The following is a 132,500-nucleotide window of genomic DNA, read 5'->3' on the forward strand; positions in this document are numbered from 1 at the left end:
CACATTTACAAGAAAAATTTCTGACATAGTGTAGATTCAAGTTTGTGAAAACTATGGCCTCCAGGGTTAGATTGGGGCCATGATAAGGACTACGGTTTTACATGCAAATATATATAGAAAGTCTTCTGATATGGACCAAGGTGACTCAGGTGAGCGATGTGGCCCATGGGCCTCTTGTTTCTGTTCTTAACGCTCTCATCCTAAACATCAATACATGTATTTCAATGCATTGTGACTTTAAATATGAGTGTACTAGGAAATCGTCAACCATCAATAAATTTATAATCACAGTAGAATTAACTACATTTCTAGATCAAAGATTAAGTCGACCACTTTGTTAAATATGATTGTATCTTGTTTAACGTCTCTCTCGAGAATTTTTCACTCATATGGAGACGTCACCAAGACCGGTGAAGGGCTTCAAATTTAGGCCTTTGCTCGGCGCTTACGGCCAGTGAGGGTTCTTTAGCGTGCCACACCTACTGTGACACTTTTAAGGTCATCTCCGAGGACACGTGACATTCACACCTGATGCCGAGCGTTTCGAGATGGAACTGTCACTACCTGTTTTAACGACTTCGGTCTGTCCCGGCCGGGATTTGAACACCGCCCTTCTGCATACATAATCGTTTTGACAGGGGGGGGGGGGCATAAATTGTAAATTTCAGGACTCCTCCACCCCTGGGGCCTTAGGGGTGCGGCAAAAACTGCCAAAAATTGACCAATGTTAAACATCTTCTCCACAATCACATATGTTTGAGAAAAACTAAATGCATAGTGATGCAGAATAAGAAGGTCTCTACAAAAAAGGTGAATTTCATGATCCTTGGGGTACAGGTTCTGAACCCAGAGTAGGGTCAAAACTTAGTATTATATAATAGTTATGTGTAAAACATTTAAACAATATCTTCTTTAATGCTATTGATACCAAATTGAAACTAAATAGATATTTAGAAGGAGTAAGTTGACCTTTACCAAAATGATAAAAATTACGATCCCAGGGGTAATGGTTTAGGTTCCAAAATTATTATAATGATTATTTCTTTATCATTTGAAAGCATATTAAGGAAAAACAGGAGAGAATGTACCAAAATTATGAATTTGCTAACCTAGGGTTTTGACTCTGGGACAGGTCCAAATTAGTGAACTCGAAATAAAAGACACCACAGAGTCGTTCACTTCTGCTTCCTACTTAGACATATTATTGAAAGTAGTTAATTATTAACGGCAAACCAACAACTCAAATTTATGACAAACATCGATGTAGCAATATTCCATTATCACCTGCATATGGTATTTACATCTCTCAACTGATTCGATACGCAAGACCTTGTTCTGCGTAAGGTCAGTTTTTGAATCGATGTAGGCTACTGACAAAGAAGTTGATGGTGCATGCGGTTAACAGTCTTGTTTAAAATCAGCATTTCGCAAATTCTACACACACTGATTTTGACTACGGATAACTCCGTTTACCTGATCAAGATATTGGGATCACGGCGGGTGTGACCGGTCAACAGGGAATGCTTGCTCCTCCTAGGCACCTGATCCCACCTCTGGTTTATCCAGGGGTCTGTGTTTGCCCAACTCTCTATTTTGTATCGCTTATAAGAGTTATGAGATTGATCACTGTTCCTTATATTCGCCTTTCATTGTGTTGATGTAATTGTTACATATACCGTGTATTACATGTATGCATAGCCTTTTATCAATATAGACACTTTCGAGGGCATTTAAGTTTTAAGAACACGTCTTGTTTTATACTGCTGCTAAATATTAGAATTAAGCTTAGATATGCAGGACAGGAATCCATTGCCCTTGGCACTAGTGATACTTTAAACTAATACTCAGGTGACCAATAAGGCCCGTGGGCCTCTTGTTGATTTTACAAAATCAAAGCAAAAGGTTGACAGAGCCTTTAAAAATAACTTTCACAAGAATAGATGCACAATTTCATTTCCCTGCTCATAAGCATATACTATAGGACATACTTGTAAATAAGCCATATTTATATACAAAATGTATATGCATATATATATATATATATATATATATATATATATATATATATATATTACATAATAGCCAATTTTTATAGGTATTATAGGACAAAAATTCCAGATATAGGACTTTATAGGATATGATCAATTTTATAGTAAATATAGGATTTATAGGACACCTGTGACCCATGGATTGATATAACCAGTTGCCAATGGAGGGCTGGGACCTAATACTCGGCACTTATGGCCGTTGAACAGTGAGGGACCTTTTTCGGCTAGTATCTACTGCGACATACTCTTGGTGTTTTAATCGCTATAAAGGTCGTTTGCAATTTTGTCCACAGTTCACTATTATACACTTGATAATAAAATAAAAAGACAAACAATACGCATTGTTTGACAAAACACACACTCGTGATACTTATATTATTTCCAAAATACTATAAATGTGCTTCCCTCACCGCCCAGGAAAAACAATAGATAAAAACCACAACGTTTGTGAAAAACTGTGGAAACCTGTGTGTCCGCGGCTATATAGTGCGAGGTAAACAAAATAAATGACGGATCCTCATTTTTACAAAAAAAGAAGTTGCTGTTTTAATTCAAATACAACTGACATAAAAAAAAAACTTGACTTGCTCAAGAAGAGCGTGCGCTAGAAAGTGACAATACAGCCCCGAGATTCTCAATCGAACACGTAATAATAATATACTTAAATCTCATTGGTCATTGCTATGTAAACTTTTCAAAATAACCCCACGGCACTTCCGCTATTGAAATTCTAAACATGTCGTTAGGACAAATATTTCTCGCTATACTATCGTAACGCGAGAAATTACAATTATCATCAAAACATAATTCGAATTGGGCATCAACCTCTACGAATTTCTTTGTTCCTGTCCACGTTTTCCTTAATTAACTTGCTTGCAGTAGAAAATGGTATTATCTCTTCTATAGTTTTTCAGTCAGAATTGTTTATTGTATCGATACAGAAAAGAACATCATCGAAGCCAAAAGCTCCTATGCGGTCATTTTAGTTTGCCTGTCCCATGATCAGTCTCCACTGGTATTTTCATCAAAATTTTGATTGAGTATGTGCAGCAGATATTTGACAACGTACTTGTATATACTGTAAAATACATCAAATCAGGTATGACGCTCAACCCACCTAGTCTTACAGAGTCCAACTAGTTTCCTTCGGAAAAAAATCTACAGACTCATTTTCTATGTTAGTCTCAAGAAACCCGTGCCGTTTGTGTTATATTCACACTATTACGATTTGCGCCACGATTGATATAGCGGGGTGAGGCTATTGAAATCTTATCAGATCTTGAAGTCAATCGTGACAATTGTGTCGATCTTAGAAATATTTTGACTGTCAAAATTTTTTCTACGATCAACAAGATAAATTATCAGTCGTTATAATCGCATCAGATTGTATTGTATTGCATCGTAACAAAGCGCAACATGTCGCATCTAATCGTGCTCCCAAACTGTAATGATACCAGTCAGTCTTCAATTATTGCTATCTTCAATTGAATTAATGATATCTTTAATTCATTTGAAGACAGCAATAATTCTTTTAGAGAGAGCAACTATATAATTAAAGATATCTTCAATTGAATTAAAGAGATCATCAAATTATTTATACCAAGCTCTAAATTAATTATTGCGAGCAATATTTCAACTAAATTGATGCTCTCATCAATTGAATTGAAGAGAGCAATAATTGAATTAATGTGCGCATTAAATCAATTATTGCTCTCATTAATCCAATTGAAGCGCGCATTAATTCATTTGATGAGAACAATAATTGATTTAATGCGCGCATTAATTCAAATAAAGAGAGCAATAATTGAATTGATGATATCTTCAAATAATTGAAGATATCTTCAATTATTTGAGTTTATGTTAATTTGGCGCTCCATAATCACCACTCTCTGTTGCGATATCCCACAATAGTTATAATATAAGCATACAGTAATGCTGCATATGCCACGTTGTCAATAACCTTAACTTCCGCCATTTTTAGTGCTTGTGGGTTGTGTTGTTCACTTTCTAGATGTTAAAAAATGTAGGCAATGGTCAATCGGGTTGTATATACACCCGTCGGGGTCCAATCGTAGCTCAAACGGTGATCATCTTCGATCCTGATAGTGAAAGACATCGCGATCACAATCGTATCCTATCGCAACATAGCGCATCGATCGGTTTGTGATTAACGTACATACGAACGTATCTGCACGTACTTGGTCGTCCCAAATTGGGAACTCGGATCGTGATGATCGTATGAGATCGCCGTCCAATCGTGAACTTGATCGGGACAATCTTATCATAACCTATGTGATCGTATCTGAACAGGTGTTCAGATTGTGACAACAGAAATGTATCTATCGTGACCTAACAGGATCAAAGCGCAGCAAATCGTATAAGTATCAAAACCTGAAATTGCAGAAAACTTCCGCGATTAGCTACGAATGGTAAATCGTGGCGTTCGTAACGGATCGCACGACGGTGTGAACCAGGCATTATAAGGGGAATGTTAAAGAAAATGAACACTCACAAGGAGTAATTTGCATGCTGAAGCGATGCTCAGATTCAATACAAAGCTATACTGGTTTACTCCCGAGCACATTGGCTTATAAATGCACCTTCCTATGCTTGCTCTCGCATGTGAAATGATAATCTCTCACCAGAGGGCGTATTACGCTGCGCTACAACACCTCTGTCAACGTCTGAATGTCAAGATTCTTGGCAAAACTTATTTCTACCTATTGCATTATAAAGTATGATTTTACAAGTTTTAGTGTTAAGCTTAAAATCTTACAGTAAGTTCACAAAAACAACGAATTCCATGATTATTCTGGTATTTTGGATGAATGAATATTTATATAAAACCTTTTAATTCGCTCAGGTGTCTCATATTTACCAGCTTCTGCGTTTATAAAATTCAGACAAGTGTTTGATTTGCTTAGATATGATCATTACAGTTTGATATGTTAAGTTAGTTTTAGTACGTTTTGATATGCTTTTTAGACGTTGACAGAGGTATTAGTGGAGCGTAGCGGGAACGATAACTCTGGGTAGAGATTGCCAATCTAGTTTGGTCCCCCTTCCCACAATTCCGTTCGCGCACTCTCTACATTGAGGACCTCAATGTAGAGAGTGCGCGAACGGAATTGTGGGAAGGGGGACCAGACTATTGCCAATCTACCCAGAGTTATCGTGTTGTAGCGCAGCGTAATACGCCCTCTGGTGAGAGATTGAGAGATTGGTGGAATGAGAGTACCAAACCCCAATCGGAACTCCTCGAATGTCTCACGCACTCGCCATACATGTGGAATGAGAGTACCAAACCCCCGTATGCGTAACCCGGACGCAGTTTACCCCAAGATTGAGCGGAGGTATAAATGTCTAGGTGTTGCGTGATTGGCTAATATCAAGAGTGAAATTATTTGGAATTGAAAGAAATATTATAGAGGTTCAAATTAATTGTCAGGATGAAAAATTATCGCACAAAATCGAGAAATGACTGAGGAAATTACCATGGTAGGGGTGTGCTTAAAATGAAGTATGTAATTTACTGCAGATTGCTATGTGTTGTAAAAAAGTACAAATATGGCCTATAAAAGGCACGGGACCCTATATATTTTTTTGTCATTTTTTATCAACACTTGGAATGAACTTTGAAATGTTTGCGGTCATTTGTTTAAAATCGATATAGTTAATTAGTGAGAGGGCCAAAGGTTAACATTGAGGTCTATGGGAAATGAATTGGTACTTTTTTCCCATGTAGATATGTCGAGTGCGCGAGACATTCGAGGAGTTCCGATTGTACCAAACCCCCGCATTAGCCTGGTACCCGAGGCCTTCCGATGTTCACCGGAAGGCCTCGGGTACCAAGGTAACCCCCGCATTAGTCTAGGTCACCTACACGTTTGTCAATGCAGTGTTCTACGAGACAAACGTCTAGGAGCATTCTACGATAAACATTTACACTCCATAACGAGGCTTATCCGAATTCTGATAAAGCAGCTGATTGGTTGATGCATAACGATGACGGACGCAGTCGAACAGAAGATAAACAAAGTTTTATCAGATTTAAAAATCGAATTCTCGCTGAAACCTTTACAGAAAGAGTGTTTATTTAAATTAGCAAATAGGTCAGACGTGTTGGCAGTATTACCAACAGGCTATGGGAAATCGCTATTGTATACGATTCTACCGCAATTAATGTTTGAAGAAGACCTGCATAGTAAACTAGTTCTCGTGAAGTCAGTATAATTCTGGTCATATCGTCACTGGTTTCTCTAATGAAGGACCAAGTTTCCAACTTGCAAAAACACAGCGTTTGCTTTCTTTAGAACAAGCGACACATAAACTGACATTTGGAACAACAGCTGTGGTCTTTGTTTTCTTTGGTGTCGCCATTTCCATTTTTTGATAGCGCCCCCTCGCGGTGTAATATTTTTAAATAGAACGCTCCAAGGCGTTTGAGTGGGAAGTCAAACGGCTTGCGTGACCTAGGCTACCCCCGCATGCGTAATCCGGACGCATTGAGCGGAGGTATAAATGTCAAGGTGTTGCGTGATTGGCTAATATCAAGAGTGAAATTATTTGGAATTGAAAGAAATATTATAGAGGTTCAAATTAATTGTTAGGATGAAAAATTATCGCACAAAATCGAGAAATGACTGAGGAAATTACCATGGTAGGGGTGTGCTTAAAATGAAGTGTGTAATTTACTGCAGATTGCTATGTGTTGTAAAAAAGTACAAATATAGCCTATAAAAGGCACGGAACCCTATTAGTCTGGCGCATGCCTGACCCAATTTCCGCTACGCTACATTAGGTAGCGTAGCGGAAATTGGGTCAGGCATGCGCCAGACTAGGGACCCTATATATTTTTTGTCGTTTTTTTATCAACACTTGGAATGAACATTGAAATGTTTGCGGTCATTTGTTTAAAATCGATATAGTTAATTAGTGAGAGGGCCAAAGGTTAACACTGAGGTCTATGGGAAATGAATTGGTGCTCTTTTCCCATGTTATCAATCGGATTTACAAGCAAGCGGAGGATTTCACCAAGTTTATTTGCAATCGGTTCCCCAGTTGTTCTACCTATATATTTCACCGTGGACCATTGTGGAAAGATTAAGTAACGCACTGGTTCCAGATTGTTGAAACGATCGATCTATCTATTTTTCTCAACAACAAAAAACAACCCATAACAACAACAACATAAATGAGAGATTTCTTTGTCTAAAACATGTCGCACGGAAGGCACAGACGTAAAAGAAACAGAATATGCCCCATACTCTGAATGAAAGTAGTTACTTTTCTCAAACACTCGTATTTGATATCGAGTACCTAAGAAAATTCGCACGGATGTTTGCTTCATAAGCTGAATTCAATGTTAGAAATAATTTGAGAAAGAACCATGATAATGTGTCACAAGAATATAAAAAGACATTCAATTTCTTACTAAATTGGGATTCATAATAGTCTTTATTTTGACGAAATGCTTGAAAATGGAAATAACGCAGGTTGAAAAGATGGAAGATGTAGCGTTAGCAAGGTGAACAGATATCAAAGATTCTAATTATATTGATTAATATCATCCAGTAAATTCACAATTTCAAGTTTTTCCGTCACATATTATATTTGGCTGCGCCCCCCCCCCCTAAAATTTTCAAACTTAAGGTAAATCGTGGTATCTTGTTCAAAAAAATGTACTAAACAATGTAAGAAGCAATAATTTCCTCCACTCCCGGAGAAATAAATGACAACATCTATTGATTTCTTGAATTACTTTATTGGGAGAACTTAATTTTTTTCAAAACCCTTAAAATTTGCGTCATTTGATTAATTTCACCTCATAAAAAATGATAGAAAATAGTACAAAAGACTATATAGGAGATATATTTCAAGCCCTATAAAATATGTAAAATCCAGGAGATTCCGGGGGCCTCGCCCCCTGGGTCCCCACTAGGGCTTCACCCCCACACCATCTGCCTCATAAAGTGGCGCCCCCCGTAACCGCAATTCCTGGATCCGCCCCTGGAATGAATCTATTTTTCTTTTCGTTGCGCATGATACATAAGTTTCCCTTCCATTATGAATTATTAATAATTTCTACAGATAAGATGAATTGTGGGTTAAGTCCTAGAAATCTCTGAAATTATTGAATTAATTATGAAATTTCTGTCTTTTAAGTATATTATCGGACTCGAGATTTAGTTTATATCTTGTAACGGAAGTTTAGGAAGTGTGGATTTATGGGTATATTTTGAAACCAAAACACGTGTGTTTCAGTTTTCACTGTTCGAATTGATAGTCTTTTTTCCAAAGAATGGGAAGACCAGGTAAATTTCTTCCTAATAACATATTGATAATTATGTATGTACATGTAAACATTGTGCAACAATCTTTCCCGCACACTCCTTCTCTAGCAAGTGCTACCATTGGCACATGTACATGATCATGTGTTCGCGTCCGTTACACGTTTTCGTTCTTTAAGTGATACAGAAGAACATTTTTCTCCTATCTTATAAATATGTATGAATACCAATTCGTGCTTCGAAGTTCCATGTAGCTGTGGATGGTTGACTGTATGTTGTAAGCTAATCTGGCTCCGCTCTCGAATCTGATTTCGTATTAATTAGGGAGAGGATCGAAAATATTTATAATTTTATTAATATGTATACGGTGTGACCGTTGGACCGAGCGAAGCATGTAATGGTCATTGGAGTGTCCCAAGTGCAGTCTGATTAAAATCAGACCCCATACTCATATACACACCCAACGATATGATAATGAGTATGGGGTCTGATTTTAATCAGATTGTCCCAAGTGGTAATCATAATTCCGTTAAGTACGGTAGATTATGATTCATTTAAAAATATATATTTTTAATGAAATTTTCGTTGCGCTAAACACCCAGTAACATCTCAATATTAAAGGAGTTTATATGGGGACAACAGTTTTACAGGATCCGCCTATTCATTGAACGCGGGAAATAAAACGCAAGGCAACGTAAAGTATGCATTGTGACGTCACATTTAGCCTCGACCTTTTTCTCTTTTTCAAAGCAAACAATTATAAACAACAATAATACATTCCGTATGCAATGAAAAAGGCCGTTAAAACTAAACAAAATTAACCAATCAATTAAAATTGGTAAAAAAAGTAACGTAATATTTTATCGTATATTCTTATTCAAAGAAACTCATGAACTCGTTCATCTATTTAGTCGTATTACGGTTTTATATGTAATTATTTGCTAAAACCTGTTACAATGATAATTATACTATTCACTTTGAACAAACTGGGTGTTTAAATTACGAATTGCACGTCAGAGTCTTCTATTATTGGCATTCAAAATAAAACACGAATAACTGTTGAAACAGGTAATAAAAAAATAAATGGCGGCGCCCATATGGATCACGAAAATTTCAGTGAACGTATATAGAGATTATCTCTTTTTCTTTTGCTGATTTTGACTTTTTTCTTTTACATACGTGTTACCTTTAGAGCCTTGCTTCGCGGACGGGCCTTCGGCCCGTCCGAGCTTCGCTCGGTATTAACGTAAATCTTTTACTAAATGTCTTCCTGTATTTAATTTGTTGTAAACTCTGATTAAAGATTTATTATTAATATGATGTCAATAATATATCGTACAATGACCAGTAGCAGTTCTGTAGCTTTTGCGGGAGAAAATGGGATAGCAGTGAATTTTCAAAAGGGTCCTGTGGCTTTCGAATACGCAAGATCGTAAATACCGAGTTATCGGAACTCTCTTGTAAAGAAGTCCGGAAAAGCGTGTCGATCTTGGGTAGTTTTGTTTATTCAAACATGGCATCGGAAGACGATTTAACCTGTGCATTCCACAATTAAAAGCATTTTTAAATGAAAGCTCGCGAAGCTATATGTTTTGACGCAAGCTCTCTCAGCTTTGGGAATTTCCTGGCTGACAGCAGTGGGGAAAAATCCACCTAAGTTCCATTAAAATCTTTCATTTATGGATATATTTCTGCGTATTAGGTTTCTTTCTTGAATCATTACTACAGTCTACTGCAATACAATGATAGTGCACCATTGTTAAAATCAGGTGAATCGATCACGACAAAAGTTGCAGAACTGGTATTATTTACCAAGATGCCCAAATTCTCGCATTCTCTGGGTCTCGCAAGACTTTGAAAGGGGAAAATAAAATTTAAAACCAAGACGGAAAAAGTAGTTGCGATCTTGCGTATTGGGAAAAATTGTCAACATTTTAATCAATTGAGAAAACCTAGACATCATTTTAAATATATCATATCAAACAAGAAATCCAACACTAATTGATGTCATTCTTCTTTTATTTCACATATTTAACTTTATTTTCTTTAAAACTGGATGACCTGATGTTCATGTATTATTTTTATACATAATTACTTTAAAGAAGATTAATTACTTTATAAAGTTATTAACTTTCCCTTAATTACATGCTTGAACACATCTGCATGTAAAAGAAAACAGTGAGAATATTATTTAGAAAGTAAATATAGTGTGGTACATATATAAATCATCCGGAAAACCTCGGGCCTTTCACTCAAAACATGGTGTTTTCGGTGAAAGGCTCAAGGTGTATCAGATAACACATAAATTACACAGTGTTAGACGTCTATAAATAGAGCCACGCGCGTCGGGAATCCCAACATGATGTATTAACTCATACGCAACTAGTTTTAAGGCTGAAAGAGCACAAAACAACGAATTACTAAGAGGTATTTGATATTTTAATTTCTATTAAACTTATGGCACGGTACTGTTGTAACAAACTACACAGCTTTACACATCGATATCTGAAAGTTTGAACTGGTCACCTGACTGTCACTTGAAATGGCGTGACTCGGTTATTTGTAAACATCGATTTAAAATCAAATAATTTTGCTTAAAATAGGTGAAAGAATGTGTCAATCTGTGACTGATAGCAGTGCGGTATCTAATTTGATATAGTCTAGAGGAAATTCGAAATATGGTAGTGACATTCTTCCTCACTGAATTAGCTGGATTTTTAACGTTTAAAGAAAAGTGGGGTATGGACTGGGGGTTTAAAAATGCTATTTGCCAAATTTTCAACAATATTAATTACAAGGCAAGGCAAAAGGGGTCATAAGCTACAGATGATGCAATTTTCACTTGCAAGTTGCACTGCCACAAGTTACACTTAATAAGTGACTTACTTACAGATAAATAAAGTAACTTAGAAATATTTTATTTATCTATCATTTCATTTCATGTTTTTTTAATATCATGGTTTGTACTTGTAGAGTCATCGCAATAAAGGGACATTAATTATTAGTGTTACAAAAAAATCTGATCATGCAGTTTTTAAATTTCTGAATTTTGTAAAAATAAAAATAAATAGATAATACATTCTGATACCACTCAGCCCCCCGACTGGCCAGATAGTTCTGCTTCTGTCAGTTCTGATGCAACTAGCTCAGCCCCCAGACTGGCCAGAGAGTCCACTGTTTCGGTAAATTCTGATAATGATGCAACTCAGCCCCCCTCCCCCCCCCCCCCCCCCCCCCCGACAGCTCTACCAGAAGTTCTCGGAAAAGACTTGCTGTTGTTTAATATATCAGTTTTCCTATTAATTGTACTTTTGCTCCTGTTCATCAGTTCATTAGGCTATAGCCCAATTTGATTAAATTTAAGATCGTTGATCTGCTCCGTATTCCTCTTCCTTTCCTGTATCTGTGAAGTCCAGAGGTGAGATATATTCTTTCCAAAACAACTAAGAATGTTCATGGAACAATTTAGTATTAATTGTTTTCCTTTTCTGTTGTATGCCTTATTTCAAGAAATAACTTTCAGGTCACTTTTTAATGTGAAATGGAACATTTTCAATTTTTGACAACCTGACGGTAGGGGTGTTTAAGGCCCTATACCTCATTTTCTGTAAGGAAGTGGAGTAAAAGGAATCCAGAATTGGATTCAGCATACTCAAAATTGGTAATTACACCTGGTTTTTATTGTTTTGGGTAATGGTGTTTCAAGAAATAAAGTTGGGTCACTTTTTGATGCGAAATGAAATATTTTCCGTTTTTGACAACCTGACGGTAGGGGTGTTTGAGGCACTATATCTCATTTTCTATAAGAAATTGGAGTAAAAGGAATCCAGATTTGAAATCAGCATACTCAAAATTGGTAATTACACCTGATTTTTATTGATTTGGGTAATTTTAAAAAAAATGGGTGGTGGTTGCTACTGAAGCCTAAATTTGCTGTTGACTGAACAGTTAGACAGGAAGGCCACAGCTTGGAAGGATTTTACTTTTTCCACTTTTGAAGGCATGATACAAATTTTGTCACACTGCTTTTCAAATGTTTTTAAGTATTATTTTTCTTTAGATTTTTCACCAAGAGGACGAGGCGGTGGTCGTGGTAGGGGTGGAGACCGAGGAGGAAGGGGAGGCTTTGGTGGGCGTGGAGGAGGAAGAGGAGGTTTTGGTGGTGGTCGAGGAGGAGGTTTTGGGGGTGGTCGAGGAGGTGGTTTTGGGGGTGGTCGAGGAGGTGGTTTTGGAGGTGGTAGAGGAGGTAGGTCACTGTGTTGTTCTAAAGCAACATTTGTTTAATACTTGATATCATGTTTTTATTTTATTACAAGTAGTCAACTAGTGTAAAAAAAAATCTATCTTTTGATTTCGCATAAATAGTTTTTTAAGATTTAAAATTTTTCATTTTGTTTCAGGGAGAGGAGGAGGTAGGGGTGGAGGTATGTATTGATATTTGTATCTGTGCTAATTATTTCAAAAGAGGCATGGACACAATTTTGGTTTAAAAAATTAATGATATGAAATTACTTAATACATGTAAAACCACAGGTCTGAATTTTAATTTTAAAAAATAGAAGAAGAAAAAATCTTTATATATACACCAGGTGTGCAACGACATTTTGACCCCCTTCTCAACTCAGGCCTGATTTTATTGATAAGTTTGCCGAGGCTGACCTCATATCTTGCATGGTCAGGGATTTATCATGGCCCTCTCAGGCACCAATATAAGGCCCCATTCCAAATTAAAAATAGGCTCACTTTTCCCCAATTTTTAAAAAAAAAAACCCAAAAAACTCCCAAAGATAAAATTATGAACCCAATTGAGTTATTTTGATATATAAAAATCAAAGGAAATTAAAAACATACATTAATTATTCATTTGTTATTTTGTTCTCAATATCATCAAATTGTCAATGACATTTTTCCAATTCACAAAACATGGCATTTCCCGAATTAGTTTGATAAATACCTGACGGTTAGGCCAATTCAACTTAATTGATAAATTATCATCCACACGCCCCCGCGAATTTTTTTATTTTGCGAAACTTGCGATTTCCGGAATATTTTAATGTCCGACTCCAGTATTTACACTTCTTGTTTACATTTCCGGTATAGGAACGTGAAAAGTCACGTGAAGAAATTAGATTTATATGATTTTCTTAATTTTTCGAGTTCTTACAGACGTAAATCTTGAAGAAGTTAAGTATATTTCTGTTATATCCTTAAATTAAAGCTTAACCTGGAATTAGTGTATGAAAATAGCATAGATTGATATCCATCTGCCATTAAATGATGCAGATCTATTGGGGGAAAAAATTCGTTTGTCTTTAATATTTTTCTCAGAAAAAAAAAATTAAAAAATAAAATCCTTCCACCCGCCCTATACTTTTTGCTGACCTTGGATGATAATCTACTAATTAAGTTGAATTGGCCTTAATCAAGTTCAAATATGATCTGTAGCTTCAGAAGTTTTAAATTCCTCTCAACAATGCAGAACAGATATAATTCAACGATTTCTTTTAGCATTCTGGTTATCATGCCATGACATCACATCTCCTAACAAAATCAGAGTTTAAACTTAGCACTTACCAATTGCGGGTAAAATTGGGTGTGGGCACCTAAATTGGCTGTCTCGCTTGTCCACATGGCGAGTGGAATCTAATGGCACCGGGTTTGGTAATCGGTATATCTTTAGCAATTAGACGCTTTTTAGAGTTATTTACAAGCTTAATTTTTTTAAGTGTTTTGAAGACCTTTTCTAAAATAAGAATAAACCATGTACAATTTTTACCCAAGTTGATCGGCAAGGTCAAAACAGCTGGAAGTTTTTGAGCTTGCAGAAAAAAAGAGCATGATGGCAGTCTTCCTGATGATTATGACAGGGATGGGAAAAATTAGAAAGCTACCGTTGTGCAAAGAAAGCAGCATTGTTGTCAGAACAAATTGAAAAATTATTGGATTTGGAATACAAATAATTTGATAATGAAAATTTTTTGTGGTAGAGTATATTTATGCATATTATATAAAATTAAAAATGTATGAAACCTATTTTCAACCTCTCTAAATATATCTATGCATTCAAATGGTATAATGAAACAAACACACTCAAACTATATGATCCATTCCCATGTCTCCTGGATTTCTTGCCTTATATTTCATCAGATGTGAGCTAGCATGTTTTGTTTTGGCCTCTCAGAAATAACATTTCAGGAACCCACATGGCTCATGGGAATTTTAGTTAAGTTTCAACCCTGAAAATAATCTAACTGCACCAGATTAAGTGAATTTACAAATGAATTTAAAATTATTAATATGTACTTACTATCAAGATGAGAAAAAATTTAGAAATTTGAATTATGTGCAATTTTTTACCTTTAGGAAGAGGAGGATTTAGAGGAGGCAGGAGTGTTGTAGTTGAGCCCCACAGACATGAAGGTAAGATTGCATTGTGCTGAACAGTGAACAAAACATGCAACATTTTCAAACCAATAAACTAATTCAATTTATATTAGTTATTACATGATTGTATGTACATGATTGATATATTGAAATTGTATTTCTGATTCACTTGCTGCAAAAATCCAATTTAAAGCCAACACCCTCAAAATCTATCTGTCCTTAAATCAGACTGCAAGTCATTTGTCAAGCATGATAGAACAATAGCAGAAAACATGCTCACTACCCACTTACCACGTGAATCAATTACCCATGTACCCCATGTTTTGGTTAGCTTACACAGATAGGATTTAGGGGGAAGCAGTTACGATGAGACTTCCACATGACTTAAGTTGGAAACATCAGAAACTTACAAATTTATGCATTTATCAATAGAAATAAGCCCTCTACCTAAATTATGAAATTCGTGGCTCCTGAGTATGGGGTCGGAGCCCTTGGGCATGGCCAACATGGCCATATAGTGAAAATCTTCTTTTCTACTCCCATAAATATTTGAGAAAAACTGAATGCATGATTATGAAGCTCTGTACTTAAATTGTGAAATTCATGGTTCGTTGGTCAGGGATTGAGGCCCTAGGGTGGGGCCAATATGGCCATATAGTGAAAATGTATTTAATCTCAGAAAATAGTCTTCTCTACTCCCATATATATTTAAGAAAAATTAAATGCATCATAATGATGTCCATGAAGCTCTCTACCTAAATATTGCCATATAGTGAAAATGTTTTAAATCATAGAAAATCTTCTCTATTTCCATATACATTTGAGAAAACTTCAATGCATGACTATGATGTCCATGAAGCTCTCTACCTAAATTGAGAAATTCCTGGTTCCTGGATGAGGGGTTTATGCCTTGGGCAGGGCCTACATATAACAATCATATTTTTATCTTATCTACTTTTACAGTTATGGGAGATAAACTAAATGCATGTTTCTGATGTCCATGATATCTTCTACTCAAATTGTTAACTTCACAGCCGGTGGGTTGGGTTTAGACTTAAGGGAGGGGGGGGGGGGGGGTCAAAATCATTTATATGCTTCAAACTTCCATTGTTCCTTCAGACATGATCATGATGATGTCACCGTGCTGAGTTTAGTAAGTGCTCGACTTCACATGATAACAAAGTTAATAATTACCCATTGTGGTCCTCACTCAGCATGGCATCACAGATACTCTCAGAAGGCAGTGTATATCAACATACTTGAGTAAAGTGACTTAGATGGGTATTGTAGCCATATGGCCTCTTTAAGAATTTGTAATGAAGGTGGAATACTGCACCATAAAAATTTTATTTGGATGAAAAGTGAAAGATATGTACAACATTACTCAGAAGTTGAAAACTTTCTAATTTACAGGTGACTCTCGATGGCTCGAACTTCGATCTCTCAAAGTTCTCAATCTATCGAAGTGAAATCATGGTCCCGATTTTTTTCTCTATATAACAAAGCAAATTTACTCTCGAACTCTAGATTTCTCAAAGTTTTATCAAGGTCCCTTGAACTTCGAGTTATCGAGAGTCACCTGTACTTTATTTAATAAAAAAATACAGTTTTAGTAGAAAGTAATCAGAAAAAATTGAAAACCCTGCTGGAATCAGAAGTCAAGATCTACAGATTCGCAGTCAACATGCTAACATACTGAGCTACTCAGCTAGACAATTAAATTTTAAAGGAATAGACAAATTTTCCTTCTTTTTTTTTCTTTTTTTTTTTTTTTTTTTCGTTTTTTTTTCCTTCATGTTTTAAAGGGAAGTTATCCATTTTGACAATCCTTTAAGTGACTGATTCATGATTTTCCCCCGAAATTTTTTTTCTTCCACTTTTGATAATCAAAATTAACTGTCTAATGCATTTAATTGGTTTAATATCAAAACTAAGGCAATACATCACAACATAACCTCATTACAGTGAGTTTATTATAATTTATTTGTTTGGTAAACAAAGATTGGGGTATGTTATTGTTTACAAAGTTTTGAAAATGTATATAGTTGTTGATCTAAGTTTATGACATATATCACACTCCATCTATTTTTTAGACAAAATGTGTCATTTAGAAGTTAAATTTGTGTCTCTACAAAATTAGGATGCTTTAGATTACAAAATTACCATTTTACTAGTTTGTAAACATAAGCAAAGCTTGAGTCTTGTTTTCACCATACGCAGTTACTACTGTTATCATAGCATTATGAAGGTCCAAATTTTGGTTTTGAACTATAAATGATATATATTTTTAATGTTTACCATCAGAAATGAAAAAAAAAATTGTGAATCAGTCCCTTTAAAGGACACAGTGCATGTTTCTAAACGTTTTCATTTTTTCAGCAAAATTAATTCTTCTCATGTCTAAAACTACTTTAAATGTGTTTTAAATGAAATATTTTGCGTAGTTTTCGAGTTTGAAAGCGATGAAATTCAAATCTTGCGATATGCATATTTTCCTTCGCTATTTTATGCGCCATTATGTATGACGTCATATGCGCCCTCGGGTTTAAAAACATCTATTAGCCATTTCATAAACAGATTAGATTTAATCGACAAAAAACCAATTATCACATTGACGGCTTGTAAATGATATTGCATTAAGATGTTTTTTGCCGTGCTTGGGTGTACTTGTCGGTAGAAAGGGTTTAGACCGAGTATTTTTCGAAGGAAGGTACGAGAAAAAAGATGAGGATAATTTTTTGTTGGAGCAAGAATTTTACCTTTAAAGACACACCCAGTAACCTTTTCAAAAACCGCTTAGACAGAGCCCCTGATAAACTGCGATAAAATGGATATATCGAAGCTTATAAGCACTACACAGACCTTATTTTGCAAGTAAATAAAAAAAAAAGCTGATTTAAAGATCACCTAACAGGCCAGGGGTAAATGGTGCAAAATCCTGCATTTTGAGCATTTCCTGGCACTTCTTTTTCACTTTCAAATTGTCTATTTCTTATACAAAACTTTTATGTTACATATACTTTCTTCATTCTTACATATGTTTTCTCTACCCTTAGATCATTACAGCAATAATAATTAATATGACTTCATGTATCAATGTAAAAGGAGATTTTAATCAACATACCTTATTACATAGACACAACAATTTACATGCATTTACAAATATGCGTGACTGTATTCATTCTTGCAGCATTCCAATTCTTAATTCACTTTCTATTTTGTTTCCTACATAAATCTGTTCTGGTCTTCAAGTTCAATACACACTCGGATCAACTGACCTTCACCTTGTCAGTAACAACATACCCGGTATAACGTGCTTCCAGTTTCTACCAAATGGTAGATTTACAAACATTTTAAAGATACAAAATAATTGAACTTTTAATTATATAAGTAATAGAATACTGTATTTCCTAACATTAATTTGAATTATAAAATTATTTCCTCAATGAACTCGTAACATCTTTCAAGAGTGCTTCAGTATAACGCTGTGCTCCCACTTCCTAACGACATGCAGATCACAATTAAAAAATAATAATAAGATTGCTTTTTTAAAATAAAATAATATAATTTCCACTTTAAATTTGATCATTTTTATTGATTTGTGTGTGTTGTTTCTTTTTCCCTCTTTCCGAAATGCACTCGGCCGTGATAGTAGCTTGTCCTAGGACGTAGTTCAACTACTAGTAGATCTAATAGTTGTCAACAATGTAACGTATTATAATTTGTCTAATCCAAAAAATTCCACTGTTTATTTTTGGGGGGGGGAGGGGGGACAGCGCCAATTACAGATATATGAAGAAATAACGTTATCAAACAGTTTGTAGACAGCGACCTATATAAACATTATTTACTCACAATATTTATTGTCGATTTCATACACGCTTTTCTTGCTATATTTGGGTATTTACATCGCTATATGTATGAACTGGTGGCGAAAACATATAAAACTCGGAAAATTTGTCAACATTGATGTAAATGTTGCTCATGGTGAACAAATTAGGCCCCTAAAAGCTTAGTTTTTAATAATATCTCACAGTACTTATACAATCCGAAGGGTGCATGTGACGTCACTGTACCACGTGACTACCTACCTAATTAACTAGACTTTTTGAAATCGGGGCTTAGATTTAAGTCTGTATTGTGGTTAATTATCGCAAAATTTTGGCGAACGAACTACGTGTATTAGAATTAATTACTTTAAGCATAAAGAAGGCAAAATGCATGTAATTTTGTATACTTTGAAAACATAAGATGTGTCCTTTAAGGGTCACAAATTAGATTGGAGATAGTAAGAGCAATTGACAATTTTGAACTTTTTCATTTTAGGTGTATTTATTGCACGTGGTAAAGAAGATGCCTTGGTTACATTGAATATGGTCCCTGGTGAGACAGTATATGGAGAGAAGAAGATTGTTGTGGAGGTTTGTGTTGTACTCAATATAATAGATACTGAAAATCACCCTCCTTCTATGATATCATACTTTTGGGAATTCAACATGTTGGGAACATTTCTTTTCATTTGAGAATTCTATTAAGTAAGAATAGCTATCAGTAATATAGAACATATAATCCCTCTGTGGATTTTTCGCATTTTTAAAGAGTTATTATGTTCACATTATAGCTGAGGAGCTCCTGGGGAATGTCCACCGTTCACACTCCTGGAGAGGCACCTGTTTATAGTTTCATATGTGCATTAATGCTCAGATTACATTTTCATGTATATTTTTCAAAGATTGTGTACTATAAAAAATTTTCATTTCATTTTTGCTGATTTACTTTATCTGCAAAATCTGAGTGATACATGTAGAAAGTATGTTGTTAAACTTTTCTCTTGCCCCTTGCTTTGCACGGGCATTGAATCTCTTGTTACTCAAGAAAAACTTACCTGCCCATACTTACAATGTGTGGAAGAAATATAGATTTATAACAGGGGGATAAAGATATGGTTTACATCCTATTAGAACAAGTGTACATTATTTTACAGTATTCATATCTATAAAATGTTCTGGATTGACTGTTTTAGGAAGGAGAGAAAAAGACTGAATACAGAGCATGGAACCCTTTCAGGTCAAAGCTAGCGGCAGCCATCTTGGGAGGTGTAGACAAAATATACATGAAGCCAGGTGCTAAGGTTCTCTATCTAGGGGCCGCCTCAGGAACTACTGTCAGTCATGTCTCAGATATTGTGGGACCTGTAAGTAGAAATAATATTGACATTCCATTAGGGCTGAAACAATTCACTGAATTAACAATACTGTTGAATATAAACGCTCGATTCAATGTTCGGTTTGTTGCCACGATCTTCAGTTAGATACATTTTTTAAAATTGGGTTCAATAAAATACATCGGTCTTGACCTGTACTTATTATTTTTAAATGCATGAAGGACAAAATGGCATCCGATAACGGTCAGAATGTTGTTAGGTTTGAATCTGAAAAAACAATAATAAACTTAATCAGTTTAAACTAAAGAGCCAACAGGCATCTCACCGTTTGGCGGTTTGGGAACGGTTTGCTTTTAAAATTGTGACTGAATCTTCATAATTAAATTTTTCTTCAAAGCTGTTATTAATTTCTTTTGTAAAATTATAGTATTGAAAATATTTATATTTGACAGGAAGGTCTGGTGTATGCTGTTGAATTTTCACACAGAAGTGGTAGAGATCTGCTAAATGTAGCAAAGAAAAGGACAAATATTATTCCTATCATAGAAGATGCTAGACACCCACACAAATACAGAATGCTTGTTGGTAATAATTTTTTGCAACAATGAAGATTTCATGGACAAACCAAGATAAATGTATTATGGCCTTGTAGTAAAAGTAAGCTACATTTTATTCTAGGAATGGTGGACACGATATTTGCTGATGTTGCACAACCAGATCAAGCCAGAATTGTAGCCATAAATGCTCATCACTTCCTAAAAAATAATGGTCATATTGTAATATCTATTAAGGTAAACCATACAAGATTTGTCTCATGTTACTTCTACACAATATTACATCTGGCTGTCAAATCACATACAAAGTGTGTCGCATATTACTTTACACAATTTTACATCGGACTGTCAAATCACATACAAAGTGTGTCGCATATTACTTTACACAATTTTACATTGGGATGTCAAATCACATACAAAATTTGTCTCATATTTCTTCTACACAATATTACATCGGGCTGTCAAATCAGATACAAAATTTGTCTGTGTTACTTCTACACAATTTTACATCTGGCTGTCAGATCACTTAAAATGTATTATGATTTTTTCGATCAACCAAAATTAAATTCTTAAAATCTACCCAAACCAGTAGAGTGCAAGCCAAGATATTTTTAATGTCGGTGTATTAAAAGGATTCATGATAGAATTTCGAAAATAAAGTTGCAAGAGTTACATCCCTTGTTTCACCTTGTGACGACAGGCAAATTGTGTAGACTCGACAGCAGAACCTGAGGCAGTGTTTGCTGGAGAAATCACCAAATTAAAGGGAGAGAAAATCAAACCACAGGAACAGTTGACATTGGAACCTTACGAAAGAGACCATGCAGTGGTGGTGGGGGTATACAGGTACAGTACTTGGTGTTCGTCAAATGAAAAAGTGGAGTAGAGTGAAACTCTCATTGTAATATGTACATGGATAAAATTCATGTGCCAGAAAGTATTACCAAAAAGTGAAAGTGAGAATGAAAGTTACAAATTAAAAAGAGATCTTTGTAACTGCATAATCAGAAATATTAGGCAATTCTTTGACACTCGAACAATTTAATGATTCCCCCTTCATTGGCTTCAGTGATTGTTTATAATGCAAGTTTATTATTGTAATTTTTAGAGCACCTCCAAAGAAGTGATCCACCTACGTGTTCAAACCACATTTTGATCATCCAGTCATGCTCATTAGAGACAAATTCATTCACAGGATAATGAACTGGTTTTCAACATCCAGAATTGAAACTGCATTGAATTTTTACTTTATGAAGTCTTAAACTTCAAAGAGGATGTAAACTGACATTGTTACGTGTAAACTAGTATAAAAAATGGAGAGGATTTTAATTTGTTTTATAACTTTACTTCATGAAGACACTGTTATATATATATTAAATACATGTATGTTATAAACTATTTTATTTTTCTTTGGGTTTCTAATGGGGGAGTTTCCTCGAAATGGGGGGTTTCAGGGTGTGATATTTTACAGAGTATGGAATTTGTGCCAGTTTGCAGGGTAATTTGAAAGTTGGATTCCTAATGTAAAGTTGGATTTATAACAGTTCATGGGGTGATATTGTACAATCAAACAAAACAGTTTCCACAAACTGAGATTTTTTATCTGTTCGAGGGGATTTTTGGACAAAAAAGAGTTTCCTTGATGTGGGATTTTTGACTGGTTATGGTATCTATACTAAAAAACCATTTTCCACTTAGTGTACAGGACTTCTGTTTGTTGATAGGATGGTACAGTTCAGGCAAATAAGAAAATTTCCTTATGTATGAGACATCTAGCCAAAGTCAAAGACTTGCCTGGGCTACAACTTTGAAATGGAGAGACATCAGAAGTTCATATTTGACTCAAAGATTGCTGGTGACGGATTTAAAACCCTGAATTAAAGACAAGGTCATTAAGGGAAATTTGGTTTGAAACTACTGATAGACCTGTAATGGTCGGCTAATATTAGAAGATCAGAGGGTATGTTATGACCCTGACTGAGCCAGTGTCATATAGCCTCCAACCATATTAGAAATATATATTGCAGGGCTGTACATGTAATGAAAGGACTTTAGAAAATCGGATTTGGAACAAAGGTTGTTTATAAAGGCAGCGTGTCTAGACCATCTGGCAAATTTTTACTACAAAACTTTCTTGATGACATCCAGGTTTTAAACGATGCACTGGTCTGCCATCAACATACAATGGGCGTTCGTTATGTGATGACTGTTTAATACATGTACCTATAGGCCTTTTATTTTTTAAAAATCTTATAGTTTTTGGTCCCAACACTTAAGACCTAAAGAGGTCCTGGAGCATTAAATTCACAATATTTATTTCCCTACCCTTAAAAGTGTTCACGTTAATAATGTTTACAAGTGGAGATCGTCTTCACCAGCCAAAGGTCCATTCCGCTCACCATAAACGCGGACTGCAAACCCTTAACTAGTACTAGTGCAGATGGGTGAAAATGTTCAACGATAATAATGTGACACCTACGTGACTTGGATGACTTGAGAAATGTTAATGTGGTAAGAATCAATGTAGAAACCGTCAAAATGCGGTACCATACACAATTTTACTAGTAGTCAGACAGAGAATAGAATTAATTGGTGTATGATTTTGGTTTTACCGTTATCAGTGGTCTAGTAATCCACCATCATTAGCAATTCTTATTTATATACTGCAGATTGAACATACGGCTGACAGGGCCGTAACTGCCGATGAGGCAGACGAGGCAACTGCCTCGTCTGATTTTTTGGCAAAAAAGAAAATAAAATTATATAAATGTTATATTATAGGATATATGTTTAAAATGAAGACAAGCACCTTTGTCTTTGACACCATATTACGATTCTTTACATAGTACAAATGAAACACAAACATGATAAATTGGGATTTAAAAAGTGTCATTTTCAGTCGTAAAGTCAATCGGCGGCCCCCAATCCCCTGCCTCCCCTGATTTAGAACCCTACTTACGGCCCTGGCTGATTTTATTAATCCCAGACACACACACACCCCTCCCAACACACACACCTTCTATCAACGCATGATCCAATTATGTTAGAAGTTACGAGGAATATGCTAATTTGGAGTGGATAGGGCATGCCTTGTGTACGCCATTGATCAAAATAGAGAGTGTTCTACATAGTCCGATGCGAAGCCCGTATCCATGCAATATGTGTTATAGCCACCGAGGCGGGATGTACAGTAGAGAAGAGCTCGCAAAAACGCATACCTCTCCAAATAATCCCCAAAAATGTCATAAAAGATAACGGTTTATGAGCATATATATGTATGTGTGATCAAGAACAATGGTCAAATTGAAAACTAGTTTCAAAATGTGTTTTAATGATTCTTTTAATCGCACTTTGGCGGAAAAAAAATGATCGAAGTGTGCGTTAAGCGGGTTCCAAAGAATTAGGTCCGAAAATAGCCATTTCTGGTCTTGAAATTGAACTTTCCTTGATTTCTCTGATGGGTTTTTAAATTTCGTTGAAATATTAAAAAACAAATAGAATTCAAATATAATTTTCAAAGAATGATTCTTTCTCTGAAATATGGTGTCTCAAAGTTGCCCTCTTTTCTTTGTTACTTTAAAAAATGCTAACATTTCAATCAGTCATTTGAGAAAAATATCTCGTTAAAAAAAAAAATCTTGAGACGTGTATACATGTATTGAAGACAATGTTTGGTGTGATTAAGAAAATGAGAATATTTTATTTACACGCACCTTCGAATGTCGGAGCTGCGCCTCCCATGTTTTGAATACACGGTCATTGATTAATGAACGTGTACCCTTACTTGTAGAGGTAGCCCTAACGCTATGGTGTACGGAGCAACTGGACGATTTCCATTATAAATGAGTATTCATTCATGACTGGTCCCATTTTGGGAAAAAATTAGTTCATACTCTTTTTTTATACTCTCAAAATACAACCTATACCTTTATTCTTTATTCTACTGGTATTTACAGAAATGACATTGCGATGAAAATGAATCATCATGAACTATTATAAGACGAACTTTGAGTGTGAACAACTAAATATTTTACTACGTCAAGTCAGAAATATGTTTGGTAAATTCAGAACAACAAATTGCCGCTTCCCTGTTGAATTGGGACAGATGAAATGGTTCTCGAAGATTTGAAAGAATATGTTATTATTGTAAATGCTTTGTAATTGATATTTGGGTCATTATCAAATTTCGCAGATTTTCAGTCACTCCAAAAAATCTTGTTAATAAGCTATGTATATGGGAAAAAATGAATATCCACGAATCAAGTATAAATAAGGTGTCATATTACAATGCATATATTTAATTTTTGTCATACATTTAAAGAAGAAAATTGACCCCTACCTACGGAAATTGGCGTCCCGATCTTCTCTTTCAGGTACAATACCATAATTAATTTCATTTTAAAAATAAACTTGCACCATGTAATAGTGTACTTTCTATTGAAATTTTTCATGAAATTACGATTCTGAACTTTTGACAAAATATCATAAGAAGGTGAAATATTCACGTACAAAAGTTTCTGATAAGTGGTGTAACAGAGATGTAAAATCTAAAAATACATTGGGAAATTGATATCAAATTGATGTGTGAATACCCCGTCATTAGTGACATCACTTCCTGTCACAAAAAAAAACAATGTTTGAAACAGTGTGATTTGTGATCGTGAAATATTTTCAATTTTGGTAAGTTTGGTTTAATGAGTACTGTTTAAAACAAGTCAATGGTGTAACACTGATTTCACAGATAATTTTCAAAATAGAAGCATGGGATGTTCATCCATAGTTCCTATTATAGATCTAATTTAGATGTAGCTTGCTGCTATTTGTATTTAATGAACTCCTAAGGCTACACCGACATATTTAACCTCAATACATCATTGGTGTAACTGTCAGTTGTGTAACAAAGAATAATGTTACACAACTGAGGAAAATTGTAACACCACTGACATGTTTGTATTATATGGTAAAATTCTAAATAACCAACAATGATAAATTAATTGATTTAGCTTATTTAGTCACAATTAACATTATTATCTGCAGGTAGGTCATTTTGGTCAAATTAAAGCCATCATATGAATGTATTAGATATAAGATATTTCAAGTGTTACACTATTGACTAAATTTGTTATACCACTGACATTACAATTTTCTCAAGAAAAGACAATGGATAAATGCTTAATGTTATAACTTTCTACAATTTTTCTTTTGTTTTTAATAGAAATTGCGACTTTTGGGATCATTGCAATGCATATTCCATTTGACAATTGTCTTAGACTATTGAAATTAGCTGTGTATTTTATGTAACACCAATCAATGACTAAATTGTGTTTCCATTGACAAAATAACAAGTTATGGAGTTTATTAGAAAATGGTATTACAAAAGGTTTAATTTCTTCGATTTTATAGAGAACACTTTTTAGAATATACCTTTCATCAAATTGAAGAAAAGGGAAAGGGGTGGGGTGGGTCGGTTATAGACCTATCTCCAGTATTTGATGTTTAATTCTGTCCAAGTTATGATGCAATTTTAAAATACCAAAACTTTTATGAGTTAGTAATATGTAAAAAATATAATAAGACACCTGGAAACAATTTCTATAGAAATTCCTCAACTGGCACTTAATTACAATAAGAAATCGTAAATTTTCTATATATTCCTTATAATGATGCAATCACTTGGTGCTGTGCGCCCTCAGGATTGGGGGGGGGGGGGGTAACTCGTGCTGCAATGTGAAAAATGGATCCCATTGGAAAGGTAGTTATTGAAAAGAAGACACACTTAAACAATGTCCATCTGCAAACATACACATGTAATCACTATGACCATTTGACCCCACCCTGATACCACACCCCTACCCCATTTCCAATTTTGGTAAAAGACAGATCTGCTCATTATAAGTATCCAATTACTTTAAAGTTAGTATCAAAAGCATTAAGGAAAATGTTACTTAAATGATTTACACATACAAATATATGCTAAGTTTGGTCCCCACCCTGGAGTCTGACTGAATCAAAACCTTAGTCCTATACCCCAGGGACCATAAAATGTACAATTGTGGCAGAGGACTTCCTGCTCTTCGTGAAATTTAGTTTCCCTTACAGATTTGCGGTTATAAAGAAACATTTTGAAACTGGGTCAATTTTTGTTCATCCCTTGAGGCCCCAGGGGTGCAGGTGTCCTGAAATTTACAATTTATTCCCCCTTGTCCCAAGGATGCATCAGAATTTGGAATGGTAGTTATCAAGAAGTTAAAATTGTTCAATTGTTAATGTACAACGCATAACAATAGACACAGACCAAAAGCAATAGGTCACCTGGTTAACTCAGGTGACCTAATTATGATGTATATTTGAAATTTGTATTTGGTGTAAGTATGTTGACACTTTTAGTGATTACCTTTGATATCATTTAATATTGCATATGTAACTTACACAAACACTATGATCAGTGGAGTAACGACAATATAAGTGGTGAAACACACACCTTCATCATTTGTACGTACAAGCAAAAATATTCTTGTCCGATTTCTTTTTCATTGAAAGCAAATGTATGAAATTATTCAAAGGAGTGATATTGATTCATTTTTAGCTTTACTGTTAAAGTGTTTGGGTCCACTTCTGTTATTTTTATGTCAGTGGTGTAATTTACTTGTCAGTGGTCAAACACATTTTGTCATTGGTGTTACATGAACAATTTTCTTGATCGAAGACAAAGATGGTCATATATCAGCATCAAACTTTTCTTAAAATAAGATTTAAATGAATCTATTTAATATGTAATAATATTTTTTTGTCATTTTGTAATAATACAGGTATCACGTTAAAAAGAGAGGAAGGTTTTTAAAATAGTGTCTCAGATGTACCATTTTGTGTCAGTTGAATTATAGAATTACTGAGTTTTTTAAACATCAGACCAAAATATATCAATTTTAATGCTTTTTTGCAATTGTTTATGCCATTTTCAAGTATATTGTATTATTACTTATCCTTTTTTCCCTTTATTATATATTTGTTACACCATTGACAGATTTGTTCTACCTATTCACCTTTGACCCCATTTTTTTGGCAATGGGGCACATTTCATGTTTGCAAAATTTGATATGTTTTACCGTAATGTTTGATAAACATGTTATGCTTAAAAAAATTGAAATTTAGAGCTATACATTTCTTGTCATATCTAACTCTGAAAAATCTGCGAAATTTGATAATGACCCATTTATTACCATTATAGAATACAACTATATAGTTTTTGAGATAGCATATAAATACTTCTAACTCTGGAATTAATGTTAAATTCAATATCATACTTGCAAGAAAATTCTGTGCATTCATTACATACAATATATATATATATATATATATATATATATATATATATATATATATATATATATATATATATAATAAACAAATTACCTATCCTAATCCTTACTGGATAATTTAAAAAAATCGAAATAATAACAAAGGATTGTCCGAGTGCATTGAACTTTCTATTTCTTTCAGTACTAACTAATCTTCATACACAAGGTTTATTCGTTTGATGTCCAATTTTCATAGATAACATTACATATGTACTTACGGACGAGTGTGCAATGTATATTTAATACTGTAAATTAGATAGTTGTTGTATAATGTTGTTTTTGGTGATGATATCACACTAGTTTCTGTTATCTGATGACGACAAAAACATATCGCGCATGCCCACAAGCAGTTAACGACTAAGGCCCGCTCATCAATCCACCTTGTAATTATATAACTATTGTTTTCATAGCTATCAAAATATTTGTTCAAATACAACTTTTATTTGTTATCGTACTCTTACAAGAAGACAACGGCACGTACTGAAACAAAGCGAAATAGCACCATGTACATACTCTATAATTACAGTTTGTATGTGATGTAAATTGTAGTACCTACTTGAACAAGTAAAACCTGCTAACTTTACGGATCGTCTGGCAGTATCTATGAGTCGTGATGTTGTAGTAACACACTACTACATGTATGATATGTTATTTAATATCTTATTTCTTGAAAACATGTGTATATGGTCGGCAGGGCACCAAATAAATTGAGAGTAATTATTACATATGTAGCTTGAATGTCAAACTGAAAGCAGTGAAGGAAATTATTCTCGTAAAACTTTGCTCTTTCATCCTGTAACACTCGGTACACGTAAGTAAAATTATCACGGGGGTGGATCCATTACATTTTCACAGGGGGTTGCAGATCAAACCCAAAATAGCGCAAAAAGAGCATGTTTTGTTAACATGTTCCACGAAGAAGGAATGTGTTTGCAAATCCCGTACCCCCTCAAGATCCTCTACTTTGTCATGATAAAAGAAATTGAACAAGATAAAATTTGGGTACACGCATGTGTGATGAACTGTGTAATCGAATACAATTGGAATTCATACACAATACAATTGAAAAATTATAGAACGCAAATACATGCAGTGTGTTATACAATACAAATGAAAATTATACTACATGAATAACGAATAAATATATATAGAGAACAAAAATAAATATGCAATATAGGTTATGAAATATACAATACAAATGGGCTAATAGAAAATATCAAATACTGCAACGTTTGACATGCCATAGGACATGTATATATATTTTGCATGTATAATGCATTAAAAATACAAATAGATCAACATTCAATGGGAAAAAGCTCACCATAAAATGTTAACATACAATGACCAGAATGAAAAGGTGATAATAACGAACAGTAATCAATCTCGTAACTCATATAAGGTATGAAACACGTCAGATAGCATTTGACCCAAAGAAAGGTTGTATTGGCAAACTAAATCATTATGATAACTGTAGTACCTTAGAAGATGCGAAATGTTGACTTTAAACGAAACGGTTGAAACCCTTGTAACATCAACTTATTTGTCAGTAGCCTGCCTCGATTTAAAAACTGATCATACGCAGAACGAACTCTTGCGTATCGAATCAGTTGAGAAACATAAACACCATATGCAGGTGATAATGGAATATTGCTACATAAGTATGGGAAGTTGACGATGGAGAAGCTGAAATCATCTAGTTTGTCATAAAGTTGAATTGTCAATTTAGAATATGAAAGTGGACAGTATATAAAAAACGATTTTACTAATATAATTGATAATTAATATATCAAAAATTCACTGCGTTTGGTCATGATTTGTATATAATAACATTTCCTTGGCATTGTTCACTTTTCTTAATCATTCTCTGTTTTCCTAGACATTTGGACGGTTATTTCGGTTGATGAATGGTTTGAACATATTTCATTGTACTGATAACACGACAGCTTATTACAGTATATATTAATATTCATGATATGTAGGTTCTCACCTCAATCATGTATCTTTTCATAAGGACACATGTGTACATGAATTCTTGAAACTTCTCAGATACAGGATATTACAAAAGTAGGTCACTGTGAAGGACTAGCCTAAAAACAATTATCGAGGGGGCGGAGCCATTTGCTGAGCTCACATATAGGTAAGTTCCGAGGTTGAAATTTGGGGCTTTCTATTTTTACAAGCCAAAGGTTTCTGTTCAGCTACTCTCCTCACAGTGTATGTTCTTTATTCTGTCTTTTCCCCGCTGCTTTTAATTTTCACATTTTTGGCACAATCTGGTGAAACCTTTGATTCAAAATATATAACCTAGCCATGATACTGATATAGAATGGAGACAAAAACCTTGGATTGAAAACTATATTTCATTCACCACAATCAAGAAAAAAGCACAAAAAAGAGAGGAAAGAATATGATTGGATTGTCTTTAGCGACACAAGAAACAAGGATGCTAGCATGAATGATAACAAACTATACTCGATTTTTTTTTTCAACCACCCATTTAATATACTGACCACATCAACAAGTCAAATACCACCCATTCAATATACATGTACTGACCACGCATGCTACCCATAGTTCTCTGCGTCTCTGCACACAGATTTGCGTGCAAACGAACTCAGGCGGAATTTTGACTGACCACGATGGTAACAATAGTTTTGCTTTTCGGACATTGAAAAGATTGAACTCCTAAACAATTACTTTTCATCCATCACAAATTTAGGTGATAACAATCAAGAACTACCAAACATAGAATTAAAAAAAACAACCAATGATTTCTTTCCAGACATAATCATACAAGGAACAAGATATTACAGATATTGTTTCTGTAATTCCTGTAGATAAAGCTATAGGTCCAGATTACATCAGTCATAAAATGTTAAAATCCTGTAAAGACACCTTTTCAAAGCCACTCTGCAAATTATTCAATAAATCACTTTCATTAAAGACCTGTCCAGACTGTTGGAAGTTAGCACATGTTATTCCATTATTTAGGAAAGATCAACCTGCTGTTCCTCCTTATTACAGACCAGTGTCTTTCTTGAGTTGCATAAGTAAAATATGTTTAACATGTACATGTACATACAACTGCCTGCACTCACAAAATATTTTTTTTTATAAATATCAAGCAATGGTTTTACCAGGTCATTATAAAGCGTGTCAGCTTTTAGAAACATATTCTATCATATAGAATATGTTGACAATGGTAATTACTGCTGCATGGTCTTTTGTGATTTATCTACATTCTTTAGCAGCATCTGACATATGGGTCTAATCCATGAATCAGTGAACCAATTCTAGAATGGTTAGGTAGTTATTTAAGTAACAGAACATAAAAAGTAACGTATAGAAATTTATTTTCTTCCATGGGAAATGTAAAAGCTGGTGTACCTCAGGGTGCTTTTATCAGACCACTATTATTTTGTTGTATGTAATGACGTAGCTGATAACGTGATATCTATTTGTAGATTATATGCCGATGATAATTCGTTGCAACAATGTTTAGATAATATCTGTCTTATTGAACAAAATCTTAATCATGATCTGAGAATATTAGATGGATGGTCAAAGAAATGGTTATTGAAATTTAACCCACACAAAACTAAAGCTGCACTTTTTCTTTTAAGAATTGGACAACAATCTCCCAAAACATTTTTTGATAAATTTCAGTTTTTTAATATGTGTTACACAACACAAACACATAGGGACTTTATTGTCTTCAAAATTAGGATGGTCTGAATACATTGACGGCATTGTGAAAATGGCTTTCAATAAACTTGGATTACTAAAACTAAAATTTTCTGTATCAAGGGATATCCTATCTCAGATGTATGTTTCATTTATCGGACAGAAGCAGACGCAGAAAATTTATAAAAAGATTAATTATTTGCAGCTAAAATAGTTACTGGTCTTACAGTAATAGCTTCGGGAAATCCATTATACCTAGAAACAGGTTGGGAACCTTTAGAAGTTAGAAGAGATAGAGCTAAGCTTGTAACAATGTATCCATGCATCTATAGAATATTGCATCTGATATTAGAAACACAATTTCTGGATATTCCACTCGAAATTCTTCAAATTATTCAATACCAAAATGCAGGTTGGAATTACTCAGCAAATATTGTCAGAATTACTCTTAGTGTTCATACAAGGGAAACAACTTAAATATCAAAACTTCTAAAAAAAAAAAATGTCTGCTAAATTATGCTGTAAAACCTCCAAAATACTTTTCAATTGGGAAAAGGTTTTTGAAAATTATTCACACAAGGTTGAGACATAATTGTATTTTAAACTCTGATTTATTTTGTTGTTACCTAAATGACAATCCAAATTGTTTATGTGGACTATTAGAAGATGGTTACCATTTGGGTTTGGGTTTTTTTTTGTGTGTGTGTGTGTGTGTGTGTAAAAATATACTTCCACAGGACACTGTTTAATATAATTCAATAATATATACATTATAGATGTGCATGTAATGTTACGGGGAATGATTTTATTTCTGGTGTACAAAATTTAGAACTTTTCACGGTTATTCAATCTTTTCTAAATGAAGATGGCCGTTTTTCTGGGGGGGGGGATAATTATGAACTTTTTGATAATGATATTTCCTGTACACTCAGTAAACACAAATAATAAGCATGCATTGTATTCCTTGTATCCGTTGTAGATTGCTCATAATGTATGGCAATTTTATAAATTATTGTGATAGGAGAGGGACTATCTAAGTTTTTGAACGTGTGCCTAATCCTTTTGATGTTTTTGTCAATAAAATAAGTTCAATTCAAATGTGTTTGTCTGACTAAAAATTATACCACTGAAAATTTGACTGGGTTAATTTCAGTTTGTTAATCATCTTATTCTTTCTTCAAGCGCATATAACAGCAAACTTGTGATGTAATTTTGATTCATTCAAATTAAATAATAAAATGATTTAAGATTTGAATGCAATCTTTATGACATTTAAAAAAAAGACTATATTTGAATTTCTGTATATGTGTATCAGCAAGCATGTCGTATTATCCTAAGACATGCGAAATGTATACCACCTGACTTCTGGTAGTTAAGGTGGCTCGTGTGAGTTTTGATTGTTCGCATCATTAGCAAGCATGTGCCTTATTGGTATAGAGATAGAATCTTTCTATAAACAAATTATAAGGAGACGTCTTTCCGACGTTATGAAGATAATGAATGCGTGCTTTGATCGAGATAACCAAGCTACTACATGATGTTACAACAGATACCCAAGAGGCATGAATGACGATGGTCATCTAACTTTGAATCTATGAATATTCATACCAAAAATAGTCATAACTGTTGTCTCCGGGACAACATACATTGTGAGGTGAATGGTCGGAATGCATGCGACTATTCCGTTAGCTTTGATGTAGACCACAGGGGTATAGCAATACAGGTATGCAGGTATCATCTCCCACCACTACTAGTGTACCAACACCTGTCAGCAACTTTCTCTCCCACCACTACTAGTGTATCAACACCTGTCAGCAACTTTCTCTCCCACCACTACTAGTGTACCACCACCCGTCAGCAACTTTCTCTCCCACCACTACTAGTGTACCAACACCTGTCAGCAACTTTCTCTCCCACCACTACTAGTGTACCACCACCCGTCAGCAACTTTCTCTCCCACCACTACTAGTGTACCACCACCCGTCAGCAACTTTCTCTCCCACCACTACTAGTGTACCATCACCCGTCAGCAACTTTCTCTCCCACCACTACTAGTGTACCATCACTCGTCAGCAACTTTCACTCCCACCACTACTAGTGTACCAACACCTGTCAGCAACTTTCTCTCCCACCACTACTAGTGTACCACCACCCGTCAGCAACTTTCTCTCCCACCACTACTAGTGTACCATCACCCGTCAGCAACTTTCTCTCCCACCACTACTAGTGTACCATCACTCGTCAGCAACTTTCACTCCCACCACTACTAGTGTACCAACACCTGTCAGCAACTTTCTTTCCCACCACTACTAGTGTACCACTATCCATCAGCAACTTTCTCTCCCATCACTACTAGTGTACCACCACCCGTCAGCAACTTTCTCTCCCACCACTACTAGTGTACCATCACCCGTCAGCAACTTTCTCTCCCACCACTACTAGTGTACCACTACTCGTCAGCAACTTTCTCTCCCACCACTACTAGTGTACCACCACCCGTCAGCAACTTTCTCTCCCACCACTACTAGTGTACCACCACCCGTCAGCAACTTTCTCTCCCACCACTACTAGTGTACCATCACCCGTCAGCAACTTTCTCTCCCACCACTACTAGTGTACCACCACCCGTCAGCAACTTTCTCTCCCACCACCACTCTCTCTCTCTCTGTCTCTCTCTCTCTGGTCACCACTACTCTCTCTCTCTCTCTCTCTCTCTCTCTCTCTCTCTCTCTCTCTCTCTCTCTCTCTCTGCTCACCACTACTCTCTCTCTCTCTCTGCTCACCACTACTAGTGTACCACCACCCGTCAGCAACTTTCTCTCCCACCACTACTAGTGTACCAACACCTGTCAGAAACTTTCACTCCCATCACTACATCAACTGTAAGCATCTCTCTCTCTCTCTCTCTCTCTCTCTCTCTCTCTCTCTGTTCACCACTACTCTCTCTCTCTCTCTCTCTCTCTCTCTGCTCACCACTACTCTCTCTCTCTCTCTCTTTCTCTCTCTCTCTCTCTCTCTCTGCTCACCACTACTCTCTCCCTCTCTCTCTGCTCACCACTACTCTCTCTCTCTCTCCTCTCTCTTTCTCTCTCTCTCTCTCTCTCTCTCTGCTCACCACTACTCTCTCTCTCTGCTCACCACTACTCTCTCTCTCTCTCTCTCTCTCTCTCTGCTCACCACTACTCTCTCTCTCTCTCTCTCTTTCTCTATCTCTCTCTCTCTCTCTCTCTCTCTCTCTCTCTCTCTCTCTCTCTCTCTCTCTCTCTCTCCGCTCACCACTACTATAACTTGTCAGCAACTGTCAATCTCACACCACTACCACTTCTTGTCAACATCTCTAGCTCACCACCAACACATCTCAACATTTCTATCTCACCACCAACACAGCTCAACATCTCTATCTCACCACCAACACATCTCAACATCTCTATCTCACCACCAACACATCTCAACATCTCTATCTCACCACCAACACATCTCAACATCTCTATCTCACCACCAACACATCTCTATCTCACCACTAACACATCTCAACATCTCTATCTCACCACCAACACATCTCAACATCTCTATCTCACCACCAACACATCTCTATCTCACCACCAACACATCTCAACATCTCTATCTCACACCCAAAACATCTCAACATCTCTATCTCACCAAAACAACCAACAACTGTCGACATCTCTATCTCACCAACACTACCAACAACTGTCAACATCTCTATCTCACTAACACTACCAACAACTGTCGACATCTCTATAGCATAAACACCTGTCAACATCTCTATCTCATCAACAACTGTCAACATCTCTATCTCACCAGCACCTGTCGGGGACTGAATATTACCGGTAGATTATTTCACTACATGTCTGTGGTTATAATCATTTGAATATTTTGTTAATTCACACCTGGTTATTTCATGGTTGCTTGTCCGAATTCGTTTTCACACAGTTTTCAATCCAATGGTTTTTGTCTCCATTCTATATAAGTATCATGACTAGGTCATATATTTTGAATCAAAGGTTTCACCAGATGGTGCCAAAAATGTGAAAATTAAAAGCAGCGGGGAAAAGACAGAATGAAGAACATACATGTATATGATCAATGTGTGTCTAGCGGTTTATGATTTGGTAGTTTGGTTCCACCTCTCCATCCTTCATGCAAAAGAGACAGGTTGAGAAGTCATTTAAAAAAAAAAAACTCTCGTATTGGAATCTATAAATTGGTTAAGTAATATGAGAGAAGAAGTTAAGTTAAGAAAGCTTACATATGGCGAACGACAGTTAGACGACGCACACAAAAAAAATCTCTAAGGTAGTAACCAACCTGACTTACAATCTTTATTGCTTTGCCATGCTTTCTCCAAACATTTATACGAAGCCAAGTCTATCCATATTTCTGTAATTGGTTTGGAATATAACAATCAGCTTGCGGAAGAAGATGACACTCGCGAACTTCGTCCAATTGCAAAAATTTAGACGGTAAAAGAATAATGTAAATAAATTTGGCACCAAAACTAATTTAATTCTTAATAATAGAGAAATAAATTTAACGGAACTAAAGTACTTTCAGATGTGCGTTTGTCTTTGGCAAATTGAATATGAGGATTTGTTTGTATGTAGAATAAACAAAGGTTTCTTAACGATGCCGTTTCCGAATATTTGACGTCGAGTGTCGTAAAACTTGGAATAAATCCATCGTCTTTGCTTTGTTGGCGCGAAACCGGGGCTAACGAGGAGCGCTCTCTTCCGGGGCATTGTTTACAAGAACGACTACCCAAAGCAACAACCAATTAATTACATTACCAAACTTAAAAAACCAAAAGATCAATGACTGTATGTTTATACTATAATCCTTATCGCCGGAGACATATAAACTCGTATTCTAAAATCTGTCAGATCTACAGCTAGAAGACGCAAAAGAAGCAATTTTTGTGTCTTTAATCAATAGATTTATGAATTAATGATTGTATGCAAAGGGTTCGTTTATTGGTGATTTTTTATTTTATATAATTTTTGGTATTTTGTAAATTCATCGAGTACGATGATGACGAAAATTGCATTCAGCTGATTCGTGCGAATCGTACATGTACTTGCGTCTTTAAAATCTACTAATTACCACACAAAATTTGTTTCTTAACCCCCTGTACTCCTCTACACTGAACATGTAATGATGGGTCTGATTAAATCTTTATTTTCTTTAGTACACAGTATTTATTCATCCATTGTATAGTAATACTATATAGCCATAATCACTGGGTTGCGTAATCGTGATGTTGTAGATAGAAGCCTGCACGTGGAATCATGCGGCTCTTGCGATTGATCTGTTTTTAAACATACGAACATCTGAGTAATTGTTCGTATAGTATTTGCAAAACACATCAAGATTTACATATCAGTCTCAGCTGGTAGCTTCATTGATACCTTTGATAGCGTAAACGACCGATTCTTGGTTCCCGCTAATCGCATTACTGACCACTGTTACCGGTTTCCCTGGCCCTTCACGCACGTGTACACTTACGAGCAATCTTTTGTTTAAAACCAAAAGCCCATGCAGATATAGATTTTGATATGTTAGTAATTTCTTAAAACCCAACCCAAGAAAAAAATGTTGAGCTAAGGGAGACCGTGTATTGGTGTCAGTAGTTGATTGGGTTCTATTTGATGACAATTGAGGACAAGTGACCACTTTTTAATTGTCCTCATGATGAGCCTCATTAAGTATTGGCATGTGAATGCCAAAATTTATTACTCCTTAGATGGGCCATCGAATGAAAATCCGTCGTCCGTGGCTATCTGTACTGACGCAATTTGTCCCCTGAGAAAATTAAGAGTCCAGGAAAAGGCAGCGTCCCGCGACATATGCTAGCGGCAGCGCGAAAAATTTCACGACAGACGTGTCATCTTTAATGCTCCTTACATGATTTGTTTGTTTGATTTTATTGATGAAGTACCAAACATTAATATAATATCTTATTTAATTTTCTCTGCATTATATTCTAAGATCCTTCTGAAGGACAAAGGAAGATTGGAACGAGTTGGATTGTGCATCTCTTTCTTTCTAATCTGTCCAATATAAAATTTTTAAAACCTCTCTCCCCTTATCATATATATATATATATATATATATGCAAAATCGAAAACAGTGCGAACAAGAAGAGTCCTGCGAAAACCAGAGGTGGGCTAGGACGAGAAAGCATCCTCATGTTGACCGGTCACATCCGACGCCGTGAGTCCTCTCTCTCCCTCTCTCTTTATCAAATATATATATGCATATTTTTGTAAGTCTCTTTGTTTTCAGTTCCATCTTATATAAATTATTTACCAATTTTTTTCTTCATTTTTTTTTTTACAAAAAAATTCTAAAATAATTAAAAGGTTAATCGCCAGAAATGCGTGACGGCACGTGTAGAGTTGCCGCCGTGTAGTGATTTCAGGAAGCACGTGTCAGATGCGGTACACAGCGCGAAACCCGCTACACAGGAAGTTATTTCGGAATATACCCGGTGTCACACCTACAATAAATCGCTACCGAGAAGTCCCAATATACGGGAACATTTACCGGTATGACACCTGCGTCTTACTGGTTCACAGGATGGGGGCCAATATACTCCCCTGGATGTTGAATTCCAACAATATCAAAATATTCAATGTCAGATAATCGGAGACGTGGGTAATCAATTTGGTCATATTACAATTTACTAGTATATTTGAAAAAGAAAAAAAAAACACTGATAGTTTTAATTCTTCGAGTTTCTCTTCAAGAATTTTCTGGATAACCGGCGTGTGAATTTCTACTATACTAATACAGATAACAAAATTTGAAATGAACATCATGCCCTTGATTCATTGTCATTTTCAATGATTTTTCTGCCAACATAAAAATATCAAACAAATTGAACGCTATACAATAAATAATGTTTTACTCAATTTATTATTATATCGGTTTCGGAGGAGACATAACTAATTTATAGTTGAAAGAGAGAAAACTACTTGAAATTAATTTGCTTGATTGTTTCATGAATTGTTAAAACAATCCGTTCTTGATTACGCGATACAATACACTTTCAGCCTCTAGGGGCGGGGTCGAAGCTGAGAATCTGCAGATAACATCATCCCTACGAGCAATCAAACAATCTGATTGGCTGGCGCTAATTTAACGTAGAAACCATTGCCAAGACGTAAATAAAGGTCGCAGTACAGATGATAAGTTTAAAACAAAATAGTTTGAAGATAGCAAAACACGGTTAATACAGAAAAGACTCGGTCTTCCAACAGGGATGTTTTGAAGAGATTGTTTGTAATTTCATCCAAAGTTTATTCAATCCATTTTGTCATCTTGGTGAAAATTATCAAAATTGCTGCCATGAGTTTGAGTGTCGGGGGGTATTCTCATCCCGGATACCCTCACCCTGGTCCTATGTCCCATGATTTCTACCAGTACCAACAGATGGCGCGCTATCCGGACCACTGTCCCGATGCCTCCTACTTTCAGAACTGGGTTTTAAATGGAGTGAATGGACATCATTCGGATATTTCGGTTTCTCCGGAGTCATATGGCATGTGTACCCCAAGTCCGACAGAGTATCATTCCATTGGAGGTTCTGAACATTATTATCCAACTTTTGACAGGTGTATAAAACGGAGGACTACTGCAAACAAAAAAGAGCGCAGAAGAACTCAAAGCATAAATACAGCTTTTGCTCAGCTCAGGGGATGTATACCGAATGTGCCATCAGATACCAAGTTATCCAAAATCAAAACTCTACGTCTGGCCACAAGTTATATAGCATATCTAATGGACGTTTTATCCAAAGATGATCCCAATCTCACGGAAAAGGGATTTAAAGCTGAGCTCACGAAGAAAAAAGACGATAGAAAAGAAAAACAAGAAAAACAGAAGGAACAGGTATATGAATGAAGTTAATTCATTTATTAAATTTACAACTAGCAAGTACAACTGTTTCATGTCAAAATGTATTGTGAATTAGAATAAGAAATTCAAAATAATTAGTACAACAAGAAAAATTACAATTACAATTGTACCGTGCGAAAAAGGGTTAGTCTGTAAGAAAAAAGAAGTTTCTGTTTTCAGTTTTGTTTACACGTATATGAATCATTTCAAGGATGTGACTAGGTGTGGCCAACCTTTTATCGTTTCATGCAGTACTCAGATTAAGAATAAACTTAGCCAATTTAAAAAAAATAATAATTTAAAGCATTAGATTCACCATCGTAAAGCCTCGCACTGGCCTGTGATAATAATGAAGATAATGTTTTTGGTCGCAAGCCGCAGGAATACAGTAAAACAATTTTTTATGAAATCCAAGTCGTTTATAAATCGTATTCCAGATAATATCAAGTTTTTATATTCGGTGTGTAGAGCTCCACAGATTTATTGGTCACTAAGAGGCAAATCTTAAGAAATAATAAAGAATATCTTAAGTATGATATCTTGCATTCAATCTCATGGTAAGTTATTAATATTTATTAAGAAAATAAAAATATATTTAGGATATTTCTTGACCCTTTGGTGATTCGATGAAATGAACACAATTTACAGATGAATTAACATGTATTAATGAATAATGTGAACAATCGGGACAAGAAATCTCGCTCGGACCTTAGCCCTCGGTACTATTACAATCACGTGGTCAATCTTTACACTCCAACGTACGGTATCGCACCCATACTTCTATGACAAAATTATTCAACGTATTGGGTTTATTCATCTTTGAAAAATATTTTTCAACATTTATCAATAAGTAGTCCTAACGTCAAAATTCCGCATCATGTTTCACACCCTCAGACTAAATGCCGACATCGCCTGTTTCAAGAATCAGTCTTTACAAAAACAGTAGAATGGGTAGATGATTTACTGGCACCAATTTATTCAGTTTATATTCCTTCACAAAAATTATTACCACGTGAATAGCTCTATTTTTCCGCTTATGCATCTATTAAAAATCAAGTATGCACTTTTAATATAGTGCCTTGTTCATGGAATATTTTGCTAAGAGACAGATAATCAAAGATAAAAGGGGCCCGGAGAGCCGATAACAACCCCCTACCTGCTGGTGGCCGTTAGACTGGTTTTTTGTACGATTTAAGCCGTGTCTTGCGGTCAAGCATTTGGAATTCATAACCCTCAAAGAATAAATCTTAATTCCTGAGAATCATTATAAAATCATTGTATTCTTTTTATTCATTAAACTGTTTTCGGATATTCAATGTTTTCTTTAAAAGTTGTATAATTCCTTTGTAACAAGCAAATAATACTTTATTAAAGTATTTTACTTTTTATATAACGAGAATATTATCAGTTTCTCTAAATTAAGCCTTCACTGAAACCTGAATGAGATTCGTATTATTAACGGAAAATGAATACACATATAGATATTCTAAAATGCTTAATCGACTATGAAAGCAATAAAGCTCACACCTCCTTGTGTTAATTACAGGAGGCAGTTTGTGGGAGGGTGAGGGAGGGAAACCCTCAATTTTCGTAAATTGCGTTTCCCTGTCGGGACAACGTCCCGTGGTAAGAAACTTGGGCTGACGGAATTACGATCTCACTAATTGAAAATACTCGTCAGAAATGCAAAGTTTATCGCATACATTTGAAAGCAATTTACTGCACGTTAAGAAATTTTGATATGAGAGGAAGCTAGTTATGACTTTTGATGCGTAATAACCCATTGAAAGCATAAAAGGCCCAGCGCTAAAGTAGTACCATAAAGTAATATTTGTGAAATGAACTCTCAAACAGACACGTGTTAGTCACAATATGATAAATATCTATACATCATAATTTGAAAACTACAAAGATTTAAATATGACAAAACAAACAGATCGCGAAATGCATGACCGGACATTTTTAAAGGATAGCTGAAATGTAACACCCTTGTTGGTGCTACGATTTCCTTCCGCGCTCAGTTCTGAGAGGCTTTCAGCTCGATTTAATGGAGGAGATAAGTATGTAAAGAGGAATCATAACTGTCTCTCTGAGTTTGCTAAGCTATATAATTCCTGTATATGATTGATAGACTTCGCTTTGGTCCAGACAAAATCGACTGAATCTTGCTCACTCGCTTCTCTTTGTTTCACAAACCCTTACCATCAGATTCGACCGTTGAGAAGATGAAAACAAAGAAACTGTCTGGGATTTATAATTGAACTGTCGAATTTAGAAAAGAATATAATATTTACTGTATTTTATCAATCTGGCTGATTTTCAAATAAATGTCATTCTGAACGATAATTAAAGATGACATATGTTTGATTTCTGAAAGAATTTTACATGTCTACTGACTGCCGGGTGAAACTCATATCATATATCACTTGCTCCAAATACTTTACTTAAAATATTTAGTCAAAACTTGCACTATATATATGCATCCCTTACACAATGCATAGAGATCTGCGATTTCAATTTACGAAAGTGATAAAAGTTATAAAATCTGAAGTAGTTCGAACATTACGCTCTTCAAAACTCATGAAAACAAAGCAAGTTTCATCGCACCACAGCAGAAATCGTCAGTATTCCAGGCACTTCAGCTCCACTCACGGCATCGTTAAGCAACTCTTGAGATAATTAGATAATAAGATCAAATAATTACCGTATCATCGACATAGATAATACTGGACATGGGAACAGGATCCCATTACCGGAACTTTGTAAACTGTTCCGGTAACAACCAAAGACTTCCTAGCGCTTAAAAGTATCATCGGACACCGTAGTTGTACAACATGGCATAAACTCTTGTTGATATAGACATACGATCTCTGCTTTTAAAAACATGCTTATCATTCCACGATATCTACCAAAATAAACGCATGCACCGATCCTTGTATTCTATTATTTTAACATGATAAAATTCATTAAGTGCATGGACAAATTTTAGTGATGTTAGATTAATTTCAAATCTTAGAAATGTTTTCGCGTACAATGTAAATGCAAGTCGCCGTTATTTTAGTCTTTAAGATGGTGCGTATGATGGACGGGTAGCCGCGTCCGATCGCGTGATCGCTCCCCTAATAATCGGTCCCCGCTGTATGCTTGTTGACTTCCATCGATGGCGTTTCTCCGTGCACACTGGCTTTATCCTCAGGCAAATCATAACTTAATTCGATTACTGCTGAATTGCTCATCGTATTCAGTTTTTCTTTATTTCAGAAAATTCCCCAGAAATTAACATGTATCAATTTGAATTACGTTAATTGCCGTTATCTTTTTACGACTTGGTTTGGAATTTAGTCTTTCCGTGACATGGATACCCCCATTATAGACATCAATATGTTTATGAGTCGAGTTCTGTGAGGATATGTTGGGGAATATTGTTATTATGAATTATCTTTTTTGAGTCGAATACTTGCCCATCTGTTCCCTGTGAGAGCCAGGGTTGTGTCCAGTGACCTATACAGGAAATTTTAGGAAGCCACTATTAAACCTGTTTCTGTTCACATATGTAACATTCTGTCTTCTTAAAAAACTAGATTACAAAGATAATTTAAAATAATTTAACTGAAACCTTTTCAAGGACATTGGAACACCTGCACACTCCAAGGTTACATACAATTTACAGAGAATATATCACAATTTTACACAGAGATAAAACTCACACAGCATTACTGAATGAAGTAAAATCATTTTCAAAAGGTTGGTGGTTCACACTGAACGATTAGTGCATATAGCATTTTGATAAGAGGAATGCTTACATTTAGTTATGAATGAAGTCTTAGAAATAGAAAGTCACGAATTTGCCCCTGGTATGATTTATCTTTTCTTGTATAGAAATCTTCTTGGGGGTCTTCGATGAATCTGTATACGTTTCGAACTCGTCTTCTTGGGTTGAATCTGACACGTTGATCGCCTTTCCAAGACACTCTTTGGTTTCGGAGGCTGATAAAGTAATTAGAACTTGCATAACCGTGGAATCGGACAAGAGATAGGGCGATACTGATAGGAAAATTATCACACCTGCATGAAATCGTAAGTGAGTGGGGATCCTTCTCCATTCTAAAAAGTTTGGGGACAGAAAAATAAGGCAAATAACAGACCAAGGTGTATCGGCAACTAAGTTTTACACCTGCTTCTAATAGGTTTACTTTTAAATTTTCTTTTTCAACAATTTTTGTGAAGGTCGTTTCATTTTTAGTTCTGATAATTTTTAGTGAACATTAATATGGGCGTTATCAGGCTTGGCGTAGGGATATCAGCAAAGTGCCCGCTGTGTTACTCCGTGTCTTGGAATTTCGACATGTCTTGTCTAAATGAGAAACTAATCTTTGCCGCGTAAAACAATTGTTCAGATAAAGTGTACACATTTCGATAGGCAAAAATGATTGATGTATGTTTATCAAACGTGAAAATTTTATCGTTTTAAACTTACACAATTTCATGCCATTCTTTCTTTTTTCTCAATGTAAAATACGATGTCATATAGTTTGGAGATCTCTGAAGAATCTATGAACAGTGTGAGATTTCGTCACCCGTTCACGACTTTTATATTCGAAGTTAAAACCTTGCTCAGTCGAAGAAATAATTAAAAGTCTGTCAAAAATTCTGATATGATCTTCAAAAATGTTTTGAACACCTAGACGTCTAAGAAACGCTAATAAATGGCGCTTAAGAGACCACCAGGCAAGCTAGTATAGACGCGAGTCGATATTTAAACAAAAAAAATTGAATCTAAGACATTGATAGTAGTAGATTTTTTTGTTATAATATTATATTAGCTATTTTCCTTTTTATCAATCATTGACCCTACCTCTGGTTACCGGATTTTTTTCTTCGCTTTAATCAGAATAAGAATTGATACCAATACACGACAGATCTCTGTTACAGAATTATTAAGCTAACAAAGTAAGCAAAACAGTAGATCTAATGTGTAAAATCTCGATGTTTTCTCAATAAAATTAAAATATCACAAAACAAAATGCTCCTAGTTGTTTGTTTTAATGGGTGGCTCCAGCGGTAATTAGTTCGATGACGTCTAACCCAAACATGCGTCATCACCAAATTCGGCACATCTTATTTACGAAACTGCTTAAAAGAATGATTATTATTTGAACAGTTTCATATGGAAATAAAAGCAGACATAAAAATGTTCATCCATATTGTTTCTTTTTGGCTTAAAAATTCTACTGTAATACTGAAATGCTTGAGTCAGAAATATTTCTTTCTTCTGTACAAAACCCATTTAAATCCGTCACACTATTTGCAGTGGAAAGTCAGCCAGCCATCCTCCTCCATTTCCGGCGAATTACATTCCAAACCTACATACTTAAAAAACAAAACAAAAGTTTTTGTATATAATCGTGCACCTGCTTTTCAAAACTGTATCAATTACTCATATTTTCGTAAAGTTTTCGTGATTTGTTTTCTAATTAATAATTAGATTTTATCGTCAATTTTTACTTCGTTCTAATACTGGAAGAATTTGGATCACCCAAGAAGTGTTCCACAAGATGATATCATCAAGTATAGGAACTTTGGGATAGGAGACACAAGTCAATTAGGGACATAGTTGTTCCTTAGTAGGCGATTAAGCGAGATAAGAAGGCATTATAAATATTAAAATGACGGATTTAAGTGTGATGTAATGATATCATTATCTGACTCAACAGTCCCACTTACCAAAATTGATTTTTATGTCTTCCACATTTCTTTATTTAAGTTCTGTCAACTTATCAAAGATTTATTTTCTAATTAGACACCCGTTTCTTTACAGGTTGTCACTGATAATTCTAGTCCTGAATCCACCAGCCCGACCACTAACAACGATAAGAAAGCCAAAGGACGAACAGGGTGGCCACAACATGTTTGGGCGTCGGAACTAAAAAACTGACGACAAAACTGTGAGACAATGTGGACAAATTATTTCAGGAAACTGGGAACAACGGTAATGCGCATGAGCAAGTGTGATCCGTGCGAGAAATGATTGATGGTGCTGTGACTGGTATTTGAGAAAATTCAAACTGAATGCTGTGATCAAATTCAGTCCTGTCAAGAGAAACATTGCAACGTCCCGCCCCCTGGCGGCGAGCAAAGTGGATGTCTTTCAGGAATCAGCCAGTGTCTAAAAGATATGTTTTCATTTCTTTTAATGACTTACATCAATTCTGATTACATTTCAGTTATTTCAAACATGCTGTCTTGAACAGTGCACGATTCAATTACTACATGCTGCCTAATTTTATCTGTCATTTCAATGACACCGGATAACTATATAGTGTATATGTTTTCCTCTAACATTCTTTTATGACATTTTGTTGGCAAATGTTTGCAGAAATCAATGGCAACATACAGGATAATGAAGAGAAGACATCTGTCTTTTGTATTTTGGCCTCTTTGAAATCAACAGAAAATTTTAAATGAAATGCACTGTATGTCGAAGACGTTCACTGTATTAAATGGGAGGAGTGTAAAAACTCAATAAACAAGCCAAGTTTTTATCGAACTGCCCTTTTTTTTCTTGTGATTTCTGGCGCATTTATTGTCACCATAATGCAGCTATGTGTTAATTATAAAACAAGAGTGGTTAATTAAAGATCAACGCTGTCATATTTTGATTGGTTGCGCCGTCGACGTCACCGTTTCTAGGCTCATTCAAACAGTTGTATACAGGAATAATTGTATTGATCGGGTTCTTAATTCGAAAGGAGAAACAATTTAATTCCCCAAGCATGACTATCAATTGGGATATTGCCATGGTTTCGTATTTTCTTTATTGAATTAATACGCATATGGCTATCGTTAGATTTCTGCTAAAGCGAATTAGCCTGACGTAGAAAAATTGGGCTTGTTTTGGAATCACTTTTTTCGTGATCAATTCCCTAATGTATCTTCATCTCCTCGTTACGAGGTTCGAAAAGTCTAGATACCATCAGAGGAAACTCGGACAGAAGATCGGATAAATTTCCAAAGCAATTTTATAAACATACACTTTGGTGGAATGGGTTCATCTCTCAATATCTTAGTATTTACAATAGTACACATTTGATAGTGCTTGGAAAATATTGTTTTTGCAATAGTTGTGCAATATGTAATTAACAAAATATTAGAATGAAATCCAAGTACAAATGTTTCATCTACAGCAGACAAACCAGGTCAAGGTTTAACAAAAGTCACTTCGGTCATATAACGAATTAAACAAATAAGAAAGAAACTTACAAAATTAATTTACATAAACATAATTACATTGTAATTTACAGTCTCCGGAACAGATAATATATCAGGTGAGAAATCCGAGTGTGCAACTTTTCAAGATGTTCCAACAAAATCCAAGAATACAGTTTACTGGCAATGAGTTGATGGATTGTTACGGTAGTATCTATGTTAATCAGAAATCGTAATGTTACGTATGGGGAAATAATACACACAGTGTATCAAGACGTATGCATGAAAATAAATCAATTGCAGACACTGGTGATTTAGAGTTTCGTATATTATACACAGATAATTGGTAAGGAGCATGCATCTGTCTGCCTATACATCAAGGCTTAAGCGGAAATAATCTTAAATGTTGTCAGTCCTTTACTAAATCTTTATGTCAATTCTTGAAATCATGAGTTATTTTTTAAAACATCAATTTTGGAAAAAGATCTTCAATTTTGTATAACAATATGCATCATCTTCAACGTTTGATATTTTTTTGATGACACTTTAGCCAACTGATTGTGATATATTATTAAAAGTTACTCCATTTGAGTACTCTTATTTAAAAAGAATCCATAGATTGGGTTTGTTAGTGAACTCTTACCTGTACTGTCATCACATTTAAACATGATTTACATGCACACTATATTGCATACACTGGTGTAAAGAAGAAGAGCGTAACACGGTATATATAAACAAATAAAACAAATAACATAACATACAATAATACTTTTGAGAGAAAAAAACAACACCTAACGTAACACAGCATTACATCACTAAAAAGAAATAACACAACATATATACAACTAAAACAAATAACGTAACACAACATATATATACAACTAAAACAAATAACATAACACAACATATATATACAACTAAAACAAATAACATAACACAACATATATATACAACTAAAACAAATAACGTAACACAATATATATATATATATATATACAACTAAAACAAATAACGTAACACAATATATATACAACTAAAACAAATAACATAACACAACATATATACAACTAAAACAAATAACGTAACACAACATTACATCACTAAAAAGAAAGAACACAACATATATACAACGGAAGAGCTAATTTAACATATATACAACTTTTAAGATAAATACGTAACAACATTTATATACCTACACCTACAAAAATATAACGTAACACAGTATATATACAACTAAAACAAATAACGTAACACAATATATATATATATATATATACAACTAAAACAAATAACGTAACACAACATATATATACAACTAAAACAAATAACATAACACAACATATATATACAACTAAAACAAATAACGTAACACAACATATATATACAACTAAAACAAATAACATAACACAACATATATATACAACTAAAACAAATAACATAACACAACATATATATACAACTAAAACAAATAACGTAACACAACATATATATACAACTAAAACAAATAACATAACACAACATATATATACAACTAAAACAAATAACGTAACACAACATATATATACAACTAAAACAAATAACATAACACAACATATATATACAACTAAAACAAATAACATAACACAACATATATATACAACTAAAACAAATAACGTAACACAACATAGTAAAACAAATAACGTAATGCAATGTTATTATACCTCAGTATGAGAATTCTATGCAACGCGTAATCTGATTGGTCTAGACAGTCACGTGCCAGGGATGACAAATCTTCATATCTCCCTCTCAAACATCATATCTCCCTATCATATTTCGCCCCTTAGGCAGTCTCGTGCATTTTCCATAAATATAACGTCAAAGTAGACGAAGTGTAATATGACATCACAATAAGCCCGAGTCATTCTACTTTCATAATTCGTAAGGCACAAAATATGCGGGTCTCTGATATTCAGTTTTAAAATCGCCTGGTTTTGGTTGATACAAAAACAAGCAAGTAAATCAACATTCAAAGAGAATGGAAATACAAAAACTGGTTATCATATCATTATATTTTGTTGTTTGTACCAATACGTTGACGGTGCGGTGTTACCGTTAGGGCGATCTCAGCTACATACAATGTATAGATGAGCGGACTCCAACAAAGGACTCCAATTTCAAATGCATTTTTGTTTTGCTTTGTTTCGGTATAATAAACAATGTTGCCCTCGGGGAATATGCTTTTTCTTGGGTGAATAAATCTTCATATCTCCCGAATATTCATGCAATAAATGTATAATCAATATATATATATACACCTTAACAAATAACATAACGTAATACATACATACATACATTACAATTATATATATATATATAATAGCGTAACGCAATAAAGATACACCTTAAAAATAACGTAACGCAATATATATACACCTAAAAATAAAGAAATAAAGTAATATATTTATACACCTTTAAAAAACCGTAACGCAACATATAAACACATTTAAAAATGTAACGTAACGCAACATATACTGCTAAAGAAAACTAACGTAACGCAACATATACTGCTAAAGAAAACCAACGTAACGCAACATATACTGCTAAAGAAAACCAACGTAACGCAACATATACTGCTAAAGAAAACCAACGTAACGCAACATATACTGCTAAAGAAAACCAACGTAACGCAACATATACTGCTAAAGAAAACTAACGTAACGCAACATAATTCCAATTTTATTTATTACAATTGTTTTGATTGGACAAAAATAAAGCTGAACAAGAGTTTATACATCAATAAATCCAAAAACACGATGTATTCATACACGCCTGAAAACAAATAACATAGTGCGTGGAAAGCATTACAATTTTGCAATTGTTAATAAAGTGAATGAATTGGAATTATAAGAATCAAACATTCTTTTTGAAGAATTTATCGATGTGTAAACTCCGGACATTTTACTCACAAACTTAAGATAAAAGTGCTTCACACTAAAGAAAACCAACATAACACGACATATATACAATATACAAAATTAAAACATTTTAGGACGTACTGTAGATTTGTACAACTAACAGGAAAAGGGCGATCTGCAAAATAAAGGAGCCAGTATATATATATATATATATATATATATATATATATATATATATATATTGTAAAAATCAAATCTACTGACAGATTTATCCCTAATTTCTGATACTTCGGTGTATATCTCCAGGATCTCAGACCTCGGTGTTCCCTCATTACGATCCCCCACCCCTTCCCTCGAACGGGCAATAATAACCCACTATGCTTACGTTCGAACCTAACTTTTTGAGAAATAATAATGTCGACCAAAATTTGACAGAGATAAAAAGATAACTTCGTTCGATTTTTAACCTTGCTCAACATTGTAAAACTAAGCTTAATTTGAATTCTCAGCACGATGGCGCCAAGCTTAACGTGATAAGAACTCGAATTCTGACAGTGTTGACATTTGTAAAGAAATATAAATGTTTGAGTTGTAGTTTTTAAGTTTCATTCATAAAATTCTCGATGAATACTACTAATGCTGTAATATAGTCCTGTGGAGTTGTAATTGAAACGGATTACCGTTACGAAGGAAAAGTGATTGTTGTTGAACTTTTAACTTGAAATGTAACCCCTTGTTTTCAAAAATTACGAATGCCAAAATCTTCTATCGTGATGTTTTTAAAAATTAATAGATTTAAAATGCATTTATTTTAAGTTTCATATCAAATCTTTCAATGTACACTTCTGATAGGAGTAACCTTTGCTGCTCAGTGGTCCAATATTTACTAGATATGCTTGTGTTTTGAATATAGAGTTCAATATATACAATATACATGAACATGTAGGCTAGCAATTTCTTTTTCTTGGGCCCATAGCCTCATCCCTTCTCCCAATCTACGGTCTAGGTTAGTGCCGCCAAGGGTGTAGATAATCTTTTTCTTTTTTTACCAATACATCATACCAAACAGTTTGAAGAATATGCGATGGGTGTTTTATTTTCTTTTGTAAATTTTCTTTATATTTCATAAGAATAAAACCCACGCATCTTTCGTGAAAGCAGATAGTATTAATGTGTAAATATTCTCCCTATAGAATTCTGCTTAAAAAAAATCTCATTACAAAATGTGTGCCATCAGACTTGGAACAAACGATTTTTTTACTGCGTAAAAGGGATACGTTTTGGTGAATTCAATTTGAGTGGCAGTGAACCTGTATGTCGGTTACTGAAATCAGGCACCGGATCCTTAATTTAATGATAATTTCCATTATATCACTGAGCGTTTTCCGGGGTCACGCTCGGTACAGTCAAAGCACAAAGTGCACCCACTCCTTAGGTGCCTGTTACACATTTATAAACCTATCCACTCTAAAGATGAAATCGTGAAACTTAGGTGTTTAAAACTATCACGAGGTAATACAAAGTTTCTGACAATATTCTTTGATTCCCTGAATCCAATATAAAGGTATGTTCTTATACATTGGGACACATGTAAAGAGTTGGACAATTAAAGCATCTCGTTGAAGAATTCATGTCTACACATTTTTTGGCGGTTTTTTTTTTATAACATTGGATCCCCCCCCCCCCCCCCCGATTCTTTTAAATAGATGAGGATATTGGCTCATAAATAAGATAAGTATAAATGTTTATTCGGTACATGTATATACATACAACATACAAGTATACGTACATGTACATACACATCTACTGGGTCAAGGAAAACCCGCGAGAGCTCGAAAGCTTACTTCCAATGGAGTCATGTGATGCACGCTAGGGGGTCGTTATACATGTGGGAGGAAACCGGAGTACTCGGAGGAAACCTACGTGTACATGTCCGAGCGGGCGACCACCATACCCTTTCACATACAACAACTACTGGTCATGGGGATCAAACTCGGGTCGCAGCGATGAGAAGCGAGAGGTTTTCCTTTGCGCTAGGTACCCGGGCTCCTACTTCAAATTGTAGGGATAAGTTGTGTCTATCTTTAGACAAAACAGGTCATTCCAGTATAATTATACTTCATCTCCTCACTGCTGATTCATTTTCGCTAGTTTCACTGTAGACAACCCCCCCCCCCCCCCTCTAAAATTATAGATGAAGAGAATAAAACCTCGCTGTGAGGTTTACATTGAATTGACGTATAAATCGTGAATTTCAAACTGCGTGGTAAAGAATATAGATGTATTGTGGCTTTAATTCCTTGATTTACAATTATTTTCATAAAATCATTCTGATTGTGAAGATGATCACATGTATAATATGAATTCTTCTTTCTACATTTTGACAACACCAGAAGGGGTTTCTGAAATTAAACAAATATTATTGTCTGCAATTCATACTTGTTCTTTTCTGGTCCATCGTCGCAAGCCACGCGGCTGAAACTTACGGGGAGAGGAGCGTACGTCTCAGCCGTGGCTCGCAACGATGTTTCTGGTCTTGCAATAAGAATGACATTTCATTTACCCTTCATTTCACTTCCAAGGTCTGCCAACGACTTCTCTGCATACTGTACTCGTGTATGTTACTTCTCTGCATACTGTACTCGTGTATGTTACTTCTCTGCATACTGTACTCGTGTATGTTACTTCTCTGCATACTGTACTCGTGTATGTTACTTCTCTGCATACTGTACTCGTGTATGTTATTTGCTACAAATACATGTATATAGCAAATTAACGATTGTCTGGGAGACGCATTAAGAATTGTGAAAGAAAACTTTTCGTACTTGTACAGACTTAATACAACAACACCGTAAACATCACGCTACAGCAGGAGTTCTCTTAAAAAGAAGTCTTAAAAAGTGTATGTACCTTGGACCATCTCAGAGAATGCAGTAACTGAGTAAGTATACCATGCAACTTAGATGGAAATTCAAAATATGCATTATTTGGATCAAATTTAAAATCGACACGTCTTAAATTTATAATTCAAACGCTTGTCTGGGTTTTTTCTCTCTATGTTTCTTTGCAAACGATAACGGAAAAACTTCCATTGAAATTTCATTTCTGACTGTTTGTATATTTCCTTCTCTTCCTGTTACATCAATTCGCAAACGGTGATAGTGCACCATCACTTCCACCTCTTACATACAGGACTTTGAATTTCATTATAGCATATCATACAAAAAGTTTCCTAAATTCCCGCCATATAAGTGTCTCACAAGATTTTAAATGCATTTCTTGCGCATTGTTAGAGATATATACCACAAAAATATTATTACCTATGTGTAACTTGTAAGACGGGTTCGGGTGTACATTTCCGTATACCCTGCTGAAGCCGGGGGTACATAACGTGACGTCACAATGCAATTTTAAATGTGGGCCTTTCCATAATTACCCCTCTGAACGTTTGTACCGGGTATGGTGCAAGTGTGGGATATCACAAAATAGATAATATTGCAGCGCACTAAAGTGTGTCCATCACGTGTACTCTCTCTCTCTCTCTCTCTCTCTCTCTCTCTCTCACACACACACACTCTTTCTCTCTGCTATTTCAGGGTAGTTTACCGAAAAGGAAAGTATATTTTTTATTTTTAATCAATTTCGCGATAATTACTAATCAAGTTATAATTAGATTTAATCATAGCTTACGGACTTCACCTCATATATGAAACAATGTTATAGGTGCACGCAGTAACTCTAGAGCATGCGTTTATGATTTTTTGGATTTCCATACGGTGGATTGAAGACGAAGAAAAGAACAGGTATATATTTTATTTCTTCAAAAATCATTAAATCTTATTTCCTCTGTAAGATCAAAATCAATCATCGATGAACATAACGGATTTACTTCATATCGTATTATTTCAAGCAGTCATTAAAAAAATCGCCTTGGCATAGATGCGCTAAAACGTGCTCATCACTACTCTCTCTCTCTCTCTCTCTCTCTCTCTCTCTCTCTCTCTCAGGGTAATACTTAGAAACACAAGTAGGTATATAATTAATTTCACGATAATTACTAATGAAGTAAAATTCAATTACCGGTAAAGCTTACGGACATCACCGGACATATGAAACAATATTAAAGGGAAAAGAGTACATCTGGAGGAAGCGTATTTGGTGTTTATTGGCAAAATTCATAGATATAGATGTGAATTTCGCAGTGTTTATAATTCTTAACTAAAGATGTTGGTTTAATTTATACTCGACTCCTTATCTACAATCACATTGTACAACGCTTATTATTAGTCAACCACCCATGATTGGACATAGATATCGAGTTTCTTAGGCTACTTAGGAAATGAATTTGTTTTCCAGGAACATAACCCGAGGTGTATTACAGTGCATCTCTGGTTGGATCCAGATAACTTATACTATTTCTTGCAGTTGTTTGATTGCAGACTATATGCGAATTAGCCTTGATATATCGCTGTTGCTTATTTGCTTTTTTATTATTTTTGTAATTGGGAAGTATATATGCTTGTGGCAGTGCAGCCATATGTATTCTTTTAGAACAAATATGGTAGAAAAATCATGTCATAATAAAACGGGGGGGGGGGGGGGGGGGGAGGGGGGGGGGGTCACCATGTACATGTTTGATAAAATTTCTTCTTTCCCCAGGATTTGGAGTCGATTTATCTAATGCCATTAGGCACATAATATACATTTCATGTTTATCTATATATTGATTAGGGTATTCTGTAGAATGATGTCAATAAAGGACCCCTGTTTGGACATCCAATGTCATAAGGTCGGTCAAAAAAGGAGAGCATGTGTTTCTTTGTAAATTGAAAGGTACACGATGATCAAAACAGAAAGTACCACTATGCTTTATTTATAGTTAGATTGAATATTGTTCAATAGTGACTAAAAATAAAGTTTACTCCAATGTTAGATAGCTAACTATACACATTTTGACAGTTTTCCATCAAATATATACCGATATAAAATCAATGTATCCAATACATACCCTCGGGTTATGAGGTCAGTATTACAGGAGGGACCATTGACGTCATACTCTTAGTTATTCTTGTATATTGTTGTCCTGTAAATTTGTTGGAATGTAATGCATTTGCAGTGGATGATTAGAATCTGTGATTTCTGAGGATCTTCAAAAGTCGGGAAAATGAATTACTAGCTGTTCCTGTTGCATTTCTAATTTTACCCAACCTGACCTATACAGTTTTAAAGGGTTTTATTTCATCATGATTGTCCTGTGTTGACAGTTCATTATTTTTACTTCTATACATCGAAATTAATTTACAGTTTATCAAACGGACGGAAACCTTTCCATGCGCAATAATACAGGTCTACGAATCAATTGATGATTAAAATGCTATTATCTTGATTTTGAATGCATTTGTGCTATTCAATAATTATTACGAAATGTACATGTTTCAGGTAAAAAAAAAAAAAAAAAAAGAGAAGAAAGTGTAAGATTTTCATAAATATGTAGGAAATAAATGGGATTTGGAACGGAACTGTGTAGACGAACATTTACTTATTACATTGTTGTAACAAACATCTAAGTCATCTATTCGTACATTCCCAGGTATACACCTAATGCGACAAATATGAGGGTTTATCAGCAAGATTCGCGATTACCTGAACCTGCCGGGGACGTTTGTCATCCAGAGCGACCCAGGCAAAATGCGATAACAACCAAAAACACGAGTTTTATCTCATTATCTCCCTCGTAATAATAGGAAAAATCAGTATCTACTGGCAATTAAACATTTTTTCAGGGGTCGACATTTTTTACTCATGATACAGGAGCAGTATAAACTTTCTGTGCTTCCTATATAATATAGTTCAGGTACTTTGCTACTGACGTGTTTGAGAAAAGTCTATTAGGGATTAAATTAAAGTTTTAGATTTTTCACCGACTTACTTGCAAAAGTAACTAGCATAAACGTGATTTATTGTCTCCGCAGTTTTAAACAACCTAAGGATGTTCAATTTAAGATGCGTTAAAATGTTTATACGAGTAATATGTGAAGCATATTGCACACACTGTGGGGGGAAATTTATGAGGGGGGCTTCACCGGTGTATATCGCCTTATCCCCGTGTGTATAGCATAAAGCCAATCAGGATTCCGCATAACTGCCATTAACACGCGAGCAATGCGAAATTAAACATGGTATTGTTAATTGAAAGTAATGGAAAATTGTATTCCTGAATAGAGGCTTGATTAATTCTATTCCGTAGAACGCTGATTCGGCGCCAATCGCTCCCCATTCCGCGCGCGACTCGCCCCGGACGGCCCGTGAGTCTCCCGATTTGGTGATGGGCATTTGACTCTATAGGCTATTGAAGACGTATGTATCCCACGGAGAATGTTAGTCTAAATGCTGGCTTGTTTGGTTTAGCTTTGCTGATACAATTTAAAACAATAACGCAAAGCACAGAGCGACTTCCCGTCTTCAAACAAACAGTGATTAAGTAAGAAGTCTGGGACTCCATAGTGAATTTACATTTTATTATGATTTGTTTTTAATCATAATGGCCATTATTTTTCTTAATTGATAAAGTGATGACAAAAGCAACAACAGAACTGCAAATAATAATGTTGGGAAATGTTACACTATTAAATGCGTTTCTTTGGTTAGTACAATGCATGTATCCAGTGATTTTTAAATAAATAAAATTAACTATATGTGAAGTTTATGAACACGGTAAATGGGAATAAAAATACGACATGAATTGTTAAAAAAAAATCTCAGGTTTCCAACATCGTCAACCGTATGCAGAAATTTTCAATTTCACTCTACCAAATATTGCGACAAAAACCGCAAAGATTGTAGTGAACACAGAACAGCCAGCAGGGTCGGCGGAATACCAACCAACTACTCGGGCGATTCTGAAGTGAAGTGACCGAATCAGTACATGTACCTACAACTGTATGTAAGGAAGGGTATCTATAAGTGATGTTGACCTCTGAAAAGCTCTGCATGTAAATCATGCATGCGTAATAAGATAGTTATAAAATAGAAACATGGTAAATATGAAAGCATATGTATTGAAAATATGTACATGTAGTGCGTTCAATGTATGACTTTAAATCTTCTGTGAGCATGGAAGGAGACAAATAGTGAATTACACGTACTCCAAGTCCCCAACGTACACAAAAACTCGCCGCTTTAGAAAACGAGGGGATAATTGAGTAATGTACTCCTCAGGCTTCATTTGGATCCTCTCCAGTTCGAAGTAAAACCTTGACGGAACTAGTCATTTACAAGAATTAAAAAAGATGATAAGTTTTACACGCCGATATCAACGCTGAAATGGCGCATGGTGGAGATGAACTGTGTTGTGAGGACGACATGGGGGGAGCAAGTCAAAAAAGATTTCTTATTCTCTAGATCAGCAGACATTGTTTATCGTGTTTGTTGATAAACACATCGGTGGTATGAATACTATATTCAATAACAATCGCTATTGCCATTGCCTTGAGAGGCAGTTCGTATTGAAATTAAATCATATTTAACTGTAGGCAGGAAATATGCATTAATTTCAACCCGACAAGTGGTTCCAAGTTTATGTATGAACAGTAGCCCGATATGTCTGTGTAAGTTTACCGTTGTACAAGTTACAACTCACGTATAGAATAGTTCTGCTATCGTGACACCATCCCCCAAGATTTATCATCCTGTTTATCTTGCCCGAGTACCTCCGTCTTATTGGAGTAATCAGTGGATGCTACGGGTTAATCAATCCGACATGGTTGACATCCTGTCAGCCAGCAGAATCTTAACTCGGGATCCACGAGGATATTTACTACGGCTCCACGCACATTTTACAATGTAAATACAGCTTCTGTAAAGAAATACGGAAACTTTTCCAATTTATTATTCCATGAAGAAAAAAAAAATCTGTAAGTGCTTCCTATTTTCTGGTATCACGTGACTTAATTGCCAATTGGCGCGGAATGTCATCACTTAAACGTGAGTTAATGCTGCCGTGTAGTATTGTATTACCTCTTTAATGTAAATCATTTGCTTAAGTTTATTCTAGAGGCTTCAATGAAGCTGCGACCGCCCAAGTACCTTCCTCTTATTTCCCTAGACATTTGATACCTTCAGACAGAGTGTCGCCAGTTATGTCTTTTAGCAAAAACTCTTCTACGGAAGAAAACAAACTCACTGAGAAAAACACCATGGAATCGCCTCTTTATTTCTGTGTTTATAGAAACATCACTCATTTGCAGTATAATATAGGAAATTAGTGTCCGAGGAAGATAGACATGAAACGATAACAAGTTCAGAATTCACAATAAAGACGTTAAGGTTGTGAGTGCCATTTTGTGTACGTTATCAAAGACATATTCCTTGTTCCGCCTGAAATCTCGTTCATTCCCGTGTCATTTCGTGACAATGCTTGATATCCTTTGACCCACAGTGAATGAATCTTGGGCGCGGATATTTTAAAAGCGGCGGCATAAATAACTATTTCTATTACCTATTTTAAGAATAGTTCCCGATCTGTGCAGCAGAGTGTACATTTTTCTCCGCAATCATTTTATTGTATCGCAGACATGGGCGACCAAAAAGATAACACAGAAGCCATTGTTTTTTATTATTAGACAGTCATGTTTTCTGCCTGAAACCTGGTGTGATCACAATTTCAATAAAAGAAGGTTTGTAAACTATATTTATTTCAGATCATACTTTTCTATATCAATTCTTTTCAAAAATCCATTTTTAAAAAAAAAAAAATAAAAATCGGTGTTTCAAGTGAATATCTGTATTAAAGCATAAAATCAAGTATTTGCAATTTTGAAACCGCACAATAAACTTAATGAATGAATAATAGGTTTATAAAGAACAAAGATTGACAAAATAAGCAACCTATTTACTTGGAGACTTATTAATACATTTTTAGCGTCGGTTCTCCTCCACTGAAAGAAGAGCAGAGTTGTTGCTTGGGAGAAAATTTGGCATGTAAAAAACACATGGCTTTTTATGATTCGGAGGGCGAAAAAGGACAAGGTGGCAGTGCGCATTAATTCGTTTTATTGGTAATAAAATCTACCTCCAGCGCTGAACAACTTTCTCTCTCTTCCGAACATCAAATTAGTGCACTGAAAAATAAGACCAAGACTAATAATTAGACCCTTTAACCTTTCCGTGGTGAGGCATTGCTATTGTCTTTACAGAGGAAAACGAATAGTAGAAGAGTGAAGTTATTCTTGGATGAAAATTTTTCAAAATATTTCAGTTACAAGAAACATGAATACAACTAACAAGATCGATACCAAATTGTCCTGATAGGAAATATAATCTTTAATACAGTAAACTAATTTACAAAGTGTACATTTCATTAAAAATGAAACAAAATGTTCCTCTGTCCAATATCATGCAGTTCACTGCTTCAGTGTAAATATCATATCCTCATACAATTGTGGGTACATGTGCCATGTCATAGTAGAACATCGGTCTTTTTTTCTTTCTTGGTTTTGTTTTTTAGAATCGTGCCTACGGGTATTTTTTTCCATGGTGGTATGAACTGACCGTAATGATTGTAAAGTATAGGTGCAATACTGACATTTTAATGTCCCTTCCCTCTCTCGAGATTAACTAGAGCAAATCCAACCAACTCTTACGGATAAGCATCATGGCAGATAAGTCCACAAAAGACTGAAGGATCTTGTGTGCAATATTTCCTTAATTTTGTTTTCAATTTGAATTTAGATTCCCGTCTCATTTAACCTCATTATGATATGCCATCAAACTTTCAAAACAATGAGGTATAGGACATTGTAGTTGTAAGCCAAAAGATTAATCGGGTGTCACGTTGTATCAAATCCATATTTCAATCAGTGTTATCTGAAAGACAACGCTGTTTAACGTCCCTTACATAACTCAGTCTGCCACCAATGACGATAAAATGGAGCCCTCGCAGGCACGCGACGACGATTTTCTTATCGCGGCGCTGATTGGACAGTGAGTTATGGTCTCATGGTCTGTTCTGGTCATCTCCTTTTTTTTTTTTACATTATCTATACTAATTACATGTTTTACGGTCGATATAACCTGGTGATTTTATTATACGAAATCAATAGATAAAACTGACAATTGCTAAAACGTATAACTTGATGAAATCAAATTTTTGAAATAGAACAATAATAAAAATCTTTTGTGTAAAATGATGTTATCATAGGTGACGTAATTTTTGTGGCCGAAATTTTGGAAATGTTAGCATAGCAACGCGATATAGGAATGTGCATGAATGATAAAACATGCAGAAAATTCAGTGTCTAAAATTGAAAAAAATGCATATATCTGAAATGAACAAAAACTTGGAAAATTGTTACAAAGTTTGAACAATCTAACTAATCAATATATTATCTTATGAATCCATTTTTATAAAAATGAGAATTTACTTTCAAGGGGTTCATAGAAATATAATGTTGTATAATGTAGATGGGTAAGGTTTGCAAGTACATTCACGACCGACGGATTTATCAACTCCTCTATTATGTAGTTGAAAAACATTCAGTTGTTTTATGTTGATAATTTATTAATTTTCTCGTAAAGTTTACAAAGTGAGCATTATTGGAACTGATATGATTGAGTGTTAATATCATAGTGAAGCATGTTTTTAATATTCAACCAGTTGCTTCAAACATTACTTTGTGAAATGTTTGAAATTAATAATAATGATATTTTCTGGTTCTTCACAGTAAATCAGGGTCATAATTGTATAAGAATTAGACGATACTAGATGTTACCAAACGATACTCCATCGACCATTTTTGTTAAAGGGACATGGACACGATTTGAGCTGAAAATTTTCAAATTTTATTTTTTCGTTTTTAATGTTTAGAATGCTTAACTAAGGTATTTCTAATGGTCAACAAAAATTTGAGTGCCAGTTGTCAATTAAGGTACGTGGGAGATACAGAGCTCACAATTCTTTGTTATGTAAACAAGACTCGTGTCATGTTTTTGTTTACATAAGTTGTATATACCAGTAAAAATTTCGTTTAAAGCAGATTTTATTAAATTCAAAAATTAATTCTGAAAACAATTAAATAGTTTCAAGTGTTTGGCACATCTCCTTTTGGTTTAAACATGTTATTTTCTATCAAGCAATCTATATGTAAACAAAAACATGGCACAAGCCTTGTTTACTTAATACAAAGAATTGCAAGTGCTGTATCTCATTTGTAACTCTACAACTGCTATTCAAATTTTGGTTGACGATTAGAAACACTTTAGTTAAGCATTGTAAACAGTAAAAATTGAAAAATAAAATTTGAAAATTTTCAGCTCAGATCGTGTCTATGCCGTTTTAATTTAAAGTAACGAGAAGAGGGCGTACGTTCGATAATGGCCCAGATATTACACACTAATTTTCTTCTTCAGATTTTAAGAACAATTTATTAGCTATATAATGATACCTACCCCATCACCGGAAGCTGCCATGATTATAATCTTATTTTGAGATGATATATGGCAATCGCTATATGATGATTTAAATTACCAGTACTACATTTGTATTATATATGGGATAGCTTCCCTTGCTTAGCAACGGACACCACTGCTATGCCAAGGAGAGAGCCATTTACTATATACCTGTACACACACATACATACATACATACATATATATATATATTCAATATATATATATATATATATATATTCCTTTTTTAGGGAAGTCGTTGTGGCCGAGTGACTTACGCACTGGTTTGACAATCTTGCTAGGCGGTGGGTGCCGTACGTCGCTGGTTCGACCCCGGGCTGGGGCGAAAATTTTCAGTACCTAGTTGTGATTATTTAGTACTTTATATATTAATTAATTGATTATCACATGTATCGTTTAGATCCTAGGGGTAAACGTAAGGTTGGGTGTTATAATTATTTGTTTGTGCTTTATATTAAATATTCTATACACTCTCCTTATAAAATATCTTAAACACTGAATGACACAGCGACTGTGTGAGATTGCATCAGTGTGTATAAGTAGCGCTTTAGGAGCATAACAAAGCTTGCTTTTTTGGGGAAGTCGTTGTGGCCGAGTGGACTTACGCACTGGTTTGACAATCTTGCTAGGCGGTGGGTGCCGTACGTCGCTGGTTCGACCCCGGGCTGGGGCGAAAATTTTCAGTACCTAGTTGTGATTATTTAGTGCTTTATATATATATAAAACTAAAAAAAATGACCAACGACACGAACAACAGTGAATTGTCAAATTTTCAGGACAATTTGTCCCTTCCTCAGGACGATAGAATATTTACATAAAAAAGAAAACTAAATAGAAAAGGAAACCAAAACTACAACTAAACTACCAAAGTTTATAACAAACAAAACGTCTACATATTAAAATGATTGAGTGTAATATGTGGCAATAGAAAAGTCTGTTCCCATCGAGCGTCAAGACAGGTCTGTGTTAGCTCTAATATCAGCAATCCAAAACCCCCTGTATACCTTTATTTATTCATTATTATTTATAATATCCTTACTTAGTCCCCCTAATTATCCTCCTCCCACAATTTTACTATACTCCAATGGCAGATTGGATATTTATTTTTCGATTTAATCTTTTCATATCATTTTATAATTTTTTATAATTTATTTTTCATCACAGTTCAACATTAGTTACACTACAGCTTTACACCTCCAGGTACGAAATACTCTCGATTAGAACAAGCTTTTCTATTGCCACATATTACACTCGAGAAATTTAATATGTAGATGTTTTGCTTGTTATCAGTCTTTGTAGTTTAGTTGTAGTGTTAGTTTCCTTTTCTATTTAGCTTTGTTTCTATGTAAATATTCTATCGTCCTGAGGAAGGGACAGGTCCTCCCGAAAATTTGTCTGTTGTCCGTGTCGTTGGTCATTTTTAGTGCTTTTTATATCCTTATTTATTTGACTTCGTATATTAGATCCAACACTTTGGATGTTGAGTGTTGTTGGATTTTAGTACTTTCTATCTACTGTATCTATCTATCTATCTGATCTATTGTAGCTATAGTTTCTATTCATCATCCAACCTTATATATAACATAAGTAAACAATTATAAGGATATCTCGATCAGATAAAATAACAGGATATTTTACATGTATGTATTCAATTCTATCAGTGTTGAAGCATAGTAAAATGTTCATTACCAAAAGTAACGAACATTTATATCTGAATAATGTTGCATAGGTTATGGATTTACTTTTTTGCAATTTTCTAATAGATTAGAACCCGCACAGCATATTTTCAGCACCTAAAACGGTATCATTTAGCTTGTGATACTATAATTTATTATACTTTCATGTAAAATACTTGAACCTGATTGGTTGAGAAGCATTTGAAAAAACATATTGTTACCCTCTGAGAACAGAAAACAGCGCCCCAGGGTGATAGTATCTAGCAACGGATAACAGTACTTGACAACGGGTGATATTATTAAAAAATTATCACATGCGTCAAATTTATGCGCGTACGGTTCGCCGTAGATTGCTAGACGACGTCGTTTGAGCGTTTGTAATAAACGCGAGTACCCGCATCGAAATACGAAATATCGCATGACAGTGATTGATCAAATGTCAACAGACGTAAATTTTTCTGCTTTCCAGTTTACATAACATTCAGTATAATAAAACAAATATTGCAAATAGTTGAGGGTAACATTGAAATTTTCACCCCTCGAGAAACCATTGTCAACCTCGGCTACGCCTCGGTTGACAATGGTTTTCTCGGGGTGAAAATTTTCAATGTTACCCTCAACTACATGCAATATTTATATATGATAACAATAAAAGAATACTCCATACAACTTTCAAAAATGTACCACATGTAAATACACTTAATTCTGAAATTGAAAAATGGCGCCTCGGATACTTTAGGGACCACGTGTTTCATCGATGAAGACGTAGAACATGAAACCCGACAAAAGCTATACGGTTTTTTAATCACTTCTCACATTGATGGAACGGACATTTGAATAACGAACATTTTCGCCACATTGTTGTTTTGCTATATGTTTCAAATATTTAGAATGTTTCCTCTTTTGACTTTTTGATTCATATTTAGTTTGAAGTTCATTACTTAAACCGTCAATATATTCACAATCGATTGATTAGAAGGTGTCAGAAATTATGATAACAAACATTATGGACGGCGAAAAGGGTAAAAAAAAAAAAAAAAAAAAAAAGACGGTAATGCAAAACGAACAATCAATTTTCAAAAACATCCTGATATACAAATCAATCCAGCTTCAAATAAAATCAACAGAGTCCATTGTAAAACCAGACGAGCATTTTGACTTTAATCTAATTAACGATAAGATGTAGTATCAACTTCGGAATTGCCAGAATTTCCTGTGATATAAGTATAAATGTTATACTTTTTACACAGTAGGATAGTTTTACGTTTATTTGACACACAAGAAATCTGTATAATCATTCTCACTAGATGGTGTACCTGCATTTTCAATTCAATCAAATCGACGACACATCTTCTACCATCAATATATCAAATATTGTCACTAACGGCTAAGTATTGTTCACAATTCCAAAGAATTAAATATCGTATGAAACATTATTGACGAAAATTAAGCTTAACACATGCCGTTCTATTCATATAGAATAGATATATTGTTATGATTTCGGCAACGACGACACTAGTAAACGAATATTTAAATTTCCGTACATTGAGACCGAATTTGCAGTAAAAATAAACATTGCGGAAAAGGACTATATATATTTTCGAGAGGACTTGTGATCAAACTTACTACTACAATATATATTCCAACTGGTTTTTGTTGGTAGTCTCCAAAAAATGATGCGGACATAAACTGCTACTTATTAGTGAACTTCAGTGAATATTCATATTGAAATACTGTGAAATGAAACTGGAAACCTAACTTATTCCTATTTTCGAATGTGACATCAAAAAGTTAGTGACGTTTTAAATTTTCTTCAAAAATGAAAACTTTGAATAAAGATAATGATTGCTTGCGTCATCCAAATCTTCATGTATTTTAATATATATTTGTAACACTGAGATATGATGATTGTTGTACATCTTAAATTTGATAATGGCCGATGCATGCGGCCTAGATACTTTCTGAGACTGCTTTCCTAAGCAACATCATTTATCTATTAAAGAGACCTCTGAGCTAAAGTTCCTAATTTTGATCCCCTTCTCCCCTGAATATTGGACTACAGTATTAAAAACCTGCAGCACTTCTATCTATATCATATAATTAAAGCATGTAGCTAAGGATACCATTCAAAATTTTACCTCGAGAAAAGAATTGTCAATTAACCTGCGCCTCGGTCGACAATGGTTTTCTCGGGGTGAAAATTATCAATGTTACCCTAGCTATGTACATGCACTATTTGTTTTATCATACTGAGAGTTATACGTTCACTAGATAGCATAAACATTCAAAGTGATTTTTTTAAATGTAGAGATGACTCCTGTCAGATTGCCGATTATCGTTTATTTCTTTTAATCAATCGCTTTCTTTTCAACGTGTTGTGTAACACCTACATGCATGTAATGACATCATCCAAAAATCTACAGCAAACCGTATGCGCATCAATTTCACGCATGTGATATTTCCATAATCTCACCCGTTGACAAGAAAATCTTTCCCTTTGCTAGATATATCACCCTGTAAGGTGTGGTTTAGACCTCCCACAAGAAAGCATTGTTATTTAAAACTTTTCTCGACCAATCAAATTCTAGTATGTTAGACGACAGTATAATGAATAAATAAAAGCATAGAAAGAGAGAAAGAGATACACGCATAATCTTTACATAGATAGTCTTTAGCTGTTTTAAAAGGGAAAATCTTAAACGGTACATAGTTTTCAAGACCGGTAGACCTTCACAAGTTATTAGTATTAATCATTATAGCTTGGGAAACGGAAATATTCATATCTAGAGATCATTCATCCAAAACATTACTTAAACACCACTCTGATTCCGCGCACAAGTACTTTGTAGTTGAAGCAAAAAGTATGCTGGAGTTTCGCTTTGACAATATCTTCGTAGTCTTTGATCAGGTCTTCCAACAGTCTGTAGGAATTCCCATGGGCACCAATTGTGCCCCTTTGTTAGCTGAACTGTTTTTATATTCTTATGAGGCATAATTTAATCAAAAACCTCTACGTGAGAAGAAAACATCTCTTGCTATCGACATTTAGATATATCGACGACGTATTATCTATCAACAATAATATTTTTTCATTCATACGTCGATTCGATATATCCCTGTGAACTCGAATTAAAAAAACACACCACAGACTCGTCCACTTCTGCTTCATACTTAGATATTTTATTGAATGTAGATATTGACGGCAAACTAACAACTCAACTTTATGACAAACGGAATGATTTCAACTTCTCCGTCGTTAACTTCTCATATTATGTAGCAATATTCCATTATTACTGCATATGGTGTTTATATCTCTCAACTGATTTGATACGCAAGAGCTTGTTCTGCGTATGGTCAGTTTTTAAATCGAGGCAGGCTACTGACAAACAAGTTGATGGTGCAGGGGGTTCAATAGTCTCATTTAAAGTCAGCATTTCGCAAATTCTATGGTCGTTATAACGATCTAGTTTGCCTTTACAGCCTATTATTGGGTCAAATGCGGTCTGATGTGTTTCATACCAATTGTTAGGCCGTTCTTGGTACACTGATTTTGACTACGGATAACTCCGTTTACCTGATCAGAATATGGGGCTTAAGGCGGGTGTGACCGGTCGACAGGGGATGCTTACTCCTCCCAAGCATCGGATCCCACATCTGGTATATCCAGGGGTCTGTGGTTGCCCAACTCTCTATTTTGCATTGCTTAAAGGAGTTATGAGATTGATCACATGTCGTTATGTTCGCCTTACATTGTAATTTCTCACTTCTATCATTATGTGGACATTTACCTTGTACCTTAAAGGAAAGAGCTTATATAAGCTTAACCTGCTGTCTAATCCTTATGACGCTTTACATAGAAAATATTATTTACAAGAAATACAAATATGTATTTTTTTATTTAAAAAAAATCATTCGAATTTCTTAAAACTATGGCTTGTAAAACGTTGTACTATTATACTAATCTTGTTATTCATATTCGAAAACTTGTAATTTATATTCTAAAGCATATCATTCATATTCGAAAAGTTGTTATTCATATTCGATAATTGTATCATTCATATTCAAAAACATGTCATTCTTATTCAATAAATTGTTATTCATATTCTAAACTTTTCATTCATATTCAAAATCATGTGATTCATATTCGATAATCTTATCATTCATATTCGATAAATCATGTCATTTATATTCGATAACTATGTTATTTATATTCGACAATCATGTCATTCATATTCGATAATTTTGCTATTCACATTCAAAAGCATGTAATTCAAATTCGATAATCATGTCATTCTTATTCGATAGTCATGTCATTCTTATTCGATAATTTTTTAATTCTTATTCAATATAATTTGCATTGTGGGTAATATTATCTGTTTGTAAAGTCTGCTCATTGGGTACATGTGTATGTGAAAACGAAAGTAGATTATGGTGTTACCATATCTGGTGGTAAGTGTACATTCTTTATGTTAGTTAGTGTAATACGATGAATATTTACCAAAAGTTTATCGATCAATAGATATTCATTACCTATGAATGTGCTGCGTACACGTGGTCCAGATATGGTAACACCATAATCTACTTTCGTTTTCACATACATGTACCCAATGAACAGAGACTTTACAAACAGATATTACCCACAATGCAAATTATATTGAATAAGAATTAAAAAATTATCGAATAAGAATGACATGACTATCGAATAAGAATGACATGATTATCGAATATGAATTACATGCTTTTGAATATGAATAGCAAAATTATCGAATATGAATGACATGATTGTCGAATATAAATAACATAATTATCGAATATAAATGACATGATTATCGAATATGAATGATAAGATTATCGAATATGAATCACATGTTTTTGAATATGAATGATAAGATTATCGAATATGAATCACATGTTTTTGAATATGAATGAAAAGTTTGGAATATGAATAGCAATTTATTGAATAAGAATGAAATGTTTTCGAATATGAATAACACGTTTTAGAATAAGAATAACATGTTTTCGAATGTGAATGATAAAATTTTCGAATATGAATAACAACTTTTCGAATATGAATGATATGCTTTAGAATATAAATTACAAGTTTTCGAATATGAATAACAAGATTAATATAATAGTGCAACGTTTTACACGCCATATAAAACACGAGAACATGCTTTACTTCAGATAGAGCTTAGTCGCCACTAGATAATGTATAATCACAGCTGCTACTGTCCACGTTTGTGTTCATAATTATAAAACAGGTAATTGTGACAAATGTCCCGCAGGAATTCGCCAGTTCAAAGCACAAGTAAGTAATTTATTACCATCAATGTTGTTGTTTTTTTCTTGCAATGCAAAGTAAAGTATTGGAAAGGATGTTAATTCAGATATGATAACACTAAGGTATCACATGTGTGAAAAAGGTTAACTAATACATTGTACATGTAAATATATAAATAATACAATTAATGAAATTAATTACAGTGACATTCTCTATGCATGAACCGTTTTAACCAATAACATAATCAAATAAACATACACCATTGGACACTCAGCCCGGTGGATCTCGGCTTTAAATTACATGTACTATAATATTATGATATACCAAAATATACACGCATGAAATTTATAATTTATCATACTTTTCGCAGCAAACCCTGTTGTACATTTTGCGTTGGGCAAAGTAACAAAGCATGCTTATGAAAATAGAATTACTAAATACTACATGTAATACATATTTTAAGGTACAGATATGAGTATTTCATGAGCAACTTCTATTCTTTGACTGTTATATAAAGGACAAAGGAATACAAGGAACTTTTCTGTTTCTATTCTATTTTGGTGAAAACAATAATTATATACTTAGTAGTTCTGTCATTTTATAGCGCCCCAGTTTCTATCTCCAGTATTGGAGTTCACATCGGAAGATAGACATTCATTGTTCATCATAACACGTTTTTGAGGTTTGTCACAAGTACTCCGAGAGCCTAAGTTTGCTGTAAAGTATGGTATCAATATTATGACGATTTCTTTTTATATCAATTTCTTAACCGATTCCTTTGGTATTAATTTCTTAATTAATTCCTTTGGAATTAATTTCTTAAATAATTCCTTTGGAATTAATTTCTTAAATAATTCCTTTGGAATTAATTTCTTAATCAATTCCTTTGCTATTAATTTCTTAATTAATTCCTTTGCTATCTTTGAGGAGTATCACACCAGATTTCTTGCGGGGTTTCTCTTTCGCTGATTAGGTTCTTAAATTCAACTATCTATTATTTTTTAACATGGTAATTTCCGTTTTTGATGAATAAATGCAAAAATTATTGAATATATTTATGCTACCATTTCCCCCAAAGCACCACAGGTTCCATAAAACATTACAAAGTACATGTACCACAGGTTCTAAACCTTTGATATAAAATAAGTACCACAGATTTCATAAAACAGTGCAAATTTAATGTTCCATAAAACATAAAGTATCAAAGATTCCATAAAACTGTGACAAAGTTCCACAGGTTTCGTAAACTATTAATAAAAAATACCAACGAAATGGTCCACTTCTCTACATATTGAATGATTGTATATTGTTTTACGTCCCTCTCGAGAATTTTTCACTCATGGAGACGTCACCATTGACAGTGAAGGGCTGCAAATTGCAAAATCTAGGCCATGCTCGGCGCTTATGGCCATTGAGCAATGAAGGATATTTATCGTGCCAAATCTGCTGTGACTTGGGACTTCGGTTTTTGCGGTCTCATCCGAAGGACCGCCCCATTTAGTCGCCTCTTATGACAAGCAAGGGATACTGAGGACCTATTCCAACCCAGATCCCCAGTTTTCAACATAAACATATATTTGCTGTGCACAAAATCAAAAGAACTAAAAAGATTATATATCAAACTATAGCTAGGACTACCAAAAAATCACAAATGATATGAAAACCAATTTTTAATCAAAGTTTTTTCAGTTTCTCTAATCTTTGACACCATTGTAGCGGAGTATCGAGTAGTTTTATACCCTGGACCCTTATATTATAAGACCTTCAAAGAGGTACTCGTATAGTATTTATTAGGTAAGTGCTTTCTCAGAATAAATACTAGATACATAGTTTAGTATTATGGTTTAATTTGGGGAATTATTAATTCACACAATCTAACACTCGGTAACTTTTATTACAGTTGAACCAGAGATACGTCCCGGGTTAGACATACACACATACAAAGAGCAACTTTTCATGATCAATGTGGTGTTAAAATAAGTATACATCCTTTACGTGATAGACATTCTGCTTCTAATTTACGGAAATAAAAGATAATATATATATATGTGATTTCATAATATTTGATGTTTTCACATATTTCATTAAAACAACCTATCAAGAAGAGACAGAAAATGAAAATATGTGTACACAGAACTTAAAATCTAAAAATGATACTAAATCAATGCGAAAACAACACCAATGATTATCAACTTTATATTCATCACGGAATACTGTCTATATGACAAATCATGAAAAATCTTTGTATTCCCAAGACAAACAGTGCATTTCCATAATAATGTATGTCGTATTAATTAATAGCAATATTTAGCAATTGAATTAAATTCTTTATTAACTCAGAAACCAGATCACCGGTACACGAGGTACGGATAAATGTATATATAAACACATGAACACAGATAAATATTAAGGGTGTAAAAAACACGTATATAAAACATGATTATTCAAGAAAAGCAGAGAGCTTTAAAAATATTCTTGATAAATTTTGACAATGATTTTGATATTTCTACATCTCAGCCGACGGCAGCAGTTGCTGAAAGAAGGAAACTTATTCAAATAGTCAGTAAAAAGGCAACTTTTTATACCGTAAAGTCATCGTTGATTTCTACTGACGTCACATCCGATAACACGGAAAAAACATAAAATCACGTGCCCCGCCGGTATGTAGTTCCAAAACAATTCGCCCATGGGAAAGAAATAACCGATTTACTCACGAAGGATTTACTTAGAAAAAATTCTTAATGGGATTTAAAATATATTATTATGAATATCAAAAAGGCAGCCACGTGATTGAGCAGCATTAATACAATCATCTGCTGTTCGTAAAGTGAGGGAGAATGTAAACAAAACTGTCTAGAATCACGCTTGATCAATACAAGTACACTTTCTATCATTACCAGGGCGTCATGTGGTCAATGTGTAACACCCATGCAGTGTAGGATAATTTGTAGACAACTTTGAAATTCATAAACGCATCCTACGTACAACCACATGTACTAAGTACTTCTACTTGCTTCACTAGTATCTATAAGGAAAGCTCGAAGTTAATTTTCGTTAGTTAATAAAGTATCAATAATTCGTAAAAATTCATATTTTTAGCCACTGAATCCCCAATAAGTATATTTTGCAAATAGACTGCATTGATATTGAACAGCATATAGACACATTATATATGCAACCGCCGAGCATACACTCGGCCTAACATTGAACCATCGGGCCTGAAGGTTACAATTTTTTTTTAAATCTATGCTCTAAATCGTACTCATACTCAATAGTGAAGGTCATAAAACTTTTATAAAATCATTCTCATACTTAAATGGCGTACATGCTCAAGATTTTTCGAGTATACTTTGGGGCTTGATCAGAGTTGTACTCAGAACAAACATGACCGAGTTTGAGTATGAGTACGGTAAAAGTTTTATAACCTCCAGGCCGGATCAACTCTATTTGTAAATAGCGTAGTCTTCCTTACTTTACATGCTGATTTTTTTTTTTTTTTTTTTTTTTGACATTGAAATTATTTTCATCTTTTGTGATGAGTGTTCCACGCTTTTTTGATACTGAATAAAACATCATGCAATTTTTGATACTGAATAAGACATCATGCAATTTTGATACTGAATAAGACATCATGCAATTTTGATACTGAATAAGACATCATGCAATTTTTGAAAAGTGTTTACTCTAAATTGTCAAGGCCTAGACAAAACGAGTCTTCTTAATGGCCAGCAGTTGACAAATTGGGAAATTTATAATGTTGATGAATTGTAAATACACTGTAAATGTATTCAATGTTCTAGAACAATCATTTTGTATATATAATCCCATTTTTCTTGTTTTCTCTTTCTCGTAGTTTGCTATTTCACATTTGGAAGTTGAATTCAAAATGTCTGTATGAACGTCAAATCCCAATTCCAGAAAGCATTTATTAAGCGCATGAAATGATTTGAATCATGACAATCATATATTACTTAGGGTCTACAAGATCATTTATAAGCAGCATGAAAATTATATATAACTGTTTCTTTAACAACAATTGAAATCTAATTATTTAACACTGATGTAAATAAATTTTGTGAAGTGATAGTGCAAACACACAACGAATATTACAGTGTTTCGTGAATTGTAACTTCTCCTTGACCTTATCATCATCAAGTAAATTCACATCAATAATTATCATTAACAAATTAGCATATAGTTTATTTTACGACCAACTTCATACAGGTATGTAAGCATGACACAATAATGAGAACGCATCACATACTGAAAATTATGGACTGTACATGTATATAAGATCCTTCCAAATCAAATCGTGAGTATGAAGAATTTCTAGAAATGGAAACCCAGCATGTTCCTTACACACGTCCTGTCATGGCTGTCGTATCTGTTGTACTTCCGATAAATGAACTATAGATCTCGGTTTTCCACACTGCAAAGTAGAGGTGATGGGTGTCTATCTACTTATTTTAAAATAAGTTTGATACATTGATAATTAATAAGAACGGAAATGGATGGTGTGAGAGTAAATTTCATTCAACGCGTACAATTCATTTGAACATATATATATATATATATATATATATATATATACATACACATGTATATATATAGGATTGACAAGGTGTAAAAATCACGAGTTTTATTATTTTTTCCAGGAGTACAAACATGTACATTTTGTATATCGTTACAATTGTCAGGTAGATACTTTTAAAAGAAATAAATTTCATTTTTAAAAATACATTAGGATATGGACTGCAACATTTCACTCCAGCATACATTTGTTGAAATGCGCTAATTTCAAAATTGAAGTTTATTTCATTTCTGTCGGAAAAATAGACTAATCGATCATATGTATTCATACGCGCATCGTTTACAACTGCAACACATTCATGAGGAATGACCATCATTACAATTAATAAAGATGTAAATATTGTGGAATATTAAATCATTGCACACGTATAATTGTTTGTGGTCATGTGACAAACTGCACAGCCATCGTCGATGATACTGAATCGTTGCTTTCAAAACGTGTAATTTGTGTTTGGAAATTTAATTTACGATAATATTCTGTTTCTTTATATTTATACATATTGTACATCAAAATTAGATGTCCAGGATTCTCATTGCCAAAATAATTATTTAATTTTGGATTCATAGGTCCTATGAATATAGGAGTCTTTAATTTTCCCGCATTTCCCTTTATAATAAATTACTTTTAAATAATAAGTCATATTCAACATTATTCATGCAACTTCAACAATGTAAAATATGAAACGGCACAGAAAGGCGTGGAGGTAAATCGTTTAAAATGTGCCACAAAATCCATTAATTTATTCTACTGTGTGGACGTATTGTAGGCTTCAAAACTTCAAAACGATATAGCATAAGCTAGAAAATCAAAATTAGTAAACAAAAGCACCTACAAACGCCCAGTCAATTTGATATCTCTAGACATTAATTTATGTTTCCGATGCCATGTAAATCTCTGTTGGTCATTGGGTTACAGGAAAATAAATCCCCGTTAAACATTCCACAGACCATAGCTACTGTAAGTTGCTTTTCCTGTACGTTTCATTTATAGATAAAGGGAACAATTATTGCACAATATCATGTTGTTTTGTGACAACATTAACGTGTGTTATTGTATCTGAAGCAACCGACTTGCGCTGCTTAACGTCAAGATATCGCAACCATTGCTTTTTTCGCACGTTCAGTATTTAGGGGAAACCAATGAAGAGATACCACATGTAAAATCAGTGAAACACTCTGATACAGGAGTGACACATTGCTCAGATTTAAAAGCTTATGATATATTGTTGTTCACCATCAAGTTTTTGCTCCGTCATGTTTATAATCTATCAAATAATGAACATTTTCATATCGACTTGACATGCGAAAACTTCATAATTGGGATTAATTGAAATGACGCGCAATCGCATGTACCCAAGAGGAAGATGTCAACACTTTATTTTCCCATATCTTCATAGGCATATGACAACGTATTTTGTTTAAATTTCCTTGGGAAAAAGTCATCATCTTGTATCAGTAATGTGTGATGTGTTGTTGTAACAGCGCGCCGTTGGATAAAAAAGGCAAACTCTGCCAAGTTCTAAGCAAACACTACTTTCACTTTAACGTCTTTCATTTGTACGAGAATTTTAATCACCTAGTTACGGATATTACCTACTGGAGCCATGTCATTTTCATCTGCCGGGATCCTCTGGGGAACTCTTTCGTGCGGAGGAAGAAATGATGGTGAATATTTAAATTCTCTGCGGAGGTCCTCTCATCACTGCGGCTGGCCAGTAGAGTACCTAGGATGGCGAGATTGACTGGTGTCTGCAGTTCGTCAGCTAATTAGTTCCGCAAACGATCTGACGCTTATGGGCGATTTTACTGTACTTCTCCGCTGCCTCATCCTATAGAGGTTTTCGAATATGGATTAGCGTAATTTAAACAAAGAAATTATGAATGCTTTTAATGTTTTTCAAAACACTTTTATAACGAAGTGGATATATGTGGAAATCACCAGTTCTGGTACAAACAATTTAAGCTTTTAAAATAATACCACATACTAGAAGTGCGCAGTATTAAAAATCGTTTCTCTGTCATAGATGTTTTTCAGTGTAGGTGATTTGTTTTGTGCGTTTTCTATTCGAATCATTGTTCCTGAAAAGATGTGAACGAACGTGTACTATTTCTTGAAGAAAATATTTCAAATTATGCATATTAATGAAATTAAATTTTTCACAAACATATGTTTACATGTAAAAGAAAATAATAAGAAAATACAGGTTTTGATATTTGCGTATATTTTATTCTAAATATAACATTTTTTTGATTGGAAAATATAATATGTTTTTAAAGAATGTATTTTAGTTTTTCCTCGGCTTTTTCTTTTACCCATGCGATTTAAATTTAAAGACTAGAGTTTGTCAAATTTTACTCGCCTTTTGAAACGTAATAACGTTTTTACAGTCCCAGCATCGCATTAAAATGTTCCCGGTACCTGAGTTACTTAGAATTGAATTCTTGATTAGGTAAGGTTCGTTTAAATAATTTCACTTTTTAAAAAACCCATTAAATTCCATACTACTTCATCAGATAGATTCTACAAAAATCGACGGATTTTCAATCAGACTATGATTGTTATATAATCAAAAATGTGCTAGAAGATGTTCACATATAAGATATCAATTTGAAGTATCGGTTATGCAAAACGAAATATAAAACATTTGTATTCATTTCATTTAAGATTCGAATGGGTTTGGACACTAGGCTTCTGGTAATGGGTCATCTCCCTGTGTAAAATCTATCAAACACAAAAATACATATTGAGATGGGGGGATATCACGGAAAAATAACAAATTTGCAATTCAAACAATTTGACACAGGTATGATTCGATTTGATTTGAACATATTTTATTGTATAAATGCATATTATACAAACTGTTTGAACACAAGTTTTCAACTTACGGGGTTCTCACCTTTAACAGAGTTAAAACATTTGACATTGAATACAACAACGAAAATACTTCATGTCTGGCTCTCAGTATAATAAAAAAAAATCTAACTTTTGCTGAACGAATCAACATGAAAAAAGAACTCAAGGGAGCCAGAGACGGTGAAGAAAAGGATCTCTCTTCCTACAACTCACAACCGTAAAATACTTTTTACATGCTTAAAAAAACAAAAGAAAATTGCAGAGAAAATCTTCGTTTGAAATTGAAAAAGAGAGAAAAAACCGAATTTTGACATTTTTTGCTCTTAGTGAAAGCGTTGTTAGGTTTTTGCGGTGGTTTCCGGTTTGGCGTCAAGAAGACCCTGCCTGCTCGGCAGCCGCCTCATTAACCGGCGCCAAGGTCACGGTCACGCTCCAAAGGTCGTCACAATTAACTCCTGTGTCTGCTTTCAATCAAAATATAAATAATGTTGCATGCAACATAAACATGTCTGATTATCTTGTTAGGAGAAACGTGATATAGACTCATTAACCAATCCACGATAATCCGACACTACATCGTTTATGAGGGTACAATTCGCGGAGACTTTACAACATTACTTCCTGAAAATTATAAAGTACGAAATAAATTTTAACGTAGCAGAGACTGTACCTTTTCTCATTTCATATTTTGATTTTAGAATGGAAAGCCATTACCTTCAAGAAAATATACATCAATCCAGTTAATGTTGAGTGTAACTAATTTTAGGACAATTAAATGTTGAGTTGATGGTTTATGCATTCATTTAGTTATTTCTTATTCTCTTTGACAGAGGCATATATTCTGATACTTCTTTATCAAAACGCGGTTTCTTTATTTGGGCCCAGGCATCTAGACTGACATGCAGCGGTAAATTAACAGTATATGGTCAAATGAAATCAACTCACTGGGCAACAGATATATCTAGAACATTAGATTTTGTTGTGGATCAATTTTCGAAGATTTTGTTTTTAACTTTGCCAGTCGCTCTTTTCAGCACACTTTGCACGCTTCACGAGATTTCAAACTTACTCATGCATGCAAACAGAAACACAACTGACATGCGGATATGTCTTGAAACTGATTAAATTCACTGCCTTAACTCGAGTTTTTGATTTAAATTTTAGTGTAGAAATCTCTTTATAGCCATCAGTGAAATACCAGAAATGCACATTATGTAATGTGGTACTGAGGAACTAGAAAACAAATAAATACTGCAGAGCCGAACCATTTACCATGCGTCTAAATAACGAATGTACTAGAGTTATATTGTATTACAAGAAGGTCGTAAACGGTGTGATTTGCAAGTTCCATTTTCTGATAAATTTGGTTAACCATGCAGTGCTCTCACATCAATAATAAAACTGCCCAAAATTCAGAAACGAAATCAAATGTAGCATTTCAATTAGAAATATATTTGACATTTAAGAAAAGAGCATATGCTACCGTTACATACAAGAATTAAATCATGAAAAGCTTTTGGTTCTATGGTAGATTTTTTAAAAATGTGTCGCACAGGGTTAAGTCATAACTTTAGATCAGGTATTTGACCAGAACAAAGAATTGGCAGTATGTCGGGAAAAAATATAATATACATTATGTGTTTATTATAGAATTTTAGAATTATGAAAATACTACAAATTTTAAAAAGTTTTTTCACGTCGCAAAACAAATCTCAGTGTCCAAGAGGGTCTTTCTTGACGACATATTGAATAAAACAGAAATAATGTCTAATTAAAATTTTTTTAAACCATTGATTTCAACAAAATGATCCGTTTCCAAAGTATATATTCTTTTATATTTTATATCATGTGTTAATTAAATTCAGTTTCAAGTAGTAAATTCAAGGTTTCAAGCCATAATAATTGTAGAGAAAGTGTTGTAAATACATGTATCTAGCTTGAGAAACCTATACTAGGGTTTTCTGATCTTTTTTTTTTTATTGAAATAAATGCACGAAAAGAGATACATTTCTAAATACACGCCAACTTCATTTTGTTTTTCTTATTTATTATTTACCCTCGTGTAATGTCATGTAAATTAATTTTGTTTTTAGTAGAAAAAATACTAATAATTCATTTTATTCAGGTATTTACAAGTGAATTTCATTTTATTCGTTTATCTTTTGTAAGTTGCCTGAACATTGAAAATTATAGAAATAAAAGTTTTTGGAATTGATTAAGTCTTTCAATATATAATTCGTTTTCTAGAACTACCAGTGTCTTTTGTTATGATATGGGTTTTACTTTCAGTCGTGATTCCCAGTTAAACAGGGTTACGGAACAAGGCTGTGTATGAAGAGTAGCTGTGCCAGAGGCCATCATTGACGTCAAACAGTGTGGATGCCTTTAGAAATAGACGATATTAAACTTCCTGTAATTAAAAGTTTGGAATGTTTTCAGTTGATTGAGAATCATTTTATTTTTAAAATGCTGAATTCTACCAATACGATTTTATTTATATACTTCTAAAGAATCCAATTATTATTTTGACGCAATAGAAATGGTTTCTGTTTGTAATGAGAATAAAACAATTATAACAAATTTACAGAAACTTATCCAATTTTCTGGTAAAATTCAATCACCTTTAACTGTGTACATTGTACCGCTGCTTGTGTTCACAGAAAAACGTAGTTTTCGGTCGGAATCTAAATTCTCTCACACTATTTCTGATATAAAATTTCAGTTTTGGATATAGATAGAGCTATATTAACATAGAAATCAAACAGTTTATAGAATCTGTCATCTGTAATATCTAGTGTTCAAAAGAAACCTTTAAATGAAGTGTAAACGAACAGCGTGTAAATTCAGACGTACAAAGGCGGGCGATGACGACCTAATGACCGTCAAATATCGTCCAGATAAACACTACCAGCGTCTAAATCGCTTCAAAGGCCTCCCCCTCCCGTCCTAATCCAATAATTTGTACAGCAGGATAATTAAAGCGGTTCTACGACCTGTAGCCTTTCATCACCATATTAACGAAATTTGAAATACACCGGGTAAATCGAAGTTTCATGGCTGAGCTATAAATTCTTGTCTTTGCAAACGGACCGTCTTATCGCTTTAGATTAGATGTAGATAACGTAGGGGGTCAAATCAAAAAATAAATTTCCAAATTGATCAACATTATCTAACAACAGTGACTATTCATTTGTTACAGTGTATCATTATTTTCTAGATTATTATTACTATCATTTTGGCTATGACATAATACATACAATACTGTTATGAAAAAAAAAAATTAAAAACATAACCCAAGAATTTGTATAAAAAGAAAGTAAAAACAGACATAGGGAAATTGAGAATCAATTTACAATCAATAGGGGATTGTGTTAACTTTCGTCAATCTCCCACTTGATCCTCCTCTAAAATTTGTAACTTTAAGTGTTTCCGTCAGTTTCGTTTTCAAACATTTCGTTCGTCGTCTTTTTGAAGTTCTTGGAAATGAGGCGCTATCGACGGAAGCACTGACAGATCGGTTCCATCTCCTCAACGTTGTCATTATCGCTCTGGACAGGGGTGATAACTGCGAGATTACCGAGGCAAGCTGGGCCATTGTCTTGATAGACCAAGGGATCCCGCTAAGTTACAAATCACTCGATATCTAACTTCAAAAGAAAAATAAGTTTCACAAATAAATCATTGAAGTGGGGGTGACGATTGTTTGAATCTGTCTGGTCTCTCGTTTGTTTTGGTCAGATTGGGGTTAGGCCTCTATGTATAATATATATTCTATATTTATCAAATTTGGCAATATTTGAACATTGAAATATGCCTGGAGGTCTCAGCAGCAGAAATCACCCCAATCTTAGCTTTCACAATATTGTATTTCACAGCCAATGTGGTTTAAGCATATCTTTAAACTAACAATACTAATTATGATAACACTCACTTGTTATCAAGATTATGAACACTGAAACTGTACAAAATACTTCATGTCTTCAGTGACAAATTGGGTTAACGTTTATAACCTTAATTTAAATAATCAGAACGTGCTAACAGTTAGACACTTATCAATTACAGTGTATCCTTTCCTGAGAGGTGAATATGGTTATATTATTACATGTACATGCTAACAAAACGTGACGTAATCTAAAACAAAGAATACAGCATCATTTTGTTTGCAGGTTACCAGCATCATTGAGAACATCATCCGAATCCATTGTACAAACATATTTCCAATGTTTTTGCTTTCGATATCTTTACCAATTGTAATGATAGCCATTTCATAATGAATGCGTTGCAGTTGTGAAGACTGCGCGTATGAATCTTTATAAATATAGTACGTTTATTCTAAAGGCTGGGAAGTCCTACAGAAATGAAAGTCGAAATATATATATATATATATATATATATATATATATAAACTCAATGTTGAAAATATATGATTTTAATGAACTGAAACGCTTCATGTATTTTTAAAACTGAAAAATAACATTCTCTCACCAGAGGGCGCGTTACGCAAGATTCACTTACACATAGTGCTAGTAGCGCACGGAACGCCGGGTAGAGAATGAATTATTAAGTATACGATTTCTACTTTTCATAAGACCTATTAGAATCCAAACTTTTAGAATATAAAGGTTAATGAGGTAAGAGGAATTTATAATTGCTTTAAGATGTAATGCTAATAATCGAAATATACACAGAATTGAAATGTGAAACATATTACCTAAGGAAAAAAACCCACCATAAGCTATCTTTAGTTTATAAATACAATCCCCCCAAATGCATTGCCCAACTCTGATATAATACAATGATAACGACCAAATTTATTTCGTATGCCAGCTACTGGAAATGGGTACCCGAAGAAGCTCCATCTAAAATACAAGAGGCCCACAGACCTTGTCGGTCATTTGAGTATTAGTTAAAAATTAAATTCTACTACTGAGCAGCAGTATGAAATTAGACGTGCGCCCCGAAAGTGCTCATACTGATGAAAGACTTGACATAATACAATATGTGTTATATTAACATTAAAAATACCTTCAAAAATAATATTATAAATCGCCAAGTTGATATAAATTACTTCACTTGTTGGGTTCACAACACACACTCCTACCCTGGCTGCTGTGGGAAAATATCTTCATTATGCTCTCGCATCACGTAACGCTGAAGTGTCCCTTTTTAGACTCCTTAAGTTATATCTATGTATTTATTTTAGTGTTACGTTTAAATGTTAATGGGCTGTACTGCCCAAAGTTGTATTAATTGAATAAACATATATTAACACTATACATGATCATTTTGGATCCGCCCAAGAGTAGGAACCCTGGAGTTAAAAAATCCACAATTTTGGTACATCCATTTCTACTTTTCGTATTTATACAGTATTACCAAAATTAAAGAAGAGGTCTTTCAAATGATAAAGGCAATAACCACTGTTACATGTATAATGTTGCCTGGTACTAAAACCCCTACCCCTGGGATCATGCAATTTTGAATTTTGGTAAAGGGTTATCCCTCCTGCTAAACAGTGCAGTATCAAAAGCATTAAAGATGTTATTTAAATGTTTTACAAATAAACACTTTATGCCAAGTTTGGCTTCACCGTGGAGTCAGAACCTTTATCCCAGAGATAATGAAAATTACATTTTTGGTAGAGGTCTTTATGCTTTACACGATATGTAGAGAAAAACATTTTTGAAAATTGGTAAATTAAAAGTTTGTCATTTAAAAGAAGCTAAAAACTGTTCAATTGTAAACGCGCAACGGACGATGACGGACGCAGATTGTTATAGCAACAGGTCATCTGAGTGACTCGGGTGACTTAAAACATAATAAAGCCCAAATACATCACCCATGCTGTAAAACCAAGGGAGGTAATTGTGTATCGTAGTAAACTTTAATGTACTTGCAACGGATTTTTATGTATGTTATTTTATTCATATACCTTAGTTGTTGTCTTGGTCTTCATAATTTGAAGACTGCCTAAAAGGTTCACATAATTAAGATGGCTAAAGATAATAAACTACTAAAATAAGTTTGTGGGTTCTTTCGGTTTTATTAATTCTTTCTCTTTTTCGCCACTGTGAATTTCGGGTTTCGTATTATAATGAATCTTTGTGACCTCGTTGTCATGGAGAGGACTTTGAATATGTATTTTGCCATTTGTTTAGTTCCTACTCATGTGTTGCCCAGAATTAAAACAGTCTTTGAATTAATTTAATTAAGTATAATTCGTGACTTCAAATTTATATATTATTGTCAACTGCTGACACCATTCAATTAACTAAATTTTGTACTTTTCTATCTAAGATATATGAACATTTCTGTCCGCCGCGTTCTTTCAGCTGTTAACTCGCATTTCACGTGTAAGTCAATATGTATATTGGTTATTTGTGTGCATTATATTGTACACCTTTACCACTATTTTCTGGTTTGAGCGTAATAAATTGAAAAATGGAATCACAGTAAAATCACCACAAATAAAAAGTAAAATCCCATCCAATGATAACATCAGCGGTATAGATATATTTCAATAAGACTTACTCTTCACTTTTTACATTAAAACATCGTGAAGATGAGTTATCTCATACCAGTTCGTCTGGGGACATCAAGTGTATGTCACAGGAACAAAAACAATTTCCAAGATGCTTTTCTTATCATAATGTGCTGCACTTTTTGCAACATTTCTAAAATTTCTCCGTGCATAGTAAGAACACGTGCTCTAGATTTTATCATTGTAATCCACAATAGTCAATCGCACTGAATTGAGGCCTTTAGCTTAGTTACATGTATGTAATTATTTATTTGTGTATTTCTGAATTATCATAATTATTCTTCGTTACTGCTGAGATAAGGTCACTGCTGATAAATGTAACTCCCGCCTAAATTCAATATCGAGAGACAACTGAAACAATTGCTACAAATAAAGGAACATATATCGGTATTATCTGAAAGATCGCAGTTCTTAAAAAATAGATATAAAAGATCAAAATTTCTTGTGATTATTAAATACATATATATGAGAAGAAAAGATATATTCAAAATGTCAAATATTGCAAGTAATTGAAACATCCCATTACATCTAGCGTTATCAAATGAAGGAATAAAAAATTAGCACACAGATGCGATTAAGCGCACAGAAATAATGCATGTAAAAAAAAAAAGACAAAATTCATTTTATTGTTCTGAAAAAAAAGAGTATCATAAAAATTCTTTTCGAGCACCACCCTAGAGGTCACATGACCAGATGTCACGCAGAAAAAACTGATCTAAATCCCCATGATGCTAGGGTTCACAGTGACGTGTAATTTGATGTCGTGTGGATTTCTGTCGATAGAATGACACAAGCATTTGAATGCAGATGCTCCAATCTGATTATTTTGCGTACGTCATTCTTAATAGAAATATCTATAAAAATGCTACTTTTTCAACATTTTATGAATATATTTTTTCTCAAGGCGTGGAAAATTAACTAAAATTATCTGAATGTAGATGCAAATCTAAAGCAGCGTGTAAAGTTTTATCTACTTGTAAAGTTTGTAATGATTAATGGCGGCGATAAAGAATACCAAGCCGCGACTTCAACATTGGCGGACAAAATGACATGAATCTACACTGACGCTTCAAATCAAATTTATCAAAGGCTTAGATAACGTAAAATCAAATGTGATGGAATGCAATTCAATTTGTTTAACAATGATATCACTCAAGAACATTTAGAATAAGGTATATCCTTTTTTGCGTGCGTGTGTTCTTTTCATTATTGAAAAAAAGGGATAATTCATTAAAAATAAAATGATAGAGTTCTCCATGCGAAAACAATGCAGGTAAGTCTATAAATTCCGAGATGCTGCATTACAGTAAAGGGTTCCTCTCACTATCAGTGTATAACTGCAGCGCATGCGCAGCTCTTCCAGGTCACGATCTATACATTATTTTATTATCATAAATCAATAAGAAAACGGAACCAATCATCTGCACGTTTTACTAACAGGGGATAAGGCATTCTAGATCTGATGCATAAGTGAGTCGCTTTCTGTGCCTTGTCCTATTGGGGGAGATTCTTCCTCTCTTGCTGAAATTGAATTCCATTTTATTCCATAGTCACTGTATTGAATAATACATTTTTATAAAGGAATTTAATGACATACTACTAAGTTAGGCTTAATCATTGGAAATTCAATTTTTCGAAGACTGGAAAATTGTTGAAGATTCCAATGGTTAAGGGAGGTTTATTGTATGCCAAAGAGCAGCTTACAATACTAGCATTTACATCTCTGTTATATGACTGATGATGAAGATTATCAATGAAACGCTTTCACACCTTGCTATCTCCAGCTTTATCAATCATTCCGATGCATTAACTACATACTATTTGGAGTTGAATGAAATTCTGCTTTGTGTTAAATGATATATACCATTAATTGCGTCTATGCAGAATACGAACCCCAACATACCGCATATAACACATTTTTAAACTCTAGAGACTCTGCCCTTTGTATGAATATGAACAACGGCATTCCTTCGCAAAAGAATATAACCACAGGAATTTTATTCTTCCTATGTATTTTTCACGCAGCAATAGAAAACAATTCTGAACAAAATGCTCTCTGGAAATTTTAAAATGTGTTAATTTTGAAGTTTGATTATCAAGCATCAATTTATTGTTTATCATTATCACATGCTGACTGAGAAACGAATAGAGAAAATAACTATAATTCTTAAAAGTGTCTGAAAATTTAAACATTTCAGTGCTTAAAACTGAGATAAGCATATCTTACTGGCAATAAACGGCAGAAAAACAGCGAGAACACCCGAAAGAGATACAAAGATCCTGACCACGCTCCAGGTCCAGGCAATAAACAGCAGAAAGACAGCGAGAACACCCGAAAGAGATGCAAAGATCCTAAACTTGCAACAGGACAAAAAGAACATCTATAAGATATACACAAATATCTTAACAGGGAAATAGCCAAGATGAGCATGACCATGGAATAAAAGCAGTGTCATTAAATACATGGAACGTGAGAGACTCAAAATGCTAGGTTCCGCTTGATTTCTTTGGTTTAAAACCTTTTCTGCTCCATGATGCCTTGCCCCTTTAGCTCTGTAATGACGCTGTTCCCTTGGTACATTTGATAATTCATCTTTTCTGTACAGATGCATAAATATATCTGTTCCTCGGCATGTACATGTATACACAATTGCTTAATCTTGTAGTAAATACTGTATATAATTTTTCCAATTAAGGACTACTTGATGGTGTTAGGTTCTGACTTCACCCAAACTTCTGTTAAGTCCTCTGCTCTGATCTTATCAACAGCCATGATATGCATTGCTTTTGCAGTTACAATTCAGTATTTCAATAAATCATGAATGCGAATGTCTGAAGATTAAATATATCCTAGATATATTTTTTACTGTTCTGTGTTTATGGTGTTCAGGCTGGATCCTATCGTCCCTCACCCTACGGCCTTGGGGAAACTCAGAAATGTTATCCTTCTTGATGTGTTTTATCTTGCGGTATGCGTCCTCTAACGGAATGGTGCATAACACCACTGTCACACCGTGTGACCCTCCAGAATGCGTCCTCTAGCGGACATAACACCACTGTCACACCGTGTGACCCTCCAGAATGCGTCCTCTAGCGGAATGGTGCATAACACCACTGTCACACCGTGTGGCCCTCCAGTATGCGTCCTCTAGCGGACATAGCACTACTGTCACACCGTGTGACCCTCCAGTATACGTCCTCTAGCGGACATAACACAACTGTCACACCGTGTGACCCTCCAGTATGCGTCCTCTAGCGGACATAGCACTACTGTCACACCGTGTGACCCTCCAGTATACGTCCTCTAGCGGACATAACACCACTGTCACACCGTGTGACCCTCCAGTATGCGTCCTCTAGCGGACATAACACCACTGTCACACCGTGTGACCCTCCAGTATGCGTCCTCTAGCGGACATAACACCACTGTCACACCGTGTGACCCCCAGTATGCGTCCTCTAGCGGACATAACACCACTGTCACACCGTGTGACCCTCCAGTATACGTCCTCTAGCGGACATAGCACTACTGTCACACCGTGTGACCCTCAGTATGCGTGCTCTAGCGGACTTAGTACTACTGTCATCCTGTCAATCGTAACTACTCGGATATTTTCGTAACCGCAATTAAATGAACTAATTACGGAAAAGGACGAGCGCGTGATCCGATTGTCATCCTGTGTGATCCTCCACCTGCTTCTGCCTCGCCGCCATTTACTTGGGTTGAGTATTGAATTTTAAACATGTATCATAAAATAGAAGCTTGAGTTTCATTCAACGGATTGGAATGTTGTTGATGCATCGGCGTGATTGATAAAGTGAGGGAAATAAACTAATGGCTTCACATGCAAACCCAATCTTCCTCATCGGAACTTGACATGCCCATCTTCCGAAGAAACATCAAATAACACATATGTCTAATTTAAGAATAGAATATCACTACTCACTATGTATTTATTTATCCACCAATCAATGGTCCTCAGGGAGCATATACAATTTTAATAATTAAACATTTTAACTACATGATACCATATTCACATGTATTAACATAATTATACGCATATGTTAAGGAGTTCTATATTGACATTGGTCTGCTCCATTCTTTAATTTCTGTATACTGGGCATGTTGTTTCTCATCAAGAACATAGAAAAATCATACAGCCCCCCCCCCCCCCCCCCCCTTTGTTATGACGAATGAATGAGAAAATCAATCGAACACTTTTCTTTTAAATTTATGATATAGAAATTAATTGTGACCTTGTCAGAGATGTACTGATAAAATACAATACTTGCTCCTGTAAGGTGGGGGGTGGGTGGGTGAACAAATGTATCGTGTCTGAAAATTGGTAGATCTAGTTTAATTATTTAAGGAGGTATGACGTACCTGGTATTACATATTTAAGAACATATTAATGGATGATAAATATAGGATAAGGTTACATTATTTACCGAATAATTTTATTTTAATTATAATTTTTCTTTGGGGGGAAATGATCGACGAATTAAGGAATACGTACGTTATAACTAATGTCTATGAAATATAGTGACAATGTGTTGGTATCTTTAACCCTGCGCATTATAAAGGTGTTTCTGGTTTATACATCCGTCATTTTTTTATGCATATATATATATATATATATATATATTCCTTAAATTACACGAGCAACTCGCTCTCGCTCTCTCTCTCTCATGGTATACAATGCAATGTAATCTTTAAATCTCAGTAAACTCATATCCTGCCACTTTGGATCGATCAGCACCTACCTCAATCAGAACTTTCAATGAGGTTCAGTTTCTCATGTATCTCACTCACCAGTAGTTATAACACCACCTCCTCCGTCTCTCTCATCATCCCCCAGGACCTCATTTGTTGTGAAGTAATACATCAGCTGAACACAAGGTGGACTAGTTCGTGTTGAGGCTGAACATCCTCCCTCCTCAACGACGTTCAACATGTTCATTCTCTTAGGCTTTTTGACAGTCCCCCAAAGCGTTGGTGTCTTCCTTCGTGTTCCCGTGTGTCTCCGGGGTGTTCTCCACCGGAAGTGAGACTGTGTTGCCCTATAGGCTATAATGCTAGCTCCCTTCTCATAGCTGTGACCAACGAGTTCGATCCTCATTCCTCAGGGTCGGGAACGGCTATTTTTGAGGCGGTATTAAGGTCGCCGATCTGAATACATTGTGTTCCTCCGCGTGCTTTGATTCCCTCCCACAAAAATGACCTCTTCGTGCCAATATCCGCGAATGCCGTGTCTCTGTGTGCTAAACTTCTATTTTTGTCGTTAATTTTCTTGTCAGTGAATCTTGTTGCTGTCACTTCAGCAGCAGTTCCGTGTCTCTACACAGCTTATATCTCGATTCCCCCCAGACACCTTTTAGGTATCGTTACAACTGAATACTTATAGTCCTGCCCATCCCATCCACACACAGTAAACAAGGGTGCCCTCCCCAAACGTGTAGGTCCTGTCTGGTACACACTTTCACAGGCACTTGTTTTCTGTAAATAAGTACTAATAATGTATACATAGGTCATAACTTATTTAAAGAAACAAGTGTTTATGGTCTGATACCCTGGTCTATCTAGCTGTCCAGTCCTGCAATATGAAATCATTTGGTTTCCCTTCACCGTTTGTTTTTGGTGAATTTCTGCATAATCTACATTACATGGAAGTGTTGTTCAAAATATGTGTAATAAATTAGGAGAAAATAGAAAAGCTATATTGCGTAAACAACGAATTTTATTATAGTTCCAGGTATCTTGCCTCCGTGGCCGAGTGGTTAAATAGGATCGCGCTCAAAATCACACGGCCTCTGACCTCTGTCAGCGTGGGTTCGAATCCCGCTCGCGCCGGTCAGTGAGAAAGTTTCCCAGTTTACTTTCGGAAGATCGGTGGTCTCTTCCCAGGTACATTGTATCTGAATTCTCTCTTCCACAAAAAAGAACTTGGGGCCACCAGATAACTGTTGAGTGTAGCAGAAATCTTCGTTAGCCAAGAGTTTACGATGCGCGGAGCGTAAACCCTTGGCTAGCGAAGATGTGTGTATATCTAAAAAAATAAATAAGTATATAATTTAAAAACTTTGGAAGATGTACTTACCGCTAAAATTTCATCACAAACTAAAGGTTTTAAAATTTCAAGATATATTTTCTTCTAAGAAATTCAATTTGCTATTTAGAAATGCATCTAGATTTACCTTTCATCGAAATGATAAATGAGATAGTCAGATTCACTATTATATACGTATCTCAAGACGTATGTGTATATATCTTATTCATGCATTTCTGTATGTCATGTTGTGAGAGTAAAGGTACAGTTTTATTATTGGATTCTGGAAATTTTAAAGACCCCCTTCAAATGAAAATAGTAGTATAAGAAAGACAACTCTTACAGACTTAGTAGATTAAACGGAAGAAGAACTCTTCAACAATTGAAAACAAAAATATCATACCATTTGCTAACCGTTTGCAGAATCATCTCGAAGCTGAATCAAAAGCCAAGGTATGAAACATTGATGATTGAAAAGCGATAAACAGTTTTAACCCGTAAACCCCTGTAGATGTTGATTTCTAAATAATATCTTCGTCATTACACTGCAGTTTAGTGAGTTTGCCATCACAATATGAGTATGTGGATGTACACTACTTCTGTAGCTGTTCAGTGAATGGTGTTAAAACAATCCCGACAGTGTGCTCAGTTCCCTTGCTATCTCTACTAGCCTGGCTCTAGTATTCAGTTTACGTTATATTGACGAACAATGCCATCAAATTTGATTTTTTTAAAAATTAAACCAAGTGAAATTCAGTAAGAGAAGGGGGGGGGGGGGGGGGGGGGGGGCTACAGTTTTGTAGCTTTCTCAGTTTCTGGAAAAATATTGGGACAGCTACAGATCCAGTCCCCTCATGAAAACCTGCTATTTACAGCGCAGGGTTATTTGCACATGATTGAGGTCTTATATTGCTGTGTTCTTGCATCATGTTTTTAACATATTTACCCATTAGGCCATCATTAAGCATTTTTTTGTTTGATGTACTCCGACCCACATTTTTCAAGTCGGGTAGGTACAGTCATAGGACATAATTATTCGCCACTTTCAAAATGGCTGCCATGAAACGCACGTCCACTTGGTGAAGTTTGAAAGTTGTTTGCTGTGGATAGAATTAAAATCTTACCTCAGTATTTGGTCAGATTTCCTTTCATCCTGATTACCTCCTTTATTCTCCCTGGTATAGAATTATAAAGGTCCTGTACATAGTTTAATGGAATGTTTTCCCACACAGTCCGAATTTCCGCTATAAGATCTTGTCGAGAGTTTATAAAATGGACACGGGTTTCTAGTGTTCTTTTCAAATGTAACCATATGTTCTCTATTATATTTAAATCTGGTGACTGTGCTGGCCATGTTGTTGTATTAATATTGTTGTCAGCTACATAATCTTTAATAATTTTGGCTCGATGAACAGGGGCATTGTCGTCCATCAAAATGTAGTTGTTCTCCGGGAAATGCCTGGCTATTACTGGCCATATATTATCATCAATTATTTGTAAATATCTTTGAGCATTAATGTTACCTTGGATATCAGTCAAAGTGCCCATACCTTGAAAACAAATGCATCCCCAGATCATAACACTTAACTTTCGTCGCGGAGCAGGACACGCTAGTTGGGGGTTATACTTTTCATCCGCTTTTCGCCACACGTATACCTTGTTGTTATCCCCAATAACAATCTGACTCTCATCACTGAAAATCCATTTACACCATTCTTGCTGAATTGTCCAATCTTTCCTCTCCTTGCACCAATTTATACGTTCTTTTTTATTCACTTCACAAACTGCCACTTTCTTCTTTGCAACCCTCCGTACATATCCTAATTTTTTTATTTTTCTTTCAACAGTTTTTGTACAAAATTGATGATTCCTATTTTCATTAATAATGCCTGTTATGTCTTTGTAAGTACGTCTCCGATTTCCTTTGATGACCCTTGAAAGTTTGTTAGAATCCCTCTGCGTGAATAGACACTTACGGCCCCTTCCCGTGCGATTTTTCACATCAGAATGCTGTTTGAATTTCTTAATAACACTTCGCACGGTAGATCTGGGTATTCCTAAAGTCCTTGATAGGTTAGAAACATTTCCGTTCACTTTGTGTGAATTAACTACGAGATTTCTGACTTCAATGCTCAGCTCTTTCCCTTTACGACCCATTTCAATCAACAATGTTTACTAAGTTTATGATCAATAGCAGACGAAAAAATGTATGTGTACACGTCATCAATTTTAGTAGCTTGACCCTGTTGTAAAAATATGAAGGGGAAATTTGTTGTCTATTTATAGCACGGGGGTCTATTTTCGGTTCCTAATCGCAAATACAACGCCATTTGCGCACAGGGTGGCGAATAATTATGTCCCATGACTGTAGGTCGGTAAATTTTTTTTTTTTTTTTTTTTTTTTGAATGTCATGGAAATCAGATTTACAAATTTACTGATGTTTTCATTAAACACATAACGCTGCCAGACAGAATAGAGTTTAGAACATTAATTTTGTACACATTGTATATTATACACGTAAATCTTCCAAAGTCTTCTGAAATTTTCTCAGGACGTTTTGTATTCGTCACGGATGAGGACCTCTACCAGTAAACCGTTGTTAAGAAATAAATTAACACCCCTTTTTATTACCACCGATTGATTCTTCTATTTGTGGTTCGACATTCATAATAGTAATCACTTAAACACATAAATGTGATCCATGAATATCCAAGTGAATTACATGATGATGGCAATTTACAATCAGTTTTAATATTGCCCAATATAATTTTAATGCCGACTTCTCCGCATCGTTCAGTTTGTTGTGACGATCATGTTCCATTCGTTTGTCTCAGTTTAAGAGCAAAGTAAAAGTGCCTTTCACCTATTAAATCATCATAACATTTAAATAATCCCATATCAAAATTTTATGCATGCTTTTTCAGAAATATATATAGACAATCAACTTGAACGCAGACTCGTGGTCTGCCATAATTTTGGTGCGATATCTCACATGATTTTTGATTTAAGTAACATGGCTTTCAAACTTTTGTACACAAATACGATCAGCCTCAACGGGGTTGTTTGTAGCTCCTTGTTCTATCTTGTTGGTGGATAATGTGGTAATTTGGGGCAAAGATGTGGCATATTTGATCGTTCATATAGATATAAAGTGTTTGAAAAGTTCCCGGATTAACAAATGGTCATTATCAAAGTGAAAGAAGAACCGAAAGATGTCCAAAGAACATTTTGATACAGTGTAACAAAAATTCTGTAAAACAACTAGTCCAAAAAAAATGGCATCAAGTTTAAAACTAATTCGAAGAATGTCTACTTTCCAGGAAGCAAAAAAAAAATTTTTTTAAAAATTAAAAATTTCGAAGTGTGGAAAAAACGATTGGGGTCGGGGCAAATTTCACGGGTCGGTTGGAGTACATCAAACAAATCAATTTTTATTTTAAGCCTTACACAGTTTAAGTTTTCAAGCAGTAACTGTGACCATCTGCATGTGGCAGCTCACATTTACTTGTTTTAAACAGCTCTCTATTTTGTTTTTACCATACACTAACAGGATAAATTTTGTTGTTTGATCTCTGTCCCGTGAGGATCCAGGTTAGAATAGATCCTCAGTATCCCCTTGCTTGTCGTAAGAGGCGACTAAATGGGGTGGTCCTTTGGATGAGACCGCAAAAACCGAGGTCCTGTGTCACAGCAGGTGTGGCACAATAAAGACCCCTCCCTGCTCAATGGCCGTAAGCACCGTGCATAGGCCTAAATTTGAAACCCTTCACCGGTCTTCTCCATATGAGTAAAAAATTCTCGAGTGAGACGTTAAGCAAGATACAATCAATCAATCATCCCTTGTTTTGTTTCTCCTCATAGGTGCCAGTGGATATGAACATATATACCCCCCCCCCCCTTTTTACAAATATAAAAATTTAATTTATATAGAGCAAATATAACTATTTTCGTTTAAATACTTACTTGTTTTACTATGTATATGCACTAATAAACATAAAAATTTGTCATTTTTAGCTCCTTTGATATACTGTAATGTATCTTTGAAATAGACATCAAGGTCGGAAACTTCTAAAATGAAAGTAGACTTCCCCCTTGAAAACTCGATACAGTACTAATAAAGACAAGTATTATGTAATGTACTCACTCAACCTACAATAAATTTTCCTCAAAACTACATAACATAAAACTGGCCAACAATTGTGTTAGGCCTACATCACTTTTTCGAAAAACTGACAGAAATCTAAGCTATCACTGCAGAAGTGAATGGTTATTTTATTCTATATATATTTTTTGTAAACTAAGGGTAAGAGGGATATGCAATCATGTTTAAAAGCACCTGCATTTATGCTTTCAATTTTTTGGGGGTCTGAGCCACGATTGTTCAGCCATTTGATGGACCACTTAATCGGAAGTAGTGTACAAATGTGTAATATTGAAAGTACATGCACAGAGTGGGTCTGACATAATGCAGATTCAGTCGTATATAATGATGCTGACACTTTTCTGGAAACATGAATAACATGAATGCAAGTTGTCATTAGCAGGTTAAGTCTGATATTTCGGTGCAAATACCAAACAATGTGTTGGGGAATTTGATGTATGTTGTGACAAAATTTTTTGATTAATATGTGTATGATTAATAGAATTCTATAATTAAGATTAATTAGTATTTTCTTTAGTAACAAGGTTACAAGGACAGAATGAGTGATAATAATTCGGGTGGTAATAATTCGGGTGGTGATAACGACTCTAACTCTGGAAGTGGCTCCACCACTGCAAATGGTACCACACAAGGCAGTGAAGGGACACAGCAGCAAAACACAGTCCTGGTAAGTTCTCTCTGTGGTACAACACTGATGAGCTCTTGACAATACAACACTGTAATCCCAACAATATCAAACATGAGTCAACAGTAGCATAACAATATCGTCAATCTCTTTGAATTGAGTCCGATAAACGTTTGAATTGAGTCCGATAAACGGACCCTTCCCATTTGGGGAAAAAACCCGAAATTCCCAATTTACTTATCTAGAAATTCCCAATATCAGAAACTTATACATTGTGTGTATAAAAAAAATTAAATCGTGTTAGTTTCGTTTTTACTTATAACTTCTCACACATTGTTGACAAGGTCCGTTAAGTAAAATTTCCCAATTTGACCCAAAACATCGATAATTTTCTCAATCGGACCCTGTACCAATATGGACAGTGACAACCCTGCATTAGTCTGTTAGTCAGTGTGGTATGTAATGTATGTGCTGTATTTGTGTTTCCTTGTAAACTTTGCTGACTAGAGGCATGGGCTAAAGGGCCAGAATTGTCTCCCAAGTTTTCGTAAAAGTAAAAGATGTTTTGTTGTCTGACACCTATTTGCTGCTTTTTATCAGTCTAGGTCACAAAAATGTTTAGCAAAAGTGATGTCATGCAAGAATGGTGAGAAATGCTCAAAACATAGTGTGTCGGCAACTGCTTATAAATAACCAAATAAAACACATAGCACCCGAATGATGTAGAGCACTAGGTAGGGAAAAAAATCGTTTAAAGTCTACTACATCTAAAGATTAACAAAGATACTTTTTTTTCAAATTATGAGTCCCCTACCGACGAATTCTAAGAGGACTTAGGTTTGCACTCTGTCTAGTTTCTGTGGAAATGAGGGGGTTATTTATATTCAGTCTTTCCTATCAAGACCGAATATAAATAACTCCCTCGTTTTCGCAGAAATTACACTCTGTCCATCAGTCTGGTAAATCAGTTTTCCACACTTTTTTTCTCAGTTCTTGCAGATATTTATTTGATATTTCGTACATTGCTTTGCCTTAAAAAGTTACAGATGAAGTTCGAATTTCGTCTTTGTCATTGATTTTTCACTAATTTATGGCCCTTGGACACAGAAAAATAGCATGAATTATCCCCCCCCCCTTTTTTATTATTTTTTTTGTAGATATTCATTTGATATTTGGTACATTGCTTTGCCATAGCAAGTTACAGATCAAGTTTAAATTTTGTCACAGTCTGTTGATTTTTCACTAAGTTATGGCCCTTGGACTATTAATTTACATCCAAGTTTCTTATTTCTGAAGATAAGAGTACTACACTCATAACTTCTAGCATAGTAATACAACAATGTAGCTAAATTATTCATGATCACCTACAGTTCATTGACTTGGTGAAAGATCTAAATCTAATCATAGATTTGTCTTTTTTCCTGGTCTAGTCTTTGTACCTGAATAGTAGTTTATTTCCAACCATTCCTATCCTGGTTCCCCAATTTTCCCATTTACCATAACCTACACTGTACATAATGAACTTTGAATATTGTTGCGGTCTAAGAATTTTTGTGACCGGTTCGGAACTATGTATTGTCATGCAATACTCTGAGAATGCTTGTTGAAATTGATATGTGTGTATACTCATAGTAGTAATAAACTAATAATGTCATCAACATATGATCAAAGGAATATATAAGAAATTTCTATAAAAATCTACTCAAAAACCACAAATCTTCAATTTATCAAATCAATATGCAGGAATCATCATGTAGTACAAGTTCAAGTATATTCAACCTATTATTTCCTTGATCGTGGCAAGCCTGGGCTTCAATCGAGCTCCAAGTTTTACACTGTAATATATAGGAGAAACCTAACTGCAAACTTGCCTCTTTATGAAAATGAGTGTTAAAAACTGAAAATCAATGTTAAACTGTAAAATTCCACCTGAGAATCAATCAGTTTTCTTGCTCAAGTCCAGGAGCGTAAGTGAGCATTTCCCTCTGGCCTCAACCAGAGCTTTTCTCTGGGCCCCCTCATTCCTGTTGTTACTATGAATCCAGAAATTTTTCAAAGAGGTTTTCACTCATGACAATTTCTTCAAGAGTGAGTCTTGATTCAATGGGACCAATTTTCAGTTTTTAACACTTTAAATTAAACCAAAATATTAAATGTGTAATTGTGTATTGTCAAGTAAGTATCAGGTAGGACCCAGACTCCCAGTCCAAACATGGTATTGCAAGCTGCATTTTACAAAATCCTGAATCTGTCACTGGATAGTAGTAGAAATATCGACGTTGTAGAATGAAAAGGTCGTATGTGTTAGATACGACCATTTAAACTTTTCTGTGAATTTGCAAAATAGGCAATTATTTCTATCTAACCTATAAAAATCAACATTGTATCTTAAATATTGCCATGGTAACGAGAGAAAATTATTTGGTCGTATGTAAAGTGCTGGGATATGAAAGGTCGTAAGTATCACATACGACATTTTAGTGCATTTGAATAATTCTACAAAATATCGTATGTGACACTTACGACTTTTCATATCTCATAACTCAAAACAAAAGCAAGTTTACATGGATGTTGCTGCTAGTGAAAAAAAATTTAAAAGTGATGAATGGTGAGTGAAATTTATACGGAGAAGTATAAATTGATGTAAAATATTGGTCTATCCGACAATTTGTTATTCTAAATCGGTTTATTTTATTCTTTTAGAAGAAATACGCTTATTTATCATTTAATATGTATTCGGTAAAGTAAGAAGATCAAGTTGTTCAATAAAAACATATAATAATTATATCATCGTAAATTAAATGTACACAATTCGGATAATGAAATGTTTATTCAGATCACACAAAATTTAAACTAAAATACAGCACATCATTTAATATAAAAATATTTCTAAAATCAACAAAAACAAATCATATCCGATTAAAAAATCACTTACGACCTTTCATATTTCAAATACATGTATTTCAGATAATGCTTGTGAATTCTGCTCCCTCAGTAAAGAAAAGCTAATTAATATCGAGAAAGAGTTGCTGTTACTACAAGATAACTATAACAGATCATACACAGCTTTGCATGAAAGAGATGTACACCCTTACATATACAATCTTTGGATTTGTCACTTACTGAACGATATCAATCGCATAGATATTTTAAAACACAGACAAAGTGTTTTGAACAAAGACATCAAGGATCATCTCATCCAATATCACGGTGCAAAATGTCAAACTTAACACAAAATGAATCCGATGATGAGGAAATTCCACTCCGTCAATTGAAAGAAAAAATACAATCAAATAAACAAAATGATGATGATATTCCACTTAATATCCTAGCAAAGTCTATCAAAAATTCCATCAAGGTGAGGCAACCAAACGACCTGCAGCAAACAGCAGAACCACAACTGAAAGAGGATGATTACAGAAATGTACAACAGTCACTAAACACTCTTCATGAGGTTGATCACCTAGATTATTTTAGAACGGTAGGAGACAGCTGTGATGATGAAGGGCATGTCGAAAATGCGACAGAAGAAGTAACTTCTGTAGAATCTCTACAGTCTATTATCTCTGATGATAATGAAAACGATCTTTGGATGGAGTGTGATGGTTGCTTTGATCTGAATGAAACTTTTGTTGTCGATAGTCAGAATGATTTGTTTGATTTTGAAAATTTGAATGTTTTAATGCCATTGTTTAAAGATTTTGCCCCAACAGATGCAGAATCTGTACATGTCATTATCGAAAGCCAAACCAGTGAAAAAGAACCCACAGAATTTGATTCCGTGCACTTAGAAAACGGAACAGAAAACGAAACAGCATCAGAAGACAGTACCATCGATACAGAACCCAGTACCGAACGTGAAACTGACAATACATCAGAATCAGAAAGTGAGCCACACAAAATCAGTAGGTCTAGGCGTCCGTTCAAAAACCCTGAAATATGGAAACAAAATATCAGAAAGCGGAAGAGAAATGCAGGAGAGGAATATACTTCCTGCCGGGGGCAGAAAGTCAAACGACGGAGTTTAAATCGAAAAAATTGCAGATGCAGATTTAAATGTTTTCAAAATATCAAAGAGGATGATCAACAAAAGATATTTAGGCAATATTGGGCTTTAAGTTATGGTGGACAACGAGATTACATCAAACAAAACGTTAAAAAGGAGACAAAGGCTAAGCGAACAACATCATCATCATCAAGAAGAAAATATTCTTATCAGTACTATCTTGATAATGAACATGGGAAACAAAGAGTTTGTAAGACATTCTTCTTGGATACCCTCAATATAGGAGAAAAAACGGTATCTTACACCCTTAGTAGAAATGATGGAGTACGGTGTCAGGACCAAAGAGGCAAAAAAACCTGGAAGTCGATCGCGAGTAATATCACAGGAAGACAGGAATACTGTGAGAAAGCACATTGAATCTTTCCCTACAGTTCAATCGCACTATTGTAGGAAAACGACAACCAGAAAATATCTTGAAAAACATCTATCAATAAGGAAGATGTATGAATTATATAGAGAAAAATGCAAATCAGATGATAGAGAGCCTGTAAAGTATTGGCTGTATGACCATTTTTTTGCACTGAATACAACATTGGATTTCATCGTCCTAAGAAAGACATTTGTACATTTTGCGATGCTTATGAGAAAATGACACAAGAGGAAAAAGAAGTTAGGAAAAATGAACATCACAAGCATTTGGAGAGAAAGCAGCAAGCTCGGGACCAAAAGAGGAAAGACAAAGACAGGACACTGAAAGAAGAAAATATCCTGGTTGTTAACTTTGACCTCCAGAAAGTCCTCATAACTCCTAAAATGTTTGTCAGTGATGCATATTATAGTAGAAAATTATCTACCTACAATTTCACCACATATGATCTTTCATCGAGAAATGTCCAGTGCTTTGTTTGGAACGAGACCGAAGCTAAACGTGGAAGTTGTGAGATTTCTACTTGCCTTTACATCCATAACAAGGAGGTTGGAGAAAAGGATGAGATAATATATTATTCTGATAGCTGTACAGGGCAGCAAAGAAATCTGCAATTCTGCATCATGTGCTTACTCAGTGTAAGTAATTTCCCAATAAAAGTTATTACACATAACTACTTTGAGAGAGGACACTCTCAAATGGAAGGTGATTCAGTACACGCCACAATTGAAAATTCAACGAAGAGATTGGAGATGTATAGTCCAAATGATTGGCTTTTAGCAATCAAAAATGCCAAACAGACGTCCCCAAAATATGCTGTACGTGAAATACATCACACCATGATTTTAGATTTCAAAGAGTGTGCATCGTCTGTGGTTGCGAACAGAAGAAAAGACACCAACGGAGATATTGTTCATTGGAACAAAATTCATTCTTTTCAATATAGAAAAGATTCTCCAAATATCATTTTTTTCAAGTACGACTTCAGCGAGGATTACAGGAGCTTGAACATCAACCATGGCAGGCGGAGAATGAAGTCCCTGGAAGATTATAGTCTAAAACCACTCTACAGACAACGGCTGCCGATTTCAGATGCAAAACGTGCTGATTTGATGGGGTTATGTGACAAGGGACTTATTCCGTCAAAATATCACAATTTCTACAACAGTCTACCCTATGACAGCAAAGAGGGTGACATTCTTCCAGAACCAAACAGTTCGGACGAATCGGAGGTTGACGAGTGAATTTCTGAATGTTTTCACTAAATAAAATGTGTCACATTAACAGTATTTCTGAAGAAGAACAATAATTCCAAATTAATTGTTTCTGTTTATTGTAAACTGTTCAATGTTTGAAATTTTCCACGTTGATATTACTTGTTTTTCTTAATAAAGAACTAAAACTAATCAAGTTCTATTCATGTACAAATTCATATCACAAATATATTAGGCTTATGTAATTGTTACATGAGTTCTACAATAATATTGATTAAATACCTGTATTATTTTTTGTCATTCAAAACTGATTTGAATATAATAACAAATTATGGCTTACATTTACACAAATTTAAGACTTTTTTACATGTTGGGCGTACATGTATAAAAAAAAAATCAGTTTTACTCTTGCATAATCATTTAGCATTGTGTCATTTAAATACGGTGAATTTTCTACCATTGCCATATTTCCGACAAAATGATCATTAAATTTTCCTAAAAAATAAAAGGTTGTAAGTGATACTTACGACCATGATTGTTTTGTGTCTCGCCATTAAAAACGTCGTAAGTGTTACTTACAACTATTCATATCGCTGGAATAAAGTAATGAAACATCGTATCTTATATATTTAACGTTTTATTTCATTGTTTAACAGCTATATAAGTAAAACAACAAAGTATTGACAATTATAAAAATATATAGATCACATAATTTCATCTCTATAGAATACTGTTAAAGATAATTTGCATAAAACAGTTTTTCTTCGCTACTGAAAAATATGAAAATTCTAGTTACGACCTTTTCATTCTACAACGTCGATATGTGAAACCAGCATCTTTCATTTTCCATGTAAAACCTGGGACTGAACCATTAAGTTTAATATAAATGTCTTTTTTTTCTTCAGAATTTCATGCTGTCCAACAAAGTGGAAGCAGGTCTATGGCTGACCAGAATTTTCACAGTAGTCTGTAGTTTTCTCTTCATCTTTCCAATCCTGGGGTAAGTATCCACTGCTAGCTGACTTACTGAGGTCATGAAGGTCATCTGTTGGTTACCTGTACAGTTCACAATTCCAATTAGTCTTGGTTAATTATCATGGAAGCAATCTCACTGTAGACAGCTGTACATTATGTCCATATCTATAATCCAGGAAGTCAGAATTTTTATTCAAATTTCATGTAAACACTCTCTGGACATGAAAATGAAGTAGTCATAAATGATTTTATTGTTATAAGTAGTAAATAGATAGATAGAACGATTGCAAAAATTATATGCCTCTCTTTATAGATACTGCATAAGCAAAATGTTTAGTGAGGATTTAATTTTGGCATTATTAGCGAGGGTTTTGAGATTGCTATAATTGAATATCGCTGACAATTTATTCCATATCGTAGGTAATAGTTATCTTTCTTTGAATTATAAAGTCATTAAAATTAGCTCTCGCTAAATTTGTGTCTTGCTTAAAAATCTACTTTAAGGAATGACATACATGTATCAAGATAGTGAAAATTTTAGATTTACAGTATTGAACTTTCTATTTATGCAAAGTAGTTAGCACAAAAGTTGAATAAAATATATCATGGTTTATGCAAGTACAACACATATATGTAATGATATGAAATGACAAGTACATAATGAGACTGACCCATCATTTTCTTGCTGTTACAGGGGCAATCCTTACGGGTTTTACCAGAGAGCTTTGATCAGCAATGCAGCCACCAGTGCTCTGCGACTACATCAGCGACTGCCTCACTTCCAGTTCAGTCGAGAATTTTTTGCTATGTTGTTCCTTGAGGACAGTTGTCATTATCTGATGTTCTCTTTAATTTTCATGAATGGATATCCCATCACAAGTATCCTTATAGAAAGCATTGAAAAGTCATTGTTTTATAAAGAAATGAATTGTCGGCCAGGTAATCAACTTGTCTTTGTAGTGACTTACCTAATAGGAATCACAATATCTACATGATATAAATGGATGAACAACTGCTTGCAGAATTATTTTTGCTGCATTTTTATTTTCAATATTTTCATTGAGGGATAAATTAATAATTTGAAATTGCATTAAAAGTAACAAAACCAATCCAAAGTGCTTTGATAATATAAAGATACAAATGATGATTTATTAAAAGAATATAAAAATAGCTAGGATGTGTATAGTATTAAGGTTTTAAGATATTCAGAAAGTTAGTTTTATAGTTTTTGATAATAGATTTCAAAATCTGAAATCTGAGTGATAAAACATTGTTGAATGAAGTGACCTTAACAGTGTCCAGTGGCTGTAATTCCTGTGTTTCTGTTTGCACTTCTCCATGCTTGCAACTACACTAAAAATGTTCTGAATGTAAGTATATGTGATTTTATTTTGAGTCTGTTTAGATGGAAAGACTTATAAGAACAGTCATACTTACCAGCATCATCAGTTGTTAGTACATGTGTTGGACTAATCAATGAATAGTCTATAACTGCAGCAGCTTTCATTCAACATATTTGAAACTTTGCACGGTAATTACACTCACACTGAACATTCGAAAGAAAAATGCAAGTGTTTTTTACATGTGATTTTTGGTCTTGATATGCTTTAGTGTGTAACTGGAACTACAACATTTTGCATTCAATATCATTGAAACTTAGATCAGCTATAGTACAAATACTGGGCATTGAAGGTGTTTGTCTCGGATGTTGGACAAAATTGATTGACATGCTTCATTTATATTATCTGATACAATTTTCATTCAGCAATATTCAAACTCTGCAGCACACATATTAAATGATGCACACTCCTGTTTTTTGACATATTTAATGACTGATCATTAAAAGACAATGAGTTTTGTGTGTTGATGTTATGTGGTGAAACGGGTTCAGATTCTAGTTCCTCTTTATCACATGGAGTTTACAATTCCCCTATCAATGTTTTCATCAGCAGCATCTTTCAATTTAATCTTCTCCAGAATGGCTGCAATAGAAATGTTCCTGATACAAGTGTTCTTCTAGTGGCATTGTTACCTTTTTGAGTAATCCAGATTTCAATGTGGCCTCTATGGCTTTTGATTGGCAGATGCCAAATCAACTTATAACTTGTCACATGCATTGTTTGTCTATATGAATTTTTGTTGCAGACATTTAATACAGAGATAAATGGATAAATCTTTTGCAGGTGATTGGACCAGACTCTATGCAGTTTTTCCGTAAATTGATTGACAAACTTCAGGTCCAACAAGTAAACATTTTGCGCTTTGTTGCCTGTACGGAGATCTTCATAATGCCAGCTATCATCTTCATGATGTTTGTGTAAGTACTCGTCACACTCTGGAGAAATGTTACCTTTTGGAGTTATTTTACAAACATCCATGTGTCAAGACATTTGATTTTAGTACGATATGATGCAAGTTTTCAACTGGGTCACTGCAGTATGCATTTTATATATACTACTAAAAATTTTATAAGGATCATGGATATTTTTCTGTTTAAAAAATTAATAACTGCATAGCTGACAATATTGTGTCCAAGTGAAATCAAAAACGTCTTCAACAAACTTGCACGTGCATTTCATGCCATGGGAAATGTGTTTCTCATCACAGTTTATGCTTTTGCTACCATTGCACGATTTTCACTTGGGCATCGGTGTCTGATTCTTTCTAAAATTGCAAACTCATTTGAGTGTTTACACTATGTTTATCAACACAATGCCCCCTCAACGTGAAAGGCGTCGCCTGACGACAGAACAACTGGGCAGATGTATTGGAATGCTTGACGCTGGCTATTCACAACGTGACGTTGCAAATGCACTAAATGTCAGCCAGAGAGTTGTAAACAGGGCCTGGAACCAACAGCAAACTTTTGGTACAGCAGCACACCGACATGGGGGTGGTCGTCAGAAGTCGACAACCCAACGCCAAGACCATTTTGTGGCTCTTCAGGCATGACGCCATCCCTTCTGGACAGCAACCAGCCTACGTAATGACCTCCTTAACACCTTGGGGGTGAATGTGTCCACTCAGACGATACGGAATCGGCTTCACAATGCAGGTCTCAACTCGAAAAGGGCATGTGTTCGAGTCCTTCTGACTGTTCGACACCAGTGGGAGCGATTGGACTGGGCTGAAGATCATGTCACTTGGACACAGAACGATTGGGTTCAAGTTCTGTTCATCGATGAGTCCAGGTATTGTTTGGACTTTACAGACAGGAGGCACCAAGTGTGGCGACGACAACGTGAACGTTTCCATGATGCCAACATCAGTGAACATGACCGTTATGGTGGTGATTTCATCATGGTCTCAGGGATTTTCCACACCATTTTGGGAATGGGGCCTGGGCCTTTAGAATTGGAAATTTTAACGCCATTTTGTCCAAATTGGGAATTTTAGAAATTCACAGTTTTACAACATATTTCTTAAAATACGCTTTTTTTTTCAATAAAAAGATGAACATTTTCTCTTCATTTATAGAAGTTTTTCTTATCATAACATTCTGTTTTTCATTGCAATCAGGGTTAAATGACACTTAAACCTATTTTTCAATGATGCATGGACTGACGGAACACCAGCTTTCAAATTTCCAAGTGACCCTAGCTTCTAGTTCTCAGATGGTTCTTCAAAAATGTCAGGAAGAGAAAATAGACAGCATTTTCCCCATTTTACTTGCATTTCATGGCTAATAATATTGTGTATTTATACTTTTGAATACTAGATGGATTTTTTTTCAATTACAGTTGAATTAAATTTAGATTTAATCATGGAGTTTCAATTACATATTGTATTGCTTTGAAATTTGACATAAACAGCCTATAACCATATATAAATTATTTTTCAAATCATGATCTAGTTCATCATGAAACTCTCTGTGATACTATCTATGCCAATATACTTGTTCAATCAGTAGGAAAAACACCAGGCTTGGGAAGTTATATTTTCATATCCAATGAAATCATTTTGTAAAGTAAATATATCTCTAAATGTACATATGTTAATATTAATGATAAAAGTAAGCTAAATTTGAACTAATGCTGCTTTATACAATGCAGCATACAATATCACAATTTCTCCAAACGAAGTGTGCTGCTTCAGAGATTAAAACAATTATTTTCACACAAAGTACACTGAAAATACATTCTAAATATATATGATATTTACCTAATAACTCTCAGATAGGTTAAGGAAGTGGGTACAATAAGTGAAGCAACAATATAGCACGTATTAATCAAAGGAAAAAAATGGAGGAAATTCGGATTTATCGAACAGTTGCCGATATTTCTGGAGTGTTATATAAAATGAACTATGATGGTAGTGCTGCTGAATTATATTGAATCATTCCACATTCCCCATGACAATATTACAAAACAAGACAATTTTTTATTTGACTTGAATTGGGAAATTTTGTAGACAAATTGGGAAAAAATACTACTATTTTGCATTGGGAATGGGGCCGAATTTCGGCCCCCTACAACAGGTTGGAAAATCCCTGGGTCTGGGGTGGAATCAGCAGGGATGGAAGAACAGATCTTCATGTCCTTGGAGAGAGGAACAATGACGGGGCTGCGGTACCGGGATGAGATCCTCGATGTTTACGTCAGACCCTACGCTGGTGCTGTTGGCCCTGAGTTCATCCTGATGGATGATAACGCCCGTCCTCATCGCGCCAGGGTGGTGGAGCAGTACCTTCAGCAGGAGACAATTGTCCGTATGGACTGGCCAGCGCGCTCGCCGGACTTGAACCCGATTGAGCATGTATGGAACATGCTGCAGGTTGCCCTTTCACGCCGTAGAGCACAACCCATGACTTTGGCAGAGCTCGGAAACGCCTTCGTGGAAGAGTGGAACAACCTTCCCATTGGAAACATCCGCGTGCTTATTGACAGCATGGCTCGACGTTGTCAAGCCGTCATTGATGCAAGGGGAGGCCATACCCGGTATTGACACTTCATCGACTAAGTGTAATGATGGACTATCCCCAAAAACTGTGTAATTCTTTCTCTGGTTTGCTGTTAACTTTTTGTAATGAAATGCCTTTTGGTGTTGTTATCAGATTTCAAGCATTCCATATTGATAAAAGTTCATGCCGTTCATAAATTTTCATTCATAACTTGAGTAAACACGTTTCTGAGTCAAATTTATGTCTTTTGTTATGTTAGTGGTAAATTACACACATATAACCTAGTGATCCTTATCAAATTTTGAGTAGTATATATATACTGTATTTAACAATATATACGAGTATTCATACCTTGCCAACAGTGCCAGATAACATATTCAATGTAAATTCTGAGTATTTAATATATTCTATTAGATATCCAGCCAAACAATTTACAAAATGTCAGATAACATATTTATTGTGAATTCTGAGTATTTAGTATATTCTATTAGATCTATCCAGCCAAACAATTTACTGCTACATGTCTTTCTTGGTCAAGAATTTGTGTTGTTAAAACATTGTTGGCAATAGATGAAAATGTAGTATCAGTACCATATCCAAAGACATTTGAAATTTGAATTTCAGTGGAAAGTGCAGTTTTTTCTTGCCCATTGTATACTACAGATTTTTATCTTTGCGTTATTCTTCAAGAAGAAATCCGTACTGCAGGTTAGTGAAACAGTTTTGTGATTTGTTTGTAAAAACCTCTTGTTTTACTTTCATTCATGTACTACAAATATTTACATGTGTTCAATTGAAATTGCATTTATTACTTTTACTTGTAAATGTAGAAAAACTTTGGTATTGTAATGCTCTTGAAAATATCACCTTACTGTGTACTATAAGTATTATTTGGAACAGGACCCTGTTTACTGAGATGAGGATGACAGTGGAACACTTTACAGCTATGCCTAACTGTCCAGGGCTCATCAGGAATGCCTGTCTGAAGGCCATCGGCATTATATCACGGCTGGCCCCTCAGCTACCACAGTAAATCTAGTCCTAAAGTCAGTGATCAGTACTATGTGATGATTGTGATACTGAAAGATACAGAGAGATGGAAGATGTGCGGTGAAAGTGGTCAGCTGTATAGATCTCATTGTGTTACCTACACAAATGTTAACACAAGAAATTTACTTTGTGAGCCAAGTGTTTTGTACATTATATTCTCTAGAACTAATTTATGTTGATCGATCATTTCTGTTACATGTATCATCACTGTCACAGGGCTTTGTAAGCATTATACAGATACTTGTGTTTATGTCAATTGTTAAACATACTTCCTGTGGGAAATGTTTAATTTAGAACAACACGCTGGGTATTCAGATACTAAGAACCAGGTCAAAGAGTTAAAATGCTGTTTTGGGATATAAAGTACATAATATTTATTCTAAGCGATTGTATGCAATGTTCAAAACAGAAATGAATTTAACAATCATCTTAGCGATAATCTTGCCTTGTTCTAACCAAATTTTGAGTGTTGTAAGTGGATATTCAATGCATACGAATGTTTTATTATCAGAAGTTTTTGAGAAAACAAGTTTTTAACTTTACTGAACTATATCTACTGAAGGAGAGCAAGATGAATTTTATTTATTTACATATGCATGTAATTATATACATGTACCTCCATCAATCTTTACTATGTAATACATTCAAATGTTAGCCTTAACTTGCAGTTTGTATTCTCCTTCAGCAGATATAGTCATATAGTGATTTCTCAGAAACTTCCGATGATGAAATGTTCGTGTATATTGAATATCCACTTACAACACTCAAAATTTGGTTAGAACAAGGCACAATTATTGCTAAGATGATTGTTCAATTCATTTCTATTGTGAACATCAAATACAATCGCTGAGAGTAAATATTATGTACTTATCTCAAAATGGCTTTTAAATCATCAACCTGGTTCTTGGTATCCTACCCGGTTCTTAGTATCTGAATACCTGGTGTATTATACCAGAAATAGAAGATGATGGTAATATGACAATGTGGCAGTTGTGATTGATTTTATATTGTTCAACATCCCTCTTGAGAATTTTTCATGCATATTATATCACAGGTACTGCAATGTACATGTACACATATTTTAAACATGTGGATGGATACACACACATATCTTATACATGTGAACAGGCACATGTACACACATTTTAGACATGGACATGTACATATACACATAGCTTGTATATGTGGACACATATTTTAGACATGGGGAGCATGAAATCTTTAAGGAACCTACTAGTATATTCACCAATTTCAAATATCTTTTGACACCCAGAAAAGTGATATGTAAACAACTGATCCAGGGTATTTCTATCCTAAATAAATTACTCCCTTCAATTTTTAAAAAAAAATATATAACTACATGTATACATAAGTATTGATGTTAAAGATGTCATTTTTATATGAAAGAAATTTTTGATATAAAGGACAGAGAGTTTGTTTAAGTATAACATTTTCATCTTATAAAGAATGATAATTTCCATTTTATAATTCACCGAATACTGTATTTATGACCTACATGGAAGTGCAGATCAGTTTGGGTGAATACACAAAAGATGTGAACGACTTTGATTGTTACCTAGTGTATAAAAGTTCTTTTAAATTCCTTGTTAGGAGAAGTTTTTATAGAATTGCATTTGATTTACACTAATTCATTCAGTTATATACAGATGCGTTTTTATTTGAATAAAGTAAATTTTCTAACAAAGCACAATGCATGTAATTATCTTTATTTTAAGTAGATTTACTGTTGCGATGCAATGTTTTGATGAATATACACATTGAGTAACAACGCTTTTCAATTTTCACAAGGAAACCTGGGAAGGACAGTTGGAAAACATTTCTTGCATGGGAACAATTGTCTGTATATTTATTATGACTCAATCATGATAGTACTTGTGTTACCTAAACAACTGAATATTATTACACAAGAAAATTACGTTGTGAGCAAAGAATTTTGTAGATCTAATTTATGTTGATCCCTCAGATACTTGTGTGTACGTAATTGTTAAACATACTTCCTGCGGAAGATTGTTTATTTTAGAACAACTCTGATGTATTATACCAAAAATAGAAGATGATGGTAATATGACAATGTGACAGTGGTGTGTCATTATACCACAGGTACATGTCATTAGATTTTTTACTCTGAAAAGCCTCCAGTTTACATCAATATCTATACTTAATTGCATCAACTTTTTGCAGAGTTAGGGCGGGATAACTTAATTTCAATGACTATTTACATAAATCGTAAAAGTAAAGATTGGACTCGCCATACCAGGTGTACTCTATTTCTGTTCTTTCCCTGTTGCCCATCTTGAAGTGTCGAGGACTGAAAACTTGGCAAACCGAGCGTATGTGGAAAGCAGTAGAAGTGGTTGATGTTGCCCAGTGAGGTGTCTGTAAAATTTCTTCTGCTGTTGCTCCATTGAAAAGGGCCCATGAAGTTGCCACTCGTCTAGTGCCATGCGAACGTATGCTAGATAAGGTCTCACTGTTCTGTTCATACACAAATATTACACGAGACAAAATCCATCTGGATATGGAAATCTTGCAGACCTGATTCATTTTGTAAGTTAAAAACAAACAGTTTTTATTACCATGAGAAGACCATGTTCTTTCCGGATATTTTTTAGTCCTCTGCATGGACACAAAAGCAAGTCTCTGCTGTCTGTTGCGAAGGTGTTAAACTCTGGTATAAAGATGGGTCTCCATGACTTTCCTAACCTTAAGAGTTTTGACCAAGAATTGTGTTTGGTAAAAGTCGTATTCCATTCCTTTCTAAACACAAGTACGTCTCTCCGATAGAAAGAGCCAGAATTTCGCTCACTCTTGAAGCTGTCGACAGCGCTACTAGAAACACTTTACCAAGTAAGAAATTTCATATCACGTGACTTAATTGGTTCAAAAGGGTACATGTAATCACACAATTTCAATATAACTGATGGTACCCAATTTGGAAGTAATGGTTGTCTATTTGGTTCAGAATTATAGATTCCTTTAATTAATTTTGATAAATCTTTTATTACTAACGGAACTGTTGCTCAAAGCCTTGTGAATAGATGCTATTGCTGACCTATAATATGTAATAGTGTTTGGCTTACAGCTACATTCTTCATGCATGTACATATGTTGATGAATAAGTCAGCAACAGTGGACTCGAGAGGATCTTTCTGGTTTGTGGTAAGTCTGTTAACAGATTTAGTAGGTCCGGAAAGCATGACTGTGTTTATAAGAACGGAGCTATGAGAAGTACACAAAGCTCTTGTTCTAAATTTTGAGCAATTTTGGAATTGATATTGGTGGTAGGAATGCATATGCAAACATTCCTATCCAATATAGAGCATCGCATCCCCATGCTAGATGATGTGGGAAGGGAGAACGAAATACTGTTAGTTTTCGATTTTCCCTTGTCGCAAACAGATCTATGTTTGGAGTGGAGAAAATCCGAAAAATGTTTTGAACTATAGACTTAATTCTCTCATCTTCGGAATTTGTCGTCTCCTGGACAACTGATCCGCTATCGCATTCCTTTTCGCGGGAATGTGTGCTGCCCAAAGGCGCCACCAATGCAGAATCCTCCATGCCAACAAGTACAGGACTGCAGATTTTGTCCCTCCCTTGCGATTGATGTAGGACACAACTTTTGAGTTGTCTGTCCTCAAGAGGATCTGTTTGTGTTTGACATTGTCTTGGAATTGATTAAGTGCTTTCTCCATTGTACTGAGTTCCTACAGATTTATGTGTGATAGCTGTTCCATCACTGCCCATTTCCCCGACACATTACGATCCTCCAGGTGTGCTCCTCATCCGTAAAATGAGGCATCTGTCCAAATGTTAGATCTGCCGTAAAATTCAGGCTAGATATCCCTGTAAGGACGTTCCGCTGCTTTGTCCAGCAGAGTAGATGTGGAATGAGGAAGTTGTTGATCCAGGTTGTCCAAATGTGGACACCACAGAGACAGAAGGTAGAACTGAATTGGACGCATCTGGAGTATGGCAAAAGAAACCAAGTCTATGCAGGTTGTCATTAAACCAGGGACTCTGAGAAATGTATTTGCTGGGATAAAGGAATCCGTAACCATGGTAGAAATTACTCCACAAAGATCGAAAACGGTCCGAACTTGGGTAGACCATACCATGTTGGAGAAGAAAGAGTGCTCCAAGTAAGTAATCTGTTGAATTGGTTGTTGGATTGATTTACCACCAGACCCAAATCCATGAGTAGTAACAGTTCTCTGTAGTTGGTGAATCAATTGGCGTTTTCGACTGGTACGTTTCCGATGAATAAAAGTAAGCTCCGCCCACTTGCGCAGAAGAAGAAATTTACTAAACGGAGATGTTCCAGTCGAACAGAAATTTGACTAAACGTCGATAATCTATAAAAATGAAAGTAGGTACGTCACTTCCGCTTCATAGACTATATGGATCTGGTAGAGAAAACAGCATCTTTTTTAATTATTGAAGACCCTGATACCAGCGATGAGGAAGATAGCGATGAAGAAAACATTGGATCTTCGTTATTGCTACTTTTGTAAGTATTGTAGATTCGTATGTAGTCTTGTAACAGCTAATGCGTGTTATTCCGAAATTCCTCAGTCTTACCCTTTATTTCATGAATGCCAGTAATGGGAATTACAGCCGCAAACAGCAAACGTCCATAGATAAAAGAACGATTGAGAGTGGGTAAGACAGGAATTTCTGTTTAACAATACTTTCAGCATCGGATCTAGCGTGTCTGACCCATTTCTTTTTTTCTTTTTTTTTTTCTTTTTTTATATTTGAGTAATTTTCGCATGTCAAATAATTCTGAGGCATTTTTTAAGGGGTGTCGGTATGACCCCCCCCCCCTCCCCAGTTGACAATAACAGTTACAACTTACAAGATTGGGCAACAGTACTTTTAGGATAGAAATAGAATGGAAGCCTACTTATTCAGTTTTTAAATATTGGATACTCATAAATAAAATCCTAAACTATTAGGCTTAATTCTGAAGTATTTCATATTCTTTTAGTTCATCAACAAACCAGTGTATCCTACCACAAGACAGACACAGACAGAAGAATTACACAGGCAATGTTGCATTGCACTTTCGTGTTGATGAATTTAAAACTTTCTTCAGGGTCTCCAGAATAAGTGTGGAATGTCTCCGAGGTAAAATTTCTGAGATATGTGTTGAACAGAATGTATCAGGGATTCTATGCAGACATTCTACAGGAGGATCGCCACAAATACCTTTAGAAGATCGCCTCTTGATATTCTTGTGGTACATGGCTAGCATGGATAAATATGCAGCCATAGCTGACAGATTTGGTGTGAGTGAAAGTACGGCCTCCTACGCAATACGTAATTTGATAACATTTATACACGATTATCTATTGAATATAATTATTTTATGGCCTACACCTCAAGAGCAACAAGAAATGAAGGATATGTACATGGAATTAAAACATTTCCCAGGTGTTGTTGGAATGATTGATGGAACACACATTTCCATTAAAAAACCATCAATCAGAGGAATAGACTACTATAATCGTAAGGATTATTATTCCATTGTTCTACAAGCGGTAGTTCGAGAGGATTTAAGATTCACCAACATATTTGCTGGATTTCCTGGGAAAGTGCATGATGCTCGAGTTCTACGACAATCACCACTCTTTCAGAATGGTCAAGCATTATGTGGCGAGGGACATTTACTAGGGGACTCTGCATACCCTAACATGTCTTGGTTATTGACTCCTTTTAGGGACAATGGTCGTCTTACAAATGTGCAGCTGCATTACAACTATACACACAGCAGTATACGCAGCACTGTTGAGCGGGCATTTGGGCTATTGAAAGGACGTTTTACTCGACTGCAACACATCAATCAAAATGAAGTGGAGAGCATCATACACACAATAGTTACAGGATGCATTCTGCACAATATTTGCATCATGAACGATGATAACTTTCGAGAATTTTTGAATGATGACCCAGTACCTCAACAATTGCCAGGTGCAGAAAATTTTGATGAGAATTTACTCTACCGGGGATCAGTAAAAAGACTTCAGATAGCAAGAGCTTTATAATTTCATTCTCAACATGAATAAATGTACTATATGGGGTTGAAATGTGACAATTGTCAAACAACACGTGTTTTGTGTATTTTGGAAAACTGTCCAAATAGAGAACAAAACTTTATTATATCATATTTCACTCCATTTTAACTATTTCCAGTATGTAACATTTTAAGTGTACATTGAATTCCAAGATAATTTTTTTTATTTGAGATGAAAAAGCATGTTCTTTTAGCAGATATTGAATGTTAATTTTCACTTAACCAACATTTGATGAAAATAATAAAACTTCAAAATACTTTGTGTCTTTTAAATTTTTCTCATTCACATCAAGGAGATAAAGATCTATGTGCAATTTAATATACATGTACATATTCAAATCCAAGCAGAATGCAGGTTCTTTCATTGCCATCTCTGAGCAATTAACACTGGACTATGGTTCTTGCGGTTTCATCCGAGACTTTATTCGCCTTTCTTACACTTGATACAATGGAATTTAAACCCACAAAGTAAGGTTTGAGCACTCTAAATGAAAGCAGGGTTAAGGAGGCGTACTACATTATTATAATGGCCAACTTCCTTATAAAACTCAAATAAAACTATCGGCAATATTTGTCTATTCATGTTGGATTTAATTGCCTATTAAGGTAGTACATAATCTGTCGATCGCTGGTTCAAATCCAGGAGGAGTTTTAAATTTTATTCATATTAATTTGTACTAAAACGACATTTTTTGACTAAATAGAGTAAATTTTGGAAGTTTTTCAATATAAATCCCCCATCTTTTTTTTATACTATCAAATTTCTCTAGTGTAGTATTCCTCCTTAACTGCTCTGATTATTTTGCCATACAGGCAATATTATCAAAGTTCACTGAACTTACAAATACATGTTAATGTACAACTGTACAGTAGCATACACAGATGGTAAACATTTACAGTCATGTGCACAAACTTGGTTGAGACTATCGGGACTTTTTTACTTTCATATCCTATGAGAAATGAGAACTCTGAAAATGGCATAAAATTGTAATTCTTTAATAAGAAATATAACTAAAAATGGCATAAGAAAATGTAAACTCTACTTGAGCAAAATTTGTAAAAAGAAAAATTGTAGAAAAAATATAGACAATGTACATTTGAATAATCTTATTCATATGTAAAGTAATATAAACAAGTGAAACTGAAAAATAATTAAAATACAAAAAATCAACAATGTAATGTTTATACATGAGTAAACTTTCAAGTATAAAACAACTGACCAGAAAATACCCAGATGATCTTTTCTGCATTGACTAGGAATTCACAGCAAACATTTCAAATATTAAATAAACATGACTGCTAAAATCTAGTAAAATTCAGCCACAAATGACCCCAATGGTAAGTGATCTTTTCTACATTGAATAGCAATTTACAGCAAACAATTCAAATGTTCAACAAATATGACTTTGCTAAAATCTAGTAAAATGCAGCAAATCCAGCCTAACAAACAGCTGCCCTGTTGGCCACTTAGCTCTGTACTCTGCTCTTTTGTGTCTGAGCAGACGTGATGGCACCATTTCCAAAGTATTCAGATTTAAGTTCACCTGACCAACCAATTCATTGGCTATTTCTGCAAAAACATGATAGTCCAAAACAGTTTCCAAATTGCATGCAACATCACAATATCTAAGAGTGGGAAGTATTTCTAGAATACATTTCAGTTCTCCAACTGTTCTGTAATCACACAACACAAATTTCAAAACCCGTAACTCTACATGTGACAAAGAACTCAGTAACTGAAAAAAATTATTCTTTAAAAAAAATCCTTTCAGGACAAGACTTTCAAGTTTTTGAAAGTTCACATCAAATAAGTTGATAATTGGCTGTATATTACTGGTTTTCTGCCCACCACTTAGTCCAATTATTGTCACTTTTTCCAAGTCTGGCATCAACTTCATGCCACAGTCAATTGTAAGTGTTTCAATGTGAATGATTATTTTAGTTCTTGTGAGGTAGACTACATTTCTGAACTTTTTACAAACTAAAAACAATTTACAATTAAGATCATCCCTTTGAACAAACTCAAAAATTTTCTTCAAAATGTGCAGTGGCAATTCACAAATTTTATAGCAACCTGAAAAAGAAAATATACTGCTGATATAGTCCTTTTCAATACATGAATATCATTCTATTTGTTTTTCATAATTTCCAAAAATTGTCTTAAGAGGTCATTTTTTTCTTTTGCTCGCTCGTCTCTTTTTCTCTCTCTTTCCTCCCTTTCAATCTTTCTTTGTTTTTCCATTTCTAATACAACTTCTATCAACTTTGTACCTGATTCTGAAGTACTAGCAAACTTTCTTTTTTCACGTCGTCTGCATGCTGATGCAGATGTGCTTTTTCTGCTATTTTCGGGAGAAGTTTCAGAGGCCACCCTTTCTTTGTCTGAAGTGCTGGAGTCTGTATCTCCCTTGAAATCATTCTCCTCCTCTTTCGACTCTAACAGAGAATGATCAACTTTGGTGCTAAATTTTGTAACAGTTGCTGTTGATGTATTTACATCGGAGCCCGATAACAATAATGGATGAACATCATGACGCTTAGCCAGAATGGCATCTATTCTTTCAAAATGTTGAAAAGTTTTACGTTTCTGCCCAGTTTTAGTTTTATTATCCCTCAGAGTTTTATGAGAAGCGATTAAACTTCTCCATTTGCCTTCCACTTTGGTTTGCGAAAATTCAAAGCCACCATTTTTTAACCCCTGTGTAATTAACTTCCAAATATCTTTTTTCTTCTTTCTTGGATCCTCCATTTTCTCTTCATATTCTTCATACAGATGAATCAAAAGCTCAGTGGCTTCTCTACTCCAGCATGCATTGTTACATGACGTACTAGTAGTCTCACCTAAAGAGGTACTGGCAGAGGAATCTTCAATATCGCCTGAAACAAAAATGTTTACTTATGTAAAAGGAAAAAGAAGGTTAAGAGTTTTATTCTCATGGGGGGGGGGGAGGCTTTTGCTGTCTTGAGGTCCCAAGTGCCTTCTGATTTTATAGCACTTGAAATATGTCTCCTATGTAGTCAGTTGTACTACTTTTTCTGTCCTTTTTAATGAGGTAAAATGAAAAATTCAAAATGACACAATTTTCAGGATATACGTTCTCCCATAAAAGGTAAATATTTTGTTTTATATGTCTTTGTGAGTGGAAAAATTATTACTTGCTTCTTTTAACGACCACGATTTACCTTCAATTTGAAAATTTTAGGGGGGGGGGGGGCGTGTTCTGGGTAACACCAACCTCCCAAACAACTATAGAAAGTACCAAATAGTTTAAAATATCCAATCATATGTATACATTGAGTGTTATGATTAAAAATTCTGCAAATGCCGTCAGTTCTGCATTTCCTTGAATGCAGACACATATCTACAATGGAAAATTTTTTGAGGACTGCCTAAGTATATATATGTCCAAGCAAATACAGTGTATTCATTAATTCCCTTAACATCATGAATTGTCTAAGAAAAAAATCCAACCAATTAACTTGCTAAATTTACTTCCTACAAATCCTTTAAATTTTAGCAACAACCCCCCCCCCCCTTCTAAACATTTCAATATTTTTTTAATAAATCCAGTTTCTAAAATAGTAATTTGCACCTTTCCTTTACTTACTTGCTTCATCCTCAAGAAAATGTGTACATTCTGTTGCCATGGTTGCATTAACTTTAGATGCCTGGCTCTCCTCATAATTTTTTCTCATTTGTGCTAGTAATTCTTCATCTGGAGATAAGTGAATTATAATAGATAAAAATGCAGTGATTAAAAGATAGAATATCCTATTATTTATATCAGAAAATGTTTTCACTACTTTGAATCTGCATGACAACCGAGATTATAATATTATTCTTATTAATTAAATTCGGCAATCTTTTTGTAGTAAAATACAACAGCTAAATGCCTGAAATCAGTGATATCATATGGACAAATGTGTTTGGATTCAACTATAAAAGTTGTACATTTCATCTGCCATTTCAAAGTTTAATTAATCTGCATAACACTTACAGTACCTATCACTTTCATTTAGAATTTTCAAAAATTACCTCCATTCTCTAATCTTCTTATTGTGTTTTGGTCCAACACTTGCTTAAAGGAGAAGCCATCCGGATAATTTAGCTGAACTTCTTGCCAGAACCTGTAACAAAATGCTATGCAGTGAAGAGTACAATACAATATGATATAATATATATCATATGCACGTGACGAAACAGCCCGTTACTGTTGGAGGAATTTCGGACTCACTCAAAGCAAGTCCATAGTAAAAGTTCTGAGCGTCTGTTTGACGTCATAAGCTCAGGGGGGGGGGGGGAATCCTTATCTATTCTTATTTCAAATACATCTATTTTATTATGAAATACCTCTAAAATAGCATGAAAAAAAGCCAAGTGAAAAATACTTACGACTTGTGCTCGTCTCCCTCCACCATTTTTTTCGATCACATGATCCTACTCATCGCGCCTTTTTCCTCGATGAGATTTGTACTCTACGGATTTTTGTTACTCATCACGAAATACCAGTCGAATGAAAATTTATCTAAACAATTTTCTGTTACTTCAGAAAAACGACCAGTCGAAAACGTCTAATGTCATTTTTCAGATGCTAATCCTCCACTGACCTCCAGGTACATGGAAATGAAAGATTGTTAACTTCCCATATATGCTCTTTTTGCTCCCATTAGTTCTGTGAACACTCGTGGAGCTGTTATTAGACCGAATGGCATTGACCTGAATTTATAATGTTTGTTGTCAATGCAAAATCAGTTATTTCTTGTCCTCTGGATGACTTGGAACATGTAGGTCTATTGAAACTATCATTGACTTCAAAGATTCCATTTTGAAATGCTGATTCTGGAGAAAAACATTTAATGGTTTCAAAATGAGAATTGGACGGTGCCCTTCTGGAGGATGTTTTTTAAAAGAACACAAGCTTGAGTCCTTTCTGGAGTATTTTAAAACTCATTCGTCGGATGTAATTTTCATCCACTCCCTGTGCTTGGAAATGATCCGACAGCCTACTTTGGCCAATTTCTGCAACTCTAGGCGAGTCTCTAGTTAATCTCTCAAGCTTACTTCTGGAGACGAAACCGCAAAACGATCTAGGCCCGAGCTACGACTTTGGCCTCTAAAAGAAACTCAGGAATTCAGCTTCCTTTCTCTCCCCAGACCAGTCTTTGCATTTCTGTCAGTGGAAAACTTCCCCTTCCTTGCAATACATGATTGCTGTTCTTTTACTCAGAGGTGCCAGCTGACTCTTCTCTCTTCCATTTGCTCACGGAATGGGGGTGGGAGTGTTAAACTACATATCTGCTTTGAACTTCTCAAGTGTTGCAGTTCTTTAGCATCTGGCTAACGTTCTTTTCTGGAGTACAGAATGTCAAAACACTTCCCATAAAAAAGTTTAGGGTTAACAGTGTATTTATTTTCAATTGCTTTGTTTTTAATCTTCTATGTGAATGGCTCTTCGTGTCCCACTTGCACCAACTAAGATAAGGAAAGTAACACCAGTCATTGACTTAAAACCTTGCATCAAGGCATTGAGGGCCTCTGTCTTGTGCTCATCAGATTCTCCACATTCTACATTTGAGGTAATTAGAGAAGAGTCACTTCTCTTATAAGAAGTCTAGATTCTTCATCCATCTTCCATAGCTCAATATTACGAGAATGCAACACTGGATTACAGAAACGTTAAGAATTTTTGTTCCCTTCCTTTTGTGAAGCTACTGTCCTCAATATTGTCATCAAGTCGTGGTGTTGTGCTCTATTTCTCATGAATTGATGCTTTATATGCTTGTATTGCATATTTACGCTAGAACTCTTCTACATCAGTTAAGGTGTTCAACATGTGTCCATCCATGGGCATAGACTGTTGTGGGGTAGATGTTTTTGTCCGCATCAGGCGTTCTGACATAGAGGATTTGAAATCACAGCTCTGATTTTCAGAATCATGAACTGTTAATAACAGCATTAATTTTTAATTCTGAAGTCACTTTCCTAACAAAGTTCTTCCAGTCTAATGTACATGTACATGTATGCACAGATCCTGCAGCAAACTCCGATTGATTGTCGTCCCGTGGGGATTTGGGTTAGAATAGGTCTTTAGTACCCCATATGCTTGTCGTAAGAGGCGAATAAATGGGGGCGGTCCTTCGGATGAGACCGCAAAAATCGAGAGGTCCCGTGTCACAGCAGGTGTGGCACGATAAAGATCCCTCCCTGCTCAAAGGCCGTTAGCGCCGAGCATAGGCCTAAATTTTGCAGCCCTTCACCGGCAATGGTGACGTCTCCATATGAGTGAAAAATTCTGGAGTGGGATGTTTTAAAAACAATATACAATCAACCGATTGATTGTCCTCATCATGAATTTCAACAATATCGTCGGTTGGTGAATTGTTCCAAGACCGGGTAAAGATAACTGTGACTTACAAAATCCTCGTCATCTGACTCTCCCGAGTGTTGATTATCTGAAGATCGAAATCTATCGAACGTCGTAGACCTATATTTGTATATGTACTCTCTGAACGTGTATGTTGTTTACTCGCGCCCTGTACCAATTCTTTTAACTCTAGCGTCTATCAAATTTCGCATGAAATTTTATTGATATTGTTGCCATTGAGTTTTAAAATTCCACAGCATAAAAGGGGGTAATTGCCACATTGCCGCCATTTTGTTTCTCATCTGAGATAGGTTGCGATTCTGATTCGTTTGAATCCCCACAAAAGGAATTTCTGTTGCTGGATTCGACACTGTGTCAGATCTCTTACATTCTATCATTTTACTGATTAACGCCTCTTTTCCCCTGTCCAAATTTTGCAAACCTCACAAACAAACAAAAAAACACCTACATTGCACACACGATGTCACAGTAACATTCTGCGTGCTCATCAAACACGATCATCTCTCTTAACATTACATTCCAAACATATTTTGTTGGATTCAGACATCGTAATCGCAGACTAACAAGATAATTTATTCATAGACGAAAACACGCGGTCTTTCTTCTAAGATGCCCAAACAAAACTGAAGCGGAAGTGCTTGGTATATACATAGTGTATGATACCACAGGGGTTGTCCCAAATGTTCAGCAAGATCTTAGGCAACCCAGCTAATGCACCTCTCTTATCAGTAATCATAACACCACCTCCTCTGTCTTTTACCATTCCGCAGGACCTCATTTGTTGTAAAGTAATACATCAGCTGAACACAAGGTGGACTAGTTCGTGTTGAGGCTGAACATCCTCCCTCCTCAACGCCGCTCATTCTCTTAGGCTTTTTGACAGTTCCCCAAAGTGTCGGTGTCTTCTTCCATGTGTGTGGGTAGCGTCGGTGTCTTCTTCCGTGTGTGTGGGTAGCGTCGGTGTCTTCTTCCGTGTGTGTGGGTAGCGTCGGTGTCTTCTTCCGTGTGTGTGGGTAGCGTCGGTGTCTTCTTCCGTGTGTGTGGGTAGCGTCGTGTCTTCTTCCGTGTGTGTGGGTAGCGTCGGTGTCTTCTTCCGTGTGTGTGGGTAGCGTCGGTGTCTTCTTCCGTGTGTGTGGGTAGCGTCGGTGTCTTCTTCCATGTGTGTGGGTAGCGTCGGTGTCTTCTTCCGTGTGTGTGGGTAGCGTCGTGTCTTCTTCCGTGTGTGTGGGTAGCGTCGGTGTCTTCTTCCGTGTGTGTGGGTAGCGTCGGTGTCTTCTTCCGTGTGTGTGGGTAGCGTCGTGTCTTCTTCCGTGTGTGTGGGTAGCGTCGGTGTCTTCTTCCGTGTGTGTGGGTAGCGTCGGTGTCTTCTTCCGTGTGTGTGGGTAGCGTCGGTGTCTTCTTCCGTGTGTGTGGGTAGCGTCGGTGTCTTCTTCCGTGTGTGTGGGTAGCGTCGTGTCTTCTTCCGTGTGTGTGGGTAACGTTGTGGGGGTATTGTGGTCGCCAATTTGGATACATGGGGTCCCTCCGCTTACTTCGGTTTCCTCCCACATGAATGACCTCTTCTCGCCAATATCCGCGAATGTTGTCTATGTGTGCTAAACTAGCCTTGCGTCTCCACTATTTCTGTCGTTAATCGTTTAATAGTTGTATTGTTGCCAGTGATTCTTGTCCCCTGCTTGATGCTGCACTCCCTGTCATTTCAGCAGCTGTTCCTGACACAGTCGCAACATTGCTTAACTGTGCTTTTTCGTCAAGTCTCTAAAGGCTCGTGTAAAAGGATTCCTCGGTGTCTCTTCACAGCTTATACAGTATTTCGAATCCTCCCAGACAGCAGCGTCTTGCCTTTTAGGTACCGTTACAACTGGTACTTATAGCCCTGCCCGTCCCATCTACACACAGCAAACAAGTGTACCTCCCCCAAACTTGTAGGTCCTCTGTTTCTGGTACCCTGGTCTACTCTATCTAGCTGTCCAGTCCTGCAATATGAAATCATTTGGTTCCCCATCACCATTACTATGTCAATGTTTTTTGTGAATTTCTGCATAATCTACACTACATGTAAGTGCTGAAATATGTATGATAAATTGGGTGGGTTGGTTGGTTGTTTCTTGTTTAATGTACCCCTTGAGAATTTTTTACTCATAAGGAGATGCCACCAATGCTGGTGAAGGACTGCAAAATTTAGCCCTTTTCTTGGCGCTTATGGCCTTTGAGCAGGGATGGGTATTGATCGTCCCATACCTGCTGTGACACGGGACCTCGGTTTTTGCGGTCTCATCCAAAGGACCGCCCCATTTAGTCGCCTCTTGTGACAAGCAAGGGGTACTGAGGACCTATTCTAACCCAGATCACCACGGGACAATAAATTAGGAGGAGATGGAACAACTAACTGTGATTATTCATGCATTTCGGTGTGACTTGTGAGAATAATTGAAATGTAGCTTTTTCCTTTTAAGTTAATAAAAGCATGAATTCTTTTAGAAAAATTTCTGGATATTCAATAGAAATTTTAAGAATTTTACCCCTCAAATGGTACACAACTGCAGGTTGCACCACTCTATTAATTTTGCCTAGATATCTTCTTATCAAAATTATTCACCTTTGACCTGACCCTGCTTCCTTAAAGTAAACTTCTCAGAAGTTTTACTTTCGCATCATGTAGTACTGATCTTAATGAACATTTCCATACCAAAAATACATAACCATTGAGCAGGACGTTATAGTTTATTTAATGTTTACATTGAAGTCAATCAAATGCTAAACCAGCTGGTCAAAAGCCAAATCACTCACAATATATCAAACACTGTACTTGAATTTACACCTCACAAAGTTCCTGGAATTATTGAGGGGGGGGGGGAGCATGATTTGAACAACGTGAACCTCTATAGGAATGAGAGTACCCAACGTCCGGATGCGTAATCCGGACGTAATTACCCTAGATTGAATGGAGGTATAAATATCTATATGTAGCGTGATTGACTAATGTCAAGAGTGAAACTATTTGAAATTGAAAGATATATTATAGAAGTTTAGATCAATTGTCGGGATGAAAATTATTCCGCAAAATCGAGAAATGACTGGGGAAATGACTATGGTAGGGGAGTGTTTGAAATAAAGGGTGTAATTTACTGCTCTGTATTCCTCTTATACTTTTAATCCATATTCTGACAATGTATCAAGTTCTTTTTTATATTTAGCCCATCGTCTGGCATAATCTTTGACAGAATTCATAATAGAGATGACGCTCTGTAAGACCGAGGTTCTCTGTATTTAGGACCTTTTAGAATAAATGATTTGAGGTCCTCATTTTCAACTATATCAACATCACCAGTAATGACATGTCCAGCTGGACTATAGTTGAAAGAAGAACAAGAACACGTCGGCGGATTAAGTAGAAGATTGTCTATATCTAGGGGACCGGTCAGTATTTATTGGGGGGTTGGGACCGGTGCGAAATGCAATAGGACACACATTTATTTTGACTTGCATACTGATAGGACTCCAACAATTTTATTTTCAACACTGATAGGACAGCTATATTTTTTTGCAAATGTATCAATCAACAAAAAATATTATCAAGTATTGTAAACTTTTAATTCAACTATCTTTTAAACAATAATACTGAATTGTGTGCATGCTTTATTTCATGTGATTTTATTGCAGATTGTCTCTAGTATATTCAACTTGGACAATGTCCAAGTTGAATATACTAGAGACAATCTGCAATAAAATACTGGACCTTTGAAAATTTTTATTATTAAAACATGTAATTAAAAATCACAAAAGAAGTATTCAGCTGTGAATAAAATTGCCAAAATTACATTAAGTTTTGCATGGAGTATGGATTTCAATCATAGAAAATAGAAATGGTACATGTATATCATGATATTCATAACTTGGAAGATACAGACCAGAATTTAACTAAAGTCTAAACACATCTTTAATAATTTGATAGTTTGCTATTACAACCTATCATTTAGGTCAAATACTGTCTGAATTGTTTCATACTACGGATATCTCCATTTACCTGATCAAGATGTAGGGCTCACGGAGGGTGTGCCTATTCGACAGGGATGCTTACTCCTCCGAGGCGCCTGATCCCACCTCTGGTATATATCCAGGGGTCCGTGTTTGCCCAACTGTCTATTTTGTTTTGCTTATAGAAGTTATGAGATTGATCACTTCGTTATCTTCACCTTTCATAGAGAATACTGAGATGTGAAAAATACGTGTAAGTACATGATACAACAATTCAGTAAAACAGTAATTAAAAGATATTCAAAAAGTAGCACTTTAAACAACAATTTAACACCAAAAAAAAAATAAGATGAAAATAATGAGATTTGTAACTTCACTTGACAAATTACCGAACAAACTTGACAAAGTAAACAAAAGTATCTCAGGAGCTTGAATCCCTCAGCTGATATAACTGGAGAGACAATGATGAACTCCAGAGATTTTTAAAATGAAGCAAAAATGGTGTTTTATCATACATACATATATCTATTTATTTGATAGAGAGGACACACATTTTTATTTCACATCTGATATAGGACAGCAACTTTTTTTGTATTTTTAGAAGAGAGGACATAGGGGTTTTTAAAAATGGAAATATGGAATGCACCGGTGCCCCCCCCCCCCCCAATAAATATTGACCGGTCCCTAGGCACTGCAAAGTTTGTTTATAATTAAAAAGTTTGGATGCAATAGTAGAAGTATATTTGTAGGAAATACTGGGTGTGGACCTGAACTTGAAATAAGTTGGAATACACGACTGAACTCTTTTATGACGAAGAATGTTGCTTATGTTGACGGCATCTATTTCTTTGTTTGTAAATTTGAGCTTTTAAGGAACTGGCGGCATGATTTGGAAGGAATATCATCCATGACCCGTGGTGGTTTATAGAGCCTGTGATTCACAACATCTATAGAGTTCAGTCTTTATTCAGGTGTTGAAAAATCCAAAGTATAGACTATATAGCTGTGGCTTCTTCAAATAACGTAAAATTTGATATGTAAAACTCTCAATGGAACATAGTAAACTTTTGTGCGAATATGATTGGACCTAATTGTCTGTTGACGTAAGGTAAAAGTGAATCAAACGTGACATCATTTATACAATATGAACGATGTCCATGACTGCGTTTCCGTCTTATAGTATTGGGAAAGAGTCCCATCACATTCACGTTATTTCCTTGTGGACTGGTCAAATTCCCCACATCATATACGAGTTCATTGCATCGATATGGAAATGCAGTACCTAGTGTCCTGATCCAGTGATCTTCTTGTTGTCTACGAAAAAGGATGGTTTGTGTGATGGTAATTTTTTTCCCCAAAATCCTTACCTTCATGGACAAGATGGAGTGGTCCGGTGAATTGAAATTCTTGTAAAGAAGTTGGTTACCACCATTATTTATTTGAAATATGTGCCCCGATATTCTTTTATTAAGTGAACCCTTAGTTAATTTCTCGAACCTTTCCGACAAGCTCGATAAAAACTTCACATGCCGGAAATTACACCGTAGGCTAGGCTGTTGGCAAGAGTTGTTTCTCTTTGTTCATATTCACATCAACGCAGTCTAAAAGGTTTTAGTATTCATGAAGGTCAGTACATCTTTAGTAGTCTCTGTCAGAGTGGTTTATATTTGCATTCGTGTGGAATTCCTCCTTCCGCGATTTCCAGTTAGACTATTTTTAAAGAATCAAACGTCATAGATTAAAGTACAATGTATATTGAGACTCCCGTACTGTCAGTACACATGACGTCAGTACACATGACGAATATTCTTAATCAGTTTGGCCTGAATTGATATGCAATATATATACTTGCTTGAATGTTCGTGTATATGAAATTGACTTGAGTTCATGCGCGTTAAAGTGTCACTGACATACGACATGCCATGCCGCCGCCCAATGGGGTGGGGGTATAATTGAGGAATAGATAGGGATGCTAAAACAAACCCTCAAACACAGAAACGCCAAAACTTGTACTAAGTTTTCGTTATATTATGCAGGGTTGGAAAAAGATTAGCTCATTGAATTTTATCAGAAGAATGGTTATATTATGTGTAATATCATGGTGCAGTATTGGGTGACTTTCTATTTTAGAACTTTGCTAAATCAGCATTTTTTAAAAACGTTCCTGTAATGATGGACGATGTACATGTATTATTTAAAAGTAGAAGGAAAATATACTGCACAGACTAGCGAAATTATTCACGAACCTGTCATTGAATTTACAACCTTTTGATGGGGAAAACATGCATTTTTCAGTTTCCTGCTTCAAGGGTTTATAATATAATTATTGCCCAATCCATATAACTTGATTGGGCGATATAATGTTTAGATCTCATACAGAAGATGGCTACATACACACAGTTCCACAGTGATCATTTAAATAACACGGTGATTAAAATCGCCATAAATGAAAACTACAATACATGTGTAATGATGTGGTATCGAAAATAGTTTTTTGTTTTTTTGTTTTTTGGTTGTTTTTTTTTTACTCATGTAGGAAAAAATGCTATTTGAGTTTACTGGTAATGTCGATTGGTTAAAACTTCTACGAGGATCCAACACACGATCAATCCACTGTGCTATTCAGACAGGCAACGAATTTTAAAAGACAAAGAATGTATTTCTGATTTCATTTTTAGGTTGTCGTCCGTCGAACATTTTCAAGTTCTTCTGCTGCTACCAAAATTGTAAATTTCATGATCCCCGGGGTAAGGGTTCTGACCCCAGGGCGGGGCCAAACTTGGTATATAGTGTTTATGTGTAAAACACTTAAATAACATCTTCTTTAGTGCTATTGATACTAAATTGAAACTAAATAGATATTTAGAAAGAACAGGTAGTCCTTTACCAAAATTGTAAATGATGATCCCAGAGGTAGGGGTTTTGGTATTAGGGTGGGGCCAAAATGGTGTGTTAACAATAGACGTTTTTAACTTCTTGATAACTGCCATTCCAATTCCTTTCAAATTTGGTATGAAACATTTTTGGAACAAGGGGGACATCAATTGTAAATTTCAGGATTACTGCACCCCTGGGGCCTTAGAGGCAGGTCAAAAACTGCCCAGAATTAACCAATTTTCAGAAATCTTCTTCTCTAGAACCGGAGATGTTTAAGAAAAACTAAATGCATAGTGATGTAGATCAGGAAGGTCTCTACCAAAATTGTAAATTTCATGATCCCCGGGGTAAGGGTTCTGACTCCAGGGCAGGGCCAAACTTGCTATAAAGTGTCTATGTGTAAAACACTTAAATAACATTTTATTTAAAGTTATTGATACTAAATTGAAACTAAATGGATATTTAGAAAGAGCAGCTAGGTAGTCTTTTACCAAAATTGTAAATTTGATGATCCCAAGAGTAAGGGTTCTGACCCCAGGGTGGAGCCAAACTTAGTGTATAGTATTTATGTGTAAGTTTGCTGATACTGTATAAAATCTAAATGCATACTTAAGAATGGCAGAAAAGGATGTACAAAACATGGTGAATTTCACAACCCAGGTTTTGACTATAGGATGGGTCCAAATTAGTCATATCTTTTTGATGTTTTAATATTAATACATCTATTATATTATGTAAAGCCTTTCATCAGTGTTTGCACTTTTGGGGGCATTAAAGTTTTAAGAACACATCTTGTTTTGTACTGTTGCTGAACATTAGAATCTAGCTGAGATATTCAGAACAGAATTCTTTTTTCTAGATTTCATTGCCCAAAGAAGTAGTGATACTTTTTCACTAGTACTCAGGTGACCGATAAGGCCTGTGGAAGTAGTGATGCTTTTTCACTAGTACTCAGGTGACCGATAAGGCCTGTGGAAGTAGTGATGCTTTTTCACTAGTACTCAGGTGACCGATAAGGCCTGTGAGCCTCTTGTTTTGGGGATCTATTGAGTATATTCGTATGTATTCTTCTTCGTTAAAATTGTCTGACTGGCTGCATTACATTTGACAAAATACATGTAGAAAATTTTTAACGTTTCCGTAAAGAATTTTTACGATTCCATGCAACAAAAATATTCAGTACGATTCTGCTTTACAAATCATATTATTGTCTTTACGGAATTTATCAATGTCGCCGAGAGAAGATAACCAAGGACTAAAATCGGCAACTGTAGAAGGTTAAATAAATTTCACGTGTCGACTTTTTGTATAAGGACTGCGCACTCAAACGGATATGTAATGTACACATATAGGGTATTGTCTGATATACATATCTATGTACATGAAATTTTCGGATTAGCTCTTTGACATGGCTTTTTAATATTGACGTGATGGGCAGTGGTGGATCTAGAGGGTTTACGGGAGTTGCAACAACCCCGCCCCCGATTGGTAAAGACCCCCTCCCCCAATTTAGGGGGTCTTTAATCCCCATTTTGGATAGAAAAGGTAAAGACCTGGGTCGGAAACACCCCTTCCCCTTTTGTGAAAATGTTCTGGATTTGTCTCTGGTGAGGTATCACATACAACTGTCTGTAAACGCGACCTCTGACAGACATCAGTAAAATTCATAACATCATAACTGCATCTATGAAAGATAATTCATATTTGCACAAATTAGTGTCAATGTCTGATTACCTTTATTTAACGTAAAGTGACGGACATACTTATTGACTTCACTGATTGTAACTGCTCATCTGTCATGATGGGGGGGGGGGGGGGGGGTCCTAGTGGTATCATATACTGTTATTTTGTGGAGGATGCATGCACTTACGTTTGTTGACTTGGTGCTGTAAAAGGTTATGTAAAACAAGATGTGTTTATGAAACACTGATGCCCCTATAAGGAAGCAAAGTAATTCTGGTACCCAAAGAAAGGTCTTGTCACAAGGAATATACATGTGAAATATGAAAATGACTAACCATTCAAAATTCATGATCTACGGTAGGTTTTTAAAGTTTATCAAAAGTAGGTCAAGGTCATGATGTCAGAAAAATGTTACCTAAAGAAAGGTTTTGTTAATAGAAATATGCAAGTGAAATATGAAAACCCTTTCACTAACCATTTAAAAGTTATGACCTAGGTTAAAGTTTTTCAAAAGTAGGTTAAACTCCAAAGTCAAGGTCATGAGGTGAAATGATTACCTAAAGAAAAGGCTTGTCAAATGGAATACAGATGTGAAGTATGAAAGCTCTATCACTAACCATTAAAATGTTATGGCCTTTTTAAACTTTATCAAAAGTAGGTCAAGGTGTTGAGGTCAAAGAATTGTTACCTAAAGAAGGGTTGGTTGTTTGTGTATTGTTTAACGTCTCATCAATAATTTTCACTCATATGGAGACGTCACCATTGCCGGTGAAGAACTTCAAAATATAGACCTAAATGCTTGGCGCTTACGGCATTTGAGCAGGGAGGGATCTTTATCGTGCAACACCTGATGTGAGTTGGGACCTCGAGTTTTGCGGTCTCATCCGAAGGACCGCTCCATTTAGTCGCCTCTTACGACACACAAGGGGTACTGAGAACCTATTCTAATTCCTAACCCGGATTCTCTCGGAATCCAAAAGAAAGGTTTTTTTTTTAAATGAAAAAGAAACACGCATATTAGATATGAAAGCCTTATCACTAACCAATAAACAAAAATATCATAATGGCCTTGGTTAATTTTTTCCCCCCAAATTAGGTCAAACTTCAGGGATAACGTCATGAGGTCAAAATTTTGGTATTTAAAGAAAGAATTTGTCAAAAGGAATACAGATGTGAATTATGAAAGCCCTATCACTAACCATTCAAATGTTATAGCCTATATAGGTTAATTTTAATTCAAAAGTAGGTTAAACTCGAAGGTGAAGGTCATAAGGCCAAACATATTGGTACCACAAGGAAAACATATGTGAAATATGAAAGCCTTATCGCCATCCATTCAAAACTTATTGGTAAGATTAAAGTTTCTTTTGCAAACAAACAGGCAGACGGATAGACCAAAAACTATATGCCCCCGACTCTCCGTTCACGTGAGCATATGAAAAGACTACAAATATTATACAATTTTAAAAAAAAGTCTGGGGAATTTTATTTACGGTCTTTTATAAACAGTTTCATATCATAGACCCACGGCATATCAAAGGAAAGTCATGACATTGTCTCTAGTATCTAAGGGCAGTTAAAAACTTACTGTCTCAGCATCGGTCCGATACATGATTTGAATGTAGCCAATATCTATCTCGCTTGTCATCTGCTTATATGACATTTACCCAAAGGAACTATGACTTTTGAACAGACAGTCGGGTATCAAGTGAATGTAATACCAGTACACCTGCTGTTTAAGCTCTGCTACACGGATGTAATCTATTCCACAAATGTTTGACTCAGATGATATCTGATTCTTCTTGAATTCTAATGATTTTGTGGTAGAGTAAACATTTAGTAGTACATGTATGTTTATTTGAGTTTTGCGACAACTGTCCATAAAAGATGTGTTTTTCATTTAGGATAGAAAAATGATACAAATTCTCTTGTGGACCAATCAAACCCCGACCTATAAATTACACCAGAATCTAATTCACTAATCAGCGGCAAAACGCGTTTTATTGGAAAGTCGTGATTTGCTCGTAATACAATCCAAATGGACAATGGTCAGAAATGAATTTATCTTATCATGGAAGATTCGATTCCGCCATGTTAGACGTTTCATTACGAAGTAATGACCAATCAACGTCCAAATAAACCGTATAAATCAGTCCAAACTCCATCACGACCAATTTGTGAGTTTACGTTTCTGACACCTTGAAACAATTACCAAAATAAGCCTTCGCGTCAACTGGTAGAAACGGGGCTATAAAAGATCGGTTTCTTATTTTTCGCGCGAAAAATATCTCAAAAAATATTTTGTAGTGGTATAGCGCGTTTGAAATTTCATATTTTTCTATTTGAAACGAAATTGGATAGAAGCAATAGATCATTAATGAATTAACAAAATGAATACATCGGCATTAACGATTCTTTTCGGATTCCAATGGTGGTGTCATTTGCAATTCAATCAGTGAGCGTATCGGAATTGGCTTGTATTTCACAGGACCAAAACAATGCGACATACATAATTCAAAGAAAACATAATTTCCAAATATTTCTGAAATCATCACCGATGGCTCAGGTCGCAGAACACGAAACGCAATGTGGCGAGGATTCTACCGGACTTCATTACGGAGCAGAGGAGGATTCAGGCCCGTATTATATCGTCTCGTATCGGATATAGTCAGAAGTAGCTGGTGTCGTCCTTTGGTCTCTATGTTTCCAGCCACCTGCTCACTCTATAATGATTAACTACACGTTATGATTAATTAGTCGGGCTAAGAATGACAAAAATATATTAAAAACAAAGTCAATGTGCAATTTCAGGGCCGTAACTGCCGATGAGGCAGACGAGGCAACTGCCTCGTCTGATTTTTTGGCAAAAAAGAAAATAAAATTATATAAATGTTATATTATAGGATATATGTTTAAAATGAAGACAAGCACCTTTGTCTTTGACACCATATTACGATTCTTTACATAGTACAAATGAAACACAAACATGATAAATTGGGATTTAAAAAGTGTCATTTTCAGTCGTAAAGTCAATCGGCGGCCCCCAATCCCCTGCCTCCCCTGATTTAGAACCCTACTTACGGCCCTGAATTTGGTCATAAACCATCTAATGCTCTCTCAATATATGTTCAGTAATTTTATTTTTCATAACAATAAAACCTCCATGGCACAATCTTCCTGTTGGTGCTATTTATGTGTCTTGAAACAACCTTTGTTGACCGACAGATGGAATTTTAAAGCAAGGAAGGTTGACTATTTTGAGTTATATTTTTTTTCTAATAGTTCCTGCCCATTTTCTCTTTCATAATTGTGTATTTATTATTGAAGTTCATGCGAAAAATTTTCAACGAAAACAATACAGAATTTCCGATTGTATATTTCGTGTATTAATTGAGGAGACCGGAAAAATATCCTAAATGTATTTGAACTTTAGATTGGTAATTTAAGTGTGCTATTGGGGTTCAGGAAAAGAAATTCTCAACCATACATCACAATTATCCAAAAGGGCACCAAAAAGTAAAAGCTGGTACAAGTATTTCAGTCAGTTCACGTGCGGAAGTGCACGCGCTGCCGATATCTTTCTGACAAAGGTCATTCTACTCAACAAACTTGCCTCAGAGATGGGAATTAATATTTTTGATCTGCCTTTCCTTGTCTGAGTGTCTCTTTCTCGTTTTGTCTCTTCGCTTGTCCGCAACTTTAATCTTTGTCATTACTTTTATTCTATTCAAGATTTGACTTTACTATTAATGAACTTAAAGTTCAAGGTCATTTTACTGGTAAAGGTCAAAGTTTTTCATCAAGGTGAAATTGTCCGCAGTTATAATCATGTCACACTGTGACATAGTGTTTCACACAACAACAACAAAACACAGCTTGAACTTGCATAGATTAGCATATGATTGGTGCTCTTCAAGAAAACAAAAGTACTAGCGGAAACAAGTCGTGTTGAAAATCCACGATTTTTATACGCAGCTGAACTAGAATATGGGTATATTAGTACAGCAATGTTCTGAAACATTGAATTAAATCGGATATAGAATTTTTATCTCTTTCATGTTATTTTGTAGAGTGAATTTATCCACTCGGTAAATCAATATGACATTAGAGGATTGTTGTGAAGTACGTGTATGGGGTGTTCTCATATTAAATTGTTCTTACTGTGGATTGTTATGGGGTTCCTTCGATCACAGAATGGTAAATAAGGCACGTTTTGATGACTTGAACGTCAGGAATGTATTTGACTTGTATTATTTCGGGTGCCACAAAGATGATATAATCTGACAAATATTTGATAAATTCTAGATGTGTTTTATTTTTACATAGCTAAGCATTTCGTTAAATCGAAACAAATACTTAAGGTAGACATCTGAATGAGACAATTTGATTTCTTTAAAGTAAACGGTCTATCAAACATTTCCTGGCCACTCTCGTTGTTTCTGTCTCTCTCAGATAAACGCTGGTCGGGGAGTCACAAGAAAATACTCCAGTTTCTTTTATTGAAATACTTAGTAACTCCAGGATACTTTATTTCTTTCAAAATATTTACAGAATTTAAAACATCGGTTTAAGTGAACATCAAAGGAGAATCAGAACCATCGTGTCACGCTTGTTCGAGACTTTGTAAGACAAAATCGTTTCACCTGAAGATGGGGTATACGACTGCAGTATTTGTTTTGGTAGCTGGGTATATTGGGTTGATAAATCGCGCTCTCTCCAGCAGAAAGGAACAACTTTATATTAGAATGAGTAAACACGAACTGTTGACCTCGTGTGAACATCAAAACCAACAGAGAAAAAACAGTACACTCACAAAGTGCAGAATTCTTGTCATGAAATTATACACATCTAGATTAAGTTTGTCTAGCCATGTTGTTTTAATATACATACAAGGTTATGTATGACTTCTCTGGTCGTTTCTACGATGTAATTACGTGTACCATATTTCATGAATGTGCAATTACTTTTTTTGAAAAACTATCTTCAAAAACTCTCGAGATGACGAGAGGTTACTTTGCCATTACACCGGTATCCAAGAAACTCCTGAAACAACAAGATATGCGCCACGTTTAATGTCCAACAACCAAAAAACTAGATAACATTCTTAACTTTTATTTACCTCCATTTCTATAGTGTGAAGGAGTATACGATAATGTTACGACATCATTGCGTTGACAGCTTGTAGAGTCCTTGCAGATTTAAGGTAGAGCAATGGTCATGTACGAACGTTTACGGTACATGGATCGTAAGCAGTAAGACTTCATCAGACTTCATCCATGACAAGTCAGGCGTGTTTACTTGTTCCGGTTTTATTGTAATTAAGACTGTATGAGCAATAGAAATAGCAGAGACTGAACGGAAATATGTCTTTTCTGTTGTGTCTTTGATAGTAATGATGAGGACATAAAGAAAATATTGCTGTTTTGGTGTACGTTTCTTGCAGGCAGGCTGTAGTATATACCGCTATCCTTCGCAGTTACATATTTCCATTTTGCATTGAATGTTAGATATGCAATGGTCTGGGCACTAAGTGTTCATAATCACAAATGTCTATCAGGAAGTGCTCATTCTACGGAAGTATTTCAAAATCGTGTAGGAGCAACCGGATATTAATGTGCCGACATCTTTCCATGAATTGGAGAAAATACGAGATACATAAAATTCAAGTAGTTCCTGATTATTTTGTCTATAGTATAATTGATTTTTACCTACACCTGAAAATTTTTAACGGAAGGTCTGAATGTTATACAAGTGTAAATGAAGTTAACCATTTAAAATGTATTTACACGTGTAATTTGAAATTCACTTGTTAGGAAAAAATCACATCCTCTTTCTCGGTTGATTAAGAGTATCATTCTACGAATTTTTATATTTGGGTTTTTACTCGTACTGTTGTGAAGCACGCAGCAGTTCACCACGACCACAACCATTTACAACGCATATTTCGTACTGGGTAGATTGGGGGATGGGTGTAATGTATTTGTTTTTGCAAAATGTATAAAGCTTGATCGATGAATGGATGGACGTCTGTGAAAGTTATATTCATAATGCATATAATTAAGAAATACATTTCATTTTTGAAAATAATGTGGGTATGAACTGTAACGCTTCACGCCGGCGTACTTCATGAAACGCATCGGTAAACATCCTCAACGCTAGGTCAGT

At 35.1% G+C, this 132,500-nt stretch overlaps 6 protein-coding genes and 1 long non-coding RNA gene across 9 annotated transcripts; 5 read left to right on the top strand and 2 right to left on the bottom strand.

Moving 5' to 3' along the window:
- The first annotated feature begins 8,237 nt into the window (after positions 1 to 8,237).
- Positions 8,238 to 21,835, top strand: LOC125680579 (rRNA 2'-O-methyltransferase fibrillarin-like). Of its 2 annotated transcripts, none has more exons than XM_048920262.2 (10): positions 8,238 to 8,362; positions 12,399 to 12,584; positions 12,739 to 12,762; positions 14,702 to 14,758; positions 19,049 to 19,143; positions 19,746 to 19,916; positions 20,339 to 20,471; positions 20,565 to 20,677; positions 21,141 to 21,286; positions 21,549 to 21,835. In XM_048920262.2, the coding sequence occupies exons 1-10, from the start codon at positions 8,350 to 8,352 to the stop codon at positions 21,565 to 21,567; spliced, it is 957 nt and encodes a 318-aa protein (XP_048776219.1). In that variant the 5' UTR covers positions 8,238 to 8,349; the 3' UTR covers positions 21,568 to 21,835. The 2 variants fall into 2 exon arrangements, with proteins under 2 accessions (XP_048776219.1, XP_048776220.1); XM_048920263.2 differs by lacking the exon at positions 8,238 to 8,362 and adding an exon at positions 8,584 to 8,608.
- Positions 21,836 to 38,403: 16,568 nt separating this feature from the next.
- On the top strand, positions 38,404 to 45,946 carry LOC125681717 (heart- and neural crest derivatives-expressed protein 2-like). The gene is made up of 2 exons (XM_048921904.2): positions 38,404 to 39,393; positions 45,218 to 45,946. Exons 1-2 carry the CDS (start codon positions 38,851 to 38,853, stop codon positions 45,332 to 45,334), a joined length of 660 nt encoding a protein of 219 aa, XP_048777861.1. The 5' UTR covers positions 38,404 to 38,850; the 3' UTR covers positions 45,335 to 45,946.
- Positions 45,947 to 58,175: 12,229 nt separating this feature from the next.
- Positions 58,176 to 87,145, bottom strand: LOC130052027 (uncharacterized). The gene is made up of 2 exons (XM_056155837.1): positions 86,721 to 87,145; positions 58,176 to 58,618 (listed from the first exon to the last, which is right to left on the bottom strand). The coding sequence occupies exons 1-2, from the start codon at positions 87,025 to 87,027 to the stop codon at positions 58,611 to 58,613; spliced, it is 315 nt and encodes a 104-aa protein (XP_056011812.1). The 5' UTR covers positions 87,028 to 87,145; the 3' UTR covers positions 58,176 to 58,610.
- On the top strand, positions 67,811 to 77,946 carry LOC130052028 (uncharacterized). Its single transcript, XR_008800365.1, has 2 exons — positions 67,811 to 67,949; positions 77,656 to 77,946. It is a non-coding gene; the product is annotated as an uncharacterized LOC130052028 (long non-coding RNA).
- Positions 87,146 to 88,300: 1,155 nt separating the features above from the next.
- Positions 88,301 to 107,025, top strand: LOC125678612 (transmembrane protein 33-like). 2 transcript variants are annotated; one of them, XM_048917184.2, is made up of 8 exons: positions 88,301 to 88,407; positions 92,635 to 92,784; positions 99,295 to 99,389; positions 100,059 to 100,243; positions 100,667 to 100,734; positions 101,548 to 101,681; positions 104,889 to 104,972; positions 105,165 to 107,025. In XM_048917184.2, exons 2-8 carry the CDS (start codon positions 92,656 to 92,658, stop codon positions 105,295 to 105,297), a joined length of 828 nt encoding a protein of 275 aa, XP_048773141.1. In that variant the 5' UTR covers positions 88,301 to 88,407; positions 92,635 to 92,655; the 3' UTR covers positions 105,298 to 107,025. The 2 variants fall into 2 exon arrangements, with proteins under 2 accessions (XP_048773141.1, XP_056011811.1); XM_056155836.1 differs by having other exon boundaries at positions 88,308 to 88,407; positions 104,889 to 107,025.
- A 2,534-nt stretch (positions 107,026 to 109,559) lies between these two features.
- Positions 109,560 to 111,669, top strand: LOC125657956 (putative nuclease HARBI1). Its single transcript, XM_048888932.2, has 2 exons — positions 109,560 to 109,845; positions 110,326 to 111,669. Exons 1-2 carry the CDS (start codon positions 109,736 to 109,738, stop codon positions 111,380 to 111,382), a joined length of 1,167 nt encoding a protein of 388 aa, XP_048744889.1. The 5' UTR covers positions 109,560 to 109,735; the 3' UTR covers positions 111,383 to 111,669.
- Positions 111,670 to 112,391: 722 nt separating this feature from the next.
- LOC125657950 (uncharacterized) lies at positions 112,392 to 115,989 on the bottom strand. Its single transcript, XM_048888920.2, has 5 exons — positions 115,805 to 115,989; positions 115,448 to 115,539; positions 115,020 to 115,127; positions 113,683 to 114,288; positions 112,392 to 113,485 (listed from the first exon to the last, which is right to left on the bottom strand). The coding sequence occupies exons 1-5, from the start codon at positions 115,828 to 115,830 to the stop codon at positions 112,821 to 112,823; spliced, it is 1,497 nt and encodes a 498-aa protein (XP_048744877.2). The 5' UTR covers positions 115,831 to 115,989; the 3' UTR covers positions 112,392 to 112,820.
- Between the last annotated feature and the right edge of the window lie 16,511 nt (positions 115,990 to 132,500).

The sequence above is a fragment of the Ostrea edulis genome, chromosome 2 (genome assembly GCF_947568905.1).
Source record: "Ostrea edulis chromosome 2, xbOstEdul1.1, whole genome shotgun sequence".
Taxonomy (NCBI): Eukaryota; Metazoa; Mollusca; class Bivalvia; order Ostreida; family Ostreidae; genus Ostrea; species Ostrea edulis.

What these genes read in the sequence shown, in the direction of transcription:
- LOC125680579 (XM_048920262.2), top strand. An exon ending in TGAGCCCCACAGACATGAAG is followed by an intron (nt 14,759 to 19,048) that starts GTAAGATTGCAT and finishes TTTTCATTTTAG; the next exon opens with GTGTATTTATTGCACGTGGT. An exon ending in TCTCAGATATTGTGGGACCT is followed by an intron (nt 19,917 to 20,338) that starts GTAAGTAGAAAT and finishes TATATTTGACAG; the next exon opens with GAAGGTCTGGTGTATGCTGT.
- LOC125681717 (XM_048921904.2), top strand. Translation starts at nt 38,851, where the DNA reads ATGAGTTTGAGTGTCGGGGGGTATTCTCATCCCGGATACCCTCACCCT. An exon ending in AAGAAAAACAGAAGGAACAG is followed by an intron (nt 39,394 to 45,217) that starts GTATATGAATGA and finishes GTTTCTTTACAG; the next exon opens with GTTGTCACTGATAATTCTAG.
- LOC130052027 (XM_056155837.1), bottom strand. Translation starts at nt 87,027, where the DNA reads ATGAGGATCGAACTCGTTGGTCACAGCTATGAGAAGGGAGCTAGCATT.
- LOC125678612 (XM_056155836.1), top strand. Translation starts at nt 92,656, where the DNA reads ATGAGTGATAATAATTCGGGTGGTAATAATTCGGGTGGTGATAACGAC. An exon ending in AGCAGCAAAACACAGTCCTG is followed by an intron (nt 92,785 to 99,294) that starts GTAAGTTCTCTC and finishes TTTTTTCTTCAG; the next exon opens with AATTTCATGCTGTCCAACAA. An exon ending in GAATGGATATCCCATCACAA is followed by an intron (nt 100,244 to 100,666) that starts GTATCCTTATAG and finishes AACAGTGTCCAG; the next exon opens with TGGCTGTAATTCCTGTGTTT.
- LOC125657956 (XM_048888932.2), top strand. Translation starts at nt 109,736, where the DNA reads ATGGATCTGGTAGAGAAAACAGCATCTTTTTTAATTATTGAAGACCCT. An exon ending in TCTTCGTTATTGCTACTTTT is followed by an intron (nt 109,846 to 110,325) that starts GTAAGTATTGTA and finishes ATATTCTTTTAG; the next exon opens with TTCATCAACAAACCAGTGTA.
- LOC125657950 (XM_048888920.2), bottom strand. Translation starts at nt 115,830, where the DNA reads ATGGTGGAGGGAGACGAGCACAAGTC. An exon ending in AAGAAGATTAGAGAATGGAG is followed by an intron (nt 115,128 to 115,447) that starts GTAATTTTTGAA and finishes ACTTATCTCCAG; the next exon opens with ATGAAGAATTACTAGCACAA. An exon ending in TGCTAGTACTTCAGAATCAG is followed by an intron (nt 113,486 to 113,682) that starts GTACAAAGTTGA and finishes TTTCTTTTTCAG; the next exon opens with GTTGCTATAAAATTTGTGAA.